The sequence below is a fragment of the Tachypleus tridentatus genome, chromosome 7, assembly GCF_004210375.1.
Source record: "Tachypleus tridentatus isolate NWPU-2018 chromosome 7, ASM421037v1, whole genome shotgun sequence".
In the NCBI taxonomy this organism is placed as follows: Eukaryota; Metazoa; Arthropoda; class Merostomata; order Xiphosura; family Limulidae; genus Tachypleus; species Tachypleus tridentatus.
The window spans coordinates 34,802,214-34,916,048 of record NC_134831.1 but is presented as its reverse complement, the minus strand read 5'-3'; the positions used below and the strand labels follow the sequence as shown (position 1 = coordinate 34,916,048).

General features: G+C 33.8%; 1 protein-coding gene across 1 annotated transcript; it reads right to left on the bottom strand.

The window, feature by feature from the left end:
* Window positions 1-542: 542 nt before the first annotated feature.
* LOC143255418 (uncharacterized) lies at window positions 543-74,478 on the bottom strand. Its single transcript, XM_076511053.1, has 6 exons — window positions 74,310-74,478; window positions 14,952-15,172; window positions 10,585-10,720; window positions 6,738-6,871; window positions 2,163-2,388; window positions 543-1,727 (listed from the first exon to the last, which is right to left on the bottom strand). Exons 2-6 carry the CDS (start codon window positions 15,168-15,170, stop codon window positions 1,624-1,626), a joined length of 819 nt encoding a protein of 272 aa, XP_076367168.1. The 5' UTR covers window positions 15,171-15,172; window positions 74,310-74,478; the 3' UTR covers window positions 543-1,623.
* Window positions 74,479-113,835: the final 39,357 nt, after the last annotated feature.

The window sequence follows — 113,835 nt, the reverse complement described above, 5'->3', positions numbered from 1 at the left end:
TGATATATCTAGCAATTAATGTTACTGTAAACTAAACATATATTGGATTGATAATTCTGTCATTCAACCTTTTCGTTTTTTTTTCTTTCCATGCATGAAAAATTACCAATTGATTTATAGCTTTAGCTTGTTTCTTTGACCAAGCGTCTTTTTAATATTCCCATAAATTTTCATTTAATTAGGCTTAGGAGACTTTTTATTATACAAAGTGGAAGAGACAGAAAAGGAATTTTTCCGTCTCGACGCTAATCGTTCTAATTGTCTATTAACTAAAAATATTTCTATTGATTTAAATCAGGTAATATGTCTTCAAAACATATTTTCCTTTGCTCAGATACGTTCTGAAAATATTGATCGTTATTGTACTCAAACTAATAAAATCTATCTGGATAACCTGTTCATTTTCATTTTACAATACTTTGATAATCCAGTTTGTTTATTGCGTAACTGGGTACTGCGGATCTCCAGCAGGTGCGATATTTGTAACTTAATTTCTTATTCTTCCCACGAACAAACAACATTTCACTGATATAACGAAGACAGTTGAGTCTCAGTTTACCACAAATACAAATTTATTGTTACATATTATCATTTATTATTAGTAATCTTATACATAGTTATTTATTATTACACATTCTTTTTTTTTTATTATGCATTAAGTAACGAATATTTCACTTGGACTTATGAACACAGATAGCAATAAGATCTGTTACAAGTTATCAGGATTCTTGGATTGTTAAACTACCATTTCTATCAGAAAGGTTTGGGATTTATATTATCCCACAATTATTACGTAATCGCGAAATACATATTACTCTGTCAGTACAATTTTCAACCATGAGAATGATTTACACTTGCAGCTCAAAACTGCTGATAATTCAAAAAAGAGCTATAAACTAATAACAATTAACTATTAGGTTACTGAATTCTAATTGGGTCGAATTAAAAGTCAGTAATGCCATGATTACATATATACAAACACACTAAGCTATATTGCATTATTACTCTAATATTATAGCAACTATTTGGTAAAAGTAAAGTTTGATATAATATGTTAATTATAAACCGAAATATATCTTAGACAATCCTTTTAACATTCATCTTGCTTAGGAATAAACATTCACGTGGTTAGATCGACTTTTTGAGAATAAAAACAAGTTATTATAAAAGTTTAAGAAGATCCAATAATTAAGTTACGCTTTGGAAAATGATGATCTGATATATCGAATCGAGAATAATAGTGAACTATAGATATATGATGACACATATCTCTACTGGATGTGTTCTGATATCACGTCCACGGATAAGGATTGTTGATTATCTTCCATTCTTGTTCATCAGTGAAAAATTAGATAAAATTATTATGTCCATTGTTGAGATCACTATTAGTGGTAGCCACACAGAAAATGCACGTATATTCAGACATGAAACACATCATTAGCAGCGGAAATAATGCAAAACCATCTATTTATATTACGTTTTTTCTTCAGACTAGTTAAAAAGTAGAATACTGAGTGAATCATAAACAACACTTAAAATATTTCGATAGTCACACTTATCGACACCCTTTTTTCTCTCTGCACACGTAGAAACAATTCGTATCACAGTGGAAGATCCACTTCTTCACTTTGACATCAAATACTGAATACGCTGAATGGCTACCAGAAGATTTACGAATCCCATTTGGAAAACGTTGATTGATCCAGTCGCAGCTACATCCGGTACTTCTATAAAAAAGCAACAAAAAACAAGTGGCTTTTACTTTCGCCGATATAAGTAAAATATAACTAGCTATTAAACATGCCCAGCCGAAGCATTGCGTCTTAATTAACCATTACACTTTGCTGTGCTCCATGTGTATAATGATTTATATTAAGGATATACTTACTCAATTCTCAATTTAAAACAATAATAATTTAGGAATTTCAATTTCAACGTTCCATCTTCTAACTCATAGGAAATAAAACTTTACAAAATAAACTTCTGGAATATCTAAAAAAACCAAAAACATGTAAAATCGAATTTTTGCTGTTTTTTATATTTTAGATATTCGTGGCATGTCAGACACCTCAAGCAGTTTATAAACATGAAGAATGCTTAGAAAGAAACAAACACTCATCTGTTGCGTAATCATGTATTTTGATTACATCAACCGACTCTACCTTGGTTCAAGTTTTCACTGATGTGCAGTCCTGACGCCTGGTGGTGTCCTCCCATCAATACCTCCTCATTCCTCATGATGTACGAGCTCAAGATTCTTGATTCACATGTCAGCTTCATGTTCCCGTTTCGTAAGTGATCTTCTGTGACGACGAACTTCAGACTGAGGCAAGAACTCTCCAGACCGTCCTTGTGACGCGTTGCTGAATAGTACGTTTCGTGCTCTGCCTGGAAGAGATCAACATTACTGGCACTCACGTGCTTTTTTGTTTTTCTTTCTGTTTGCAATTATTGTTTACCGAAAAAAAAAACAATAACTGTTCTGCAGAATATATGTTAAAACAAAAATAGAACTTTTGTATCAATAAAATTTACGATTTGGTAAAAAATAAAGTAAAAAAATCCTAGAAGTAAAATATTTAATACATAAAATATGTAATATATTTTCTCATTTAAATGAATTTTTTCTACTCACGTGTCTAGATCAAGTCAGTTAGCTCAAGCAGTTCCTATACTTCTAGCTTTCTACATCGTGATGGTAAATGTTCTTATAAAAACAAATACCAAGCAAATCTATACTGTTAATGATTACATTATATAACAAATATGCCCGGCATGGCCAGCTGGGTTAAAGCGTTCGACTCGTAATCTGAGGGTCGCGGGTTCGAATCCCGGTCTCACCTTTCAGCCATGAGGGCATTATAACGTGACGGTCAATCCCACTATTCGCCATTTTTGCATATATATTTCTCTACAAGTGGGTTTTCTCGACATCACTGAATCCCACTATTCGTTGGTAAAAAAAGTAGCCCAAGAGTTGGCGGTTGGTGGTGATGATTAGCTGCTTTCCCTCCAGTCTTACACTGCTAAATTAGAGACGGCTAGCACACATAACCCTCGAGTAGCTTTATGCGAAATTTAAAAAAAAAATGTAACAATTTTTTTACTTTTTCTTGTTCCTGGGCAGAAAGTGTTATTTCCCAATTTCTTATGCCTAAAGTAAATCGAAAAGACCTACTTTTCTTTTTAAACTTTGTTTTTATAACCTGGATAATGAAATTTTCAAATTTAACCATTTTCCAGAACATTCCAGGTAGATGCAGTGTTAAGTAGCTGATAGAGAATTTTCTCAAACTTTCAAGTACTTTCTAGAATGTTGTAGAACTTACGAGAATTTTCAAGAACCTTTAAGAATTTTGTAGAAGTTTCCATAGTAATATATGTATAGGGGCTCACCACTTCAGTTTAGTTCTAACTGCCTAAGGAACACATAGACCTATCTGATTTTATCAGAGATGGCATCAAGAAGCTGCAAGCATTCTCCAGATGCATTCTGCGATGTATGTGGCCAATTTATCAAGATAAGAGCGAAAAAGTATTTTGCGACAGCATTTGCTAAAATGTGTGAAGACTACAAGGCATATTTTGGCATGCCTTTCGGGGATCAAGACAAACCCTGAGCACCTTATTTTACCTGTGAGCACCGCAAAAAACTTTAGAAGGTAAGAGGGACAATTTGTGCTTGCTTGAATGGTAAGATTTTATATCATACAAATTTTAGACGTTTTACAATTTAAATATCTTTTAATTTATTTATTTTTTAAATTTTTAATAGTATAGAAAAAATATCACAAAATATTTTGCATGAACCTCTTACACAGTAGTTGTGGATGAAATAAATTTATTCCTCATAATAACAATTTTATTTTGCTCTTTCGCAGGATGTTATGGAGGGCGAAAAAAAAAGTTCGCCATTTCAAGAAGTTGGCATGAGCCCACTGACCACTCAAGCAATTGCTACTTCTGCATGTTGGACCCTTCCAAACGTCGAGCTGGCAAGAATTCATCTTCTATCATGTATCCGAACCTTCCATCATCCATCGCCCCAGTGCCACACTGTCCTGAGCTCCCTGTACCCACTCCACCAGACAGAAAGCAGCTATCCTCAGAAGAGAACAGCAAATCAGAAGAGGAGGTAGACGTTGAAGATCCAGATTACAATTTCAGAGGTGCAGCTGGTGAGAGAAATCCATACTACCCCAACTAAAGAGATCTCAACGTCTTGGTCAGAGATCGTGGTTTAACACAGTCGAATGCCGAGGTTTTGACATCTAGGTTCAAGCAGTGGGAATTGTTAGATGAAAGTGTGCAAGTCGCAAGTCAGAGTAAGCGTCACCGACATTTTTCAAGCTTCTTCACTCGCCAAGATGGGCTTTGCTTCTGCCACAGTGTATCCGGTCTGTGCAAGGCAATTGAAATTGCCTGTGACCAGAAGCCTCAAAGCTGTGCTGTTCCATAATGGGAAAAGTATCCGTCTTTTTCCCTGGCTCATTCGGTGCACCTCAAGGAGAAATACAACAGTGTCAAGACCTTGCTAAAAGCCTTGAAGTATGATGAATATGACTGGGAGGTTATCGGACTCTTCAAAATGGTGGCATTCCTGATGGGTCTCCAAGGAGGCTTTACCAAGTTTCACTGTTATCTTTGCCTTTGGAACAGTGGGGACACCGCAGCGCACTACAACAGGAAGCACTGGCCACAACGGACCATGTTCTCTGTGGGGAGGCACAATGTCAAACGTGAGCCACTAGTGGACCTCCAGAAGGTGTTTTTTCCACCACTGCACATAAAATTAGGTCTTATGAAATAATTTGTCACAGTTCTTGATAAGGGGTCTGCAACCTACAAGTACCTTTGAGAATTTTTCTCTAAGCTGTCTGAGACAAAGGTCAAAGCTGGTGTCTTCGTTCGACCACAAATAAAGAAGATACTGGAGTACACAGAATTCCCCAAGAAGCTCAGAAAAAGAAAAAAAAATGGGGTAGCTTTGTTGCAGTGGTTCTGGGCTTCTTGGGCAATCACAAGGTCGAAAATTATGTGGAAATGATTGAGGCTCTGGTGAAGAACTACAGGAAAATGAGCTGCAGGATGTCCCTGAAAGTCCATATTCATGATGCTCATCTTGATAAATTCAAGTAGAACGTGGGGGCATACTCAGAAGAGCAAGACGAGCGTTTTCACTAAGGCATATTGGACTTTGAACGCCGCTTCCAAGGAGCGTATAACGAAAACATGATGGTAGACTATATTTGGGGGCTGATACGTGAAATCGATTTACATTACAGTGGCAAATCTCGAAAAATTACTCACTTCTAAACATCTTTGTTCATTTTTGTATAACTTTAGTATAAATACATGTAAAGTTTGATAAATATGTTGTTTTATATAGACCTTATGTAAATGAAAATGTGCAAATTTGCCCTTTTTACATAGAAAATAAGTTAGTTTCTTAATTTCATTATTCAGGTCACAAAAGCAAAGTTTGAAGGGAATAATGGCCATTTTCTGTACTTTTAGAATATAAGCAATTAAGAAATAACACAGTGTAATCTGTAAGTAAATTTTCTATCTCATCAGAAAGCAGCAGCAAAATCAAACTGCATAAGAAATTAAATATGGGAAGACATCAAATATATTAGATTGTTTAGAAATAAATGTCGTTTTTGAACTGTGAAGTTTAGAAAAGCATAAACCAGTGTTGTAAAACATACTTTAATTAAAGTAAGCATTATTTGCTTCACAACACTTTTGCCAACGTGAAACGATACTGTTTATGCCCCTACTGTAGAAATCAGAGTTTCTTTGGTCAATGAGCTCCCTGAAAGCTACTTCTGCAGCTGCCTGGTTTTGAAAGCGTTTATTGTTCAAAAAGTTGTCAAAGTGCTTTAAAAATGAAAATTTGTAGAGGAAAGGTGTGGGGAATAAGGTAGATGAGGCAGAATCTCAATTACCAATTCGTTCAACTTTTGAAGCGTCATCCTTGACAGGTCTCATAACGTCGATTTTGTTGATCTTCAGTCAGCTCATATGGAACCCACTTATCCAACTTTTCGTCTTTCCAATCGCACTCAGGTGGTTGGCAATGCTTGATTTGCTTATGCCTAGCTTTTCTGCAAGCTCACGTACTGTTGTGCGGGAGTCTGTCTCAACTGGTTCCCTAAATGTGTTTTTATTTAAGGAAGGCTTCTTCCACAACCTTCGTGGTCTTCAAAACTTTCATCTCCATGTCGAAACCTTTGGAACCAACGCTGAACTATACGTTCAGTAACAGATCCATGGCCGAATGACTAGTTGATGCTCCATGTACTTTCGGTAGCTTTTCGTCCAAGTTTGAAGTCTTAGGGGAAAATCAAACAAAAGTTTTTCTCCTCCATGCTGCCTTTGGAGTTTCGAAACGTACTTTGAGTACAGTTGAAACAGCAGACAATTAAGACACATTGTAAAGGGAAAACATTGGATTAAACCAACCAACCAACGATAAGTTACTCAACATTTAGCACCTAAATGTCATCGTGAGAATTCTGACATTTGTTTCTGGACAACCTAATATATTATGCAGAGAGTTTATCTTGTCGATTTTTTTTCTGATTTATACCACTCTTCAGTGTAACAAAGTTAATTATATAGGATAACAAATAATTCGTATTGATCGTAGACATGAACAAAATAGTTATCAATAATCACCATAACACCTCTAATTGAAATAATTAAAAAAATAATCGTTATTTAAAACATACCATCTCCTCATTGATATACCAGCGTAATGTCGCAGCGGGTTTGGACTTCGCGGAGGTACAGTTTACTGTGACAGTGTCTCCAATATTGTATTTGGCTCTTCCGCCATTTATTCTTGGTCCTTCAGTTGGGAGAACTAGAGTAAAAAAAATCTAACGTTAGATTGCTAACAAGAATACAGAGGAAACTGAGTTGAATTAACAAAGGTAACTCTCGCCAGGCGTGACATTTACTTTGTTGTTTCCATGGAGATGGCAGGACGGCGAACGTGTTGTTTTTCATCAGAAGTAGCAGTGGAGGGGGAGGAATAGAATAACTGTAAAACTCATGACAATGAGAAAATAATTAACGGAGTCAAATTCTATAGAGCAGAAAAATTGTTAGTGATAAGAGAGAGGTAAGCAAGATATCCTAGCGAACAAACAAACAAGCCATTTTATAATATATGTTTCTTTTTCTTTTTTTTTTCTAATACTGATTGAATGGTCTCCATTGGCTCAGCGATAAGTCTGAAGACAGTTCTAAAACCGAGATTTGATACCCGTCTTGGGCACAGCACAGATAGCCAATTAAGAAATTTTTTTGCATAATAATAATATAAATATTAATTGTTATATATATTTTTATCTTTTAGCATATTTCAGGGTCATGAACTTTGTCATAAAAAAAGAACATTTTAATGCCTGGGAATCATGCATGGCTAACAGAAACTTTTATTAGATAATTTTTTGTTAGTCTGAACTAAAAATAACAAAAGGCTATTATACATATTAAATGTTTCATAGTTTATAGTATAGAATGAAGGATACATTACGATTGAAATTATCCATCATTACATACCTTGCATTGTACCACATGCCATTAATGTAATCCCTAATTATAATTAAACTGTATGCTAAAACCATTCTTACTTGAATATAATTTCATTGGAAATTACGTATTCATAAAGTTTCTTTGAATTTTTAGAACACGTTCACGTTACGTTTCTTACTCGTATCTAGATAGATTTTACCAGGAACAGAAAAAAAAAAGCTATTCAAATGGTACTTTCCTAGAACGCCCCTACATTTTCCCACCTTCACCAATTAACAAAAACGAGTTTCATTAATTTTTAATAAAAATATTAATGTATAACAGTAAAAAATATATATATTTCATTTTTAAATATGATTATCTTGAATGTAAAGAAATACATGTCGATACAGATATAACCAAACTGTCGTTACTTTTAAATACTTCAAAGCGTTCCCAGGCCTATAAACTTGTAATAAAAGTAGCAATACCTTTAGCTTGTTTGTTTATTGTTAAGCTACAAAATGCACTATGTATGCTGTGCTCACCACAGGGATAGAACCTCGGATTGTGGTTACTGTGTCGAGGAGAACAGTGTCGTCGCATTATTATCGTACTACTCAACTTGTCTAGTAAGCATTGTATGATACACGATGACAGTTTTTTTTTAGAACACCACTTAAAGCATTTCTTTATATCCATATTGTTTTATTACAGGCATGTTTAAATCGATCATATGATATAAAGAAAGACATTGAACACAACATTTCTCGTAGTTTAATTCATTAATATATTCCTTCACAAATACAAATGCTTAATATATATTCTGGTTTCAACATATGTTATCCACATAGGCCAGCATGATTAAGTAATTAGCTGGAAAATTAAAATGATTTTTGGCTTGTATCTTAAGTAATGAAAAGTGCTGGAGTTACTCAATAAACAACGAAAATTGGACAAAATAAAATAAACCTACATTTCGCCACCATAAACGTGTCATCATGTGAGTTACTCACATAAGAAAATACACACTAAAACACATCGAACGGTGTGTTTTTCGATCCCACTTTATGAGTTTCAAATCTCCAACTTGGAAGTAATTTTAATTTTCAACGGGGCTCGGCATGGCCAAGCGTGTTAAGGCGTGCGACTCGTAATCTGAGGATCGCGAGTTCGCATCCCCGTCGCGCCAAACATGCTCGCCCTTTCAGCCGTGGGGGCGATATAATGTGACGGTCAATCCCACTATTCGTTGGTAAAAGAGTAGCCCAAGAGTTGTCGGTGGGTGGTGATGACTAACTGCCTTCCCTCTAGTCTTACACTGCTAAATTAGGGACGGCTAGCACAGATAGCCCTCGAGTAGCTTTGTGCGAAATTCCAAAACAAACAAACAAACAATCTCAAAAATTATATTTCAACTGTTTACAGACGTTGATCCAAAAAAGGAGGAGCAAGATACCAAGTATCTAAATATTTTAATTATTCTAAGTATTCTCTGACTTTGATTTAAGTAATAAGGAACAACCTACCAAATTTCGTTACATCTTAATAATTCTATCATAAGTGTTGACAGACCGTTGATTGAAGAAAAAAAGGAATAACCTACCAAGAAACTCCATATCTTAATAATTTTATTATAAGTGTTCACAGACGTTGAGTTAAGTGAGACATACCAAATATCTCCATATCTCAGTCTTTATGAGTGTTCACACACGTTCATCCAAATAAAGAGGAACAACCTACCAAGTATATTCATATCTTACTAATTATATTATTAATGTTCAAGACATTGATTTAAGTGAGAAGGAACTACCTACGAAGTATTTTCATATCTTAATCATTTTACTATAAATTTTCGCAGGTGTTGATTTAAGAAATAAAAAACAACCTGCCAAATATCTTCAAAATTTAATAATTCTATTATAAGTGTTCACAGACGTTGATCCAAGAAAGGAGAAATAACCTGCCAAGTATCTTCATATCTTAATAATTCCATTTTAAGTGTTTACAGACGTTGATCCAAGAAATAAGGAGCAAGCTACCAAGTATCTGAATATCTTAATTCTATAAGTGTTCTATGACTTTGATTTAAGTAATAAGAAAAAACATACCAAATTTCTTCATATCTTAATAATTCTATTATACATGTTCACAAACCTCGACTTAAATAAAAAGGAACAACCTACCAAATATCTTCATATCTTAATCATTATATTATCAGGGTTTACAGACGTTGATTTGAGTGAGAAAGACAATATATCAAATATCCTCATATCTTAATAATTATGTTACAAGATTTGACAAATGTTGAACCAAGTAATGAGATCAACCTAACAAGTAACTTCGTGTCTTAATAATTCTATTATAAATGTTCACAGACGTTGTTCTAAGAGAGAATGAACAACCTAACAAGTATTTTATATACTAATAATTCTTAAAGAAGTGTTCATAGATGTTGTAGAAAGTAAAGAGCAATAACCTACCACGTATGTTCATATCTCAATCATTATATAATAACTGTTTACAGTCGTTGATTTAAGTAAAAAGGAACAACCTACCAAGTATCTCCATATCTTAATCATTCTATTATAAGTGTTCACAGGACCAACATACCAAGTATCTTCATATAGTAATAATTCGTATAAATGTACACAGACGTTGATTCAAATAATAATGATCAACCTACCAAGTATCTTCATATCTTAATCATTACATGTATTACATTACAGACGTTGTCTCAAGTAATAAGGAACAACCTACCAAGTATCTTCAGATCTTAATCGTTATATTATGTGTCACAGATGTTTGTAGAAGTAAGAAGGAACAATGTAATAAGTTTCGCCATATGTTAAGAATTGCATTATAAGTGTTCACAGACGTCGATTTAAGTAAGAAAAAACAACCTGCCAACTATTTTCAAATCTGAATTTTTCTATTATAAGTGTTCACAGACGTGGATCAAAGAAAGGAGGAACAACTTACCTAGTAGCTTCATATATTATTAATGCATTTCTAAGTGTTCACAGACGTTGATCCAAGTAAGGAGGAACAACCTACCAAGTACCTTCATATCCTTGCTTGCCTCTACAGTTTGGAAAGATGGCGCTTCTGCCGAAACCTCGCATGTGTAGCGACCTTCTGAATCAAGGTCTATATTGTTCAGATATACCTTGTCTTCTCCAGACTTAGAGAGCTGTAAACAAACGGAAATTAATAAATGATCTCTCCTTCTCGTTTATCTAACGTGACAGGAGAAATGGCTTTAGATATATATTCTTAAATATCAATCTTTTAAAAGTCAAATTTACCTTTCTGCACTAAAATCTTTATAGAACATGAATGTGTTATCCTGACATCTTTTAATTAAAAATATGTATTTTTGAAAATTCTAGAAATATAGTAACCGCAATAGATTGACTTTCATCACAAAGTTTTATTTTATTTTGTGACGAATTAATAGATACCCTAAATATTATTACTTATCTAAAAACAAAGTCATCATCTGATTCAAGAAAATGAACTTAGGATTTTTATATAATTGGAATTATGTGTTTGAAATACTTCCACAGGATTCATTCCACAAGAAAAAAATCGCCCAGTAAAATAAGAACAACTTACTTCTACCAACATCTTGAAGAGAAAGAAACAGCCCAGTAATATAAGAATAACTCACCTTTACCAATACTTTCAAGAGAAAGAAACTGCGCAATAAAATAATATCAACTTACCTCAACAGACATCTTCAAGAGAAAAAACTGCTCAGTAAAATAATAATAACTTCCTTCTATCCACACCTTCAAGAGAAAGGAACTGCACAGAGAAATAAGAACAACTTTATTTTACCCATTTCTTCAAGAGAAAAAAAGTAAAAACTCTACCATATTGATTAATGCGATATCGTAGAATGACAGTTGTAAAATTGTTTGCAAAAACTATATATTGAACAATTTGCAAATTTCGCCTGTCTCTTTTTATGTCGTAATTTCCCGATAGAAACGATATTTGATATTAAAATTTCCATTGATCGTGCAGATAAATAAGAAAAACACGTATAAACTATTATAATAACATTGAGATTTTATCTGTCCTGAAAAATCGCGTGCACTTCATTTCATCTAATGTGAACAAAATTCAGATGTAAATTTTTTTTTTTTTTATTATTTTACCAAAGTTACACAAGGACTACATGTTGCACTTGTTACCTGAACATCCAAGTACCAGTTCATGAAGGAAATGCTTAATAAAAATACTAAGAACTAGGTAGACAAACACTAAGGTAATTGTACTCAGGAAGGTCCCAAACTGCACACGAAGTTTTTCGTTCAGAGTATGAGTACAAACTATCAGATTTATAAAAATTACTTTGCAAGAAATGAAAGGCAAGTGTGATATTATGAAAAAAATAAAAAAAATTACCGTAGTTTATAATATTACTTTTGGGTTTTGCATCGAAGGACCCACAATAACCTAGACGGAAAAGAAATATGACAGCTGCTACTAAACTCGCGCTCGCTGCTACAGGTCTGCTTGTTTTCTTGTACGCAAAGCTATACAATGGACTATGCACGTTCAATCCACTATGAAGAATCGAATCTTGGACGTTAGCGTAGTAAGTACGTCAGCTTGCCGCTGAACTGCCAGCCGAACTATCTCTTATGAAAGTAATAAATCTTATCAATAGTATAAATGTAAATGGCTCTCTTTTTTTTTAGAATCAGAACCTGCGGGTAGTGGGTTCAAAACTCGTTGCCGAAAATGTTTGCTTTATCAGTCACGGTGGAATTATCATACAACAGTCAATTGTTCTATTAGTTAGTGAAAGAGTAGTCGAGTTGGCGGTGAATGCTATCGTCTATTGCTTTCCCTCTGATCAGTTAGCTTGATCAGCCAAGCACTGAATCTTAGGCTTTATAATCTTAAAAACATGAAAAATAATAATGTTTCTACGAAAATCTGTCAGTAAATATTAACAATGAACTGACATGAAACATTTCTTTAAAAAGCCAAATGAAGAAGCTGGAGATGCTAATAAAACCAATATCGGATAGAGAATTACCATTTATATCCCACACAGAAACACAAGTTTCATATATCTTCCTTATTGCAATTAAATAACTAGATAAACTTCACAGATGACACAACTTCGCATGAGGCAGTGACAGATAGAAGATATCAATAAATAAAGGATAGAAGTTAGTCCATTTTATGTCCTATATGACGTTAATAGTGGAAAGACTATAAGATAAACACGGGGTTAATTCTACATTCCACATGTAAACGACATTGCGAAATCGCTATATACAACAATTGTCCTTTCAATGACATAACTATCGTAAAGAAATTTGGTTTTAGAAACTGACATGTACATGACTTTCAAACATAAACAACTTGTCTCTTTGTGAAAAAAAACAGCAACAAAAATAAAACTGGGTAAGTAAACAACCTTACTACTAAAAGAGAAAGGTCCATCTTTCAAAAGCTCTCAACTTACATATAACCACACATTCAAGACAAAGGGACTAACTAGCAAAATAATAAAAAATTTACTTGTACTCACACATTCAACAAAAAGGAACTGCAAAGTAAAATAATAACAAGTTATTTGTACACACACCTTCAAGAGAAAAGAAATGCCCAGTAAAATAAGAATAACTTAAACCCACACTTGCACGAGAAAGAAACCGCCAAGTAAAATAAAAAACTTGTCTCTACAAACATCTTCAACAGAAAGAAACTGCCCAGTAAAATAAGAACAACTTACTTCTACCAACACCTTGAAGAGAAAGAAACAGCCCAGTAACATAAGAATAACTCACCTTTACCCATACTTTCAAGAGAAAGAAACTGCCCAATAAAATAATATCAACTTATCTCAACAGACATCTTCAAGAGAAAAAACTGCCCAGTAAAATAATAATAACTTCCTTCTATCCACACCTTCAAGAGAAAAAAGGGCCCAGTAAAATAATAACAACTTTCCTCCATCCACATCTATAAAAGAAAAAACACGTTCCACTAAAATAACATCAACTTACTTCCTCCTACACCTTAAGGAGAAAGAAACTTCCCAGTAAAATAACATCAACTTACTTCTACCCACACTTCCAAGACAAACAAACTGCCTTGTAAATTAATAATAATTTATTTCAAACCACATCTTCAAAAGAAAGAAGCTGCCCAGTAAAATAAGAACAATTTACTTCTACCCAAACCTTGAAGAGAAAGAAACTACAAAGTAAAATAAGAACAACATACTCCTACTCACATCTTCAAGACAAAGGAACCGCCTAAAAATTAACAACCGATTTCTACCCACAACTTCAAGAGAAAGGAACTGTCTAGCAAAACAATAACACGCACATCTACCCACACATTCAAGAAAAATAAACTGCCCAGTAAATTAATAACAACTTACTTCTACCAACACCTTCAGAAGAAAAAACTGCCCAGTAAAATAGCATGAACTTTCTTCTACCCACACCTTCAAGGTAAAGGAACTGCCTAGTAAAATAATAATAACTTATTTCTAACCACACTTTCAAGAGAAATTATCTTTCTAGTCAAATAAGAACATGTTACCCACACCTTTAAGAGAAAAAGCTGCCCAGTAATAAAAAACAACTTACTTCTACTCACACTTTCAAGAAAAAAAACTGCCCAGCAAAATAATAACATCTTTCTTCTACCCATACTTTTAACAGAAGGAATTTGCTAAGTAAAATAAGAAAAAACTTATTTCCACCAACACCTTCAAGAGAAAGGAATTGCATTGTAAAATAAGAACACCTTATTTCTACCTACTCCTTCAAGTGAAAGAAACTGCCTAGTAAAATAAGAACAACTTACCTTTACTCACACTTTCAGAAGAAAATGAAGTGCTTAAATAAAATAAGAACAACTTATCTCTACCCATTCTTCAAGAGAAAGTAACTGCCTAGTGAAATAATAACAACCTAATTCTATCCTCACCTTCAAAAAAAATAACTACCCAGTATAATAAGAACAACTTACTTCTACCCACACCTTCAAGAGAAAGAAACTACTCTTAAAATACGAACAACTTATTCTGTGATAGATTGTTTAGGCAGTTTTTATGATGAAACTTTGTAGATTGGACGGCAACTGTGTGTTGTGGAGACACAAGTGTAGAGGATAACGTATTGAAAGTCTTTTGTCCATTCTACAAAGTTTCATCTAGATCAACTTACCTCTACCTACACCCTCAAGAGAAAGAAATTGCCCAGTAAAATAATATCAACTTACTTCCACCCACAACTTCATGGCAGAGAAATTGCAAAGTAGAATAATAAAAACTTCTACTCATACCTTCAAGAGATAGAAACTGCATATTAAAATAATAATTACTTACTGCTAGCCACACCTTCAAGTGAAAGAAACTGTCCAGTAAAATAACAACAACTTACCTCTACCCGCACACCTCGAAGAGGAAGGAACTGACCAGGAGGCCAGTCTTTGGGAACATATCGGTAGAACTCAATGTTATCCTTGTACCATTTCACAGAATATAACGAATCACCATCTAGTTTGTAGGAACAAGTCAGTTCTACAGATTGGCCAGCTCTTATTGGTGACGGTACATCAAACATGTCGACGTCTAACCGCAGGGATGTGGTAATGGACATTCCTAAGGTTGATAAATGTGATGTATATCATTATGGTCATAATTTTTGTAGAAGTGAAACAAATTACAAGAACGTTAAATAAATATAATATATACGTCGATTATACACACTTAGGATCTGTGACAGAAACAAGTATTTGCTTACTACATCATGATTACTTTGCATTTTGTATATGATCGAACATAAGGAAACAATTTTTGGATAACAATAAAGATAAACAGATATATATTTAAGGTATATAAAATAAAAATTCATAGATGAAGGATAAAACTGAGGAACCTTCCCCCCCTTGTATATGACTTCAACGTTATTCACTAGCTGTCGCCCCTCTAGTATATGACTTCAACATTATTCACCAACTGCCGTCCCTCTGGTATGTCACTTCAACATTATTTACCAACTGCCGTCCCTCTGGTATATCACTTCAGCATTATTTACCAACTGCCGTCCCTCTGGTATATCACTTCAACATTATTTATTAGCTGCCGTCCTTCTGGTATATCACTTCAACATTATTCACCAACTGCCGTCCCTCTAGTATATCACTTCAACATTATTCACCAACTGCCGTCCCTCTAGTATATCACTTCAACATTATTCACCAACTGCCATCCGTCTAGAATATCACTCAACATTTTTCACCAACTGTCGTCCATCTGGTATATCACTTTAACATTATTTTTTAGCTCCCGTTCCTCTACTTCAACAAAATAAGCAAAATCAACGTTATGAAATATAACAGTAATAAACTAGAGTACCGAAGTGATTTTATCAAATAGAGCAGTAATAAGCTAGAGTGCCTATGCAGCCCTGTCTTTAGCTGGTGATGCCTGCTTCGAAAAAAAAGTCCTGTAATTTGTGAAAACGATAATGATGCATATTTACGTTCTATGTTTTGACGTATTCGAAACAAGAAGCGTGAGAGATAGAAGTATTTAAACATGGAGAAAAAACAACACTACATCTCGTTCTTGTGGATATTTAAATCATTTATATCACAATAAATGTATCAGTACGAAGCTAAACTTACAATTATTCTGTAAATACTACATTGATTGGATACATTTTGTAAGCCTCTACGTTTGTCACAGAAATTCCATCATTTAACTTCTGAAATAATGAATTTAAACTTTAGAATTTAAACACGCACGAGATACCGAAAATGGACGTGGTCATGTGAGACTATAGCGACAGTATGTTTGCATGAAGTATGCATATCTACCTAGTGTAATTATGATGAAACTGTTCATTAACATATTCTAATTTGTGTTAAGTGATAAGACTTCGTGAAATGGAAGTTTTTTTTGTTGTTTTTTTTAGTTTTTGCTGGTACAAAGTGCGTGCCTTTTCCTAGTCTGGCGTGTCAACTTCTAAATTCGTCACAAACTATATTCATAGACCTAATAATTTAAACATGCGTTTTCTGATCGACCTGTAGAATTTACCTAAATTTGTTTTTACAGCATTTAAAATACGCAGTTGCGTGCGACTTTTACAGCTGAACAAACGAAGAATGACAAGGGGCATTGTAAGGCCACAAGTACTCTCGTCGATAAAACACACATTTCGTCAATGTTCGTCACCAACACTCGTCGGTGCGCTGTTGTTGACAATGAATCTTGACTTTTCCACTTACTGCCACTCCCACTTATACTCCTTCATGCAATAATTGATACAATCATCAAGCAAATATATTTTGTTTAGAAATATGTAAGTTATTCGCTCCTGCCGAGCAACATTTTAAATATTTCATTATCTTCAAAATGCAGGAAATATAGGGATTATGTATCAATGAAATAAGTAACTGATTGATTGATTTGCATTACATGTAATTATTCCTCTCGTAGTGCTATTGAAGGGCAAATTTCAACATATCAACAAAATTGATCTTTTAATATACTTAAACATACACAAAATTTCTCGAGAGACGTGTATTGAATTATATATTTTGTTTGAATAAGACAAGATAAACATCACTGGAAGTTACAATTTCATTAACCAAACAAATAACATGAAGTTTTGAACTGTTTTTTTTTTTCCTCCTGACAATGTTTAATTCGCTTGACTTATCATTTCATCAGTTGATAAGTTTTCTATGTCATTTTTTCAAGGACAAGCTAATCATTAGTTATATTCTAGTTTACAATAGCGAACAAAACAAAGTCCCAAATAAGCATCAAATTAAAATGTAATATCTTTACTGTGCTAAAATCACAAAAGGAACTGATATCATAGTAGATATGAGTTCATGACACGCACAATCTTTGTGCACAAATGTTATAATTCTCTATTATTGCAGAAGATACTTTCGAGGTGTGCATGTGTTTGTTCTGAATTGGGACATGATAAACAGAGGATGTTTATCTTTTAAACTTCTTTGTTTTTGTTTTCGGTTTGATGGAATTGTTCAGGGATATCCTGCTGTTTTTAGTTATAATTTTACGGGCTTCAATATTTAGTGAACTAAAAACATTACATTTCTAAAATCAAGTCGTATTCCTGATGTTTTCTCTCCTTCTTGTTATGCCCGGCATGGCCAGGTGGGTTAAGGCGTGCGACTCGTAATTTGAGGGTCGCAGGTTCGCATCCCCGTCGCACCAAACATGCTCGCCCGTGGGGGTGTTATAATATGACGGTCAATCCCACTATTCGTTACTAAAAGAGTAGCCCAAGAGTCGGCGGTGGGTGGTGATGACTAGCTGCCTTCCATCTAGTCTTACACTGCTAAATTAGGGACGGCTAGCACAGATAGCCCTCGAGTAGCTTTGCGCGAAATTCATAAAACAAACAAACAAACCTTGCATTACTTTTTTTAGATAAGAAAATAAACTCACATGTGTTGGGCTTTAGTTACATAAATAGATGGTTTTGGTGTCTTCAAGAGCCGGGAGTAGCCTATTAGTTAGCTTGTCGGATTGCAAATTTGAGATTCCGTGGTTAGTATTGCCCCCCCCCTGCGCCCGGCATGGCCAAGCGCGTAAGGCGTGCGACTCGTAATCCGAGGGTCGCGGGTTCGCGCCTGAGTCGCGCTAAGCATGCTCGCCCTCCCAGCCGTGGGGGTGTATAATGTGACGGTCAATCCCACTATTCGTAGGAAAAAGAGTAGCCCAAGAGTTGGCGGTGGGTGGTGATGACTAGCTGCCTTCCCTCTAGTCTTACACTGCTAAATTAGGGACGGCTAGCACAGATAGCTCTCGAGTTGCTTTGTGCGAAATTCCAAACAAAAAGTATTGCCCCCAAATCGCTATTCACATTTTGGTTCCGTGGGTACGCTGAGAGAGTGAAGCATAAATTCTTCATGAGTGACACAAATGTTGGCGATGTTCACTAATTCCCTTCCTTCTTTTTATCAGTCCCAAATTAAAATTCGCTCGCTTGTTTGTTTGTTTTGGAATTTCGCACAAAGCTACTCGAGGGCTATCTGTGCTAGCCGTCCCTAATTTAGCAGTGTAAGACTAGAGGGAAGGCAGCTAGTCATCACCACCCACCGCCAACTCTTGAGCTACTCTTTTACCAACGAAAAGTGGGATTGATCGTCACATTATAACGCCCTCACGGCTGGGAGGGCGAGCATGTTTGGCGCGACTCGGGCGCGAACCCGCGACTCTCAGATTACGAAGCGCACGCCTTAACGCGCTAGGCCATGCCAGGCCTGATTTGCTCGCACATATATATTCAAAACCAACCAACCAACGAATCAGTTCAAAAAATAATTTGTTCCTGTCAATGGAGACAATGCTCCTCCCCCCACCCTGTCGAGAATTAAGTGAATTAGCATTTCTTGTTGAATTCAAGATGGCCTGAGTGTTTTGGGTTTACAGTAAGAGACCAAATGTACAGTAAATCGTAACTTCATACACAGAATAGACTTCTTAAAAAGTGACGCCCCCCGTGGAACAGCAGTATGTCTGCAGACTCACTTCTCTAATAACCGGGTTTCGATTTCCGTGGTGGGCAGAGCACAGATAGCCCATTTGTTCAGCTTTGTGCTTAATTCCAAAGAAATCTTTTAAGGACAAATATTTTACGTGACATTTTTCATATGAAACACACACTATTCCTTGTAAAACACACACTATTCCTTGTAAATTTAAACGATCTCCAATTTTCTTTTTCTTTTCAATAACTAAATGTCGACGTTACTATAGCATCTGCAAACAGATCCAAATCTCTGTAACATTGTTTATGTATATCATGATTTTCAGAAAATCTTATATTAATACTTCACGTTAGATTTTACATTTTGCCACCCTTCCTCAGAGAACTTGTATTATGTGACTGACACGAAACTTTGATTACATGCAAGAGGTTTTGATTCAGAGTGTTGGTTTGTCTCTGAATTACCAAACATATACCAAACATATTGTATATCATCTTGTCTGATTTTAGAACTGTAAATAATGACTTTAAGACAGGGGTTCCACTTAAAACTTATAATCGATAGGGAAGACTCTTCACAAAGATATTTTCTGTAACTACGAGATATGTGAACAATAATTGCAACGAAAGCAAAATAATTTTTATTTCCTGTCTGAAACAGCTTCTTTAATGGTATATTGTTCAACACTTTCCATATCCCTAGTTTTATCATTATCAAGGCCCAGTAATTACGGTGCTCGACTCGTCGTGGGGTCAAAACTTGTCGACAAACATACTCGCCTTTTCTGCCTCATTGGCGTTATAAATATAGCGTGAAATGCTACTGTTCATTGATAAAAGTAACCCAAGAGATGGCAGTAAGTGTTGTTAACTCTAGCCTATCATTTCAAAAGACAGTTTGTGCAGATAGTCCCAAAATTCAAGACACATACAGAATTTACATCACCATCAAAACGACGTGTATCATAGTGTGCATATAGAAGAACACACCCACATTATTTCTTATGTTGTGTTAACTTTTTATATCCTATTTAAAGTAATATTTACTGAAATTTTAGATCTTCCATTTCAATCCGCAAAATGTCAAAAAATGAAATAAGTCGTTAAATAAAAGTTGTAATATCTTTTTTACATAGTGTATTTTGTTAATGATATATGTTTCCTGTACAAGGTATTTTATTAATTTTGCGTGTTTCCTATACAGAATATTGTTTTAAGTCCACATGCTTTTTGTACAGGGTATTAAAAAGTACAAAATATACGTTATTTTAGAAATGTTGTTCTTGGATTTATTTTCTAAATTTTTTGCGACTTTTGGTCAAATTCTATAATTTGTAATAATAACATTGAAAAGATATAAAATAATAAAAAAGACGTGTAAATGTAAGACCAAGTGTTTTCATTGAGCACATATTAAGTTTAACTGGTTAAATTTTCTGTTAATTTAACTCGTATATGTGTTGCTATAGCAACAGTTCGAGCCCAACTAACGTGCAAGGCTAGTTTAAACCAATCTCTGACACTTAAACACTAAATTATAGCGCTAAAAGGAATATTATTTTAAACTAAAGTCTTAACCTCTCTAAAACTAAGACATTAAATATTTAAAATATAATCAATATAATTTCCCTACCCTAAACAAAATATTATTAATGTCGCCTGGCTTATTAGCTTTCCGAAGGTCACAAACATATTAATTCTGACACATTTTAGAGATGAGGACGTTTTTTTTTTTTCATTTTTATGCAGTTCTCCGCATAATCTGTTGGAGAATTAATAAGTTGCTCCACAGAACCACGTCAGTGCTTAAGATACTCACAACACAAGCGATGCTCTGCATTTAGCAAGACTAAACCTCAGAAGAGCTGAAGTGGTGTAGGACAGATGTGTTTATAAATGAAGGAGTGACAGAAGGAGATTAGATTTAATGCGAAACGTTATTCTTCAAGCTACATATTATACTTGTACAACGGATTAGTGAACGGTTGTTCGATTAAATTTGACAAAATGGTGCTTGTCGTTCTTCTTTCAAGTCGTTACTATTTTAACAATATATTTACTAATTCGAGTAATTTGACGACTTATCTTGAATTTACACTCATAAGTCTGTACGTTTAATACAATTTAAATATCTTATGTTTGCATTTTGACGACTTACTGCGAAGCCACGTTCATATACATGTTTTGTACAATTAATATTTAATTGAAGAAAACAACACTGAAACTCAACTACGTTATTTAGTACACATACACTACGCACTGTCTGCAGATATCCCTTGTGTCTAATATAAAATCATCAAGCTCTATATACTTTAGGCCTTAAATTCTCTCCAGAAAAGCCAGCTAATGAAATAAGTTGCTGCCTTTGAAGCAGAGATCCGAGAATAATTCATAGGTCATTTATCTTGTAAACTTCACATAGGGTTTCCTTCTGTTTTTAACCTCCAGTGGTAAACGGTAAGTCTGAAGACGTATAAAGTGAACAAAAAGGGCTTATATGCCCATTTTTCTGTTAATTAATACCATTTAACACAAAGTTTGTCAATCTAAGCGCTCGCTTTCTTGGTAGGTTAGCATTAACTTTACATATTTGCAATGCTAAAATTTAGGGTTACAACCCTCCCTGTGATGAACAGACTGCAGGTAGCCTGTGTTGTAACGATTACTTCTTGTTACCGTGATATTTATTATTGAATGATTGCTTATTGTTACCGTGTTATTTATCATTAAATGATTGCTTATTGTTACCATGCTATTTATCATTGAATGATTGCTTATTGTTACCGTTGTATTTATCATTGAATGATTATTAATTGTTACCATTGTATTTAATAGTGAATGATTTGCTTATTGTTTCCGTTTACGGTTTTCTTACGTTTCCATTACTTTTATAAAAAAAATAACAAAAAAACATGACAATAAATAGCGTGCGATAGATACACCTAACCACTAAACTAATATATGTCTCTAGTATGTTTTATAAAATCCAAAAAACAGCAACATGGTTATCTTGATACAAGTCAAGGAAATGTTGATGGAACATTTCTTGAGGTACTTCCTGTACTGAAGCTAAATATCGATAGCATAATACTTAGGTTATTGGTTTTAATCAAGAATTATCTTGAAGGTTGGTTTTGTTTGTTTGTTTTGCAATTTCGCACAAAGCTACTCGAGGGCTATCTGTGTTAGCCGTCCTTAATTTAGCAGTGTAAGACCAAAGGAAAGGCAGCTAGTCATCACCACCCACCGCCAACTCTTGGGCTACTCTTTTACCAACGAATAGTGGAATTGACCGTCACATTATAACGCCCCCACAGCTGAAAGGGCGAGCTTGTTTGGCGCGACCTGGATGTGAACCTGCGACCCTCAGATTACGAGTCGCACGCCTTAACACGCTTGGACACGCCGGGCCATTGAAGGTTGGTAAATAAATCTTAAAATATGAAAATAATGTTTATTATTTTTCTAAATGTAGACTAGTTAATAAAAAAATAAACATTATTGACCAGTTTCAAGTGTCGAAGTCTTATTACTCACAGATGTATTATTGCGCTTTATGTACAATTGACTGAAGGTACTTTATCATGAGTGTTTATTTTTTCGTTGATAAAGAGAGCCGTCATTCACCCACCCATATACAATACTACTTTTGGAAAGTGATTTATTTACAGCAGTTAACATTTTTAAGCGTTTTTGGGCTTGGTTGTTGCTTTCCTAGTGCAAAACTACGCAGTGAGTAAAGAGGTTTTATATTATAAATTTTAGGCCTATTAGTTTGTAGTGTTTCGCCAGCTTTCGGGGTTTAAAACGAGATGGTTGTATGTTTAGGATATTTCTACAAAACTATTGAAAGGCTAGATGCATTAGCCGTCTTTTATTTTGATTTACTGTATCGAAAACATGAATGACAAGAAATCCTCTGATATCGCTTGGGCTGCTGAATTTTTTACCAACAAATATTGGATTTGACTGTGACTCTTAACCTAGCCGAAACCCTAGATGTGAAGCGTTAACAGGTCGTTAACCATTGATCCTCTGATCGGTAGTTCGGAAATCTAGCCACCACACTACACCCAGCCTTCTCTAGTCATCACCTCTAAATTATAGATGATTATGGATTGATCTCGAAATTTATGATCATGCTTTTTACCTCATGGATCGCAGAAGATGTCATTTTGGTCGACAATAACAAATACCAAATCTGTGTGTTTGTGATCCTTAAATATAATGCTAATGTGTTTTGTTCGATTATATCTCTTACTTGATCTATCTTCCTAAAATAAATTATTATAAAAAATTTAACATTTATGATTTGTAGTTTATTCTGATTTTCAATTATAGTAAGCAGCGAGAAAAAAGTTATTAAGTCACAGATATTAAACAATAATTCGCTATTACTAGATCAACTGAATTACATCACAGGTGTTAGATAACCAACTGGATTATTTCGAAGTGTAAAATAACTTTTTAACCAACTTAATTACGTCATAGGCTTTAAATAACCAACTGCTATCCTTCAACTAGTTGAATTACTTCACAGATAATTATCCGTCGAAGGATGGCGATTAGTTATTGGGTAACCTATGAAATAACCAATCGCCATCCTTCGATAGAACAAATTATTTTAGATCTTAAATAACCTATAGTCTTTTTCGACAAAATAAATTATTTTATATTTGCATTGATCACTATTTATTTGTAATTTCTCTACAGTTTTAAAACTATCTTTGTTTTTTGTAGTTTTTATTCTTATTTCACCGTACACATCTATTGTGATTTTGCAGACACATGATGTCTACTGTTTTGGACATCACGTTAAAGTCTACACTTTCCTTGATATACCATGTGTGAGATAAACTCAACAGAGTTAAAAGTTCGATAAATAATGTCAGATACGTTATATTAACATTACTTAGCATGTTTAGGATCTCCAAAAAGAACATCGATACTTGCAGAAGCTGATGCTAAGAAGCTTGCAAAGCGACCTATACGTTTTGTTTTTGTTTATTTGAAGTTTGTAAATTTTACAAGGACTTAATTTTAACAATTTACTAGTAATATTGGCACTAAAATCTTGGTTAAGACAATTGAATAAAGTATTGATAAATAAACCAATTAAAAGCAAGAGTTCAAGAGAAAAGTTCAGAATAGAAATTATAATCGGGTGAACTATAAAAATTATATTCTCCTTTTTTCAGTTCTTTAAAGCAATGATTTTCAACTACTTTTAACTCAGGACAAATATGTAGAAATGGTGTTTGTTTGGAATTAAAAACAAAGCTATATAATAGGCTATTTATGTTCTGCTCGTTACAGGTATCGAAACCTGGTTTCGATATATATCGATAGACATATCGCTGTGCCACTAGGTGGGTATGTTTTCCCAGAATTCACTACTAACGTGTATAAAATTTGATTAAACCCCATAATCTTTGCTGCTTAACTCTTCTGACTTGACGTTACAGCAGGAATATCGTTAGGAAAAAGTGGATGGTCACTTTTGGCAACTAGAAAGTTAATCAAAAGAATTGTATGTACTGGAAGCCTGTCTGAGACAGATGATATTATGATGTAAAAATAATTATTCATGATGAACTAAATTAAAGTGAAACTCTTTTTAATCTATTTGGTTCATATGGTAATTTTTTTCAAACCTTTAGGAAAATTCTAACATTGAAGTGTCATTTAGATAATGTTAACAAATATTACAGTTTATTGCACGTCATATCTGAGTATATATTGAAATATAACTTAGGTATCATCCTGAAATGGCTGTGACGTTTGAGCTGAGCCAAAAGGCAGAGGCAAATCTTCTGATCAGTTTGTTGTGTTTTGGGTATCATTTTGGGCAACAATGCAGGCCAATACTGTCGTGTTATCAAAACTTTTACTTGACTTTTATGCTGGTCGATCATTTACATTTTATCCCATAGTATAAAATGGTACATTTATCTGGTATTTATTTATGTACTATTGAAAAATAACTGTTCGTACCAGCTATAAAATGTTTAATGCAGTGACTCTTGTAGACTAATTATTCCTAGTCTTTGCTGAAATCTATTTATTCTCTCGATCTTTATATTTTAGGAAACAATATAAAGCAAGTCCCGGCCTTTGTTCTATCTATTGTTACACCAAGTAGCACAACATGTAATTACCATGATTATCAAGCCAAGTCATTACGTTACTTGAGACAACTGAAGTTTGCACTACTAAGCTTGGAATAAACAAGTAGTAATATGACGTCTACAGTGATCGAGACTACGTGATTTCTCAGCTCGTGATGTCACGAGCAAAAGCATAATAAATAAACTCAGTTGTTCACTATACCTGCTTGTCATGTGATCTCAGTTTTGTTTTTAAAGATTATGAAATTTAAGGTAATTAACATCCTAGCTACAACAACACTGATAAAACATCCCAACTATCCTCTCGTAAGATAACTGACGAACATGAATTTTTGTGTTTACAATTAAAACTAAGCACCCAAATCAGATACGAGTATTGAGTAGCGGTTGACTTGAGAATTTTTACCCTCTTTGTACCTGTTTTCGAGGAAGTCAACGATAAATTTACAGACTTACAATGTTACAATCCGGGGTTCAATTCCCTTGGTTGACGAAGCGCAGATAGCCTATTGTATGGCTTTTCGCTAAAACAAAGAAAGAAATAGTTTATAGGACTGTTTTGTAATCGTCTACGATATAGAGTAACAATGACGACATTGTGAATTTAATCTGGTGATTTTGTTAGAGTAGAGCGTGTATATCTTGTACTAATCTCAGGCTAAAACTAAATTAAAACATCTGTGCTACAGGTTGTTTTTTTAATTGCTTTCAACTCTTAATAGAGATGTATTTTACAAGAATCGCTCTTTGCTTAGTCTCTATAAGAAACTGTAGCCATGAGATTATTTCCCGTGGCAACTGAAAGCGGTAGTGCCATGATTCTCACACAAACATTGCACAATAAAAACGTAGCACGTGCTTTCTTTTATCATTTTTTTGCCTCCTTAAGTTGTGATTCTTATGCAAATTAATTGATGATTTTACTGCAAATGTTGAAAATATAGATTTGGTTAACCTTAATTTTCAGGAAACATTTGATAAGATTCCTTGTTACAAAAATTAAATCTATAGATGTGGGGGAAATGTTATTAAATTGGATAGAAAAATGGCTGGAGAGTAGGAAGTAGAGAGTAGTAATAAATACAGTTAGATCTGACTGGATCACAGCTACAAGTGGTGTACCCACAGCTCTATGTTGGGTCTTCTGTTGTTTGTCAACTATATTAAAGACATTTACAATAAAATGTCTAACAATATATTAAAGTTTGCAGATGACATTAAGGGGTTTGGGATTGTTAACTGTATCGAAGATGCTGCAGACTTATATCATGTGATGCTAATATGTGGTAGATGATGTTTAACTATCCACAGTTCATATTATTGTTACAATTTAAATGGGAACACATTAAATACTGTGGTTGTAAAAAAAGATCTTGGTGTTGTAATCGAAAAGTAGCATAAGTCATTTGGAGAGTGTATTTTAGTTAGCAAACGGACTAATAAATTTTGGGTAACATCTATAGAAATACTAAATACAAGACAAAGGATATTTTTGTTTTAATGTATAGATATTTTGTAAGGCCTCATTTAGAGTACTGCTTACAGTATTGAGCTCCATTCCTAAAGAAGGACATTGAATTGTTGGAAAAGGTTCAAAGATACCCAATAGCGATGATATCTGTGATTGTGTGATTGTCCTATGAGGAGAGACTAAAATATGTAAACATGTTTTCTTTAGAGAGGAGAAGAGAAGGGTCAGAGGGTTTTTGACTGAGGTGTTTAATATCATTAAGGGTATTCGTATATAGATTCTGCAACCTTTCTTGTGTTTAACAGTGAAAATAATAGAATAAGGGGTCATAAGTTTAAACTTTACCAGCGTAGGAATTGTCTGCAGTTTAGACAGTATTTCTTTTAAAATAGTATGTTTGACTTTTGAAATGAACTGCCTTTAAAGGTGTTGGGCGAAGAAAACTCAACTGAGTTTAAGAAAAGATTGGATGAATAGATTGCTAATAAAAATTGGTTATAGTTAGAGCTGGAAGAGACGTAAGCTCCATTCACCCTCCTGAAAACTTTATGATTTTATAGTTTACCATAAAACGATAGAAAATGAGTTCACATGTAATATCATGTAAAAAGTAACGAGATTTTCGTTTAATGTACTTTCAACTTAACTTACTTCATCCTTCCACTTGCATCCGGTGGCTAAGCGATAAGTGTTAGGGCATATAATGCTAAACATCGACTTTCGATACCTACGGTTGGCAGAACACAAATAGCCCACTGTGTAGCTTGGCAAGTAGAATCTAAGAAACAAATCAAACGAGAGAAATCTAAAGAATATGGAATAAAATAAAATAAGTGTGATACATAATGTAGAAGAGTGCTCTTTGTTTTGGAAATGTTATGCACGTGTATATAAGCATGTAAATATATCAAAACGTAACAACTCAAGGTTAAGTGTTTTTGTTTTTTTTTGTATATCATAGTATTAAATCATCTGTGTGATAGTCCAACTGATTACGTCATAATATACTTACATATTCTGTAAGTCTATTGTTGTTGAGTTTGAAAATAAATTATCTATGTTCAACTTTGTACCATAAGTACAACTTCAAGTTTATTTTGTGTGATTTTTTTGTACGATTTCCATGATCTCCTTCTCCAGTTGAAGTAAATCATACTTGCTTTAATAACTTACTTAAGGCCCGGCATGGCTAGGTAGATGGGCGCTCGACTCGTAATCTGAGGGTCGCGGATTCGAATTCGCGTCTCACCACACACGCTCGCCCTTTCAGCGGTGGGGGCATTATAATATGACAGTCAACCTCACTATTCTTTGGTAAAAGAGTAGTCCAAAAGTTGACGGTGGGTAGTGATGACTACCTTTCCTCTTATCTTATGTAGCTTTGTGCGAAATTCAAAATAAACACTCTCTTCCTTAATTTCATTTACACCAAAGATGTTCAAATCGTCGTTCTAAATTTGAAATCCATTAATATGTTGTAAAAGAAAGGGGTGAAGTTCGTACTGACATCTACCTAAAGAATGTCTTAGGTAATTTGATAGAGTGAACGACTAAAAGAAACGGTACCCCATTTTTTGTACAAGTTTCTATGTTTCCTATACCATGTAATTCGTAATCCTAAATTATTAGCGTCTTGCATTATATCCATTAATATTAACATACGCTACAATTTGTTGATAGCGTAAATAAAGAGGGAGTAAGTCCTCCTGGTTAGTTATCTGTTTACAGTATTCGTGCAATGATATTTAATGGATATCTACGCTGCATTTCCCTAATTTTACACTGAGAGTTAGAGAAAGATAGCTAGTCAATAGAACATGCCACAATCCTTTTGGCTACTATATAAATCGACAAGTGAAATTTTACTGTCTCTCTTATAACGCAACTTTCCAAAGTGTGGAAAGCGATCTTGCCACAAAGGAAAGCGAACCGTAGACCATTTCGTCTATACTACAGCACACTAACCACCAGCCATGTTTCTTTTCTGAACACGAGATTAGGTTTTTTATGGTAGCACATTTTATTAGATATTTTCTACGCTTGGAGTAGGGTTTTTTTTTCTTGTATATTAAAATAAAGTAAGAACTTCCATAGAGAATAAGACTCCCTGAACAAACCCAAGTGATACCCTACATTTATTTCTAAATGGTTAAATATTTTGTGATGACATGAAACCCACTTGAAGTAAAAATGTATTCTCAAGATGGCTGTTATGGGTATTAAAACTTTAATTAAAATAAAGGACAAAAAATATTCAGACCTTTTTTAGGTCATCTTCAGGTTAAATAGAGATATAATAACTTTGGATGAACTCCATCAAAAGAAACACCTTTTGAATTATTTTAGGAGAATAATACTGAATATTCGTTTAACAAATCATCTCATGTCTGATTTACAGGATATTGAATTGAAACAAAGTACATTAATTTAGACTATAATAATCTTTGTTGAAACACATGAATAACCTCTATTCTCAATAAATTTAGCTTTAAAAGCATTATTTGTACTAAAACATGTAAAATTTTGCATTGGAGTTAATGGCCTAGATTTTAGACTAGTAGGAGAGAAGTTGAAGAGATGAATGGATCAATATACCATTTGGGAAAACATCTATTAAAAGAAATATTGCAGTTCCGAAAATGGAAGTTTTGAGAAAAAAAAGGAGGTAATGTAGGTTTTTGATTGGCTTGTTTTTTGTTTTTGAATTTCCTACAAAACTACACATGGCTATCTGCGCTACCCGTCCCTAATTTAGCAGTGTAAGGTAAGAGGGAAGGCACATAGTCATCACCACCCACCGCCAACTCTTGGGCTACTATTTCATCTACGAATAGTGGGATTGATCGTCATGTTATAACGCCCCCACGGCTTAAAGAGTGAGCATGTTTGGTTTAACGGGGGATTCGAACCCGCGATCCTCGGGTTACGAGTCGATTGCCTTAACCACCTGGCAATGCCGGACCTTTTGATTGGAAGATTTTGAAATAAAGTGAATGATCTATATGGTAAATCAAAAAGCCCTTCTAGTCTGAATGATTCTTAATTTAAGATAACCAGAATTACTATTTATGCATTTATGATGATTTTAAAGTAATTCTTCCAGTTTTCATAAACGTCCATAGTAGGGCGTGGCTTAATGTTTAGAGATATATATAGTTTCTCAACTACTTTTTTAATACAAAGTTAATGTATTTAGTTGACCTTCTCGGATATTATTCGATAGCATTTATTAAAAAGTATTTTTGCCTTAAGATTGACTAGTCGTGTTTCACTGGCTAGCGTGCCCGGACAAGAAAACCGAGATTTCTTGGATGCCACAGAAATGCATTTCTCACTTTGGGGCGATTAATTGGCTATAAGAATGTCACTCAAATCAACTTATTTCGTCATTTGCTGTTGGTTACGTGGCTTTCTTTTAGGGTGTCAACCGAAAAGTACGTTAATTTTAAATAGCCTGCTGTATTCATACTGACCTTCTTCACGCAGTTTGTACGGATTTACTCCCCTCCGACTACAAAGTAACTGAACATTATTTTCCAATTTAATAGAAAGGAATTTCATGTCCATGAGAATGTCTGAAACTAAGTCATTACTATACCAAATGACATTACGGTACTGAAGTACCAAAACTATTTGTTTTCACTGTAATAATGGTCATAATATTTTTCTATTGGAGAAAGCTGTTTAAAAACTGTACATTTAATATATAGATGGATGACTTTTCTGTGTGTTTTCCTTATAGATACACTTTCTACTCCCTCGTATTGAAAACGTTTCCTAAAATGTAGAACTTTGGTTTTCTTAGTGCTAGATGGCCTAAGTTGCACAACGAAACATACTAGCTATACGCCTTAGTTATTATTCAGAATAGCATTTTAACGCTGTTATTGCATAAAATTAAGCTTCATGCTCATGGTTTTATAACCAAGATAGCCAAATACTATCTACTATCATACGTACCACGGAACAAAATGAGTAAAAGAAGCACGTGATTAGTTGAATCCATTTCTGTGACAAAGCTTGCAGAATGCTCGTAATATTCAAGTTAATGATGGCTCCCTAATTATTCAGAAGCAGTAACTAGAGAATGGCTTTTCTTTTGGAAGATGCGTCACTTCAGTTGCAGCTGTAGTAAAACAAATATATATATATATTTAAACGTTTTTTAAGACTTATACTGTTTTTCCATAGGTTCTAGATTTATATGCAAAACAACATAAGTGGTTTACGTTTAAAACACATCGTGATTTTTATGGCTTTATGGCATTTTAGTGATATGTGAAACTTAGTAGCATAAAAATAATAATATGATTGGTGTAACAAAATTAACAAAATTTCTTTTTGGCTTTAGATATGTTTAACTTTTTTTTTTAAATATCAATAATTGAAATGAAAATACAGGTAAATTATTTGTATTATATATCAGTTGTTAATTGATCTTGAAATTGTAGTAACTAAAATCTCATAATTTTTATACTTAAAAAGATTGAACAATAAAGTGAAATACTGCGTTATTAGCAACAAATAAAATACCTTGATAGAAATGTAGAATCTTCAATAGGAAAGTATACCATTATATCGCATCTTAGATTTGAGTTAGGTTTTGGATGGTATGTGTATGTTGTGTTTGTTTAGAGATCTTTACATAAAAAATAAAATAAGTACTTTAGACACTCTAACTATCATACAATTACCACGGAGCTTTGCTTGAAAACCTTTAACTCTCATGAAATACATTAATCACATTGTTTGGAAACATTTAGCTGTCATGAAATATGTTAGTCATATTGTTTGGAAACGTTTAGTTTATTACGAATACATCAGTTGCATTGGTTGGAAACTTTTATCTGTCGTGTAATATGAGTCGTATTGTTTGGAAACGTTTAGTTATTATAAAATACATTAGTTGCGCTGGTTAGAAACTTTTAGCTGCTATTGAAAGACATTAGTCGGAATGTTTGGAAACCTACAGTTTTCGCGAAATACATTAGTAGCATTGTTTGGAAACCTTCGTTCTGTCATGAAACACATTAGTCGTATTGTTTAGAAGCATTTAGTTATTATGAAATATATTAGTTTAGTTAGGGAGAGGTATCTATTAAAAATAACAGAAAAACGTAGGTAATTTGAAGTAAAAATGTAAGTGGAAAAAGTAAGGAAACAAGTTTTAGGTTCGATACGTTGTGTTGACATTATTTTCTGAGCTACAAATCTATGTTATGACTCTCCAAAATATTACATCAACATGGAGTCAAAACAGGGATTTGTAGCTTGAGGAAATAATATCTATAAAAAAATTTACGACATCAATACAGTTTCAACAACAGGTTATAATCGTTGTGTTACGTGTGTCATGCTTGTCATATAAACATTAAATTACGTCCACGGCCTGTACGCAAGTACTACGTTGACATGTAGTAGATTATTAGACTCCACATAAACGACAGACTTCATTAAAATAATTTGATTTCAACAGTTATACAACTGCTGTTATTGGCAAAGTAATAAAATAAACTCACAAGCTACCCTAACAATGTGCAATAATGCGTTTAGCAATACTGTCCGTTTTTTTTTATTACAATACTCGTAGCCATTTTTTATGCTGGTTGAACAATATTAAACAAAATATAAAAAAAACAGATTTGTGTCTGTATACACCACGTAATTATAATACCATGTTTTATCTTAACCAATGTTTCGTCTTTCCAGCTTCATCATGATTAGTAAATACAACTGGTGAATCCACAAAGGCGAAGCGTTGGTTAAAAACAACAAACTGTTCTTTAATAATTGTTTGTAGTATAAAGGTCGTTGTTTTCTAGCTTTTTTATCAATATATGTAAATTCCTCTGGTCTGCACTACAAAGTTTGAAAGGCAACAAACATGGATAATCCGTATTATAAGCCACTATCGTTGTTCTTGATACTTTGTTCCTTTAACAATGACAAATTCCACTACACACGTTCCTTGGAAACATTAGCTATCGTAAAATATGGTAGACATGTTTCTAAACAGCCGTGGACGTTAATTGTCGTGTGCCACCTTTAGAAATAATAAAACACACCAATAGGCTTGATTTGTGAAACCCAAAAATAATTGTAATGAAACAATAATCAGTGATGTCGAGAAAACCCACTTGTAGAGAAATATATATGCAAAAACGGCTCGTTTGAGTTGAGAAAATGTTTTACATAGAAGAGCGAACAACGTTTCGACATTCTTCGGTCATCGTCAGGTTCACAAAGAAAGAGATAACTGACCGGAAGCTGACCACATGTTTGGAAGGGGTTGTGTAACTGAGTGTCGGAATGTAGAGGGCGGTGTTAGATGTTTGAATATATAGTTTTATTTATTTTATTATATTAATATAGGTATAAAGGTGTTCCTTTGTATTGGTTTATTTTGGGTTTAAGTTGTTGCATAAATAAGGCTTCTTTAATTTTGCGTATGTTTATGTTTGTTTCTTTACTTAGTATTTGAGTGATTTATATGGTTATGCTATGTCTATTTGACCTGCAGTGTTTGAAAACGTGTGAAGGTGACTTTTTATGTTCTTTGCATCTGGTTTCCATTTTTCTACTTGTTTCTCCAATATAGAAGTCGTGGCAGTTATCACATTGTATTTTATAAATAATGTTGGTGTGGTGTTTGTTAGTGTAGTTTTTACATGGTATCGACCTCAGTTTTGTGCTTGGTTTTTGAATAAATTTGGTATTAACTGGAATGTCATATTTTGTTACTAATTTTTGCCAAATGTTGGTTATTTGTTTGCTGATGTCAGGAATATATGGTATGCAGCAGTATATGGTTTCATGATTTTTTGATTCGTGAGATATATTTACTTTTGTTGGTTGATTTTGCTTTCTATCTAGGTGTGTGCGTATAATGTTTTTTATGGTTTGTGGAGGAAACTTATTGATGTTGATGAACACAGCCATAAAACTATGCTAAATTAAAATTAACGATGAATTAGACAAAACAAAACAATACTTCATGAACATCAATAAGTTTCCTCCACAAACCGTAGAAAACATCATACGCACACACCTAGACACAAAGCAAAATCAACTAACAAAAGTAAATATATCTCATGAATCAAAAAATCACGAAACCATATACTGCTGCATACCATATATTCCGACATCAGCAGAAAAATAACCAACATTTGGCAAAAACTTGTAACAAAATATGACATTCCAGTTAATACCAAATTTATTCAAAAAACCAAGCACAAAACTGAGGTCGATACCATGTAAAAACTACACTAACAAACACCACACCAACATTATTTATAAAATACAATGTGATAACTGCCACGACTTCTATATTGGAGAAACAAGTAGAAAAATGGAAACCAGATGCAAAGAACATAAAAAGTCACCTTCACACGTTTTCAAACACTGCAGGTCAAATAGACATAGCATAACCATATAAATCACTCAAATACTAAGTAAAGAAACAAACATAAACATACGCAAAATTAAAGAAGCCTTATTTATGCAACAACTTAAACCCAAAATAAACCAATACAAAGGAACACCTTTATACCTATATTAATATAATAAAATAAATAAAACTATATATTCAAACATCTAACACCGCCCTCTACATTCCGACACTCAGTTACACAACCCCTTCCAAACATGTGGTCAGCTTCCGGTCAGTTACCTCTTTCTTTGTAAACCTGACGATGACCGAAGAAGGTCGAAACGTTGTTCGCTCTTCTATGTAAAATATTTTCTCAACCCAAATGAGTCGTTTTTGCTTATGTAATGAAACAATATTCTTAAAGAAATTCAGAAGGTGTAACATATCCCATTCAGATACTGTGCTCTTTAGAAAAATAATACGACTGAGATATTTACTGTGAAACTTTTCTAAGACAAACAAAACAAAAAATAAGCTGCTAGCCAAATACAAAAAATAATGATTATATTTTTTGATAAAATAACTGTCCTGCTATTCGGTAAGATGAGTTTTTGCTGTTCTCTAAAATATTAATATTATTCATTTTCAGAAATCGTCATAAGGGTACGGCTAATTACAGTTGTTTACTTAGTCAGAGCGCTTTAGAACTTCCAGTTTATCATCATATTTTATTAATGCAACATATAAGGAAGATACTTCAATTTTATCTAACATGGGATAGTGATATGTTTTATCAACGTTTGTCAAGTATGTTCCGTTCCATTAAAGTAATTGTCAGTGTTTATACGAAATATTTTCTATCAAGTCGTAGATTAAAAAACGATAAAATGTTCTACTATAAAGTTAGAACTTGGAACTTTTAGTTTCTAAAAGCTGAAAACCCGAAACTACCAACCCAAAACTCCTGTTTGTCATTACCTTGTCTTCTTTTACATCTTCATATTGATGTTATCTATATTTTTATACTACCTTAATGAAATATTGAATACAAACCAAACTTTTAATTTTGTCATTAATTCCTAGCTTCCAGTGGACATTTATAAAGATTCTAGTTTATTGTGTGACACTGAGAGTTAAGAATTATTAACATGAAGTTTATTTCAAAGATATTAAGTTTAAAACAAGATTCAGGGTACAATATTTCAAGTGACTTTGTAGCGTGTACATTAGAATCTAGTCACATAGTTAATTTTAAATTGATTTCCAAATAGCTCCAATTAGTTAAACCACTGTTATTTACGACTTTGTTCATCCAGCAATGACTGGTAACAACCTATCAGAGTAGTAACCTAATGTCTGGTGTAAAGGCTAGAATGCTTCCATAGTGAATACATTTAGTATCGTGTAATATTATACCTACATATATGTTTACAAGTATAAGCACATGCTTAATTAATTTCGCGCTCTAAGCCTAAGAGATTGTTAATTACAACGTCGTTTGACCATATAACTTATTGTTAAATTTACGTGCAATGGAATTAAGATTTCTACACTTCATACGTTTATAAATAATTTTCAATTTGTAGACGTGAATACATTGAAAAACTGATCACACAATATTAACGAAGGCTTGGATAAAACATTTTATTAGTTGTAGTCTGTACCGTCGTCGTCTGATGGTAAAATCTGTCATTAAACCAAAGGATATACAAACAATATTAATAAAACAATTAAAACAAACATTTGTTAGATAGTTTAACCACCTGACATATTGGTTTCAACCAGTCACTTAATGATAACGAATAAAAAAAAGCACTTGTTAAATAGGTTAACCATCTGATATACTGATTTCAACCGGTTATCAAATCGAAACAAATGGAAGGATGCACTTCTTAGGTAGTGTAACCACCTGACGATTTGGTTCCTTCCAATCACTTAATTATAACAAATGGAAGAAAACACTTGTTAAATAGGTTAATAACCTGACATATGTACTGGATAAAATATTAAGAATGAACATAAAACACTGACTTGTTGCCCAATAAATTTAGCTTAATCAATAGTACATAGCCCTAGAAATACTTGTTTCGGCAGTGCTTCAACATCAAGCATGGATTTGAAAAGTACTGCTAAGAAGAGAATATATATAGAGAAAGATGGGCGCTGTGAGGGCGAGGTGCAATAAATTAAATGTTATTTCTGTTTTTCAATACCAATCTAAGCTCTGAAAACATGACATGCGGTGTCAGATAGTATAAGTACACCATTATCTTAGCTATTGCAAGACCAGGAACCAAGGAATCTGTTTTATCAAACGATTTAACAACTTTTACAGGTAATAAGGTTCGGACAACAGAAGTGAAAAAAAAAACACTCTTCAACGCTACTAAGGATTTCCTCTTTTACTGCTTATATTTTGTAAGTTTTTATTGGTCAGGTAACTGCACAGTAGCAGAACAAATCGAAGTATTATTATACATAATATATTTTACTGCTGATCATCTTGATAGGTTTTGTTTAAAAATTTAGTATCCATATTCTGAGACGTATATACTACTGTGAGATTTTTAATGAACATTAAAAAAGAGAGAGAACAGTGGGCTAAGTTTCGTATTTAACTAAATATATTTTCATTAAGTTTATGTCAATCAACAGTATATTTTTTTGCATATATTATGTTCGTTTGTTTTTAAATAGACGTGGTTTATTTACATATCAAAATGAAGCAATGCAATAAAACTAAATATTATTTCAGCTTTCATATATATATATTACAGATTTATGAAACCCTTCGATTTGTCTGTGGTGGTAACTAAGGCCCCTTTCCTTTGATTTTCTTGTGAAATACAACAGTTGCATTTACTGTACACAATTTACCTGTTATGTGTTATGTCATCTAGCTGACTGTTAAATACTTATTCTTATACTCTATTTGTAAAAATTATAAAACACATGTTTCAATAAAGTTCATATTTATGAGGTAATATTCTTGACCCCATATACAGTTACAATATGTACAGTTACGAGAGAAAGTGTTCGTACCCCTGCGACGTGGGTAGTATTTTCCTCATAACTTAAAAAGTATCACGATTCGGATAATGAAAGTATAGTATATTATAAATATTATACTAACACACATCTAAATAATTTTTTATGTAAATTGAACGACAAATAAACTGTTTATAAACAAATAACCAAAAATAAGAGAAGCAGAAAGTGTTGGTGCGTCTATTTTTAATGGTCAGTTGTGTAGGCTTTCAGGTGAATTACTAGGCGCAATCTCTCCTCATAGCCCTCCATGATCTTTTGACACTACTCGATTGGTATTTTCTTCCTTTCTTCTTTACAGAAGGCCTCCAACTCTTACAAGTTTTTCGGATGACGCTGATGAACCCTGGTCTTCATCTCATGCCAAACGTTTTCAATTGGGTTGAGATCGGGTGACTGCGATGGCCACTCCAGAACGCTTATATGGTTCCTATGCAACCAGGATTGCACACATTTTGATGTGTGCTTAGGGTCATTGTCGTGCTGGAAGCCACACATTCCGAGCATCATTCTTGATATAAGTGCCTAATATATAACGTATTTTTCTTTTTTCATGATTCCGTTGACGCGGTGAAGGCTGCCTACACCAGAAGAGCTGAAGGAACCCCATAGCATGATCAAGCCATCTCCGTGTTTAACTGTAGGGACAGTGTTCTTTGGAAGATTTCGTTCCCCCTTTTTACGGAAAATATAAAGAACATCATCGTGGCCGTAAAGCTCGATTTTAGTCTCGTCTGACCAAAGAATACTCTTCCAACAGGTAAAGGGTTTATCTACATGCTTTCTTGCATACCTCAATCGTGCTTCTAAATGAACAGATTGTAGACTAGATGTAAACATTGGTTTTACGCTATTTCTGTGCTTTTTTAAACTTTGTTTTGTTTTACCTTAATTTCCTTTTATGAATTTTAGTAAATTTACATGTAACTTTTTATTTGTTTGCCGCAGATAGCCTAACTGCTTTGTGCCATAAAACACTAAATCAACCAACCAACCAGCCAACCAAACAGCATAGATAGATAGTTGTATATTAAACCTCTTTACAACTTTTTCTTCCAACCTAGATACTTGTATATTAAAAATCGTTATGTCTATTTCTTTTCGGCGTAGATACTTCTATATTAAAAATCTTTATATCTCTTTCCTCACATCACGTATTTTTGTATATTAAACAACTTTATATGTTTCATTCCAAAGTAAATACTTGTATATGAAAAATCTTTACACTTTTTCCTTCCATCGTAGACACTTGTATAATAGCATCTTTACGTCTGTATATTTCTAACGTAGATACTTGGATACTACACATCTCTACATCTGTTTCCTTCCAACGTAGACATCTGTATATTAAACATCTTTATATCTGTTTCCTTCCAACGTAGATAGATAGTTGTATATTAAACCTCTTTAAATCTGTTTCCTTCCAACATAGATAGATAGTTGTATATGAAACCTCTTTATATCTGTTTCCTTCTGACGGAAATACTTTTGAATATTAAAAATATTTACACTTTTTCTTTCCAAAGCAGATATTTGTATATTAAACATCTTTTTATCTGTTTCCTTCCATCATGGATACTTGTATATTAAACATTGTTAGATTTCTTTTCTTCCAACATATATACTTCTATATTAAATATTTTTACATTTGTTTCCCTTTAATGTGAATAGTTGTATATTAGACACCTTTACGTCTGTTTCCTTTTAACGTGGACACTTGTGTATTAATGATGTTCACATCTGTTTCCTTCCAGCATAGGTACTTATATATTAAACATTTTTACATTTTTTCCTTGAAATATAGATAAACAGTTGTATATTAAACCTCTTTACATCAGTTTTTTTCCAAACTAGGTACTTGTCTATTAAACATCTTCACGCGTGTTTCTTTCCAACATATTTAGTTGTATATTAAACATCTTTACGTCTGTTTCCTTCCAACATAGATACTTGTATATTAAATATTTTTATATTTGTTTCCTTCTAACGTACATATTTGTATATTATACATTTTTGCACATTTTACTTGAAACTTAGATACTTGTATATTAAACATCTTTCTACCTGTTTTCTTCCAACGTTGATACTTGTATGTTAAACATCTTTACCTGTGTTTCCTCCGAACATAGTTACTTGTATGTTAAACATCTTTTCACTTTGTTCTTCCAATATAGATACTTGCATATTAAACATCTTTACTCTTTTTTTCATCCTATTTAGATACTTGTAAGTGAAACGTCTTTACATCTGTTTCCTTTCAACATAGAAACGTGTGGATTAAATATCTTTACGTCTGTTTCTTTCCAACATATATATGCCATCACTGAACATGAGATGTGAAAGTCCTTTAACATGAGGTATATTAAGCGGCAGCTAAAACCGTTTGCATGTACTTTTACCGCCAACGGGATTTTCACCCTGATCCTGAACTCCATATCTGTATAAATAGAAATGGAAGGATGGTTCAAAAGATGTTCAGCAAATAGCAGACAGTGTTTCCAATCAGGAGTGTCTACTTTTCTCAAGTGACTTGAAGACAGATCACAATTGGGGACTGTAAGAAACCATGGTGGGATGGACTGACCAGTGGATACAGCAATGTTATCCAACGACAAACCCAATTCATCCAACTGCGCCTGGATACGAAGGCCAAAAGGACCAACGCCAGATCGTCTATTATGAAAAAGCATAACCCATCGAGGAAGCAAAACACAATCCCAGGTGGGATGCTTTGGTAAGGAACGAAGTTTCGAAGCATATAGTAAAGACAGTTGCAAACGGCGGAGGTGCAAAGAAGATTCATGAGACTCTATGTATAAGCTTTGAACTGGGGAAGTGTGGAAAGCCCCAGTGCAGAGCCGAAGTCCTTGACGATAAATAGGGTTCAGCATCTTTAAAGCCGATGGTCTGGTAAAGTCATAGACCAGTGATTCATAGTCGAGTTTCGACCAAATAAGAACACGATATATCTTTAGCATAGAAAGTCGATTCGCTCCCCAAGTGGTGGAAGAGAGGACATGGAGGATGTTCAGTGCTCTTGTACATTTGACCCGTAGCTGCTTCATGTGTGGTATAAAGGTCAGCTTAGGTCAAAGATAAGCCCCAAGAACTTTGTCTCAGAGACCACAGGCAGCACAACTTTGCCGATATGGAGTTCAGGATCAAGGTGAAAACCTCGTTGGCTGTAAAAGTACATGCAAACGGTTTTAGAGAAAGAAAAGTTAAAGCCGTTTGCTTTATGTAGCTGCCACTCAATATATCTCATGTTCGACGACTTTCACATCTCATGTTCAATGATGGCATTAATTTTTATGCCGAAAAGTGTGACGCTCAGAACATAGCCCTGTGGAAAAGAACAGGAAAGTGTCGAACCCCCACGAACTTAGAATCTCCTGTCCATTAAAATTTTTAAGTAAAAATGGGCAAATAGCCAGGTAACCCATAGATATGGAGGTCTCGTAAAATGCCTTACCTCTGAATTGTATCATAGGCCTTCTCAATGTCGAAGAATATTGATACAAGATATTGTCGTTTGAGAAAGGCTTCTCTGATTGACATTTTAAGTCGAATCAGGTGGTCCATGGTAGAGCGCTGTCGTCGGAACCCACACTGAGTGGGCGAGAGGAGGTTGTTTGATTCGAAGAACCAAACAATATGAGCATTAACCATCCACTCTAATGTCTCACAGAGACAGCTTGTCAAAGCAATTGGACGGTAGTTTGAAGGAATCTTGGGATCCTTCCCAGGCTTCGAGAAAGGTAGGACAATAAATAGCCTCGCGCTAGGCATCAGGAAAAACATTCTCCTGCCAGTCTCGGTTAAAAACAATCATAAGAATAGCAAGAGAAGCACGAGATAGATGGCACAGCATGTCATAGTGTACATCATAAGGTCCAACCGATGTACTGCTAAACCGATGAAGGGCAAGTTTGAGTTCCACCAGTGTAAATGGACGATTATATTCATAGAAACACTCAGTTCGAAAGGAAAAAGGTGATCGATCTGCCCGAGTCTTGATGGCTAAGAAGGTAAAAGAAGAAGTGCTAGATACCCGGAAAAAGCTTTCACCTAGAGTATCGTCGATGTTCCGGGTTTTAGCTACTTCCTGGCCATCAGAGAGAAAGATCGAGAGGGAGACGGAATTATATTGCCCACTGACCTTGCGAAACTTGTCCCATATTACCTTGGAACTGGTGGTAGAAGATATACCGGTTGTGAACTTAATCCAAGATTCCTTCTGACTTTAACGTCTTACCCACCGAGCATGTGCAAAGGCCCGCTGGAAAGCGATGCGGTTTAAGAGTGTGGGATATCTACGGAAAGTATCCCAGGCTCGTTTTTGAGCCTTCCGTGCCACATGACATGTAGGATTCCACCAAGGATGAGGACATAGTAGAAAACGTGTCGAGGTTTTAGGAGTACATTGAGCAGCTATTTGTATAATACAGCCAGTTACTGCTGCTACACAGTCGTCTGTTGATGGCTTACAGAAGATGGCAGGATCAAGTTTTGCAAGAGCAGTGAAAGAGGACCAGTTTGCCTGATCCAGCTTTCACAGGGGCACGCGGGTCGGGTGGCATCGACCATGGCCAGTATATCTCAAAATTATAAGAAAATGATCACTGCCTGGTGGATTATTGTCAACCCTCCAAGAAAAATGGGAGAATAATGAAGGGGAGCAAATTAAGAGATCAGTACCAGTAAAGAACTGACTAGGTGCATGAAAATAAGTAAAAGAACCACTATTGAGAAGAGAAAGGTTGTGATCAGATAGCATATGCTATACAGAGCAACCCCCTCCTATCAGTATCAGCACTTCCTCAAAGTGAATGATGTCCATTAATGTCCCCCAGCCATCCTGTTCAACGAGGGCATCAAGGTCTGATTGATCATATGTCTCTCCAGACAAACAGTGATGGTATGACTCAAGAAAACACGGATGGCTACGGTCTCCAAGGGTGTGTCTAGTGGCAAAGACAGGGTTGGCACATGCTGATAAACCAACAGTGTCACCCCTCCATGCACTCGTCCATCACACACCCTGTAATTTCTGTACAAAGACAACCGCCGAAAGGTGACTGTTTCGGCAGGTTTCAGAAATGTTTTCTGTAAGGAAAGACATACAGGATGGTAGGAACCAATCAGTATTTTGATGTCATCCAGATTAGAACGTAAACCTCGACAGTTCCATTGTATCAAGGTGGCAATTTTTATTTACGTGTACGCGAATTGGATGGAGAGCCCTTATGGTTACAACCACGTCTTTTATTTTTTACTGCCCTTATTAGTGAGAGGTCTATCGACCTCTATGGATCCTGCCCTTGGTCGATTTGGCAGGTCTTTGCTGTTGGAAGGGAATTCCAATTAATAAGGACGTGAACGAATGATTGTTTTGCATCTTCGGGTGAGAAAAGATAGATGTATCCAAGGAAATGCCTGTACTTGGAACCAAAGGATGTGGATCTTGGGGTTTGTTGAAATGTATGTAAGGCACAAAGATGGGTGTTGAAGTTTATTCATCAACTTTTTAACCATTGAGGTGAAAAGACTTTTCATTTATTTGGAGAACGATTCTTTTGGAGCCACAGAGAGATTTGTCTACACTCCCACAGTAGTTGTGGAAAAAAGTGCAGCATCATATGTCCGAGATGAAGTGGTGGACAGCAATTTTCGAACCTCAGGATAAGTAATGTCATGAATCGTTTTCAAACGATGCACCTCTTCTTCTTCCACTGCAACGAGCACACGTCAAGAAACTACGACATGACGTCTTCGAATAACGAAACCGCTGACACTGGAAACATCGGAGAGGGTGTGGAATGTATAGCCGTACTCTGCAATTAAGATAATTTGCTTTGATTGGGGCAGGAAGATGTGGTGACGGAAGTGTAAGAATGAAGATATTGATCGGCATCATAATTCCATCTTTGCGAGTGAATATACGCCTCACTGCATAAACTCTTTGATTGTTGGAACCAGCGAGAATCTCTGACTCTGGGATGTTCTTAAAATCGCTCTCAACAATAACTCCTCGCGATGAATTCAAAGAAGTATGAGGTGTAACCTCAATAAGTATATTCCTAATTGTCTTTGAATGCAAGAGGAGTTCACTGTGTTGAGATGTGGATGTTTTCACCAATATATCACCATATCGAAGCTTCTTTACTGACTTTGGAGAGACAGCAAGTCCTTCTAGTCTATTCTGAATGAGAAAGGGAGACATTTGCCCTAAAGGTTTGTCTGAAAGTGAATGCAATATAAGAAAATGAGGTACATCAGGTGGAACAGATGGTGAGGATTGCTGCTCAGAATCTTCAAGACGTGGTCGTTTACCTATATACTGTTTTTTCACTATTTTATTAAGATTTTTAATTGGAGTATCCATAATAGAAAAGGGAAATTTCGGTGCCCACTGACCCCACCCACCATGGAGCCCTACAAGGGGACGCACTACAATGTAAGACAAGGACAGTGCAGCAACGCCAGGGTTTCGTGAGCACTATACCCAAACACTACCATCAGATTGAATCTCTTCAACACCTGTTGAGAACATCTAACACTGGTACTTGGTTGACCCTAGCACGAGTCTACCAGACGATTAACCCAAGATGAGCCACCCCAAGGCCGCCCGTATATAGGAATTCAAGGCCAAAGTGGTGTGTTAGGGTTGGACCCCTCAACCACCAGGATCCTTTGCTCCTCTTCACGGGTTGCCATCACAGCAAACACGTGGGTGAATGTTTAGATCCCAGAAAAGGTAAATTAAAAGAACAGAACCTTCCCTGGGAGATATCTATGTTGGAAGGAAACAGGTGTAAATACGTTTTATATAAAAGTATCTATGTTGGAAATAAATAGATGTAAGAAATGTTTAATATACAAGTCTCTACGTTGGTAGGAAAAATTTCAAAATGTATAACATACAAATAAACATCTTGGAAAGAAACGCGTGTAAAGATGCTTAATACATAAGTATTTATGTTTGAAGGAAACAGATGTAAAGAGGTTTAATATACAACTATCCATCTATGTTTGAAGGAAAGAGATGTAAAGATGGTTAATATATAAAAATCTACGCTGATAGAATACAGATGTAAATTTGTTTAATACAGAAGAATTTACGCCGCAAGGAAACAGATATAAAGGTGTTTAATATACAACTATTCACATTAAAAGGAAACGAATGTAAAATATTTAATATAGAAGTATTTATGTTTGAAGCAAAAATGAAAAAAAGTTTAATATACAAGTATCCATGATGGAAGGAAACAGATGAAAAGATATTTACTATTTAAGTATCTGCTACGTTGGAACGAAAAAGTGTAAAGATATTCAAGTATTTCCGTTGGAAGGAAACAGATGTAAAGATGTTTAATATACAACTATCTATGTGTGTTGGAAGGAAATAGATGTAAAAATGTTAAATATATAAGTGTCTATGTTGGAAAGAAACGTATGTAAAGTTCTTTACTGTATAAGTATCTTCGTTCGAAGGAAACAAATGTAAAAAAATGTTTAAGATACGAGTATCCATGTTTGTAGGAAAAAGTGTAAAGATTTTTAATATACAAGTATTTACGTTGGAAAGAAACACGTGTAAAATTTTTAATACACAAGAATATACGTTGGAAGAAAACAAATATGAAGAGGCATAATACACAAAAATCTATTTATGTTCGAATGAAACAGATATAATAATGTTTAATATAATATTAAACATCTTTACATTTGTTTCATATACAAGTATATATGTTGGAAGGAAATAGACGTAAAGGTATTTAATATACAAGTATCTACTTTGGAAGGTTTGGTTTGGTTTTTGGAATTTCACACAAAGCTACTCGAGGGCTATCTGTGCTAGCCGTCTCTAATTTAGCAGTGTAAGGCTAGAGGGAAGGCAGCTAGTCATCACCACCCACCGCCAACTCTTGGGCTACTCTTTTACCAACGAATAGTGGGATTGACCGACACATTATAACGCCCCCACGGCTGGGAGGGCGAGCATGTTTGGCGCGACTCGGGCGCGAATCCGCGACCCTCAGATTACGAAGCGCACGCCTTAACGCGCTAGGCCATGCCAGGCCTCACTTTGGAAGGAAATATGTTTACAGGTGTTTAATATTCAAGTATCTAGGTTGGAAGGATAAAGTGTAAACATGTATAATATAGATGTATCTACGTTCGAAAGTAACAGATACAAAGATGTTTAATATACACGAATCTATTTATAATGGAATGAAACAGATATAAAGATGTTTAATTCAGAAGTATCTACGCTGCAAAGAAACAAGTGTAAATATGTTTTGATATACAAGTGTCTGTTGGAAGGAAACAGATGTAAAGATGTTTAATACTCAACTATCTACGTTTGAAGAAAAGAGATGTAAAGAGGTTTAATATACAAGTATCTACGTTGGAAGAAGAAAAGTGTAAAGATATCTAATATAGAGATCTACGGTGGAATGAAACAGATGTAAATATGTTTAATATACGTGTACGTTGGAAACAAACGGATGTAAAGAAGTTTAATATACAAGTACCTAGGTTGGAAGGAAAACGTTTTAACATGTATAATATACAACTATATATTTTGGAAAGAAACAGACGTAAAGATGTTTAATATAGAAGTAGCTACGCTAAGGAAGCAAGTGTAAAGCTGTTTAATATACAAATATCTGCATTGGAAGGAAACAGACGTAAAGATGTTTGGCATACAAATATCTACGTTGGAGAGAAACAGATGTGAAGACTTATTTATATAGAAGTATCTATGTTGGAAAGAAACAAACGTAAAGATGTTTAATATACAAGTATCTACGTTGGAAGGAAACAAGAGTACATGTGTTTGATATAGAAGTGACTACAATGAAGCAAGGGTAAATTACAAATATATTTTATTTCTGTACCTAGAAACAATGTATTCTTGTCTATTTCAGTTTAAATATTCCGAATATGTTCGGAGCTCTAATGGTCATCTACAAAAACTGAAGTTGAGTCGTACGTGCTCTCTATCTTTAGATTAGAAGGTGGATTTTCTCTGCCTTCTCGAAGAGTAAGTCTTCTGAGAGGTGCCTATTTGAATCTGTCCACTTATTGAGCCTTTCGTATGTTAGTTTTGAAATATTCCTATTCTGAATGTATTACTTACCAAGGCATTCCTACTGTAAATGTGTTACATATCAGTATCTTGCTGATGTCTCAGAAATGTTTTGTAAAAACTGTCTAACATTAAAATTTCGTGAACTTAACTACAGCGTCTAAACTATCATAGATATATCAGGAACATTGTCCAGATATAATGTGTGTGTGTGTGTGTGTTTTCTTATTGCAAAGCCACTTTGAGCTGTCTATTTCAGATGTAATACATTCCCTATGTTATTGATTTAATTCACTTCTAATGTTTCTAATATGATTCACTCTTAGCGCTGTTGATGTAATAATTCTAAATGTCGCTGATGTTAATTCCTTCTCCAAATATTGCTGGTGTCATTCACTCCTGATGTCGTTGATTATTGTTGTTTACTTGATTTATTTTGAGGAGTTACTGATAGATTTTGCTTTCTTTTAGCGACGAGTACTAATGTATTGTCACGTCTACTTTTAAATTTGAAAGAATTGACTGATCATGACTTCCAAGTTCTTAAGGATGAAATTACCCACTTGTAGAAACGTAGTAAGCGTATAATATTTTTAAAAATGTTGTAATTTCGTCCAGATTTTATTATTTAATAAGAATTAATACCAAATAAACATAAGAAAATATAGGTTTTATATATCAGGAGCATTCAGATAGTTTGGTTTTTGTGTACTAAGTGATTAATGGTTTATTTAATTTTTATTTTAATATTATTGGTGTTTACCTTATTAGAAGTTGTTAATAATGTTATTATTATTGCTATTTGCATTTGTGAAGAGTGGGTGTGTTTTTCTTATAGCAAAGCCACATCGGACTATCTGCTGAGTCTACCGAGAGGAATCGAACCCCTGATTTTAGTGTTGTAATTCCGTCGACTTACCGCTGTACTAACGGGGGCCGCATGTGTGAAGAATATGCATACTTAGTTTAATATATAAAGTTATAACTAACCTAAATCTCCTAAATGACAGATGATAGAATTAAGACAGATAATATCACCAATAATTAAATTACACAATAGTGACTAAATGCCGTACCTCAGGAGCACAACGGTATGTCTGCGGACTCACACCGCTACAAATTGGGTTTTGATACTCATGGTGAGCAGAGCACAGATAAGCTCATTCTGTAGTTTTGTGCTTAATTATAAATAAATAAATGACTCAATGCCTTCTAACTCCTCTAGGTTATTCTTTTCTTTCGTATTAATGGATGACATTATGTATTTATGAAGCTATCCCGTGGCAAAGCGATAACTTTATAGACTTCTAACGCTTAATATCGGATTTCGATACTAGTGGTGAGTATAGCACAAAGAGCCCATCATGTAACTTTATGCTTAACAACAAACCAACAAATAAATGAATTTTTTGTCAATTTTTTATATAGAATTTGTTAAGTTAATGTATAAGACACATTTGGTTAGAAGGTACATGTGTGTGAATGGTGTTAACGTTTTTACATTTTCTGTATCTACCTAAATATATTACAGCATTCGAAGAGCTAAGAAATAAGTTAAAGGCACATACTAATGGATATGTAATAACTTGCTTGGAAGTTTGGTGAATGTAACTCTCTCTAAGGAACCAGGCCGGAAATTTCGACGGTGACAGTTTGGTATTCTGGTTAAACAGGATGTCTTAAAATGTCGTGTACACTTTTTGTAATTTTATGTAGTTTTGTGATCAGTTTACACAAGACACAGCTTAATAAGAATATGGTTATTTACTGGAATTCACTGCCAGTGACCACTCTATTCGTAATTACATACTAAGTATTATTTGTATGGTGTAAAGAGAAGTTCAAAGCCTTCGTTTTATATTCCAAAGCAGAAATTAAATTTTACGTAAACTTGACTTGTGCAAGTCAGAAATGATTTAGATACATGCTGCGGGTATTTTATAGTAATATTGCCCCATAGTTTATTCTAGTCACGATATTATTAATATACTTTCTACTTTCTAAGTAAAAGCAGAGTCGTCGACACCGACTTTTCACACTATTTTCAAAGTTACTCTTAAAAAATGCTAATTTTGCGAGTGAAAGAAAAACTGTTTCTTGTAATATAATCGTGCGAATCTTTGAATTTTTCTTGAACCACATTTACACTTGAAATTATTAGATGTAAGCTTTCGATGCAACGCAACGAACTGGTTAATGTTGTACAGGTGTCCTCAGTTGCAAAGCTGTCGCTACAGGAATATATGAGACATGACCTTAAAAAATCAAAGCTTTGGAAAGACCAACAGATATTAGTAAATGTATATATATATATTGAAATTTCGATTTCTACCTAGGCGTAGAAAAATTAAAATATTTAAATGTACATTTTAAATATTAGTGTGATTTTTTTGTATGTAATTCCTATTAAATTTTTAAAAACTGAGATATAGGTTAAGTAAATAAAAGAGAAACGAATGAAACTAATACATACTTATCTAGTTATTAATTTTATATCAGCAACGTTATATTAAAAGGACAAAAGACATGATATTGAAGTATAACTTCAGTCTTATAACTGAGGCTATTGAATGTTACCAAGAGAATAAAAATAAAACTAGCATGAGATTTAAGAAAAGATTTAAGAACGTAAAGTACCAACTCTTTAAAATATCATGCGATTTACATATTTATAACAGTTTTATGAATCGTTCTCTTATTTTGTTCAGCAAGTTTATGTTTAATCAATTTTCACGAAGTATACGCGTTCGTGCAGCAGCTTCCAATAAATGTGTCTCTCAAGTAAGCGCCTGCTTGAAACGTTTGAACCACATTAGTTGGTTAATGTTATGTTGTTTGGCTTAAAAGAACTAAATATTTTACTGATAACATTATTTCAAATGGCAAGTTTTTTTTTAAACAAATATTTATCATTATTATTTGAAACACTATGTTCAATGTTTATTTTATCTAAAAGAAATTCACACACTTAATTGGAGGTTTTTTATTTTTTCCATTGTTCTTTATCAGTTACAACATTCCTTTGACTGCCAAATACTACTAATTTTATACGTTAAATGAAAAAACTACGTTTGTGGAAAAGTTGTCAAACTTTCATATTTCAAAGTTGTAGTCAGCAAAATAAAACTGTTTGATGTCGGATGTAATTTATATTACATTTATTAGGCCTGGTGTGTTCACTCGCCTCACCAGCTCACCCACGTTATACTAAGTAACAACCTCTCGAGGCAGATTTCTATACGTGAGAAAGTTCTGTACTTCCAGTTTACTTCCTCTTGGATCTAAACATTCACCTACGTGTTTGCCGTGTGTAGCCTCGTGAAGGGGAGGAGAGGATCCTGGTGGATGAGAGGTTCAATTCCAACACACCACTTTGGCATTGAATTCCTGTAGACGGACGGTCTTGGGGTCATCTTCTCAGGTCCAATCAGCTGGTCCACTTGAGGTAGAGTCAACCGAGTACCAGTATTGAACTTTCTCAACGGGTGTTATGGTCAATTGTGTCTGATACTGGTGTTTGGGTATAATGCTCATGAAACCCTGGCGTTGCTTCAGTGTCCTTGTTTGGCATTGCAGTACATCCCCTCACATATGTTGCTGCACTATATTCCACTGCCACAGTGGGAGTGCATACAGCTCTCTGTGTGTCTCCAGTAAAGTCGTTGGCCAAACATTTAAATAATATTTTGCCCTTCATGATTAAAAGAGTTGACGAATCTATGTCTACTTCCATCTCTGTCCCTGCCATTTCTTCCAGTGACTGTCCGGTTCCACTTCCTTTGACTTTGGGTTCAGGTGTTTACTTGGCTCTATCATCTGCTGCAGTCCCCAGAAGTAAAATGACAACTCGTTCACGTCCTCAGTCGCTGGAATCTTTGTCTGCAGACAGAAACCTGCTTACTCGACTCAGAGCAGAATCCATGGAGGTCGATAGATCTTCATTCAATAAAGAAAAAAAGATGGTCGAAAACAGAAGAGTTTCCTGCCACGTTCCCCACCAAGTAAATAAAAATGGCCACTTTGATCCAGTGGAACTGTCAGGGTTTTCGTTTAAATATAGATGACATTACAGGAAACGTTACTAAAACCTACCGATACAGTCACTCTTTGGCAGTTTTCTTTGTACAGAAATGACAGGTTGTGCGACGACGAAGGATATCTGTCTTTACCACTTGATATATTCTTGGAGGCTGTAGCCGTCCGTTCTTCCTAGGGTCATACTATCACTATTTTGTTCTATCTACCTGGCTTTTGATGAAACCTATTATCAGTCAGACCTTGATGCTCTCCTTTTTAATCCTGGGGATTTTAATGGACATTATCCCATCCCTTGATGGGAAGAGTCATTCTGTAGAGCATATGCAATTAGATCACAACCCAACTCTTTTCAATACTGGTTCATATACTTATTTTCATGTACCTAGTCAGTCTTTTACTGCTATTGATCTTTCTATCTGCTACCCTTCACTTTTCTCTTACTTTTCTTGGAGGGTTGACAGTAATCCACAAGGCAGTGATCATTTTCCTATCATTTTGAGAAAGACTGACCGTGGTCGATATTAGCCGACCCGCGTGCTTCGATAGAAGTTGGACCAGGATAACTGGGCCTCTGTCACTGCTTTCTCAGAATTTGATCCTGCCATCGTCTATAAGCCATCGATAGAGAACTGCATGGCAGCAGTAACTGACTGTATTATACAAGCAGTTGCTCAGTGTATTCTTAAAACCTCGAGACGTTTCCCACAGTATCCTCGCCCTTGGTGGAATCCTCCCTGCCACATGGCAAAGAATGCTCAAAAACGGGCTTGGAATACCTTTCGTAGCTATCTCACACTTTTAAATCGCACTGCTTTTTGCGGGCTAATGCACATGCTCGGTAAGTCAGACGTCAAAGCCAGAAGAAATCTTGGATTAAGTTCACAACCAGCATCTACCATCAGTTTCAAAGTCACATGGGACAAAATTTGAAAGCTTAATGGACAGTATACTTCTTTCTGCCCCCTTTTGATTTTGCTCTATGATGGCCAGAAAGTTGCTGATGCCCAGACAGCGCCAATACTCTCGACAAAAGCTTTTCTCGTTTATACAGCACCTCTGCTACATCTCCCACCTTCTTAGCCATCAAGACACGGGCAGAGAGATCGCCTCTTTCCTTTTGGGCTGATCATCTCTATGACTATAATTGCCCCTTCACGCTGATGTAACTCAAGCTTGCTCTTCATCGGTATGGCAGAATATCAGTCGGATCCGATGACATTCATTACTAGATGCTGCATCATCTTTCTCCTGCCTCTCTTTTGGTTGTTTTTCACCGGATCTGGCAGGAGAAGTTTTCCTGATGCTTGGTGCCATGCTATTGCACTCCCTTTTCCTAAGCCTGGGAAGGATCCCAAAATTCCTTCGAACTACCATCGAATTGCTTTGACGAGATGTTTCTGTACGATCTTAGAAAGGATGATAAATGATCGTCTTGTTTGCTTCCTCGAATCAAACAACCTCCTCTCACCCAGTCATTGTGGGCTCCTACAGCAGCACTCCACCATGGACCACCTGATTTGACATGAAACTTCAATTCAGGAAGCCTTTCTTAAGAGACAAGAACTTGTTTTTGTATTTTATAACGTTGACAAAACTTACGATACAACATTGATGTATGTCATCTTGCGAGACCTCTACTCATCAGGGCTGCTTATCCATTTACCCATTTTTATTAAACGTAATTTAATGAGGCGACGATTCCAAGTTGATGTGGGTTCGACATTTTCTTGTTTTTTCCCATAATAAGTTGGAACCCCTCAGGCTGTGTTTAGAGTGTTATACTTTTCATTATAAAGATTAATGTCATCAGTAGACAATTCCCCCTACAATTCCAAACGGTCTCTATGTCGACCACTTCAACAGTTCGTGTCAGTGGTCGAGAATTAGGTTTATTGAACGGCAGCGACAGGATGCCCTCAATCGCTTACTGAAGTGGACTACAGCAAATGGTTTTACCTTTTCTCACTCCAAAATCGTTTGTATACACATTTGCCACCAACGAGGTATTCACCCAGACCCCGAGCTCCATCACGGAGAAGTTTTTCTTCCGTGATCCCTTAGGCAAATTTTTAGCGCTTATTTTTGACCGAAAGCTGACCTTTATTCATACATCAAGTAGCTACGTTTTAAGTGTACAAGGGCACTGAACACCTCCGTATCATCTCTTGGGGAGCAGATCTACGTTCTATGCTAAAAATCTATCGTACCCTTAATTGATCAAAACTGGACTTATTGGTCTCTAGTCTATGGTTTTGCCAGGATCTCGGCCTTGAAGATCTTGAACTCTGTTCACCATCAGGGTCTTTGGCTCTGCACAGGGGCCTTTAGCACTTCTCCAGTCTAGACTTTGTACATTGAGTCTCCTGAACCCCCTCTACACTTTTGTTATTTACAATTGTCTTTAATGTATGCTTCAAAATTTCGATCTTTACCACAGCATCCTACCTGGGGTTGTGTGTTTCCTTCCTCAGGGAATCATGTTTTCCAAAATAGATAGTCTGTTATTGCTTCTCTTGACCTTCGTATTCAGGTGCAGTTGGATGAATTAGGTCTGTCCTTGGATAACATAGCTGTATCCACTGACCTGTTTATCCTACCATGGCTAATTACTATCTCCAAATGTGACCTTCCCTTGATTGGAAGTATCGTCTTCTATTTGCCGAACATCTTTCGGACAATCTTTCCATTTCCATTTATATGGATGGCTCAAAATGAAATGACTCTGTGAGCTCTGCCATGGTTTGTTGTGATTCGGTTATTGCACACAGAATCCACTCTACAGCTACTGTGTTCACTTCTGAATTGTACATTATTCCTATTGCCCTGGATCACATAGAATCTATGCTGTACATAATCTGTACTATTTATGCTGACTCTCATAGCTCTCTATTAGCCATGTAATCACCTCACGTTAGTTCTCATCCTGTTCTCGTCGATATTCAAAACTAACTAGCCTATTTCTCTCTATCATATACTTCTATCCAGTTTTTTCTGGATACCAGGCCACGTCGGTATTAGAGGGAACGAGCTCATCGACATCGCAGCTAAGTATGGTACTATCACCGCCGCGCCTGTCCCATACATGGACTACCATCCTTATTCGAGGTTCGGCCAGGTGGCAGTTGACGTAAAGTGAGTAACATGATAACAAGCTTTTTCAGATCAAACTTTCTATTGCAATTTGACCGTCTAGCTTCCGTGAGGATAGGAAGGAGGAAGTTGTTTTCCCTTGGCTACGCATTAGTCACTTTTTTAACTTGTTGCTTTCTTCTATCTGGTATTGATGCATCAATGTGTGGTCCTGTGACATTCAAGTCACAATAGCCAACATTTTACTGTCATACCGTCGTTACGATCGAGAGCGACAGTACCATTTTAAACATGTTGTTATTATGGGTGACCTTGAGGTTGGACAATATCATTGGCGATGGTGACACTACCACCTCAGTTGTGTTGTTAAATTTTTAAAGGCCGTTGGTCTGTATAACTCTATTTAAGAGTTTAATTTGAAAATTGTACTATGTTCTGTTTTAGTATGATACATTTTTACATATTTTTTCACGATTTTACTTTTTAAATTTTTACCTGTTGCTTTGCGCCAATAAACTCTGAACAACCAACCAGGTAATAAAATGAAGTTCTTTCTATTAACATTCTAATACTGTTTATCGTTTTAAACATTGGCAACTATTTTCAGTTGTTTTAGTATTTTACAACTAAAGATGCATACAATAAGCGCTGTAACTATTTATAAAATCTTTAAGTTTAGTTATTTGTCCTAAGTAAGATCTCTAAAAATAGTGAACTGTAAAATAACATCACTAATCAGTAAAAGACCTTGGTAGGAATTGTTAAAAAACACCACCAATAATACAGTATAAGATATATGTGTAAACTGTACAATAAAACCACTACTAATACAGTGTAAAATACGTGTGTAAACTGTGAACGACACCACTAATCAGTAAAAGACCATAATGTGAACTGTAAAAAATACCTCTATTCAGTAAAAAAACTTGGTGTGAATTGCAAAAGACACCACTACTATTCCAGCGCAAACTTGACCAGTTTAGTACAGCAGGTCTCAAACGGGGCGGCGCGCCATATTGGTAAGGCGTGAGAGAATGGGAGGTGTAGCGGGAAGGTTCAAAGAAAATAAAAAAAATTTAGAGACATTTTCAAAATTTCATGTATCAAACATTAGTATGATTTTTTTATTTGAAGATCATGAATAGACATTTTTCCAAAGTAAGAGCAAGGGCATTAAGTAAGAATGAGGATGATCCGAGGCCACGTTGTGATCGAGAATCGTCGTCTTCAAAACAGTGCCAGCAGGTTGAACAGAGTGCTGAAGAAGGCTCGTCGAATTCGACAGCAGTAGCAGGCCAAAGCAAACCTTCCAAAAATAAAGTTTGTCGATAGTACATAGATAGCTATCTGAGTTTCAGTTTCCAATGGACTGGAGATAAAATGCACCTCAGCCTCTCTATTTGAATTGTATTGAGAAGCTTTCCAATGCCAATATGGTGTCAAGCAAGATGAAAAGTCATCTGTTGTCAAAACAAGTAAATCTGGCAAACAAGGATCTTCAATATTTTGAAAGACTTTTCGAAAAGCAGAAATTCCAACGATCATATTTTGAAAAACAAATGCCTGATTGAAATAAGATGCAGATTGTAGCTTACCAAGTAGCTGAATTGATTGCTCCACAGACAAAACCACATACAATAGCTGAAAAATTGATTCCGCCTGCCAGTTGCTTGATTCTGAAAACTTTGTTTGGTGATGATGCTGAGCAAAAAGTTATGAAAATTCTTTTGTGTGGTAAATCAGTCCGCAGAAGAATAGTTGATATGCCAGCTAACATTGGGAAGCGTGTTTTCGAACGTGTGAAGAATTCTAAATTTGCCATTCAAGTTGATGAATCGAGCGACATTAGTGGAAAAGCACAGTTGGTTGCTTATATCAGATTATTTTACAATGACGAAATAATCACACAGTTTTATGTTACAAGGAATTTGGGAAACATACCAGAGAACAAGATATTTTTCAAACCTTGTATGAGTATTTAGAAAATTTTGAGATTTCGTGGGATTCTTGTGTTGGAATTTGTACGGATGGAGTCCCATCTTATTATAGGGAATATGAGAGGCTTGGTGTTACTCATCAAACAAAAATATCCAGATGTAACTTCAACTCACTGTTTTTTAGACAGAAAGGCATTACTTAACAAGCTTCTTGCTACTGATTTGAAGATGGTTCTATATCAGGCTGTGATCATCGTAAACCTCATCAAAACAAGACCACTAAAGGCGCGGTTATTTTCTCAACTCTCTAAAGACATGGAATCAGAACATGAGGTTCACTGGCGGAAAAATTTTAAATCGGGTGTTGGAACAGAAGAACGAGTTAAGAGAATTTTTTGAACAAGAATAGAACCTATCTGGATGAGAATGACTGGTGTGCAAAGTTTTATTTTCCCGATTGAATGTGCTCAACGCCAGTATGCAAGACTGCGATGAAAATATCCTCACGACTACAGACAAATTAACTGCATTAAAAAAAAACAACTTCAGCTCTGTCTCGGAAGAGTGTTGCAACATAACCTTCGAATGTTCTCACTGGTAAAAAGTTTTAAAACGAGCGATGAATTGTACGGCCTCATGCAGGAACATCTTGCAACACTGGTATAAAATATTGACCAGTACTTCCCATAGTTGTCTACAGAAAAATTCGATTGGGATAGAGATCCCTTCGCGAATACCAACTATTCAGATCTGACATTAGATGAGGAGGAGAAAATGGCACATTTCAAGTGATCACACCTTGAAAATGAAACACAGGAGTTTGTTACTGGACTCTTCATGAATATACAACTACAAACAATATCCACACATATCTTCAAGACCATTATTCATTCTTCTACAGTTCTCCACGACATACTGTTGTAAACAGGGGCTTTCAGCTCTGACAAATATCGAAGACCAGAAAAGAAAAAGGCTTATTTGTGTTGATGAGGAGATGAGAGTTTGTTTATCTCAAATTAGACCTAATATAAATAAGATTACCGCACGAAAACAAGCTCACACTTTTCATTGAATTTGTATACTTTGTGAATGAATCATGTTTTTATGTAGTTGCATTGTTTTATACTTTTTAGATGTCTCATGATCATATTATAATGTAGCTGCGTTCTATGTTATGAATAAAGCACTGCTAGGAGTTGATATTTCGTTTTTGAAGGTATTTTTTATGAATAAAGAAATCGGTGTGGCGCGAGCAAATTTTCATTCCGAAAGTGCGGCCCAGAGAAAAATGTTTGTGAACCACTGTTTTAGTATGTTGGAATGTCGCGTATCCTTGAATTTAAATAGATGAACTATTTAAAGAACTGATGATATCTATGATTATTCTTTACGTTAAATGATTATAACAGATTTACAGTTTTATATAATTCTCACAATCTATAAGCACATTTCAAAATTTCTAGTGAGGCTGACAGTTACAGAAGCAGTAAAAGTAAAATATCAGAAATTAATTACAAGAAAGAACTGTAGATGCTGAATGGTGTTTTGCTATTGAGAAATAGGTAAAAACACCAATCTGTGATGCGGAATTATGTAAAGTAGTGTTAGAAAAAAAGAACGTGCTCAGTTAGTCTCTTGAAGATTTCCAACTTTCAATTCTTCTACCTCTCGAAACTAATTGCAGTATAATGTAAGACAACTAATGTATTAACTTTGAATTTAAATCTGTGAGTCAGTGATTTATTGAAAGACATACCCGGATCATGTTTTGTTTTGAATTAAGCACAAAGCTACACAATGGGCTATCTGTGCTCTGCCCACCACGGGTATCGAAACTCGGATTTTAGCGTGTAAGTCCGCAGACATACCGCTGAGCCACTGGGGGGCCATATCCGGATGAAGAATTGGTTTATTTATCATACTTTTAAATTATGGAAGAAAAGAGACTTTTGCTTAAAAATGCGTTGCTATACGTACATTATATTCCATAGAAAATAATGACCATATCTATTTTAAGTTTAATTAGAGATGACAATATTGCTAAACTATTTGAAAGGCATATGAAAATGAAAGAAGCTAGAGAAGTAATGTTTCGAACGGCGCTCGCTATCTTATAAAAGAAATTCAATTCAACGCAAGCGTGAGTTAACGGGTTAGTTTCAAGAATCGTTCTCAGCTGTTCTTATGTAATTACCTGACGCCATATTGGTAAACTATACGACATCACAGAAGATTAATTACCAAAATTTAATTAACTTACTGGTAATCTAAACAGTCGTGAGGATCTTATTTTTAAACATAAAATTTATATATAATACATTCTTGAATTCTATAGATTGTCCAGTATTATTCGAGAATTCACCAAAATCATACTTTCAATATTTAATGCTAATGAATACATTCTTTGAAATAAGAAAAATCTTCACAAATAAAAAAGTCTGAAGCCTATTAAAAACAAAGGCAGTTTAAATTAACAACCATTAAATCTGACTTGGGTACATATTTAAAATCGCCACGTTTACTTTTTATTTCGTTTTCTCTCAACAAATAGGAAGAGTTTGTCTTTTTCTTATAGATTTTCTGTGGACGGTTATTGACTATGTAGACTTTACGGAAGGAAGTGAAGTAAGTGTTTCAGAGAGTTGACTTAACCCGTCAGAATCCAATTTCTGCTTCATTAATTTTAATTTTATAGCTTGGTATTCTAATTAAATTACCAAGAAAACGTTGTTCTTACGTAAGAGCTGATATTTATGTGCAATCAATTAAATTACATAAAGCAAATTAACATTTGCTTCAGTTTCTAAAAGTCAACAACGTACAATATTTTATATTTATTGTTAATAAATAATGTTTCACACAAATGTTTTGTGAGGTTGCTTAACAATACGCGTGAAAATGATGGAATACTTATAGTTTCAAAATAATATAACATATTTTGAGCCTCGAACACCATATACTCAAATACTACAGCCTTATCAGTGGCTTAGCAGTAAGTCTGTGGCTTACAACACTAAAAACCAGGTTTCGATATCTGTGGTGGGCGTAACTTTATGCTTCATAATATAAAAACCAAAGAAACCTTAAGTACTATAAATTCAGAATTGTGTCAACCAGAAAAGAAGGCGATATTTCATTATGTATACGTGCCTAATACAGTTTGAAACCTAGCTTGACTTTAGGTTTATCGTTTATATTGATACAACCCATGGTGACCATTCGTTTGTCATTCTACTTTTTAAGTTGATATCATGCTGCTAATTAAAAGCGTGACAGCTTTCATGAAGTTTTGTTTTTCAACATTTTCTACGGACAATAATACGTTTACCTACATTTTCTACTCACTGAAAACATAAACGTTTAAAGTTTTTCTCTGACTCGCCTTCTTCACGGTATATTTAAGAGAATTGGAATTCAATATGTCTTTCACTTCTACTTTTTCTTTTACGGTTCAACTTATTTCTAGTGCTATATAATCCGTTGTCCTATATTTTATATTAAAATAAGATAAAAATACTTCAGCCACTCCGACGTGAGTCAACGATTTCGGTTCCGTTAGAGCACATTCTAAATTTAATATCGCATCTTTTACACCTGTTAATATCCTACACTTTACACACGTTAATACCATCAGAGAAATAGAAACGAAGAAAACATCATGTTATGGTAGCCATTGCTTCTTCCTTTACGTGTGTGACAGTTTAAAGAATGTAGTAACGTACTTTCTGTATGTACGGTCCCCAACCTTGTCATATTTTATCGCTATGTACGTAAGCATCTTTCAAAGCGTTGTCAAGCTGAGAATTAGAAAATGAGTAGAGTGAGTGGATAAAAGTCATACTAGAGAATTCAGCAAACATTCAACAATGAAGAAATGAAACCACGTCTAATTTACAGACATTATGTACATTTACTCGGGAACCCAGCAATCACTCAAAAACAATGATGAATTGAAACCATATCTAATTTATACCTAGTGTTTATATTTACTGAGGAATCCATCAGCCATTCAACAAAAAAAATATCAATTTGAAACTTTTACTGAATTATAACAGTCAGTGTTCGTATTCATGGTGAAGAATGAAATGAATTTATTCCAAATTACAAATGAACATGAGCTTAATGTGAAAATTCTACATCAACACATATTTCCAACATCAAGGTTTGTTAAGTTTATATGTAACACTACTGTAAAGACGAAATTAAACTTACAGTAACATTGTTGGAAGTATATGATTACTTATTCAGAGTATTTTACTTTACAATGCAGTAGAAAGATGTTAGTTCCTAGTGGTTTTCAACACTTTAAAATTTAATGTGTTTTAATTTTTTTCTCTTTACTCTTTCCAATAATAATTATTGGTTATATGGTGGTGCCGCACGTTAACGAAAAAAAAAATAAAATCGGATACATACGTCTAACAGGTTGTTTTTGTGTTTCTCTGTCGTATTTATCTTCCGTTTGAGAATAGCTTAATTTAATGAAGATCGACTTTAAAAGCACGGATGAACAGTTTTTCAGATAGAGATTTATTACAAAGAAAGCCTTATATTTAAATGGTTATTAATTTCGTCTGCTAAGAAAACAACCATTTCATCAGGTCCATATTTATAAGCTTGGTTCAAGAAAGTTAGGACATTGTACAGTGGAACAGCAACATGTACTTACAGTGAGAGAATGTAAAATGTATCCTTGAGTAAAACAACTTTAAACATCATTTAATGCGGATAGTGCTTATTTATCTTTACAGCATTTTGTCACAGACACGCATGTTGTTGAAATCACTGTATTACTGTATTATTGAAAAAGAAAAATACAGAAGATGAATGGTAATTCTCAAGAAAGACAGTAATATTTAGTTGGGAAATACTGTGTCCAAACGTTCCTTAAGAATTGTGTTTGTGTTTTTATCATATAGCAAAGCCGTATCGGGCTGTCTCCTGAGTCCACCGAGAGGAACATTCCTTAAGAATTGTGTTTCTGTTTTTATCATATAGCAAAGCCATATCGGGCTGTCTCCTGAGTTCACCGAGAGGAACGTTCCTTAAGAAAACGTTCTCGGTGTATCCTTGATGAATCTTTTTATTTTTTTGAAAATCTTAAAATATAATCATGTAACTGTGGGGTTTCCTTGATAATCTTTTTGGATTTCTTTCTATCTGTTCATATAAAGGCCCATTATAGAAGTTGTTCTGCATAAATAAAATTTCGTGAATAACAAACTACATTGATTTTTACTGTAAAATAACAAAAAATAGCTGCTATAAAATAAGGTTAAGGTCAGTAAAAAGAACTGCTGTCCGTGCTTAATTCTTTCTGTAGAATAGACGTACATCTATGCATGAGAAGAAAAAAACACTTGTTTTGAATGTAGAGACAGGTTTAGGTATGGATAGCTAAACCCTATGTGTTCTTTAATTTGACATATTTTTAATATTTAGAATACGATACTTTAACATTTCACACAAAGTATTTTAACACTAAATGAAAACCAACTTTCATATTTATTCCTACTGCGTGCTTCAAAAGATCTGTTAAATCTGCAACCAAATAATAAAGTAACTTAATTCAATAATAAACAGATGTTCATGCGTATATACTAGATGCTTATTAAATCTGGGTGAAACCAGAGGATATCGCCCCTTTTTATTGTTGTGAGCAGCGTAGCTATAGATAGATTAGTGTAATCTTATACACGAAGACGAGTGCTAACCGAATCGATAACAGAGCAACAACGCCAGGACTAGAGTTTTGAAATCGGTATTTCAGCTGAATCGTAGATAACGATTTAGCAACAAAAAAACAACACATCCTTAACCACTAAAGAATATGTCCCCAACAATATTTGAGGGAATGGTTGCTAGAGCTTGGACAGACAGACAGTCGCCGAAGCGGAAATTTCAAAGATTGTTTGTCGTGTGCTCGTTTCACTTTGTGTTGAGTGAGTATTTGCGTTGTCTATGCCATATCTACACTACATTATAATGGTTTAGAAATCAAATGAAATTTTAATTATTCATGTGGTAACACTCTGACTAGAATATTTATGTGTACTACACATACATGTATAATGTGAGAATATTAGTCCAATATTGGAAGTATATCTATCGTTTAATAAAGAAAATCTGACGACACTAAAATACATAATTAATAAGTTTATTGAAGCCATCAAAAAAAGACTAAGATGTGGTTTCAAACACGCTAAATGAGCCGATTGGATCATTACGAATATAAACAGAACTCGTATAATTCAAAAGTACCGCTAGAGCGAAGTAGTAATTTGTTTGTTTTGAATTTCTCACAAAGCTACTCGAGGGCTATCTGTGCTAGCCGTCCCTAATTTAGCAGTTTAAGACTAGAGGAAAGGCAGCTAGTCATCACCACCCACGCCAATTCTTAGGCTACTCTTTTACCAACGAATAGTGGGATTGACCGTACCATTATAACGCCCCCACGGCTGAAAGGGCGAGCATGTTTGGCGCGACAGGGATGCGAACCCGCGCCCCTCAGATTACGAGTCGCACGCCTTAACACGCTTGGCTATGCCGGGCCACGCGGAGTAGTAAACAGGAAACTTTGTGATCCAGGGAAGTGAATTACACTTTATTTCTCTCACTGATCTCTCAAATTTTTAGAAATGAGCTTCGGCCGTTAACGATATAGGTATGCCGTTGTAGGTTCTATATTGCGAAATAACCCTGAGATGTTGAAGATATAGTATATCGGTATAGGTGCTGTAGCATGAGATATGGTGTTATGCTTTGAATAACGTGTTTCTATTGAGTTAAATCCTGCCATTTAAGACCAGTTTCAACGGGTTTTTTTCCTAAAAGAAGAGATTCACCAGTCGATTGTACTAGAACTTACAATGATCCGTAGCTAAGAATACCAGTAAACAAACACAATGATATTATTGCAAATACCATATATGTAGAAGTATTACCTTGAATACAAGGAAGAAATACCTAAATCATAACATATATGCCACCTGCATTGAATACATTGCTCAATGTAAATTATACAATAAGAATATATGAAATTTCCGCATGTAATTGTAACCTACATAGGAAGACCCAAATATTTATAGAGCACGCTAATTGACTGTGATTATTAGTTTAACTACCTAGAAAGTTGAACACAAATACTGAATCGTCTTTGTAGATTTCTTTTAGTTTTTGTGAATATAACAGCAGTGGAAGGTATAAAGTAAAGTCTAAAGTATATTTAACGTTTAAAGTTTAGAGTATATTAAAGTATATTTAACATATAAAGTCTAGAGTATATTAAAATATATTTAAAGATTTCACGGTGAAACCTTAAATTTTATTATGTTTAATTCTTTTGAATCGTCAGATTATTATTTGTAAACAAGTATTGAAGTATAGAGGTTTATCGTGAAGAACACATTCTAACTAAATTAATACTGACACTTTCAAAAACAAGCAGACAAATGACATTTATTTTATTCAACAATGTAGAAAAGAACAACTAACCCCTAATTTTGTAAAGGTAAAATTTTCAAAAAATTTTAATACATACACAAACATTATCCAAAATTTACAGAAAAAAACTACTGAAAGCCGTGTTGAACACAAAATACAAAGAACTACATGACTTACAAAAACAAAAAATGAATCTAGACCATCAACTGGCATGCTGCATTAAACCAGAGATTTACGGACTTATAGAACGAAACATAAACCAAATCAATACTAAAACGACAGAGACAAAAAGATCTGCCACAACAAAAAACTAGAAAAACTAAGATGCAAACAACAGAAAAGACACCAAAACGACAAACCGTTGACTAACCTCATAATTAACAGATCCGACCGTCAATTAAACACAGACGAGATACATCTACTTAACAAAGGACTCAACTTCGCTATAGCACCTAGGTACATTCCAACCATAGAAATCAAAACATGTTTAGAAGACCTAGCCAGGAGACTTGTGATACTTTCTACAGAGAACAAAAACAAGGAAACAACCAAAAACAACCAACAGAAAGAAGACAACTTAGATAATTTTATTGACATCCAACAGCCAACCTTCCCAGGTAAAATTACAAATTTATATTTTCCAGAAACACCTAAAAACAACATCTTAAACGATTTTTTCAAAGAATTTTCTCACAAAACCATCAACATAATTTCACAAAACAGAAAACTGAAAAACAACCTTACAAAAAGAGACATTAATTGCATAAAAAACCTAAAACAAGACAAAAACATAAAAATTCTAAAAGCAGATAAAGGTAACGCTATAGTCATAATGAACACGAATGAATACATCCAAAAAATGAATAACATCCTATCAGACACGAACAAATTTAAACCAATACACACAAATCCAACAAAGACACACGAGACGCAACTGAACAAATTACTACTACAAATGAAAAAAGCCAACACAATTTCACAAACACTTTATTCCTACCTACGTAAAACCGACTCACGCACACCGCAAATATACGGTATCCCCAAACCTCATAAACCAGATTGTCCATTACGACCAATAATGTCCACATATGAATCGTTTAATTACAATCTTGGTAAATACATAGCATGGGCATTCTCCAAATATGTAACATCAGCCAGCTCATTCATCAAAGACTCTTTTAATTTGAAGTCTAATCTAAATCAACTTAATCATAAAGCCTTAATGGCCAGTTTCGATGTTATATCCCTCTTTACAGAAGTTCCAACCACTGAAGCCTGCAAGATAGCCTTAGAACTCTATATCCGAGACCCTAACCCAACTATAGAAATTCCCAGTAACCAGTTAGCAACCCTCATAGAATTCACCACGATAAAGACAAACTTCATGTTCAACGACCAAAACTATATACAAACAAATGGCCTAAGCATGGGCAACCCAGTATCACCAGTTCTAGCCAATATTTTTATGACACAAGTTGAAACACAAGCAATTAACACAGCATTACAACCACCACTATACTGGTATAGATATGTAGATGACACGGTAGCAGGATTCAAATCTACAGAACACATACTTAATTTTTTCAATCACATTAACTCTATACATCCCAACATCAACTTCACATGTGAACAGGAAGAAAACAATCAAATATCATTTCTTAACCTCAAAATTACAAGAACTGATACACAATTTCAAACAGAAATCCACCGAAAAATCACCCACACTGGACTATACATTCCTTGGGACTCAGCACATGAAACAAAACAAAAACTCAACATACTAAGAAACCAAATAAACACAGCCATAAAACTATGCTCACCAGATAAAATTAACGATGAATTAGACAAAATAAAACAATACTTCACCAACATCAATAAGTTTCCTCCACAAACCGTAGAAAACATTATACGCACACACCTAGACAGAAAGCAAAATCAACCAACTAAAGTAAATACAGCTCACGAATCAAAAAACCACGAAACCATATACTGCTGTATACCATATATTCCCGACATCAGCAAACAAATAACCAACATTTGGCAAAAATTAGTCACAAAATATGACATTCCAATTAATACCAAATTTATTCAAAAAACCCGGCACAAAACTGAGGTCTATACTATGTAAAAACTACACTGACAAACACCACACCAACATTATTTATAAAATACAATGTGATAACTGCCACGACTTCTATATTGGAGAAACAAGTAGAAAAATGGAAACCAGATTCAAAGAACATAAAAAAGTCACCTTCACACGTTTTCGAACACTGCAAGTCAAATAAACACAACATAACCGTAGAAAACACTCAAATACTAAATAAAGAAACAAACATAAACAAACGTAAAATTAAAGAAGCCTTACTTATACAACAACTTAAACCCAAAATAAACCAATATAAAGGAACGCCTTTATACCTATATTAATATAATAAATAAAAAATATATATTCAAACATCCTATACTTTAAAGACGTCTTTTACTGTCAGACCGGCAAGACCAGGTGGATAGGGTGGTGAGGGGCGCGGTTTCGAATCCTCATGACACAAAACATGCTTGCCCTGTCAGCAGTGGGTAAAATAGCAGCCCAAGAGTTGGCGGCGGTTGGTGATCACTAACTGCCTTCCCTTTAGTCTTACATTGCTAAATTAACGACAGCTAGCTCAGATAGCTCTCGTGTAGCTTTGCGCAAGACTCACACACACACACCATCAAACTACGAACCTTTACTGTTTTGTTTTAGTAAATTAATTGCTACAGTTTGTTCCGGTATTATTTAGTGAGCAAACAATTCATTAATTTAAAAAGTGATACTTTAAGTCAATATTGTACGTATGCATGTTTCACTTGTACGGTTTTACCCAACACATAATTTTTCGATCTTCGTTCAAATGTCTCTCTCTAGGAGTTAGTTGCTACAACAGTACCAGACAGCTGATACGTGTGTCAGCGTGAAATGTGCTCTTGTCACGTGGAAAACATCTCAGGGAAGTAAATTCGACTCTTGCATAGTAATATTTTAATTACCAATGAATAGTTTAGACAGTTTTTACTTTTATCAAGCATTACGTTTGATGAATATATGTCTATAACAGAAAATTGAAAATAGTCGAAACATTGTTTAATAATGTAAATAACATTAGATCAGATTATAATATATAGGTAGACAAAACAATAACAGTTAGATAGACAAGACTGTAGTATGTAGGTATACAAGACTACAACAAGTAGATAGCCAAAATAATCACTTGTACGTAGACAAGACTATAACATGTGGATAAACAAGACAATAACAGGTAGGTACCCAAGACTATAACAGTTTGGTAATCAAGACCGGCCAATAAGTGACGATAGCTCTTGTATAGCTTTGATGAATGTCTCAGATATATACTTTTCACTAAGATTAGCTTAGTCATTCTCAAAGCGAATGTATCTTCACTGGTTATTTGCATTACCGAAAAATCCGTGTGTGTAATATTGAACTTCATGAATTTTAAACGATTTCTGTTCTGGTTTTGTCTGCTATATACCTTTGACCGTCCACTAAGAAGTTACTTTGTATGCTAAGTGCATGATATGGAAATTCGAGAAACGCACACCTTCTGTTTGAAATTGTGAAAATTAAATTATGGTTAGTCAATTACGCAGTAGCCAATACGTATAAAATTACAACTGTTTTTCTTAAAAAACTTTCATAAGAAATGTGCTTTTTTTCAGATTTTATGAACTAAGTGTTAATAGGGCCAAAAGATCGTGAATAAAAGTATCTAAATAAAAGTCCGTGTACAAGTTTACTTAATCTACGTTATGAGTCTTAAAAACTAGTAAAGAAGTTCTTTCTTTAATATTCTGCTCAGTTTGTCTGGTGTTTGTTTGGTTTTACAAGAAACAAAAATTATGCAAAATGCAGTAATTTTAAAGTGTAGAGAAGATGTGGTGACACACCTTTGTTCTCATATTTACTGACCTTTTTTATATTTTCTTCATTTATAAATTTATAAAATAAACTTCATATTGTGTGTAAAACGATGCGCTGAGCCCATAGAAAGCTGTAAAAAACACAGAACAAAAACAAAGAATGGACTACTATAGACTATGTACAATTGAAGGTAACATTTCCTACAGGAAATAGGTAGTTCAGCTTCTTCTGAGAATGTTTTTATTTTTTGTTGTTGTTGTTTTGTTTTGGAAATGTTCTCATTAGCCTAGATAATCCCATGACGTTAGGTGTTGGTTGGCCAGAATAGATAAGATATTTTTATAAACGGCGTTGCAAGCTTTACGTTACCTTTTGCTCTACAGATTATCTCTAGTCTGGAAGCATGTATCACATGACTCACAATGGAACAGAAACTACAAATGGTTTCGTGAAATGAGTATTACAAAGTTCGTGAAATGAGTATTTCAAAGTCTGCTTATTTTCCTCAAGTTCTTCCACGTGTCAAAGTTAAAATATTTCACTCGTGTCATTAAAAAAATGTATGATGAACTGTAGTTCTTTTGTTCTGGTTGACTTTACTTTTTGAAATCCCAGTTTCAGTGTGGCAAGTCTGAGATCTCTGTCAACCCCTAGAGAGTCATGTCAAGTGAAACGTCAAAATGTGAGTTTGCTGAGGTTAAAAAAAAAAGGCATCTGATATGTGCTGTAATATAGCAGGTTCCGGATACTAGATTACTTAAACAGTAATCAAACCGTCATTTCTGTGGTAGGAAAAAGAACAAAGCTCGGCAAACGATGGGTTTATTTTGTTTCACCAGTGCATTTCGACTGTGTAGGATAAACTAATATGAACAATTTGTCTCACTTAATTCTGACAGTGCGTACAGGTACTCTACTGTTTGTTGACTTTTCTTGTTGTGAGAGGAAACGTCTCATTACGTTGTTAAGATTATTATGATGGAACTCACCAGTCTTACCATCGTTACAAGTTTTCCCCTACTAGACTATGTACCGTTAAAATCCTCGCAATTCGAAATTTCTCGAATTCTTATTACAGTAGATAGAAAAATACCAAATTGTATTGACATTTCTCATAGAAATATGTTTAATACGAAAAAGGGACTTAATGAAATGGGTTTTATGCCTTTTTTTTCATCCTACTTTATAGCATAATACTATTATACTTTAAATTATCACTTTTAAACCACTTTAAGAAGTAACAAACAATAAGTTTGTCTTGAATTTCGCGCAAAGCTACTCGAGGGCTATCTACGCTAACCGTTCCTATTTTAGCATTGTAAGACTAGAGGAAAGGCAGCTAGTCATCACCATCTACCGCCAACTCTTGGGCTACTCTTTTACCAACGAATAGTGGGATTGCCCATAACATTATAACGCCCCCACGGCTGAGAGGGCGAGCATTTTGTGCGACTGGGATTCGAACCCGCGACCTTCGGATTACGAGTCGAACGCCTTAACACATTTGGCCATGCCGGGCCGCGAACAATAAGTAAAACAGTCAATGCTTAGCATGATATCTTATATTTCCATGTGTATTCACACGTACAATTTAATATGCAATTTCTGTACCATACCTTAATATGTCGTGTGGAAATATGAATGTACTTTCTTGTAAAGATAAAACTGTTACACTTTGAAGATTATTTACGTTTAGTTACATAAAAAGATGCCTTTGACTATAACTTACCAAAGCAAAGCAACTAATAATTACAGATAAACAGAGAAAAGAGCATGGTTATCCGCAATCGATATTTGGTGAAGGAACCGGAATCAGTGTAGATTCTTATAGCTCAATAATTATAGTGAAATTTTCTAGTTGCTCATACGATCGATAGGCGGTGGATACGGAGCTGATTCAACAAAGACTGGGAGATCTTGGTTGGTGAGATGAATAACCAGATGGTCATTACCTAGGGTTTCTTACAGTAATGAAGGGTCTTAACAAAGCGAATTTACAAGATTTATCGCTAATCTGACTCTTTGTTTGCTCATCAGCGTAATTTTGTGAAGTAGGTTTATAAATGTTTAGAAGTTGTGATTTTTCTGCGTGGAATACCGAACAACCAAAGCAGCTGAAAATAAGATTCTACATATAATATTTGTTTGATCTGATGTTGTGTTTACATTGTTTTTAGATATACAATGAAGTCTATGCTTAACTTCCGACGTTTGCGTGTGAGATCGTTCAGGAAATGTAGTTATTACAGTAAAAAACGGTTGACTATTTGTTTCATATCAACTGTTTGCTTTTTATTATAATAATGTTAGTGACGAATAAGGCTGTTTTATTTGTTTTAGTACCTGAGTTCGCTGATTGACCATGTATATATCTCAGAATGACTTTTCTATGGCAAATTCGAGAAGTACGCGTCAATGAAAGTAATATATTTTAACTGTTTTTTATCCTTTGAATATAGCTAGAAAGTATTGAAGCTAGATCTATAGTAACTGCCTACCATGGAAGGTATATGGCATTTACAAAATAAACAGCATTGGTTGTGACACACAGAATAAATGGTGAGGTCAGAGGTCCCCAAAGTTCATGAATAACTGTTACTAAATTTGAACGAGGGCAGCCAGTCCATACGCATATTACAATGATATATTGGGACTGACTATCACTTTTATAACCACATCTAAAACTACAAATGCAGAGCATAATCAGCGGAATATTTCGGATTCGAACGTTTGACTTTCTGATAAGTATCTGCTCTCTGACAACTACGCCACGTGTTTTGGAAAGCTGGTTGCAAAGCCAATCAACAAGATGGGAAAAAAGAATGCTTCTCCAAGAAGTAAAATATAAAATAAAATATTTGACGTCATGCTTTCTGTAAATTTTTTTAACAAATCAACACGTTTTTTTTTCCATTTAAAAAGACTAAAAGTATATTTAAATTTATTTCCAGTGTAGTTTCGAATTCGAAAACATTTTTAAATAACAGGTTTATTACGTATACATGTGAATAACACAAGCATTTATCGTAAAATGTTAAATACATACGCTTTAAGACACTAAGCAGATGTAATCCAAAATGTACATAAATACAATACAATGAAATACATTTACTATATTATTCTTTTCGAAAGATTTTCTTGAAATATGTGTGTGCCTATATATGTATATATACATATTTCCACAGCTGTAGAGAAACTATTCTTGTTTATATCTCTGTATAATTATCTTATTAATGTTTTCATAAAAATATTATGGAAAGACTCGCTGAAAGTATTTCTCAATTGTTCTTACCTGTCTTAAAGTTTTGATCGAAACAACTAATTAATTTTTTGATCTTTAGGATCACGATGAAGAGAGGTTACTTTCACCTAGTACGATCGTAATGTTCTAGCTTATTTATCGGGAAGTTGTTGTATATTCATGATAAATTTACTAAGGCTATTTCTTGTCATCCGTAAATCTGAACCACTGACCAAAGGGAAGAAAGAAAGCTGGCTAACAGAACTCCAACACTCATCACCAAGCTAAGAGATTGACTGTCACTTTCGTGATGTAGTTAATCTTAATGTTCATGGAACCTGGCTTACCAACTTTATAATTAAGAGTTCTACCATTGGATCAAAACGTATCCATGTTGAAAGTGTCTCGTTATCAACCAAAACAATTTTTCTACAGCACAGTTAGGATCCCGTTATCAACCAATGTAATATTGTTATAACATACTTAGGATTCTTTATCAACCAATACAATATTGTTACAGAATATTTAGGATTCCGCTATTAACCAGTATAATACTGTTACAGAATACTAAAATAAAACTCCCTTTGACGTTTTTTTTAAAAACGAAAACAAAAGACAACAACATTGTATCTACAACGTAAACTAAAAGAAAAAGACAACATTAACAACTAAACACTTAATTCAGGGGTAACATTAGCTAGCTAGCTCTTACCCTTCGATGTAACAATTAGTAACTAAACACTTAATTCAGGGATAACATTAGCTAGCTAGCTCTTATCCTTCGTCGTAACAAATAAAACAAATCCTTTCAAAAACTTTCTATAATATGAAAAATCTATGAATAAAATTATTACCTAGGAAAGTACTTGTTGATACTGTTGAAAGGCAGGTTAGAGCTCGTGTCAGTAAAACTATCATCCAAGTTCTGACGTCTATTATATACACGGAAAAATGTGTATCTAGCTAGCAGATGTACTTTACAGTCAACGAAACGGGAGAACATGATTTTAGGTTTCAGTGGTTAAAGGTTTACAATGCAACAACTTAGTTTTGATGCTTGTGGTGGACACAGCTGAAACAGATTATTGTGCAGTTTCTGGGCTTCACAAGAAACAAACAAAATCAGTTGTTACATTGTAGTAAGCTGCAGCTGCTAAATGTACAATTATCCACAGTTTATGTATAGTAAACATTTTATTTCTGGATCGTTTTAGGCTTAACGAACACTATTCTTTTCTTTTTGTGAAGAAGTACTATAGTAGTATTACAGCTCACGAACCTTACAAACACGAACATAATTAATGAATTACTTGTCATTAGATATTTATGTTTGGATCAACATTGTTCTTACTTCTCAAAGTCTATACGTGTAGCCATAAAATAAATATATTATAATCTTAGAGCACCAGTTTACTTTTATGTCGATTAGACCACCTGGGGAATAAAAATAATACATAAACAAAAAAAAATCACGTGTCACTGCTTTTTATACATTGTTCGCCCATACTGCATTGATATAAAATATTTCCACCTCCTAATATATTTACTTGGTAGTTCGAGTAGAAATGGAAAGTCATTACTTACTATATTAACTTTAAGTTGACTGCTAAGATCATTAAGTCTCGAGCAGCCATTGCATTTTAATATTCAAGCAGTTAGATTTTCCAATTATGTATTAAATGCTTTTGTTTATATTTTGGAAGTATTTTTTTATGTGATGTTTCTGTGTTTCTACTTGTTTAGCAAAAATCTGTGTATTTGTTTTTGAACTGCTTCCTAAGCATAGTGCTAGCGTGTGTATTGACTCGTCCTTTACTTGCGAATCACAATTTTGTAAACGTGCATATATAGCCCTCATCAACAACCACTTAGAGAAATCTGAGCATGATGAATGCTACTATGTCAATGGCTAAGATCCAAAGGTCGAATTTTTACTGGGCTTTTATAAAACTTAATTATATTAAAGATACTGTAGAACATAAATAACCCTTAAAACAAACCTTCAGAGAAGATCTGATAACCTTATACCATCTTGGAATTTTAATGTTTTTTATATTAACATAATGGGTATCAAACATTCAAAATCGGTCTACCGAATTGTACTTACCTACAGAACCCGAGATATTAGTGTAAAATATAAATTTGATATTGTAGAAAGTGTTTAACTATATTCACACTAAGTGCAAATAATTTCCAAGTGCTTCCAAAACATGAAGTTATACGTCCATTACATGAAAACAAAGTTCTAAATAATTGTAATATGACAAGTAAACACAGTATACTCTACTTATACACCCGCTTAAGAGGCCGGCTTCTGGTATAAATAAACCAATCCTAAAAAATCAAGTATTTGAAACACCTACTAAGGTCACGATTAGACTCTGAACAGTGATAATTCTTTAGTTATTAGGTGTGTGTGCTTGGCATGGCCAAGCGCGTAAGGCGTGCGACTCGCAATCCGAGGGTCGCGGGTTCGCGCCCGCGTCGCGCCAAACATGCTCGCCCTCCCAGCCGTGGGGGCGTTATAATGTGACGGTCAATCCTACTATTCGTTGGTAAAAGAGTAGCCCAAGAGTTGGAGGTGGGTAGTGATGACTAGCTGCCTTTCCTCTAAATTAGGGACGGCTCGGTGCAGTGGGCTAACAACCTACTCACTTAAATACTTGTTGAAGAATCTGCAAGCGATTGCGGCCCTATGTTCCTAGATGGAATCTAATGGTGATAACTAACTAACATAATTAGGTGTGTATTGCACTAAAACTACTTACTGGGTTGTGACTGGACTCTAGTGTCTACCATCAGTGGCATAGCAGTGTCTGCGGACCTGCATTGCTAGAAACCGGTTTCGATACCCATGGTGGACAGAACACAAATAGTCCATTATATAGCTTTGTTTTTAATTCCAGACAAATACCATTTCTACATATTTGTCCTGAGTTAAAAGTAGTTGAAAATCATTGCTTTAAAGAACTGAAAAAAGGAGATTATAATTTTTTATAGTTCACCCGATTATAATTTCTATTCTGAACTTTTCTCTTGAACTCTTGCTTTTAATTGGTTTAATTATCAATACTTTATCCAATTGTCTTAACCAAGATTTTAATGTCAATATTACTAGTAAATTGTTAAAATTAAGTCCTTGTAAAATTTAGAATTATGTTATTATTTATTTTTGTACTTTTCATGTGCCGAAGATTTGATTCGGTTCGAAGTGTGCGGGTTATTATTCAGATTGAAAAAACCCACATAAAATAATATTGCTGACCGTAAGTCTCTTTTAGATCCTAATACACTATACTTTTAAAATAAGATAATTACACTGATTAAATATAAAACTACTCTTTAGTTTTGGTCATTATTTACTTTATTAAATAATTTAAGGCTTAGACTCTCGTTGACTAAAGACTGACTCACAGATTCTTATTAAAATACTCAATTAAGGTGTTTCTTTAACAGTTAGTCCTTCCTTGTTCTCTTTTCATTCGACAGCAGGAATAGTTAATAGTGAAATAAGGTTGTCCATTCTCATATAGGTTTAAACTTTGCAGGCATTATCAAAGGAAGTGTGATGTCACGTTCTGGCCAAATGTTTGATAACTGTAACTTAGCTGCATAATTTTCTTAACTGAGACTTCAGTCATTTGTGTGTCTATTTAATACAAAGTCATACCTTGGAACTGATTGTAACCAGTGTGATCAAAATTTTAAAGTCGAGTATCCTCCTTCTTTCTCCCGCCCTCCCATTTAATAAAGGGGAAAATAAACACATGTAACTTGCACTGAGAAAGGATCACACCTCGAAGAACAAGTTTAAAGAAAATTTATCGATAAATAAAAATGTTATGTAGGTGTGGCTACTGAAGTTAAAAAAGGAACTAAACAAGATAGAGGTGGACATATCACTTGATTCAGCTAATGACCACTAAGCTGTTTGGACTTTACATGGAGACTAAAATCCCTATAAGCCAGTAATGTAGATATTTTATTTTCCATGTAAAGTCGAAACAGCTTAGTCTGCAAATTGGTCATTTGTCAATAAAGTGATGTGTTCAATTCCATTCCTCTCTTGTTTGGTTCCTTTTTTACGTTCAACCTGTATACTTTGTTGTTTTTTTTATCTAGCGATAAATGTTTTTGCTAATTATTGTTTGCTTACTTTTTTTTTATAAGACGGCGTACGTTGGTTACTAGGTTATAGTTTGTTTGTTTACAGTTGAACACAAAACTAAACAACTAAACCGTGAGTATCAAAACCCGGTTTATAGAGATATAAGTCCGCTGACAAAACGCTGTACCACTGGCGGAACGACAATAAGTATGTTGAATAATACAGGATGAATTATATCTATTGGACCACACAATGAGCATTTCATTATGTTTTCGATATTTCTTTAATGTTAAATTATATATAATTCTATTTCCGCAAATGAAAGATATTATTATTGACGCTACGTTAAAATGAATTGATAATCTTACCGGAAACGATAAAATAAAATCCACTGAGCTTGGATTTGGTAGCCCATAACAGAGTCAGATATAGGTCCCTGTAGAATTTTTCGGTACCTCGAGTACTTGACTGGCAAGAAACATGCTGCTCTTCCACACTAACTGGTCGTGACGCGGTTGAACCAGGCCCGTTTGCGCTCTCGAGTCTTATCCGATGGGATCATTTTCACTTCGGCTAACGTGTATGACGTTAGGCACTCATCTCTCCAAACGCCATCTGCTGGACTACAATGGAATATTATTCACACTATTTATTCATTATTATTATTAGTAGTATTTATTTACCGCTAATGTACAAGTTTGGACAAATACATAAATATCTGTCAGTTACAGAAGATAAAACCGATTATTTACTTCTTAGGTTAGGTGTTATTGTTATGTATGACTTTCAGTATCGCTTGATTCAAGAGGAGTTATACCTCAATATCATGTTCAAGAGGTTAGTAAAAATCACAGTAAATGGAACAAACTATTAAAACGTAACACTGAAGAGGACACGCGAATGTTTCGAAACTAGTTTTCAGAAACGTAACGAGAGATATTTACATTTTGTTGTACCAATTAGCTAGTGGAGAATAACGCTATACTTTGGGTTCAAGCACCCATGTTGGCACACCGTAGATGCTGTATTTTGTAACATTGGAATAGAAACAAATAAATAATGATTTCATGCTTACGTAAGATACTTACAAGAAATAATTTTAATACCTTTGATTACTCTAGCTAAAAGAACGTTGTATGTAGTTCTACTAGAAAGTTTTGACTTTGGATTTCAAAAAAAAGAAAATGATCTGGAAATTCCGGCAACATTTTCTTTTTCTTTTTTTTTCGTCATTGATTTTTATCAGAAATAATATTGTAACCATTTTGTTTTACAAGAAACACGTACAGTATGAAATGTTTAAGTATCTAAGCAATGTAATTTGGAATTGAGATTGGAAGTCAGGGTTCAAAGGTTAAGTCACCTCGCATATCTAGGCAAAACAACATAGTACAACAAACTTTTATAAAATATGTGAATTTGGACTGTATAAGAACAAATTTCATGGGTTTGATTTAGTCGTTTTACCTTCTCTCGAGGGTATTAAATGAATATTACTTATTTCATCCAGGTATGATTTTGAGATAAGAAAATTTAGCTTAAGTGACCATTTTAGTACTACGCTGGTTATGAATATTGAGTAGAGTAGCGATGAAGTTTGAGATAAACAGCGTGTAATCACAATAGTTTTTAGACCCGGATGTGCAGAATATTGATTCTCCAGTTAAGTATTTTTATTCCAAGAAGTATAGTTAATCTATAATACTCAGGCTAGCTGAGAGCTTTACCTCTTTGAAACCAGTACAAGAAGACAACACATTTGTTTCTACAATCCAATTAATTAATTTGCAAACGTGTACAGTCCTTATCGTGTTAAAAACGCGTAACAATAAATTCAAGTCCTGCATTGTTTTGTTCAGTAACGTTATATTATGCTAATCTAAATTTAATGTTTTCAAAACATATAGGTAAATAATTCTGTAAATTAATGGAAAAGGAAAATTATTATTACTAATAACATGATTATTTAACAAAGCTATACTGCAAACTATGTATATCTGTTGATAGATTTACTTTAGAAAAACAAATATTGCAAAAATTAAATTTAAGGAACTTGTCGGCCACTTCAGAAAAAAAAATTATTATATATTTTTACTCACATACTTATTAAAATCATTAATATTTCCTGTTCTTACTCTTAATTTTACGTATACGAATATGATAGAAAATTATTTCATTATTTCATAGAGCCCGACATGGCCAATGTAAAATTAGAGGGAAGGCAGCTAGTCATCACCATCTACTGCCAACTCTTGGGCTACTCTTTTTAACAACGAATAGTGGGATTGACTGTAACATTATAACTCCCCCACGGCTGAAAGGGCGAGCATGTTTGGTGTGACATGAATTCGAACCCCCGAACCTTGGATTACGAGTCGAGTGCCATAACCACCTGGCCATGCCGCGCTCTATGAAATAATGATTTAATTTTCCATCATATTCGTATGCGTAAAATTAAGAGTACGAACAGGAAATATTAATGATTTTAATAATAATTTATTAATTACTTTAAAATGATTTTCAATAACAACTAATTATTTAAATTATGTGGGTCTCAACAATAATTACTTTTAGGATACATTACCAGAGTACGTACAAAGGGCTTGGAGTTAATTATTCTGTAAAACCTGCACACAATAAAATATATACTTCTTTTTTATTAACTGATAAACTTGAAAATTAGAGGATGTTTGTACACCTTAAGCGTTGTAATAAGCAACAAATTATTTACCCAATAAACTCTAACCCAGGTTACTTAGTAAGTGTTTAATAAAAAACTGATTTATTTAACCTTGTTTAGGCCCGGCATGGCCGAACGTGTTAAGGCGTGCGACTCGTAATCGTAGGGTCGCAGATTCGCATCCCCGTCACGTCAAACATGCTCGCCATTTAGCCATTTCACTGCTAAATTACGAACGGCTAGCGCAGATAGCCCTCGTGTAGCTTTGTGCGTATTTCAAAAACAAAACAAATCTCGTTCAAAGGTAATTATTTGCAAAAGTGTTGAGATGTCCTCGAAGAACTGTTTTATTTGTTGAATAAAGTTAATGAATGTAAGTTATGACAATGAATACTGAAACTCAATTCACAACATCTAAAGTAAAGTTTTAAAAAACTTACTGTAATTGTCCCAACGTCTCGTCTAACAACTTGTATTCACATTTTAATCTATATATGTTAACTAAACGTTTGTATGTTTTGCGACTTTCGGTACTTAAAGGTTGTTTGTATCATCCTGAAGACATTTGCAATAAATTATCACAATATGAATAACTATGTGATAATTACATTTGTCTTAAACCTCAAAGAAAAGTAAAGCAGTAGTAATACAACTTTATTAAATTCTTAAACTATGCCATTAAGAACAGTACTACAACACGTATTCACTGAATTATTTAATTGTATTGTATTATTTTTACGTTGTTCATGAGTGTAATTAATGAATGAAGGTTAAGTGTTGTAAAACATCCTACAGTGAACCAAGCTGCTAGAAACATTTGTTCAAGACGTCAACATTTTATGTTTGAACAAAAGTGGAGCAAAAACTACAGTTCAAAACAAAACTCTTAAAAACTTAGGTATTTTTATAAATATATAATTATTCTTACTTTGCTATTAATGATGGTTGGTATGTAAGAACACCTTTCAGTTGTTCGGTTACAGTGTAAACATGTGTGTGGAATAAAATATTGAACCATTTGAAATGTTAGATTCTAGCATTTCTTAAAACAAGTACGGAATATAAAAATTCACTACACTTTTTCATAAACACAAACAAATTTCCTTCAATTACTGGGGGAAAAATGTCACACAATCACCATAAAAAAACTTCAAAATTTAACCCACAAGCAAGACTGACATTAAGGCACCAAAGAACACCACAATATTATACCGCAGTTTACTTTTGATAGTCTAAATCAGTTCAAATATGATTCACACGTAGAGAAAACTTGCCATTGTCGACCTCAAATTTATCCGCAAAACCTGGCCCTAAACTTGAACCATTACTAACTAAAGCCCCAGCGCTATGTCTGAAGACTTACAACGATAGAATCCGGGTTTCGATACCTGTGCTGGGCAGAACACAGATAGCCAACTGTGTAATTTTGTGCGTAATTATAAGTAAACATATAAAGAAAATTTAAATAAAAATAATCTATACTCACATTTTGATAAAAAAAATTAGAAACAAAACGACTTATGATTATAAATGAACTTATATTAACCACATTTCATCAAATACAGCTTCATCAGAATGAATAAATATAGAATCACACAATACCGGCGTCTTGTATAACATGACATACAATAACTATCCAGAATTTTACATCGGACAAACAGATAGAAAATTAAAAACCGGATCCATTAAACATAATAAAAAACACTCCCATGTTTACCACCATTACAGCTCATAAACACAGTGTATCCATGTGTAAAACAATATTTGTATTTATATAAAACTATCATATTAAATAAAGAACCAAACATAAAAACTGCAAAACAAAGGAAGTGGTCTTAATTAAAAAAAACAGACATGTTCTAAACCAATATCCTTGGGTACCAGGATACCTTGACTAGGCGGTTAGGCAATCTCCGGTGATGCGACTTCTTTGTTTTATACTATGTATATATTCTTGTGTCTACTTGAACTTCGTGTACCTGTATATTTATAATAAAATTTCTTCACTATCTAGTAAAGTTACCTTCAATTTTAATTTTTTAAAAAGTGTGTTCCTTTACATGAAGCCTTCGAGCATTTAATTCGTTCATTCCTTGTAACCAAGAACAAAGTTTATTATACAAATACTTAAAATATTGTTTTTAAATCTTGAATTCTGTCATTGCTTAAATCTAAATATAGAATATAGCATCTTGACTTACTGTTTTCTTAAAATGCTGAATTTAATCAGTGCTTAAGACCAAATATGAAATATATAAAAGCTCATTTTATATTTAAAAACGGCTGGTATGGGTAGAGAGGGCACTAATAGAGTTTTAGTATAAATAATATGGATAAAGTCGAGGGCATAACCCAGTTACTGAGTTTATCTTTCTCAGAATATGAGGGACGTAAATACTGTTATCAACACAAGATAACAATGAAGACTAAAATCACCAAATCTTCCTTATGTACACACGCATATATTCGTTTCTGTTGGTGTTGTAGTTTCTCGCACCTCGTTACCGCTGTAAAAAGTCCCACTCCACACTTTGGGGTCATGGATGTAATAAGAGTAATAGTTAAATCTTATTATTTGATAAAATAGTCCACTAGTTGACGATATGTGGCGTTCACTAGCTGTCCTCTCTCTAGTCTGTTGCTCAAATTATAAGGGCAGATAGTACTCGAGTCACTTTGAGTGAAATTAGAAAAACAAACAAACAATGAACAGAGACAAAATAGCCTCTTAACATTATTTTAAATATACGTAGAAACACAGACGGCCATCTTGGATCAATAAACATTTCTCCTCTTTATCTCAGATATGACAGAGAATCTCTTGTTTCTTTTTTAGTACTACTGTGAAAGTTGAACTTCTGAATGACGAAGTTTTTTTGTTGTCGGTTGACTCGCTCATAAAGGACATCTTCGAATGTATACTGGAGACGAAGAGCTGGACTCCCTTCAGCTATCAAAGGAAGCATATTAGCAGCGTACCTTGATAAAGTCCTCATAATAGCGCCCTACGCGCTTCTGATACCTTTTCAGAAAATAACCAAAAAGTTTGGTGGAGATAGCGAAAGCCTCAGGGAAATCAACCAGTACAGTATAGCTCCCTGAGCGATGGCCTTTCTTGCTGACAAGGATAGATAGAAATAAGACAGGAGAGTCCAGCTACTGACGAAACTCAAGTGATACTGAAATAGGCCGTTGTTTCTTAGTATCAACTGGTAAATGATGTGTATATAAGCTATTTCCTTTCTGTTGCTGACACAATTGAAGCCAGGAGCTTTACTGGGTGATAAAAGTGTTCCTTTTAAATCAACTTATGGTATGATGGTAAAATATGAAGTCGAAATTATTGTTTCTCTTTGAATGCATGGAAAGTTTAGTATCAAACCTTTACGTTGTGTTTTAAACAAATTATTAAGTCAGTACTTCGAATATTGATAATAGAGATCACTCTGAGTTATCTAAGATACAACAGGACATAAAGCACACACTAATTGTCGCGTTTAACTTTGGTATTATAATAATAATCTGTTTAACGCAAAACAAGTAAGGATGTTAAAAGAAGAGAAGTTAAACTTTGTTACAACAATTTCTTTAAATTTAAACAAGTAAGGTTGTTAATAGAAGTTAAACTTTGTTACAATATTGTCTTTAACCGGGAACAAGAGTATTTTTGAAATGGCATTTAGTTTCTTTCTTTTATGAAATTATTTTTACAATTTTTAATTTTTATTTAACTTCCAACAAAAGTCCTCTTCGAAATGGATTTCAAAATTTGAAAATGTTTATTTTTTATATTGTGAACCCTTTTTTCCTAAAGAGGATATTCTGTTCGAAAAAAACGTATAAATGTCGAATTAAAGAACTTTGTTTGTAACAAATCAGAATGCTCACTGCACACGAAATTATTATTGAAATGTTAAAAAATGTTAAATCCCTAGCGTAATAAACTGTTCGCAATTTTAATTAAACGTAGATTAGAATATTTCGAAACTAAAAATATAAATGCACAACTTGACAGCAAGAGACTGGTCTTATCTTTAAGAAATCAATACAAATACACGGAGTTCTTTAAAAGAGTAACGAATATTTGAATTTTATATACTTCCCCCTTAAAAAGGGGTGACAAATTTAAATATTTCAGTAACTGCTAATTTGTAATATATTTCCTAAAGTTATTAAAAACGTAAAAATATATCTAGGGAAATAACTTTGTAGTTCAGAACAGTATTAAAACTAATTTGATATAGTTCCTTATTACGCATTTGTATATTATTGCTTCTATCTGTTATTAATAAAATAAACATACGATGTGCATGTATTCTCAAGACAAATGGTATGAGTATTAAAACTTTAATTAAAATAAACTAAAGAACTACGTTTCGACCTTCTCAGGTCATCTTCAGGTTAGCTCAGAATGTAGAATCTAAGAATAAAAACCTATGACATAGTAAGAACTAACTTCTTGTCAAAGATTGCGAGTGTAAAGAACTAGAAGATAACAGTAGGTAAGTCTTGTCTATAGTTTGGCTAGAGATATGGAAGTTTGAAAATTAATGAAGATGAACGAACACCAGCATTTCATTCTTCACTTATTGATGAATATAATAACACTACATACGTCAACTCAACTATCTCGAAAGTTTAGGGAACATAAAAACGTTTAACAATAAGAAAACTGTGGCAGTATTATCTTTTTTGTTTGAGAAATATTAAAGAAAATTAAACTATAGCTTTGGTTGTGCGTCACCTACTTCAGGAAGTAGGTTAAGTAATTAGACAAAACAAATTTTATTTAGGTGTACAAGGTGTGATCAGAAAGCTTTAAGATTTCACTTTTATTCCAAACAATAATGGACATGCATCTTTATTGTATGCTATCCCCTTCAAAGTAATCTCCCCAGCTGATACATACTTGTTCCAACGTTCCTGCCATTTTTGGAAGCAATGCTGTAAGTCTTTAACTTTTATGTAACTAAATTCTGCTTTCACATTATTATAGATGGTTGGAATGTCATCAAATCTCTTTCCTTTCCACTTAATTTTGATTTTTGGGAACAGAAAATAATCACATTGTGCAAGATCGGGAAAATACGATGGGGGGTGATGTCACATGAACGTTTTTTTTCTGCCAAAAATTCTTGAACAAACACAGCAGTGTGTGAAGGCTTGTTGTCATGATAAAGAAACCAATGATCATTCTTTCACAGCTCACGGCGGTTTATTTTAATTCTCTCAGGCAAATTAAGAACTCTTTATAAAATGCGTGATTAACTGTCTGGTCATGAGGTACGAATTCATAATGAACAATATCTCTAACATAAAAAAAACACCATCAACATTGTCTTCATATTTGATCGAGACTGTCGTGCCTTTTTCGGACGTGGAGACTTCCACTAGGATGACTGAAGTTTCGTTTCAGGGTCATAACCGAGTACCCATGACTCATCACCAGTAATAATGATGTTGATGAAGTGAGGATGAATTTTCAGTCTTCTTTTCAAATCTTCGCATACTTGTTGACGGTGAAACACTTGGCCATCCGTTAACACCCTTGAAACAAATTTTGCAGACACTCGACGCAGGCAGTTTTTCAGTTAAAATCACGTAACATGATCCAAAAGAAATCTCACCTTGACGACAATTTTATCAGTGGACGATGTCGACGGTCGCCCAGAACGTAGGTTATCTTTGACCTATTCCCGGCAATCCTGGAAGCGTTTTATCCCCTGATAAGAGACAACCTTACTTAAGCAGTCATTACCAAAGGCAGTCGAAGATTTCTGTTCCTCCTTTACTGTTTTTCACACAAAACTTAATGCAAACACATTGCTCCTCTTTTCTGTTCATTTTTATTACGACAGGACAAGAGATACATCTGTCTTTGAACAAGTTTTTCGCAACACAGGTATAAAATCTGGAGAAATGGCTTGTTCGTGGGGTAGATCACTATTTGTACTTTGTACACACTTCAGTGAACTCACAGCCTCTGTACTGGCAACTGTAATTGAAGAAGTCTTAGAACTTTTTGATTAGACCTCGTAACATACTATAAAGACTCGCAGTAAATGTAACAACCATAGTTCATTTGTTTTCTTTACTGTTTTCATAACTAGAGTTATGGTTGTGAGAAACATTTAAACTATCAGATAACTGACAGAGTTCCTTGTCTATGTATGATATGCCTTGTAAAGAAATGGAACTGAAGCTTTCTTCTAGTTCCTTGTCTATGTATAATATATCTTGTAAAGAAATGGAACTGAAGCTTTCTTTTAGTTCCTTGTCTATGCATAATATACCTTGATAAGAAATGGAACTGAAGCTTTCTTCTAGTTCCTTGTCTATGTATAATATACCTTGTAGAGAAATGGAACTGAAGCTTTCTTCTAGTTCCTTGTCTATGCATAATATACCTTGATAAGAAATGGAACTGAAGCTTTCTTCTAGTTCCTTGTCTATGTATAATATACCTTGTAGAGAAATGGAACTGAAGCTTTCTTCTAGTTCCTTGTATATGCATAATATACCTTGATAAGAAATGGAACTGAAGCTTTCTTCTAGTTCCTTGTCTATGTATAATATACCTTGTAGAGAAATGGAACTGAAGCTTTCTTCTAGTTCCTTGTATATGTATAATATACCTCACATACACAATAGAACAGATACTGTATTCTAGTTTATTTATTCTTATATTATACTTCGAAAAGACAGTATAATATTTGCTGATTCTATATGAAGAGATGTGAAGTCTCTTGCTTTCTACAATATCTTTTCTGCTGGGAGAAGGTAGCTAGCCACGTTCCAACTCTTGAAAATACAACCGAATTTACGATTTTAAGTATATTATATAAGTATTAAGTATATTAAACGTGTGGCTAGTCTTTGAAAAATGTTTTGGAAATATTAAAAAAAGATAATTTAGCGACAGGTTTTTGTATATTTTACTGTATTATATTTTACTGTACTTCATCGTGGGTCAACGTTGAGTCTCAGGGCTTAGAATGCTAAAATTAGGAATTCGATGCCAGCAGGTAGTCTTGCACAAATAGCACATTATGTAGTTTTGCGTTTGTAAGCAAAATAAACAAGATATTACAGCAAATAACTCTTTCGTTGTAGATTTAAGTCAAGAGAATAAACAATATCTTCTTTGTAACGTGTTATAATACTTCAGTTACTAATATATTGTGCCTGGATGAAATTTTGAAGACCCCATGTTAGGGCCCCAATATACTGTTGAACACATCATGTATTTTGAGCTGTGTGGATACATGTTATAGTTGCGATAAGCAATATCGTTCTTCGGTTAAGAGTACCTGCACAGGCGACGGGTGTTGGTGACTGGTTTCCCTATCACTGTAAGCATTTTCAAATTAGAAGAGACGATGTTTACATCTTGGTGTCTGTAACCTGACCATTTAACCAGTGTGTCACATAATATTTAGTTTAAATGTTGAATACTGTCCTGCGTGAATTTTTATTTTCGTGCATTTCGTTTCATGATTTGTCTAAAATGTATACATTAATTTGTTCCTATGCCCACATATTTCGTTTGTTGATGTATTTGTTTATTCTGTCATTCTAATTCAAAATATTTTGATGACCTCTGTGTGAACACTGGAGCTTTTATTTTGCCTGTCAAGTTTTATAGTAGATACATACATACATATAGAGTAAACTGTGTAAAATGTTTGTAGTACAGATAGATCTTCATCTAGAATTACTTAGAAAACATCCAATCCTAAGAAATGTATTCGTGCAGTAAAAAAGACACATGTTAAAACATTTAGCCTATAAAGGGTCAAAGCTAATTTATATTTTGACATTCCTTTAGACTGTGTACCTGTTATTGAAATTCGAAATGACGAATGACCGTTACGCTTTGGTAGGAGTGAAAATAAAACGCTGTAGTCTGTTTCTCTGACCACCTTCGTTGTGTTCAACACAAGACACAACAGTAATATCTGATAAATCGAGACTCGCAACGGTTGTAGTAAAATATTTATGTGTTCAGCTGAAGAAAATATGAAGTATTATTTAGCTTTCGATCACGTGTTTCGACAAAGCATTGTTTTATAATTCTGTAGACTTACAGCAAATACGTTCTTGTATCTTGCAAGATAATTTGAATTGAAGTAGGAAATGCTTCGCCATTTGTTTTAAACCTCTTTTTTATCTGCTTGCTATGAACCTCCATGATTTTATATGTTTTGTATTACACTATAAAAATAGAGAAGAAACCTATTAATTTTATCATTGTTTCAATCAACACGTACTTGTTGGCTCGAAATTGATTTTTCACGATATAGCTTTAACGGTGTTAACCTTAACGACAGGTATGTGAAATAATATATTGGTATTAATATATGCATGTAGTTTTTCTAACAAATGTTCATTATACCGTTCTGTACATTTTAATAACATGATAAAACAGTACCCAACAATCTTAATGTATAAGTTGTTGAGGGTGTTTGCTATCAAATTTACTATTAAAAGTAAACTTAAGTCAGTATTAAAATTTGAACGTTACAACGATATGAGTAACCAGCATTATTAATACAGTTAAGCTTTAACTTATACACAGCATTTCAATTGTCTTGTTCACAGTGTTATAAAACACTTTCTTCACATTGTTTTCAAGAAAAAGTGTGGTTCTTTATATTTTATTACGTATTTCTTTAAAGCTCTTTTTTATATTAACTTGTATTCTTTGCTTTCATTCTAAACTGTATAAACTATATCGCATTCTTTAGTTTTAACTCTGTTTTGTCATACCTGCAGTTTCATTTCCTATTAAATTGTGTTTAATTGTTTCAAATTAATAGCTTTTAGTTGTATTATATATTATTTTTAAATTTCCAATTAAATCGTATATAGCTTCTAATTTTACTATAGGCAATTCATCCAAAACAAACTGACAATATACAGTATGGTAGATTAACGATATTACAATGTAACAACTGATCTGTTACCCGAAGTTACCAGTAAATTGTTTTATTCTACCCCTTTTATCGTTTTCAGGTCAACTAAAGTCTTAGTTAATTGGAGCTGTATCATAATATGCTTAGTAGGTCAACGTTTTGACCTGAAATGGCCTGGTGATTAGGGCGCTCGTTTCTTGGGTTATGGGTTTAATCCCAGTAACAAAACTTTCTCGTCATTTTAACTGTGATAGGCGTTATTATGTTACTGTTAATTCTACTGTTTTTTGGTAAAAGAGATGGTGGTGAGTGGTTTTGACTATTTACCTTTCCTTGAATCTATCAATCGTAAATTAGGGACGGCTACATAGAGAGAAACTGGGCACCACCAGATAAATTATTTACAAGGATCCCCGACGATGAATTAGTATTTATAGTTATTTTGTTGTTTTTTTATCAAGCACAAAGGGCTATTTGCGTTCTGCTCAGCACAGGTATCGAAACGTGGTTTCTAGCTGTATAACTTCCCTGAATACCGCTGTGCCATTGGGGTACAAGCATCTAGGGTGCCACATGCTTCTCTAATTTACACAATGGTTTTAGGTATAATCTATACAGTTAGAGACTTGTGGTATTCTAATTATCGCAAGTTACCTGCTGTGGCACCCTAGATGCTTGTACCCCAATGGCACAGCGGTATTCAGGGAAGTCTACGTTATCAAAATCAATGTACAGAAAATCAAACATATGATGATTAGATGATACTTTAAATCGCCAACTAGAAAACTTCTCTTTTAACAACAATTATGGACTGTAATTCAAATAATATATCACGAGGTTCAGCTAGGTAAGGAAATTTAAGTTAATTCCAGATCCATACCCGACTTAACAAGTAAAATAACTTTCACATCTTCATACGTATAAAACAATAATTGTGTGACAACAATAATAATAGTATTTAGGCTTGGTATGGGCTGTTGTTTCAAGCACTCGACTTGCAATATTCTGGTCACGTGCTCGAATCCATTCATTAAAATGAGAGACTTTATAATGTAGCACTTAATTACAGTATTCTTTTGTTAAGTTTTCTTCTTCCGTCTAGTCTATCCCGTCTAGAATAGCTAGTTCTCGAGTAGCTAAACGCAAAATTCCAAACAAACAATAACAATATTTAAAATAATTTGAAGCATTGAAAGAGTCTACGTACTTATAATGCTAAAATAAGGGGTTCGATTTCCTTCGGTGGACTCAGCAGATAGCCCAATGTGGCTTTGTTATAAGCACACACACACGCATTAAAACAAATAATATCAGTGAAGTTAATTTTAAAGAAAATCGAGTATGCGTCATATTGGGAGGAGGACTGCAACTGAAAATAACGCTAACAATTTGGGTTTCCATTTATTGAAACCATAGTTTCTAATCTTCATAAATAAGAACATAACAACAGTATATTTACTTATGAATACTCATATAGGTTGCATGATTTAATCAGAAACTCGGAGCTCTTAACATTTTAGCCCGCCGGTATGTCCCGTGAACTTATACCTCTAGAAACCAGGTTTTATTAATAGTCGTTGTTGCCAGAGCACAGATGGCCCTTCATGTAGCTTTGTGCTTCATAAAAACAATAACTTGTGTGTGCTGATACCGAACTGCGACAGACATTGAAGTTGATTTTTTTAAATAATTTTCCCACTGTATTTGTTGCTACAAAAATTATTATAATCATGTATTTCCTAGGGATAACACAGTTCAGTTTTATATTGTTCCGCTATACTTATGTTTTTAAATTAATTGGCTCTTACTATTCGATGTATACAGGGTTCGAAAAACGCAACGGGCACAGTGCTGATATAACCCAAAATTTCAGATTTACACTAAAACGCAATCAAACAAAAAGTATATTCATACATGTATTTACAAAACTTAGTTTTATGCTTGCCATAAGTTATTGTAAAGAGGAGGTCTGACTCGATAGATTGATTTTAAATGGACGACCAGTGATGTCATAAAACGAAGAACCAGTTTTATTTAAACAAATGTGATGTCGTCAGACAAACGAAGGCTCTAGTTGAGCAGCTATTTCAATTTTACCGCCTAAATGTCATGAATGACGAACGTTCTTCTGAGCAAGGAACATATGCTCAGCCTTCATCAAATGGAAATGACATTTAATCACTAGTGTAGCAGGGATAACTTTAAAAAAATAATAATAGAAGTAATAAATTTCACATGAATGTAGTTTTCAGTGTATGTTTTCGTTTCATTTGAGCATCGTCTTGAAAATATATAATCATATACAAATCATATTTTCTGGCCTATTTTAAGAACTTGGAATTATATTGTAGTCGTTAAGAAATCTAAGGACTACGAAATACTAAAGTGAGCAAACTGAAGAGTTTTGTTGAGTGATAACACATAATGAATTCCAAGGTACTCATTCATAGCTCTCAACCAGTCGCATCGAAGAGACCTCTGATGAAAACCGAGACTAAGATCAGCATATCCTGCTATGATATTGATTCTTCCAAACTGACATGAACTACATAGCTCACTAAATTAAAATGAAAGAGTTAGCAATCATTAGTCTGATTTGGACTATTATTATAATGTATTCACTTGTTTTAGGTGTATAAGGTAATTTGAAATGATGAACGTAATATTATCTCTTTCTGTATTTGTTTTGAATTTCGCGCAAAACTACACAAAGGCTATCTGCGCTAGCCGTCCCTAATTTAGCAGCGTGAGACTGGATGGAAGGAAGCTAGTTATCAACACCTACCACTAATTCTTGGACTTCTCTTTTACCAACGAATAGTAGGATTGTCTACACATTATAACGCCCCCGCGGTTGAAAGGGCGAACATGTTTGGTGTATCGGGGATTCAAAACTACGATTCTCTCAATTACGAGTCGAACGTTCTAACTACTTGGCCATGTCAGGCCTTCCTCTTTGTTGACGCCACGATGTTATCACTTAAACAATTCCATTGGTATGCTTCCCTAAATGTTAGACAATAATTTTGTTTAAAATCGTAGCGTTATGCACATAATATCAACTTGCATATATTATCATTTCAAATCAGTAAAGAAGATGAAAGCTCTATTAAATTTCAAATTTATAAAAATTGAACAAAAATGAGCTTTAAGAAGTTTTGAGTCCACCCTTCTTTATAATTCATAAACTTCCATTCTGTACAGAAATATTTCATGTTAAACTATATCTCACCGTATCTGGTGCTTTTATAACATTTTATTCAGCTCTTCAGTGTCTCATTGATGAGTCTGAAAACTAATAACGTTCAAACGCGGATTTCGATACCCATGGTAGACACAGATATCCCATTATTTAACAAGGAACAAACTTACAATGTGAGTTACATTAATAACTTGTCCTAATTTAATATGCACTGCTAGTCACACTGCAGACAACTCTTCATTGCCATGTCTCTTACGCCGTCTTTTTATTCATATCCTCAACCAGTGAACTCTGCTGAATATTTTGTAATACTTGTTGAAGCGACTTGTCATGAAAATGAAAACTTATAAATAAGATGTGCTGGAATACTGCGTTGAAAGAGACGCTTGATATGTCATTTCTACAGATCAAACGAACATTAATGGCGTGACGTAAGACATGTATATAGACATTTAATGCGTTTATACGTCACTACTTTTGTACTATGTGCTTCAAACTAGTTTTAATACTTAGAAAATAAAAAAGAAATCTATTACATTGAAAGAGTCAAATGATCGACAAATACATATATTACGTGAATGCAAATATTTATGTTGATCAAATACTCTCTTCTCCTCCTGTATTGATTAACTAAATCAGTGTATCAACTTTGTACTTTATATGTATTTAAAGCATATTTTCCAGTCCAGGAGAAAAAAATATATATTTTCATAAAATATTATTTTTGTAGTTTTTCTTACTATTTGTCAAAACTATCATGAAATATTAAATTATCTTAACCAGGGAACTCAGATTCGTTATGATTGTTTCAAGCTTAAGTATGATTGATTCCTCCCTCTGAAATTTACAATTTTCGAAACCTAAGGTTTACAATGTTTAAATTATTATCGTATAAGCGCTGCTCTTGTTTTATTGTAACCTCTCACTCGAATATAATAAAAACCTAGTGCTCTAAAAGGGAAAAACTAAGTGGTATTAATACCAACGAATATAAAACAAAATCAACAAAAAATACGCTCTGTCTGTAAGACGCGAAACGTTTCAGCTAAACCTGAGTTGTCGAGTACCAAACAAAAACTATTGAACGGAGTTCCGTTACCGGAACCTTCTGACATTGATCTTTCCCTGGATTTACTACTTCAAATAAGAAACCTCATCCTTTAAGCCCCACAACCTGGCTTTCAGGCGTAAGTTGATTTGGTCAATTATTGAAACGAAACGAGTGTTTGGGATTGCAGCCAAAATATATGTTTTTCTTCTAAAACAAAGAAATGGAAAACGCAATGAGGCTAAACATTAATTCTGGAAGGTGTGGAGTTGTAATAATTAACTGAGTGTTTTTTTATCTGTAAATAAATGAATTTGAAAAGAGAAAGAGGATAAAAGAAATAGAGTAAATGAACAAAGTAATTTCTTCATCTCTTTATAATCTTTCTTTCGACAATATTTTAGAAGTCATGGTATTAAATCATAGTGGGTGAAAATTACTCCTTATTCCCTTTCTTATCTCTCTTGTTTAACTCTTTATTTAGAGGATATTACAACTTTATAGCAACTCTTTACATAATTCTGCTATTAGTGTTTGTCTGTAAAACGACTTTAAGAATCTGAAGAAGGATTTTTAGAGCTTCTATGTTATATAACTCTTTTTGTTAAGGGTGGATTAAAGGCATAGGAGTTACATACATGTCAGAAACTAGTTTTCAAACCTGTCAAAAATTAATCAAGAGTGTCGTGGAACATTATGTGTGGTATAAAACTCATCTATAATATTCAAGTTAAATTCGTGCTGTAGCTTGGAATAACGAAAGTGGAATAAGAATCTGATTCTCCCATAGCAACAGTGGCTATAAAAACCTCTTTTAAGATCTGGTAAAATGTCTTTTTATTGCCCGAAAATATGATATTCTTATAACTATACATTTAGTTTAATTTACGATTATTTTCTTTAAAAAAAGTTTATCTAGGTTTGCTTTGCTATTAACAGTCTTTTTGGTCTGAGTTCTCTGAGATACAAATTCCACATCACTTATTAATGGATTATAATATAATGGAATATACATTTTTTACAGCACCTTCTAAATCAACACAAACAAAATTTCGTCATATTAGTGATGCTCAACCTCAAGGAAATAAATTTTGAATTGCATGAAATTCAAAAATATTTGCCTCAATAACAAAAATTTAAATACTTGTTTTGGGCATTCGCGCAAACCAACACATGGGGACATTTAATTGTTCTACTCATCTACCGCCAACTCTTGAGCTGCTCTATTCGAATATTGGAATTTGACCATCAATCTTCTAACACTTTTTTATCGCGCAAAGTTACACGAGGTATATCTGTGCTAGCCATTCATAATTTAGCAGTACAAGACTAAAAGAAAGGCAACTCTTTTACCAACGAATAGTAGGATTTACCTTCAAATTATAACGATCCCAAGGCTAAAGGGACAAACATGTTTGGTACGATAGGGATTCTAATCCGTGACCCTCAGATTACGAGTCGAGCATCCTAACCACGCGGCTATGCCGAGCCCCTCTTATAACGCACTCATGGCATAAAAGGCCAGAACGCGATTTGCGCTAACGAGACCCCAACTAGAATCCACGCACGCTAAGTAAAAGAAAACGAAAGATTTAAATTGTAAACGATTTTGCTTCATCGTATCAATTTATGATGAAAGGCTCCACAGTTTTAAAATGATTAATCTGTGTATTATACGAATTTGAAAAATATGAAGTATATAAAATATTTTTTCAGTCATTTTGAAAATAAACATTCTTCTCATTACATGTTTTTTTTAGCATAATCTTACACAATAGCTTACCTGGGTTCCGCTGTTGGAGTAAAACTACCCAATAGTCCATCTATGTTCCGTACACCACGAGTAATAGAAACCCAAAATTTTAGAGATATTTCTGATTAAAATTCTTCTTTTTTCACATACATGAAGATGGCTCTTTCTTATAACCAAAATATACTGCTAATAAAATAAAATATAAATGGGGTTGACAATAATAGAGACATCGATCGATGTTTTGCAACAACGTTAAATCAGGTTTGGACAGTGTTACATAATGTTTTAGTTTCTGAATAATTTTATCATTTTTAGGTCTCGTACATTAATGATGTTGACACTTTTTTGTTCCTGGTACATTTATACAGAGATTCACATATAAAATTACGATAAACCAGTGAATCAAATGCTATTTCAAAACAGATTAATTTCCTGATTTTAGTCAGTAGTTTAGACGCAATTAAAAATTAGTAAAAGTCTTGGAATATTGTCAGTTTCAAATAATTACTGATTTGAATCATAAGTATAGGAGTCTAGACTCGTAGAAAAAAGTATACAGTTTATTCTTGATTTAGTTATTATTCAAACTCCATGCCATTAACAACTATACACTTATCAATTCTTCACATACTATGCCATCAGAGTATTTATTACCTGTCATATGTACAAATAACGTTAGAAATGTGTTTAAGAATAAAATGTCTTTCTTCTCCTATGCGTCCAGACTTACTGGACACACTGTACGATAGTTTTAAGATACAATAACATAAGTCAATAATCTAAAGAAACTTTAAAAAATAATATCGGAGTGTTGTAAATTTTAAGTAGATATTGTTTGAGTCAATAATTTCCTTGGTGACTCAACGTTAAATTTAGAACACCGAAATTCGGAGTTCGATACTTGAAACGATCACTACGCAACCAGCTCATTCTGTAGCTTTAAGCATACTCGTAAACAATGACCAAGTGAGCCGATAAAATGATAAAATCTACTAGATGGTGTTATTTTTTATGGCTCTATTTGCCTACATATTGCGTTCCGGTGAATTATAAGAAGAAAATGCTATTAAATATACCATAAACACGAACTACTTTATGCTATCTAAGTTTAATTTGTCTTTGGTGAGTTTATCTTACTCGTTGATATGTTGATTTTGTTCTGAATCGGACTTAAGATTATATTATTGAGACGATTTATACGGAGTAATATCATCTTCAAATTAAGCCAACCGCTCAAATTTAAAATTCTAGCAATAGCTTTGGAAATAGCTAATCAAACTACAAAATATCATATTTAAATTTAACCTTTTTCAAAGAAAATAAATTACTGGTGAACTAACAATTCAGTCCCGTGTTTCGAACTTCATTTTTGTAAGTGTTTCAGTTGAGATTTAATTACGTCATTCGTTTTCATTTTGACTAAGGAATCTAAATATTCTTTTCGCAGTAAAAAACAGAATAAGATTCTTTGTATGCAAAGGTTTTTGTTTTTTTTAGTTTTTGATTTCAAAATCTTTATTGTTCAGATAGCTCGCTGAAGTAAGTGGTATTTAGTAAACGTCTGTAAATTTCTGTTCTTAAGACCTCTATTGTCAATAAGAAATAAAACTAAGATAGCTATTTATAAGTTAAGCACGGCAGATAGTAAACAAACTAATGCGTTATGAAGTACTTGTATGACAAGTAATTAATTACATCCGGAACAACATTTCTTTTTTGCCTCGTCAAACGAATCGCTAACATTACTGATAACATAAACTTATGAATTTAAATTTATTTAACATTTTCTGACCTAAAATAAGCATTGTGTTAAAGTTCACAAGGGTAAAAATCATCATGTTTTCATATCTTGTTCACACCTTCAAAACTTGTATATATATAATGTATATATTAGCACTATTTTTGTAATAATAATTTAAAAAACTCCGTCCGTCTGTAGTTAATTGTGAATGTAATTAAAACACCTGCCCCTGAAACACATTATTTTTAATGAGTGTTAAGACTTTATGTGTTTGCTATACAACAGTAACACGTAACCCTACAAGACGCTTTATTTTAATCTAGTTAGTTACTTGAATTACTTTTTCGCACCATATTTTCATTGAAAGCAGTTTAACAGCCAACAACAGCAATGCAAACAGTTTTATCCGTATTGAAACTAGTTAAAGTTTGGAGAAATACAATAATCAATGACTTTGAATTCATAAGTGAAGATTTCAAATTAGCCTCAGAATGTTTATCTCTTTTGGCATACACTTCTAATATTTTTTACTCTTCCTGATCGCAAATTTTGATCCTTCTGTAGAAATTAGAAAATGATTTACGGTTCTTAAGAAAGCAGTGAAAAACAAAATAAACCAAGCGAAGGCCTTTTGATAACCATCTTTCATTCTGATAAACATATCTGTAATATTTTCTATAAATACGTGACTTCAGGGTATAAAATAAAATAAAACAATGTGAGGTGAACTAAGTAAAGTTCAGCTGTTTCCTACATCACCTGTTTTGTATTGTAAGATCTAAAGCGTTTGTTTACATAATTCGTCATATTTCTATATCACATACAGTTTAGTCTATAGCTGATGATGATACTTGTTCATGTGTTACATAGGCCAAAAATAATCATTCTTAACATCGTATCTACAACAGGATTAGATAAATTTTACCTGTTTTATTTAATTCTTATGCTAATAAATATATACTCTCTTAAAATATTTCTTTGATATAGCACAGTACCCAAATAAAAATTTTCTTTGCTACAGATTTTAAAATATGTCTGTATCTTTATATATATATACACACACACATTGCTGGCCAAAATCTTAAGGCCAATGAACATAAAGAAAAAATATGCATTTTGCGTTGTTAGACTCAACCACTTATTTGAGTAGAACTTCGAAAGATGAAAATAAGAAAAGGGAAAATAAAAATAAATTTACATTAGTAAATTTAAATAAATTTACTTGAGACTTAGGACATAAGATAAAGGAAGTCACTAACATAAATGGGCTATAGTGGTTCTTTAAAAATGTATTTTCCAGAATAAGCCAGCTCAGTATATTTTTATCAGTATATTAACCAGCTTAACCGTACATCAGTATATTAATCAGTTTAACCCTACATCAGCATGCTTGTATCAGTATATTAATCAGTTTAACCCTACATCAGCATGCTTGTATCAGTATATTAATCAGTTTAACCATACATCAGCATGCTTGTATCAGTATATTAATCAGTTTAACCCTACATCAGCATGCTTGTATCAATCAGTATATTAATCAGTTTAACCATACATCAGCATGCTTGTATCAGTATATTAATCAGTTGAACCCTTCGTCAGCATGCTTTGATCAGTATATTGTCTTTACAGTTAGTGATATTTCTTCGAACGGTCTCAACAATGGTGCCAGAGAAAAATCAGTTTGTGAATACGAAATATTTATGGACATTTTCAGTAAGGAATATACATTTGAATATAGTGAATATTTTCATTTTAACAATGCATGAAAAACGAGAAGGTTTATGTGATGTTATGAAATTGCAGTTATTTCTTTGATTAGGTCATTTATATATATAATTCCAGCCGATGCAGTTAAATCTTATGCTCGCGAAAGAATGGGTTCTAAATATTAATAGTTAAATGAGGTAACTGGGTTGCACAGTTCAGTCTTTAAGTGCAACAGTAATTAGTCTTTGTTCTCTGTATTAATAAAACACAAAAATTCGCATTAAAAGGCAATGAACGCAGATGAATTATTTAAATGTAATATATATATATATATATTTCGACAAATAAATTTATATAAACGGCTAGTTTTTATGTACTTTTATTATCACAGTTTGTATTTAGGTCTAGCAGGAATTTAAGAAATTGATCTTTTTTGTAAAGTATTAACAATGTTTTAAAATATAATTCACCAGGTTCATGTATTTATTGACATTCGTGTATGTAAGGTATCTCTAGCTAAATATCCTTTTATAAACAATCGAATCTAACATCAATAAATTAATTTATACTTTTGTATCAATTTAAAATCACATGAAAAACTGAAGTGCGAGAATAATGTAATTGTATGAAACATATTACTTTGGGATTTTTTGTTTAGAATTAGAAAGGACTGTCCATAAATAGATCTGGTGCAGTTTTGCGTGAAAATCTTAAAGAAAAAACTTCAGTTTAATAGTGTCTTGCTTCTTAATTTAAACTGCTTTTAAACAAACATCGATATATTCAAGGTTATTAAATATGCACTGATACTAGTAGATAGCTAAACATATATGTATACTAAAGTCACAATAATTTAATATAGTTTTAGCACCTTATCTTAACCTCACCAACTCCACTAAAGCTAACTACGATGATGTAATTTTAAGACCCTTAGTGCCAGTTGTCAATTAAAAAGACTAGTTAATTAACTCTTTTTATTCAGCAAATAACCCAAATATTATATATTTATTAGTTCACAAGGTTAACTCAGCGATAAGTTTACGTACCAACAAAATCCAGTGTTGGATTTCACGTGGTGAACAGAATACATTATGCAACTTTGCCTTTAAACAAACAAACAAAATGAATTATTTTTGGATATAAATGAAAACTGTAAAGTCTGTATTGAAGGCTTTACCCGCCAAAAATATTCAAATCATTATCTGTTATTTATTTAAGAAACTGACCAGAATTTAAGTTCCAATTGATCTTCTGGTTCAATCTTACACAGTAGTACTGATAGTTTGACAAGACACTCCAACTTTGAGATGTGACAATTGCTTTCCTCTTTCTATAATAATAATGTCCAGACGCCGAAGAATAAAAATCCACTAACTTCAAGACTTAAATAGATATGTTTTAGAACGAGAATCAATTTCAGTGATGGACGAGAAACAAAAATGTCGTACAATAATAAACAAACAGTCTCTCTGAATTCTCTCGAAGATGTGTGGTCTTCTGTAGGCGAGAGATTTCTCGTGAAACCAGTTTTTTTGGTCTGGGTTTAGGTATCTGTAATTAAAGGTCGTTAGAAATTGTTCGAATAAATAAATTGTAAGATTTTTCACACAAAAGCCTTTTTTCTTTCTTCCCCGAGAGTGACTGACTTCCAGAGATAAAAGTTTCATATGTTTTATATTTCGAATTATGAAATTTATTTCTTTGGAAATAAGTTGACAAATAAATAGAGCTAAATGTTTCTTTTGAATACCTAAAAGATAGAGCTCGATTGTGAAATACCTTCTTTATAAACAATTATTTAAGCAAATAAATATAAGCACGTAATATTGACAACTTATCTAATTAATTCATTTGATGTACCAATTATCTATTTGAATAATTAGACAGTTTCTTAATGAAAATTCGTTTTCTTTAGTTCCATTGCTGCTTACAGTAGAGAGTATAATAACCTGAAGGAAATGAAGTAACATTCTAGAATCTGCAAACCAACGAAATGTGAAAATATTTTAGAGGTGCGCAACAACGAAGTTTCCTTTAAAGTTGTGAAAGGAATACAATCTCATGTTTTGTAGTAATCTATCTTCTTGGGTAACCCATATTAAACCATTTCCGGAGCAAGAATGATTGGTTTGATTTCTAACGTCCATTAAGGTATCTATCATTCGTCAAGAAGGTTTTCAATTTCCTCTTATCTCAAGGATGATTCTTTACAAAGCCTTTTTTCTCTCTCTCTCTTTTTTAGGTAAGAACCTACAGTATCTACGCATCCTTTTCTCCTCTAGAGAGACGCGCGATGTCTTGCTAATTACCATATATCTCTTACGACAAGAGACACAAATATCACCTGATGTATAATCAAACCTCCGTAACACTCCTTTGTTGACAACTTTTTTAAAAATTCTAACAGATCTTTGTATTTTATTAAAAGTTTATTTGGCGAAAAAAAACATACCTATATTTAAATCCGAAAATGCCTAGCTAATACGAATTTTCTACTAATGATTGTTCGTGTTTAAATACCTCTTGGTACAGACTTGCTAGGTAGTTTTCAGGCAGGCAATTTTAGCTTCATAATGTTTCTCTCTTAGATAAACGTAACTTAATGATTGACGTACTGGGGTGTGGATCGAAAAGTTCAGGGTTTATGCTACGATATGCTGCTGCAATCTTTCAGTTGCGGGAACGTTACAACTGTGGAAGTTAATCTCATTATTCTATTAAGAGCAGGTTAACTAGCTGTTATTCCTTTTGAGCAGCAGTTATGAATTAGATAAAGCTGTACCTGAGCTTTAGACTTATTTGATCTGGCCTTGTTGTAGTAACTGCCATTCAGATTTAAAAATACTCATGCCTTCGTCTTTTTCGGATGAAATGTTGCTTCACTTTGAACATTGTTAAGATAGAGGCTTAACATTTTCCTTTACATAAGATGTTATCCTTTCTTTTTGTATTGTTTTATTTAAACGAGACGTTTCTACTCATTTGTTATTTCCTGTGATGAACATTCTCTTTAGTAAGATATTAATTGCTATCACCCACCACCAACTGTTTGGCTGATTTTGTCAGATAAGATAAGAGGATTTGACAGTCATCCTTTCTAGTGCGTCCACAGCTTTAAACTACATAGAGGTTTTTTTGGTTTTTTTTTCCGTGGCAATGGAACATGAATCAGAAACCATAGGATTTGCATTCTGGTCACGTTGTCTCTGGCTTATAAATAATCAATGAGTTTTGGCTCAGCATACAACTGACTACACATGTTACTTGTTTCTAAGTGTATCTAAATTTTTATTGCAAATGCTTTAGGTTTCATTGTATTATTATAGAGCAGAATGTGTATTCGTTTAAACTTGTGGAAATCTCTATTTTCGCATGAAACGTATAGCATTTGTTGCACATTTCCGAACGCTAAGTATAGAAAATACAGAAAAACATATATTTTTTAGAATGCGTAAATTTTAATAATTTTACGTGTATATTTGAATAAAGTTGCATTATAAGGTTTGTTAAAAATAAAACTTGTTTGATTTTCCCAATAGACTAATCAGTTCATACATTTTATAAAACGTTCTGTTCAGAAGAGCCCGTATTCAAAACTTTTAACTGTCATCTTATGAAACCAACATGTGATAACAGAATAGCCCTGACAATAAGAAGACCAACATACGATACTTGTATAACCTTGACACCAGGAAATACAGAAATTCCAAGTATTTTTCTGATGTTTAGTTTAGAAATGTGAGAAATCGAGTTTCGATACCCGTAGTGAGTAGAGAACAGATAACCCATTGTGTAGCTCTGTTTTTAGTTCCTATCAAACGGTCACGGAATTATGATATAAGAGAAAATAAGTCAATAAATACTTTTTGCAAGAATAGCGTATGAAAGTAAACATGTTAGTTAAATCCCCGTCACATCAAACATGCTCGCCCATTCGGCCTTGGGGGCGTTATAATGTTACGGTCAATCCCACTATTTGTTGGTAAAATAGTAGCCCAAGAGTTGGCGGTTGGTGGTGATGACTTCCCTCTAATCTTACACTGGTATAGTAGGGACGGCTAGCGCAGATAGCCCTCGTGTAGCTTTGCGCGAAATACAAACAAATTAAATAATTGAATAAAACATTTATATGTATATATATATTGGTATCGTATTTACTATATTAATTTTTTCATTGTAAGCTATGCGTTGTATCCGACTTAAAAATATTTACAATAGCCCAGTGGGTGGTGATGACTAGCTGTCTTCCCTCTAGTTTTACACTGCCAAATTAAGTCCGGCTAGCTCAAATAGCCATCGAGTAGTTTTGCGCGAAATTTAAATAATAAACAATCTTCTCTGCATAGAAGCAATATCAGATAGAGTCCTACACAGTACAATAAAATATTTTGACAAAAATTGGATAAAAGATGGACTAGTAAGCGAACTAGATGGGTATTGCATACATGATTACGATAGTCCTGAACACCTATCAACAGTAAATATATATTTAAAAAAAAAGGCCACCTATAAACTAAACTCCACAGTGGTTTAGGGATTAATTAATAAACACTGAAAGGTATTTATGTAAATGTTTTATAGTTAATACCTATCTGATGAAAGTGTTAATAATTATGGAACTATAAAGAGAAATGATTTATTTGCACCAAGTATATGTGCAGATGGTGCATGAACGTTGTCCTGAAAGTGGCCTGAGTAAGTGCGGGTTACTCTGGCCCTCGTGTACAATGTATAAATATACTTGACAGATGCTGAAACAAATATAAAAGAAGGAGGAAGAGGTTGATGAAACCTGACCCTCCTTGGTATATAAACATCGATACCCAAATAACTATGAAAGAGAGAGCGAGAGCAGTGTGCAACTTATACATGCAGTATTTTTGTACCGCAACTTCGTTCGATTCGCTCCATGTCACAAATAGACCATCAATATTCACGTTGTTTTTTTAGATGCAGTAGGTGTATTACCTATAGATGCAATACTTTGGAAGCACAGTGTCATACATTTCTTTCTTTCTACAAACGGTTCGTCCTAGCTGGTAATTTCTTAGATAAGGAAGGCTATGTAAATCGTTATTTGAACATGCAATACACGCTGCTTGGTGTGCAATACGTATTGCTTGAGGTGCAATGCAATACACACTGTTTAGCTGCGATACATACTGCTTTAGTTGCAATAAACATTACTTTAGGTGCATTACATAATGCGTTAGGGGCAATACACACTTTAGTCGTCATAAATTGGTGATTCCTATTTGCTGATGACCCATATCTCCAAAGAACTTTCCACACTTCTTCAGTTCCTCTGGATTTATAACTAAGTAGATATCCTTCAGTTGTTTTTGATCTGAAAAGAAAGCAGTGGATATTATAAAATAAACGTGCTACCTCACTTTTAATTCTTGAGAAAAAAATGACAATACAACATATGCTGGAAAAATACCTATCGAATTCATGAGTTTAATATAACCAGAAAAAACCCTATTCTAGTTCTATGCTTCACTGAGATAATGTTTAATCGGACATTCTATTGGACTAATGTGAACCATTGTCTAGTTCTATGCTTTACTTTCTAATCGGATCAATAAAAACACCTTATTTAGTTCTTTATTTTACTCATTGTTAATGAAGCTTCTATTGCATTACTAAAACTACCTTGTCTAGTCCTATGCTTTACTGATTGTTAATGGAGTTTCTATTGGACGAATGAGGACCATTATCTAGTTCTATGCTTACTACTTGCTAATGAAATTTCTATTGAATCAATGAAAGCATCTTGTCTAGTTCAGTGCTTGACTGCTTATTAATGAAGCTGCTATTGGATGAATAAAAACATCTTGTTTAATTCTATGCTTCACTGCTGATAAGGAACATCATCAAAAAATAAAATTGAAACTTGTACTTACTTATTTTACACAATTTTTATCAAAAACATTGTGAAAACATTCAGCTATACTGCTTTAATGTCCGTACTTCAACAAAGTGGCCGTCACGTATTACAATACCGCAAGATTTAAAACATATAAGCCTCTGAACCGTGACCCTCTGAGTCTAAATAACTGATTTTATGTTTTGTATATGGAATTTGGTATATTTATTACTCAAGCAAAGGTAAAAAAGTACATAAAAGCTGTCCAGCAACGACACTTCTATCATACCTAAAATTATCATTTAGTTCCAGTGAACAAATATTATATATTACAAATAACATACTCCAAAATAATTTCTTTTAACATTGTACCACCTATAGCATAGTGGTACGTTAGCGGATACCCGTGGTGGGCAGAGAACATATATCCTATTGTGTAGCTTTGTGCTTAATAAACATACAACAACTTTTAACATCATTTACTGTTCACTCAATACGGGGTTAATAATTTTATGTATCATTTCCTAACTGTTATTTTAAATGCTATCCTTATCCCAATTCTTAATAATTTCTTATCAGTAGTTTTAATGATCATTATTTTAAAGTCTGGATTCGATTTTCTCTAGTGCTTTTCTAGTTTGCTTCTAGTAATTTTATTTGGTCAAAGCCATTCTTATCTCAGTGATATGCAATAAAAAGAAATGCAGTTAAGCTTTCGAAAGCGAGACTTTGGCGGAAGAAAGCGTTTATCTCTTTAAAGTGTTTACATTTCGTTGTTTATTAAGAGTCTGGTTGATCTGGACTTTATTTTTTGACATCTAGTGAGACTGGATTTTCAGATCAATATTAAATAATGATCTAAAGGATCCAAACCTTGTTTTGCCGTTACAGTTTTTACGATTGTTTCACGACTTATAAAATGTTTGACTTTTTGTTGTTGCTACATTTCGTTCCAGAACTGACACATCGGCCACAGTTATGTACGTAGTATAAAAAACAAACTGTAAGTATATATTTGTAAGGTTAGGGTAATTTCTAGCGATGTTTGTTTGTTTGTTTTTGAATTCCGCACAAAGCTACTCGAGGGCTATTTGTGCTAGCCGTTCCTAATTTAGCAGTGTAAGACTAGAGGGAAGGCAGCTAGTCATCACCACCCACCGCCAACTCTTGGGCTACTTTTTTACCAACAAATAGTGGGATTGACCGTCACGTTATAACGCCCCCACGGCTGGGAGGGCGAGCATGTTTGGCGCGACAGGGATGCGAACCCGCGACCCTCAGATTACGAGTCGCACGCCTTAACACGCTTGGCCATGCCGGGCCACTTCTAGCGAGGAGTCCTTCCGATATTTTCTCTTCTCCTTTAAAGTAAAGGTTGGTGGGCAACAATAAGGTCGGAAGGTTAATAAAATATTAATTATCCTGTTTACTTACTATATCCCAACACGTAATGATCAAATTAATTTAAACAAACACATAACTTATGAAAGTACGAACATTCTTTATCCTTTCGTTGTTTCCTGAATGAAGCTGAACCGTAAAACAATTTTCTAACTTTTAAATATTAAAAAATATTCAAATGAGCGAAGAAATATATTTAACAGAGGATAGTTGTCAAGAAACTCAAGTATTTGTATTACTGAGACGTGAACTGATGAGATCATTTGTTCGGTTGGTTCTTACTGCCTTGTCCTAATGGGACTCATTAACTTAATACCAGCTTATCTCTTGAACAATCCACAAAGTCATATTTAAGGAAAGGAGGTAACGGTATAATTCTCTTGAAAGGAAATTTCAGTGTTTTCACTTTTCTGAAACTTAAAACCTCTCGATTTTATCTCTAAAAGCTTGAATAAATTGGTGATTTGTTTAATATATAATTTAACTGCATTTCTGGATATTTGAACATTTCTTTCATTTTGTAAAATGACAAATTCTGATGGTTTTATTGATTATCTCAATTGTAATAAACTAATAAAACAAATTGCTAGTATTAGTATTTTACGTCAAAAAATAAGAAAAGCAACAAACAAGTGAGTGAACAACGTGGTAAAATCTGAAGTACAAATCAAGGTGTTAAAGTCTTTACAAGAGAAATATGTAGTTTAAGGTTTGGCTGAAATAAAAAATCTCTATGATGACGTAAAGAAGGTCGTTTATCCGAAATGGCCACTGTGATCACAAAGTATTTGTTATTATTTACTAAGATCTGACATGACAACTTCGTCTTGCAGTTTGGGCGTTTCGGGGTCGAAGTCCATTACCGAATATACATGTACTTTTGACGATGGTGCTGTTGTAACGTAACTTTTAATCCTACTATTCGTTTTAAATAATATCACAAGAGTTGAATTTGAGGAGTATTAACTAGTCGTCTTCAACCTAATTTATCACTTCAAGGGTAGGGCCGATAGCTCTTGGGTAGCTTTGCGCAAATTTCAACAAACAAACAAATAAATGTTATTGGTTTTTTTTTTCTCCAGAAAGAGGGTATTTTAATAATTTCTTTGAATATTTAGATTTTCAGTACAATTTTTATGTGTTTGTAAGTGTTACCAGGGTACTAAAATCTAATTTGGTTATCTAATCTGCCTTTTTATTTATATAATTAAAAATATTCGAAAGCTACTGAAGAGTAAGCAAGATTAAAAAATATTTTAATATTAAATTATTCTATCTTTGACGCTGGATATAATTTTTTATATCAGGTTGTCCATTTGTTGGTTATTGTATTTTGACCCAACCATTCATCGTAAAGTTTAATTGTAGCTGACAGTGTGTAAACCTTTTAGTCATATGTCCGCAGGGATAGTAGCACACGTTAGTAGTGAAAATCGGGGCCGATGTCGATATAACTTTCTTGAGATATTTCTGGAATGTCTATCCTGTCTTTCAAGATTGCTGGATACTACGTGTGGGAGCTGAGCAGTGCGTGTGCCATTTCTCACCAGCCTGTGATGACAGGTGTTTATGGGCTGGCTTTCCAACACTCATCTTTGTCCGAAACAAATCAGAACAGATTATATCTTCCATACAATGACGTCTAGAAAATTGTCTTCAGAAGTGCAATGCAAAATGAACGTAACTTTCAGTTTGTTACTTTATTGGCCTTAGGTGTTTTTAGTTATTCATACGTGTTTATGTTTGGATATAAAAGGGAAGTAAACAACATACGCATATTGCGTATAAAAAAGGGAAATAAACAACGTAGGTATATTGCATATATAAAAGGCTAGAAAATGAATTGAGAAATTCATAAGAAATTGATATTTCCCACCAAAATTCGAGTTGACAAATAAGAGTAGCCACAAAAATGTCTAAAATTTGCCAGATGTTGTTTTGCTTTAAAACAAATCCATTTCAGGTTATCTAATGTGCTCATTGAACACCAAATTTTAGCGTTCTAAATCGTGAGATTAATGCTGACATAATGACTTAAAATTCACCTAATCAGTAAAGCGTACTGAAAATTTATACAATATTATTTCTCCTGTGGTTAAGAAATACGTTAATTTGTTCCACAATTTTACTGGTGTATAACTCGTCAAAAATGACGGTATGAAGATTCATTTGGTCCACACTGGGATTACATACAAATTTTAAGTTTGGCATATTATTTAAAACATTTGTGATATAACATAAAATAATTTAATTTAGAAACGAGTTAAGTTTAAAATAGATTCGATATCTTTACTTTCATTATAAATCTTATGCCTTCGACTCTAGGCTAGATGATTCACACTACATCTTTACTTTAAGGTTATTATAACAAGACTCATTACACTTATAAACAGGTGGTTAACGCGCTCGACTCGTAATCTGAGGGCCGCGGATTCGAATCCCCGTCGCACCAAACATGGTTGCCCTTTCAGCCGTGGGAGCATTATAATATGACAGTCAATTCCATTATTCGTAGCCCAAGAGTTGGCGATGGGTGGCGATGACTGGCTGCCTTAACTCTAGTCTTACACTGCTAAATTAGAGACGACGAGTTCAGATAGCTTTGCGCGAAATTCATAAAGAAGCAAACACTACACGGCACCCCTTCACAGACCCTGTGCTTCTCTGTCACTAAAACTGTAATGAACAGACTGTAATCGAACTGTTCTATCTTGGTAAATATAATTTTTCTTGAGGAATCAAGAGTGATGTGACATACTGGCTTTTATATAAGTTAGATATTTGCACATTTATAACTATCGGCTAAACAACATTTTTTCATGTTTCTAAGATAGGAGAAAAGACTAAATACTGACTATATTAAATCTGATAAAACGTAAAGTGCTTTCCTTAAGAGCATGCAAACAGTTTGTATTCAGCACAGTATGTCGTATCATTGACTGAAGTAAATTCATTCACGCACGAATTCGAAAATTACAAGTCATGAATATCTCCTTAATAATTAATACCACAAATAAAACTAAATCTCAACTGTTACTAAAACATTTTGTCCTATCTTTTCTCACTGTGTATGATAATAACAATTCAAACGACTTTGTTGTTAAAAAAAACAAAAAAACAAACTACACAGTGGACTAGCTGTTCTCTGACAACCGTAAGTATCGAAATGTAATGTTTGAAACTATAAGCCCTTCACCGTTTGTTAATGATAGATTAGCTACTCGACTTTGAAATAAATAAATGATTTGGATAAATTTCGATAATTAAGAGTTATTGCAAAAAATTCTGTTCAAAGATTTTAAGATATTATTAGGATTACAACCGAAAACATCATAAACAGCGAAGTTATCAACCCATTTAACGAAACAATACTTTCTTATCATTGTAAGTAAGGGCGCAAAGATAGTATATTTAATTGTCTATTCCTATAACCGCGTTCGTCTTTACTTTTATACTTGATTGTAGTAAGTGGCTTGCTGTTATTGGAAGTTAATGCTAATGTATTAATTTACAATGTAAGACAAGAGGGAAGACAGCTAGTAATCACCACCCATCGCCAACTCTTGGGCTACTTTTTACCAGCGAATAGTAGGATTCACCGTCACATTATAACGCCCCCACGATTGAAAGGGTTAGTATGTTTGGTTTGATGGGGATTCGAACCCGTGAACCTAAGATTACGCGTCGAGCGCTCTAACCACCTCGTCATACCGAACCAACCCGATAGGGAATATAAACCATTAATCTGTTGAACCGTTACAGGATATTTCGATGAACCCTAGTGATATTATTGGTAGTTATAAAAAGAGTTTATAATAAAACATTTAACTTGTTTTTCGTCCGTCTTTCTGACTCTGGTAGCTAAAAGGTAAACTTAAAAACTTTTAACTCTTAAGTACGGGGTTCAATCCTTGAGGGTTAGCATAGGATATCCTTTTGTGCATATTTTACTTTAAACAAATCTAGTTTATCTTTGTGTAAGCATACGCTTGAAAATGTTGCTGAAAACTACATTGATGGTTTGAATCTCGTTCATCCTTTCAGTCGTTGGAGCTATAATGTGACGACACATCCTTTTGATAGTTGGTAAAGAGTAGCCCTAGAGTTGGTGATGAGTGGTATAGACTATTTGTTTTACATTTATTCTATCATTTCCAAATTAGGGGCAGCTTACATAAATATCCCTCCAGTACTTTACACGAAATGCATAAACAAGTAAGAAAAACAAACAAAAAGAGTAAAATATATTTCAGATATCTAATGCGATTATATATACTTTCAATTCTTCTGACGAATTAAAATAATGATCAACATTAAACTATTTAATGTTATGGAGTTCAACACCACAAATGAGCGAAGTAATGAACGCTCTAGGCCTAATGATCCAGTCAAAATTCCAACTAGAATGCAGACGTCTCACGACAATCTTTTCTAATTATTCCATCATGTATTTCAAACCAAAGGAATGTGATTTAAAAAAAGAAGTATTTCAACCTAATTTTTATTACGAATATTAGACTTACCAGTTGTTATTTACAAAGCGAATAAGTTACAATTGCTTATATGGAATATTCAGATACTAATTATTAACATATAAATAATTGTTGCTTGGCAACGCCTCTAAATCACTACGAACAAATTCTCTTATTATTATTATTGTTGTTTTTTTTTGTCGTTCTTGATTCACAATGAAATGACTTGCTCATATCTCTTTCAGGGAATTTGTGTTTACAATTGAAAAACAAATGATCAAAAGCAAAAATCGCTAAGCTTTTTAATTGTTGCAAATACAAATATATATTTTCAAAATACCACGCTTCACCATTTCAGTTTGTTACAAAATGCAGAGATTATTTATGTAAGAGTAATTTTTCTCACTCTTTTCATCACTGAGGGTGGGAACTCATTCAAAACATTCGTTTTCACCGGTACATTTTACATCAGAAGTTCTAGATAAGAAAATAGAAAGTTTGATTAATAAATATCTCGTAATATCCACGTGAGGAATGGAAGAGAAGACAGTCAATCGATCTTTCCGGTGGAAAGAGAAATAAGAATTTCATAGAAATATGGACCTAGTTCTTCACGATACACCTTCCTTAAGGAAGCCCACTATCTGTATTTGAAACGAGATTTTTTACTTTAGGTGGCGTTAGTTAATAAACTCGAAAATTGTATTATAAATTAAGAATATAAATTTAAAGATGATCAGGAAGAATGTCGTAGGATTTCCTTCAGGCTATTGTCTGTTATTTAATAACTGTTCCTGCTTTTCTAATTCCATTTCCAGAAATATATTTATAAATATCAGAAAAGAATCTCAAAAGTTTATTAATGGTTTAAATAGGAGTTCTAAAAATACCTATTTCTGGATTTATCGAGAAAAGTAAATTTGAAACTTAGACCATGTGATAATTAAATGCTCTGTAATGATTCATCTCTTTATTAAAATGTTATGTAATTATTGATCTCTTCACTACAAATGTTATGTAATGATTGATCTCTTAACTATGCGGCTGTAGGAAAATTATACTTTTGTTATGATAAAGAGCTTTAAATGTTTCGACTGACGTATAGTTCTATATTTTAGCTACTTATGTTTGTGACTGAGTCGTTTTTCTAACGTTGAAAACACAAATTTAATTATTAGAATAAATGCTTTAAAAACCATTAATATAAACAGATTTACGTTTGTTTTCCGGAGATAGCTACTCAAGGACTATCTGCGTTGCTTTTGTTTGAGTTTCGCACAAAGCTACACGAGGGCTATCTGCGCTAGCCGTTCCTACTTTAGCAGTGTAAGACTAGAGGGAAAACAGCTAGTCATCACCATCGACCGCCAACTCTTGAACTACTCTCTCATCAACGAATAGTGTGATTGACTGTAACATTATAACGCCCCCACGGCTGAAAGAGCGAGCATGTTTGGTGTGACGGGGATTCAAGCTTGCGACCCTCAGACTATTAGTCGAATGCCTTAATCACTTGACATCCCGGGCCGTCGGCGTTGTTAAAGAATAGTTCGAGTTAAGAATGGCTAGTGTTCTAAAAGTTTTAAGCTAAAATTGAAGGAACAAATAAACTTAATTAAAATATAACTATTTCCCTAAAATTATTTAAAAACATCATAACAATCTCTAAATTATCCAAGTAAACATAATTCTTATGATCTTTTCATAAATAAGTAGCTTATTTGTTGAAACAATAACAACGCATTAAGAAATCACACTTTGTTAATTAGATTTTATCTGCAATCTAAAACAAAATGACTTGATTATTTTACTTTCCATGCATTTGATTATTCACGCAGATTAAAGAGGTAATCTGAGCGTTGGATGACATGTTGAGATTAGTTGATCGGACTAATATTATAGGTTTTGCTTCCACTTAAAAGCATATTATCGGCCCTAAAAAAATAAATATTTATGATGAGCATAATTTTACTAAGTATTGTGAATAGGGTACTCTTAACTATAGACTTAGTAAAAACATATCATGAAACAAATGTGTTTTGAGTCATAAAGAAAATTAAATAAGAGAAAATTCTCCATTAACTGAGAAACATAAAGAATTAGTTTAGGATATTCATTCACAATTGGATTTTATTTTAAAGAAAACAACGACGATATGTTCACCAACCTAGTGCTGTTTTAACGTAATTAAGATATTTTATCTATCATCTTAAGTACTATATTATCTTCAATTGGCAAGATGAAGCCACAGAAGTAGCCAAAAAATGTATATAGTACCTTTTGTGCAGTAATGAATTTGTACGTGAGTTTTGATATTATATTTTATGAACGGCCACATAGACAGCGTAGTCCAAATAGAAGTTTCTGGGGATTTATGTTCATTATTCACCAGTAACTTTTCATGAAAACCGAAAAGAAAAACGAATCTTATATTAAAATCCACCCTGTAAAGCTTCGAAAACTAAAAATATTTTTTGCTGATTTTACGACGTTACTCGGACCAAAACTCTGGTTTACTGTTAATATAATTTCTGAAAAATGCATTTACGTTTGCAGTGATATACATTCGATATTAATGGAATGAAACAAAGATAATTAAGAATCCAAGATTTTTCCAACTTGTACAGGGAAGAATCTATTTTTTTTCCAGCTATCAAGATGTAGGGACTTAAACTGCTGCTTGTGTATTATTCCCCCGGTATCTTAGAGGTAGCTATAAGGACTTATAACGCTAGAAAACGGGTTTCGATACCTGTGGTTGTAACATAACAGAGAAACCATTGTGGGTTTTGTGCTTAACAGCAAACTAAGAAATAAATTAATAATTTTAATTAATACTACTATAAGACAACCTTTAGTATTGCAAAAGAAAATTAATACTTTATTGTAGTAATAATTCTTTATATCTGTTTTTTATTATTAGTTACATGAGGGATTATGCAGACATTCTTTGTAGAAACGTGTGGTTACAACTTTATAGAGGATAGACATTGTAGAACTAAGATATTGTAATGTGTAATATTAGCTCTAATTAACTTTTACTTGTGTTTCTATGAAGCGCATTCTATACAAATAACCACTTGTCATGGGAACGTTTGAGTGTGGTTCTTGTTAAAGATACTGATCATTATTACGATGCTTTTGGAAATACTAAATACTTAGCGACTGTTTCTAAATAAATAATTCACAAATTATCACATAGCAAGCGTTTAGATCCACTGTTGTTTGTGAAGGCTTTGTTGCAAGACAAGTAAAGACGAATCATTGAATAAATCTAAAAGAAATTTCAATTTAACTACCATAACGGTTTACATAAAACAATATCAATGTCCAATAAAGTGAAAAATAAGGTAAAACCTGTGGATTTCACGCTTATAAACACAGATATGTACATGAGCTTTCGGTTTCACGTTCTAAGTACTATAGCTATAACATTTGGGTTTCTCGTTCTTAAATACAGACGTACCTATAACCTATAGATTTTAGGTACTTAAATACAGAAACAGATATAAACTTTGAATTTCAAGTTTTTAAACTTAGGTAAAAATATGTACTTTGGATTTCATGTCCTTAAATGCAGGAATAGCTATAACTTGTGGATGTCATATTCTTAAGCACATGTAGAGATTAAAGCTTTATATTTCATGTTAATGAAGAAGTGAGACTCATAATACAATCTCGGAATGAAAGATAAAAACCTTTTAAGCTCTTAAAAATGACTAAAGAAAATAACAATCATTAATAGGCAGAAAGACAGAATACAAGGGAAGTCTGCTTGCATCATTATGTAAGTAACATAAACCATACATATTGCGGAACATATTTAACTAACCTGTGTGAGGAGCTATAAAGTGAAAATAAATTCTTGTTCTTTTCAGAGATTAATTGTTATCAGCTACGAAGGTTCTCAATATATGAATAACTTGGTAAGATTGTATTAATTAGATATTATTGTTGTGGGCCACCGTCTACGGATTTACAGTGCTAAAATAAGGGGATCGATTCCTGTGGTGGACACAACAGATAGCTCCATGAGGTTTTGCTATAAGACAAAAACTTGTAGACAACTGTTTTGTGGTAGAATATTCTCCAAATAGGGTCTGCCTATATCAGAGTCTGTTGAGTTGTATTGTCGTCTTCCTGACAGGTTCTAACAATAAGATGCCTGTCGAACTGAACCTGATGAAGTAACTTACTTTCAAAAAGAACATCATTTCGATGGTTTTTGTAATTAATTCATACGATTAAAAATAGAATTTATGTTTTAGATATTTTTTACTTAAAATACAAATGAGATATTTCTCTACTAGTTATAGCTGATAAGAAACTCAAATACGCATTGTAGTGTTTGAATTATAATCGAAGTAGTTTATGTAATTTACCACATTTCAACTCAAGAGTTGATGAAGCCAACTTTCCCACTCAGTTTTAATAAGGAGGTTTATAAGTTATTTTGCCCTTTCTGTTTTTATCTGTGAAATACTTTTGAAGTTAATATAAATTTAATTGATCACAAAGACTTCTCATTATCTCAATAGGCTCGAGGGCCTGCTTGCCATTGCCCGTTTGTCTTGTCATTAAACGTTTTTGCACCGCATTTTTACTGATGTACAAGCCTTTCGAAAACATTTTTTTATAATCTTTTCAAATTTCGACCAGTGAGGAAGAGACTGTTCAGTGTATTATTACAATCCCCAGATGAAAATGTTCAAGTTTTTTAGGAACGTTTTTGCTTTTCATTTAATTTTACACAGAGAATATGTGCATCATTAGCAACTTCTGGAACACTGTTGGTTATTTAAATCAACTACAGGAAGAATACTGTCTTCAGATTGTTGTTCTAGAACCAGATGAACATGCTTCCTCTCTGTTCAGTCGTTTTATTTTGTTCTTTGTGACAAGAAGAACGGCTTATTAGATAAAATCTCTTATTACAGCCAGGAGCTCAAATCACAATGATTCCTTAAGTAACATCATTAATTTGGATTTTAACAGAGTTTTCTTTTTCTCCCCGACACTCCCACAGTGAATTAAGTTTTCGGGAGTAGGAGAAATTCTTGTTTGTGCCACAGTAGAATAAAGAAAACGTTAGATTTTTTTTTTTTAATGAACACTTAGTTCTGCAACCAAAATGTGGGAAACCATTTTATCTTCCTAACGGTCAAAATAGTTCTTAGTGGACGTAATTGTTTTACCTTTAATATCCTATTTGAAAAGAATAACTTGTATTTACTTATGTCTCACTATGTACGTTAAATAAGGAAATAACAATAATAAAATTATTATTTTCTTGAATTTTTAGATTTTTCAATCTCGTTCAAACATCAGTGATAAAAATACTTGGATTTTATATATATTTTCTCTTTGTGTTCAGAAACCTTAAGTTAATTTGTTTCCAATCGGTTTTGATTCGGTTCTCTGTTTGTCGTTGTACATTAGGTTTATAAACCACATATTATTTGCATGCTCTTGACCTAAAGGCTAACTATCACTAAACTTCGACTTACAAATCAATAATATAAGCCGACTTATATTTTTCCGTCAGTCTGTTTGTTAAACAGTTTTCAATCTCCTAACCTCTGATCATAGGAAACTTTAAGGACTTCTTGGTAGGATTCAAACAGATGTAAAACCTTGGACTTTACTCATTTTTCTTACCTTAACAGACTTTTCCATTATCTTCTTTTCTTCTGCCTTAATACTGCCTAATGATGCACATGCCCACTGTCCCCATTATCCACGCGTTTTCTCGCACAGACATACTTTTATCATTTTTATTGCACTGTCAATCGTGTTCATCTCTTTAAACCAATAACTTTTCTGCGTGCAACTAGAACACTGTAATATTATATTCGTTTGTAAATTTGTTTTTTTTTATTTAAAAACAGAGAGAATGGGATTTGAAATACAACATTGTATCTAACTTAGGACTCGAAGTATTTTACCATTAGAATTTCATTTTTTCTTATCTTTAACAGTATTTCTCGTCGTTCTCTTAAAAGGAGTAATCATGCCTGACGAACTTTTCATGTTCGTGTTTAAATTTTAAAACTGTACATAATGCGTGCGTGCATAAAATGTTTTTAGACGTATAAAAGAACCAGTCTGTCGTTCCGAAAGTAAGAAAATTACGGTTTCAGCCTGAACTGGAGATGAGTTCCTTTCTGCGACTTTAATTTTCTTCAGTGTTGGTTTCAGTTTGTTAAAGAAATTTTCGGTCAGTGATTACATAAAAAGATAATACACCTGAAAGAAAGAAATGTGCCAACTAGCTCTTATATAATACTGTTTACAAAAAGAAAAGTGTAAAAAAAATCTTAAAATGATTTCTGGTGTTTCACTGAGATTTTAAGACTTTGTTAACTCTATCATCAAAATACGTGTTGGATAAAATCGTAAAATCAGTTTCTAAGAGAATAATAAATTTACAATTTAGAAAAAAACAAAAACTGCATTCTTTAACATCTTACAATAACCTTTCCCCCTACATTTCAAAATATTGATTTACATGTAATTATGGCCCAACATTTGGAGCATTAGACTCCCAATCTGCAAAAACTGGCGCTTTAGCAGCTATGGGGTCGCTCTATATTGTGACAGTCAGTCATTATTCGTTGGTAAATAGTAACCTTAAAGTTGTCGGTGAGTTCTGCCTGAATGTTGCGTTTTCTTTGGGAGTGACCGACATGGCCAAGGTAGTTAAGGCATTCGTAATCTGAGAATTACGGGTTCAAATTTCCGTCGCACCAAAAATGCTTACCCTTTCAGCCGTGGGGGTGTTATAATGTTACGGTCAAACCCACTATTCATTGGTAAAAGAATAGCCCAAGAGTTGACAGTAGGAGGTGGTGACTAGCTGCCTTCCCTCTAGTCTTAAACTGCTAAATTAGGGACGGCTAGCGCAGATAGCCCTCGAATAGCTTTGCGAGAAATTCAAAACAAACAACACTATTTGAGAGGCATTTCAAAACTAAAGGTGGCAACAAATAGCATTTAATTAATAGCTATGAAATACAAAAGTTTATATCTTTAGATTACTTTGTTAGACTGTGGAGTCTATGATTCTTTTTCCGCTGTCGCAAAGAAAACGACAGCAAAAAATACTA

Coding starts and splice junctions, on each gene's coding strand:
- LOC143255418 (XM_076511053.1), bottom strand. CDS start 15,170: ATGTCCATTACCACATCCCTGCGGTTAGACGTCGACATGTTTGATGTA. Junction 10,721..14,951: donor TTCGAGGTGTGCGGGTAGAG/GTAAGTTGTTGT, acceptor GTTTGTTTACAG/CTCTCTAAGTCTGGAGAAGA. Junction 6,872..10,584: donor CAAGGATATGAAGGTACTTG/GTAGGTTGTTCC, acceptor TTTTTACTCTAG/TTCTCCCAACTGAAGGACCA.